At 46.6% G+C, this 121,896-nt stretch overlaps 2 protein-coding genes across 4 annotated transcripts; both read left to right on the top strand.

Annotated features, from left to right (window-relative positions):
- The first annotated feature begins 2,089 nt into the window (after positions 1–2,089).
- GID8 (GID complex subunit 8 homolog) lies at positions 2,090–42,824 on the top strand. Of its 3 annotated transcripts, none has more exons than XM_069751146.1 (6): positions 2,090–2,164; positions 7,166–7,288; positions 32,334–32,530; positions 34,352–34,549; positions 36,712–41,724; positions 42,138–42,824. In XM_069751146.1, exons 2-5 carry the CDS (start codon positions 7,171–7,173, stop codon positions 36,883–36,885), a joined length of 687 nt encoding a protein of 228 aa, XP_069607247.1. In that variant the 5' UTR covers positions 2,090–2,164; positions 7,166–7,170; the 3' UTR covers positions 36,886–41,724; positions 42,138–42,824. The 3 variants fall into 3 exon arrangements, with proteins under 3 accessions (XP_069607247.1, XP_069607246.1, XP_069607248.1); XM_069751145.1 differs by having other exon boundaries at positions 2,153–2,264; XM_069751147.1 differs by having other exon boundaries at positions 2,153–2,264; positions 36,712–42,824.
- Positions 42,825–51,576: 8,752 nt separating this feature from the next.
- SLC17A9 (solute carrier family 17 member 9) lies at positions 51,577–81,735 on the top strand. Its single transcript, XM_069751144.1, has 13 exons — positions 51,577–51,919; positions 65,360–65,557; positions 65,786–65,925; positions 66,341–66,440; positions 66,576–66,706; positions 67,467–67,563; positions 67,723–67,819; positions 68,045–68,132; positions 69,245–69,279; positions 69,469–69,584; positions 69,671–69,726; positions 71,872–71,901; positions 81,091–81,735. Exons 1-13 carry the CDS (start codon positions 51,780–51,782, stop codon positions 81,246–81,248), a joined length of 1,386 nt encoding a protein of 461 aa, XP_069607245.1. The 5' UTR covers positions 51,577–51,779; the 3' UTR covers positions 81,249–81,735.
- The last annotated feature ends 40,161 nt before the right edge of the window (positions 81,736–121,896 follow it).

Here is a 121,896-nt window from a genome sequence, read left to right as displayed (position 1 = left end):
ACTGTCTTCAACGATGCCGAAGTCCCCGGGTAACCAGGGTAAGCATCGGGTTACTAAGTGCAGGGCTGCGCTTAGTAACCCGATATTTACCCTGGTTACCATTGTAAAAGTTAAAAAAAAACACTACATACTCACATTCCGATGTCTGTCACGTCCCCCGCCGTCAGCTTCCCGCACTGACTGTGTCAGTGCCGGCCGTAAAGCAGAGCACAGCGGTGACGTCACCTGCACTAAGTAACCCGATGTTTACCCTGGTTACAAGTGAACACATCGCTAGATCAGCGTCACACACGCCGATCCAGCGATGACAGCGGGTGATCAGCGACCAAAAAAAGGTCCTGATCATTCCCCAACGACCTCCCAGCAGGGGCCTGATCGTTGGTCACTGTCACACATAACGAGATCGTTAGCGGGATCGTTGCTACCTCACAAAAAGCGTGACGTTGCAACGATATCGTTAACGAAATCATTATGTGTGAAGGTACCTTAACACAATTTTGGAAACTAGACCCCTTGCAGGGGTGTCAGACTGCATTCCTCGAGGGCTGCAAACAGGTCATGTTTTCAGGATTTCCTTGTACTGCACAGGTGATAATTTAATCACCAACTCATTATTTGTGTAGGTGATTAAATTATCACCTGTGCAGTACAAGGAAATCCTGAAAACATGACCTGTTTGCAGCCCTCGAGGAGTGCAGTTTGACACCCCTGCGGGAACTTATTTACATGTGTGGTGAGCAAATTTAACAAAACAATGCCAGAATCACCGGGATCCGTTGAAGCGTTCCAGAGTTATAACCTCATAAAGGGACAGTGGTCAGAATTGTAAAAATTGGCCCGGTCATTAACGTGGAAACCACCCTTGGGGGTAAAGGGGTTAAAGGAATGGACAACCCCTTCTTGATCAAAATGTTTGGCCCCATAAAATAATAAAGCCTACACTCACTTCCTGCGCCGGCGCCGTTCCTGCGGTGTCGGCACTCGCCATCTGGTGTGGTTGTTGTGACATGTGACCCTGGCGCCCAATCAGCGCTGGCGTCACTGTCTCCGCCTTCGGACAAATCTAATCTGAAGAGGAAGTCCGGGCTGGGGCTGATCTCTGACTTCCTCTTCACGTTAAATTTCACAGGAGGCGGGGCCAATGACGCCAGCGCTGATTGGACGTCTGCGTCAAGTGTCACAACAACCGCACGAGAGTCTTGGGGAGAGCGAGTGCTGACACCGCGGGAACGGCGCCGCATGGGAGGCGAGTATAGGCTTTATTATTTTATCAGGGACATGCAAGGCATATGAGAAGTGACAGAAAGGCCGGGATCACTCATGCGAGAAACACGTCCGTGTCTCGCATGTGAAATCCAAGCCCTGGTGCCGGCACTGTGGAGCGGAGCGTGCGGCCGCATAGCAACACATGGAGCCGCACGCTCCGCTCTGGAGTGCCGGCGCCAGAGCTTGCTTTTCACACGCGAGACACGGACGTGTTTCTCGCATGTGTGATGCCAAAGAGGAAGGATCAGCTGCTGTCCCAACTTCCTCTTCATGTTCGATTTGTCCGAAGGCGGAAACAGTGACGCCAGCGCTGATTGGGTGCCAGGCATCACGTGTCACAACACCGCACGCGTTCCCCTGGACTACCAGTGCTGACATTGCAGGAACGGCGCCAGCACGGGAGCTGACTGTAAGCTTTATTGTTTTATGGGGGCCAAACATTTTGATCCTAGTAGCGGACAACCCCTTTAAGATTTAAATGTTGCAATAGTTTTTTTTTCCAACCACAGGCAGTCATCCCCTAGAGGTCACACTGGGAATTGCTGCCACTGTCTGAGCTCTCACATCATTACAATGACCACTTGGAGGGAGACACATTTCTGCAGGTTACTGTGTGACTGATTTTATTCGTAGGGGACCCCATAACATCCTTTATTATGAGCGGTGCCTCAGCCAGGAGTTACTGCCACATGTCCGGAGTCACAACTGGCCACCGTGCAGGATCAGTTGCCTGTAGCAACCAGTAAAAAAAAAGAAAAAAAAAAAAAAACAGCTGGAACCCACTGCGCATGTGCTAACCGCAACCTCCCAATCACATGACTAAACCTCGCGTTGCTGCCGAGTCACGTGATACCCGATGAGAACTCGGTGCTTCGGTGACGTCAGCGCCGGAAGTTCGGTAAGCGTCTGTTTACCGGGGGCTGGTGGAGGACTGGTGTCATTCCATGGTGTTGCCGTCCGGTGCCGACTTCCGGTCATTGTATGAGAGCCGGGTCCAGGTAGCTCCGTCCTGACCCGGTCCCCGGGCGGTGTGTGGGCTGTTTGCAGCTCGTCCATACTGTCTGGGGGTGCAGCCCCCTCTTTCTCTGTGTGCTTCCATGTCTCTGCCTCCTCCATGGACACCCAGATAATGCATAATAATGGCTGCTGTGCTGGAAATCTGCGCGTCTATGGAGAGCGGAGAATGTGTCCGCCATGCTATATGACTGTGTGGCGGAAATAATTGTAAGACGTTGTGTTTCTCACCATCGCCGTGATTTCTGACCATCGTGATGACTCGTCCGCCACCGTGTCACGTATCCATAGCAACAGGCAGCATATAATGAGGGGGCACCTAGGGCTGGCACTGTGGCACGTCTCACAGCTGAGGGTTTGCTACCATTGTGCCCGTCAGCAGACATCTGTGTCCTGCGCTGATCGCCTGTTACAGTGTATCAGTGCGGCTTCCACCCTGCGGGAAATCTGAGATCTGCACAGTGTGAACGACGCTGGTCCCATTCACACGCAGGAAGCAGAGCTATTGGGAAAGTAGATATCACATGCATGCACTATACATAGATAAACCTACACAATCCTGTCACACTTTTAAATAATATATAATTTTATTAGATCAGTCTTAAAAACAAAAATGTAGTGATATAAAATCAGAGAGCTATAAAACAAAGAAGTGGCCGTCCATAGGTTGGGACGTGGGCTCAAATGTTAATAGGCGCATATATAATGTGTGCGCCTCGATCTGAGGTCCCGTACAAATCCTGTGTAACATTTCCATATACAAATGTTTGGTAATCATCATGTCCCCTTATTTTTGTATTTAAGAATGATCTGATAAAAATACTTTCTTTAACAATGTGACACACATTTTGTAGGTTGATAAATGTGGAGAAAATGGAAAAAGCAATCGTATGAAGCGTCAGGCATTTTTAATTATACAGTGAATAAACCTTAAAGGGAACCTATCATGTAAAATATCGCTATTAACCTGCAGATGTAGGGTTAATAACGGTCTGACACCATGCGGCACTGAGGGCCGGAAGGAAATGAACTTTCTTCACATTTGCGCTTAGTCACAGGAATGGCGCCGGGATCTTTTCTGTAGAGCACAGCAGCTGTAACCGCTTCCCAGCACTGACTGACAGCAGCTCAGCACTAGGATTGACTGTCAGTCGCTGCCAGGGAGCGGTAACAGCCATCGCTCTCTATACACTGGGTGGTTACTGAAACAGTCCCAGGGACACCCCTGTGCCTGAAAAAGCCATGCTCCTGGGGGAAATGGTTAATTTCCTCCCGGCAGCGGGGCTGTTGTGTGACCAGGGCTGTGGAGTTGGTAAGCCAAACCTTCGACTCCTCAATTTCCATGACTCCGACTTCACAGACCGGAGTGTGCCAGCCGTACAGTGTCAGAATGCTATTAACCCTATATCTGCAAGTTAAGGGTTTGTGCACACTGTGTGGATTTGTGTGCGGATTTTTCTGCGCAGATTCTGAAAAATCCACAGGTAAAACACCCTGCGTTTTACCTGCGGATTTACTTCGTTTTTTGTGTGCGTATTTCACCTGCGTTTTCACACCTGTGGATTCCTATTATGGAAAAGGTGTAAAACGCTGCGAAATCCGCATAACGAATTGACATGCTGCGGAAAATAAACCGCAGCATTTCCGTGCGGTATTTTCCGCAGCATGTGCACTGCGGATTTTGTTTTCCATAGGTTTACATGGTACTGTACAACGCATGGAAAACTGCTGCGGATCCGCAGCCAAATCCGCAACGTGTGCACATAGCCTTTTAGTGTTATTTTACAGGACACGTTCCCTTTAAAGAGGTTATTCCCAACTCTGTATAGGTGATAACTTGAGACTTGTTGGGGGTCAGATAGATGTTTAGGCAACGGTCACATGCGGAAGATCTTTTCCATGTATGTGAATAGTATGTCTGCAGCTTCTGTATGGATTTTAGATGAATGAGACGGTCACAAGAAACAAATCTGTCCAGTGTAAATTCTAAGAGTAGATTCACACATTGCACACATCACAAAATCAGCACTGAAATATCCCAGATTTTATTAATTAGGAAAGCACAAAGCATACAACTAAATTCCCCACCCAAATCTGCAATACAATGAAGATGTGCAGAATCCGCACATTGTGGAGTTTTGAGATGATTTTCCCCCCACATTAATGTCCAGGAGGACATTGATCTCTATAGTGAACTGCTGGATGCCGTACAGGTCAGTGACCTGCTGGATAGTGTTCTTAGCTGACATGTTTTCAGCACTTATAATCCAGGAGTGGTATCATGAGCGGTGGGCAGCTGAGCACTTCGACCACTGTGTGTCAACACACCAATAATACATAGTGCTGTTTTTTCCACTTCTATTTTAAGCGTGGGAAAAAATATAATTCTTTAGGCGTTACTGGTTAAAAAGAAAAGTTCAAAATGTAGCTAGTAAAGCTTTTAGATGTTTTTTTTTTGTAGCTACAAAATCCAATCGTGTGTGAAAAGAGTCTTGCAGCAGCGGTTGTAGGAAAATTGTATTTATTTTTTTGCCTTTGAATGCTGCAATCTATACTGATCATGCCATTTCTAAGGGAAAACCTGATTTTCTTGCTTCAGATCTGTTTCATTCTACAGCTCGTGCTGCTCCCCCTCCGTGCTAGCCCTCCCATCACCGCTGGCCTCCTCCGTACTGGCTTGAGCAGTTTTTCCAGTAAATGGCAGGCTGTTGCATCATATAACAAATTTCCATTATTGTTTTATAGCTCAATGGGCCGGACCTGAAAAAGTGTCAAATTTTATTTACTTCCCAGGTGACCGGCTCCTGCACCGCCTTATTTAACCTGTTCCTATTTGATCTATGTATGGACCAAACCATTGTAAGATCGCGCCCACCATGTCTTGTGTTTGTCTTCCGATTTCTACTGCAGGAAGTTACGTCCACATTGGCACATTGTCTCATAGGTTTCGTCCAGTTACGAACTGGACAGGAAACGAGCAGCATTTGGAGAGATTATCCAACCCCATTCAGCTGATCATGGCGCTGTCTGCCTCCTACCAATCCCATATTAATGACTCGTCCTATGGCTAGTTCATCAGCTGTTAGGTCCCAGACTGGTCACACACATTAGATTTCTGGTAACTGTCAGCTCACTCCCCTATACACAGGAATACTCAGCTGAGGGCTTCTGTGTTATGAGAGAGCTGATCCAGTAGATTACCTCCCCGACAAACAGAAGGATCAGCCATTGAAATTCAACAAGCCAGCTCCTTCTCTTTCCTGACATCATCCTTGGGCAGAGTCGGGAGGCCCCCGTACACATTAGATCCCTGGCCAACTTGTATCTAATGTGTATGAGGATCATTAGCTATAGCAGTCCTGATGCAAGACCCATGCTCCAGCCTGTAGGGTTGTTATACAACTTGTACAGGATGTTTTGTAGTACAGGATTGTGTCAACATATGTCTTCAGAATCACAGCCTCCACTCTTCCTTGTTGCTGGGGGGGTAGGCGCTCCTCATACAGTGTCAGCTGTGGTTGAGCAGCATTGCCCTATAGAACTAAATGTTCTATTTTGACACATTCAGGTTATGTCATTGTGTGGGTTCTTAAGGCCTCCACACCCCTTTGACTAATGTCAGCTAAGCCCCCCCCCCCCCTACAATATTGACAGTCTAAAGTGTATGGTGTTCCCCAACAGATGATTGTCTGGGAAAATAAGGATCTAGCATGTCCAATTGCTGGCTTTTGTACTCTGAGAGAAAAGCAGCCGCCAGTGATGTCTGATAGCAGATATCCCATAGAGATCACAGAAGCTTATGTGTATGGGACAGTTGGGCGAGATGGCTGCTATCGTTTAGCTAACAGTTATCTAAAGTGCATGGGGAGGTTAAAGTCTACACTGTAATGTCTACATTTACATATGGATATAAGGCTACGTTCACATTTACGGTGCGTCGGGCGCAACCGCGGCGACGCATGCGTCATGCGCCCCTATATTTAACATGGGGGCACATGGACATGCGCTGTCTTGCGTTTTGTGACGCATGCGTCTTTTTTGGCGCAAGCGTCAGGGCGCAGAGGACGCAGCAAGTTGCATTTTTTTTGCGTCCAAAATCGGCCAAAAATGGACGCATGCGTCACAAAACAATGCGTTTTGCATGCGTTGTGTCGCCGACGCAACACACAACAACGCAAATGTGAACGTAGCCTAACAGTGTCTTTGAAAAAGCCCATAGCACAGCAGCTCATGGAAATATGGACAGTGATTTACAAGAACTGTGATTTTGCAGGACTGATATCAGCAGCTCTAGATCGGGAGCTGACTGGCAGCGGGAAGTGAGCAACTGTTAAAAGGTTTGCTTACATTTGCTGTCCTGGGGCACTAAGCGACTTCACATCAGCTACTTGCTTGCTGATCAGGGGTCTTTTAATATCTTGTTTGCCCAGGCCATCCTTGCTTCAGATGTATGTACACTGAGCGGCGTGTAAAACTGCTTTCACACATCAGTTTTTTGCCGTCAGGCACAATCCGGCGAATTTTGAAAAAAAAAAAAAAAAAAAAAAACGGATCCGGCGGCAACTTTAGTTTTTTTCTCAAAGACTTTTATTCACTGCCGATTGCGAAGGATGACCTCACGTTTCATCAGTTTTTTTGCCGGATCTGGCGAAAATTCATTTTCCGGCGGCAGGAGAAAACGGACATAGGAACGTTTCTTCTGTCCGTCGAAAAAACGGAGAGCGACAGATCCGGCGAAAAACTAATGAAACGTGAGGTCAAATGATGGAATCCGGTGACGGATTCTGTTTTTATTAAACAAATCATGCATTTTCCATATAAATCATGCATTTCAGAACATGAGAATAGCCCTTTAATTATGGTATACATTTTCTGTCTTTCACAGCAGTCATGAGCTATGCGGAGAAACCCGAGGAGATCACCAAGGATGAATGGATGGAAAAACTGAACAACTTGCACATCCAGAGAGCAGATATGAATCGACTGATCATGAACTACCTGGTAACCGGTGAGTGCTAACTGTGTGTGCGATTAAAGGGTCAATAATCCTAATGTCTCCAGTTTATATTACTTATTTATTACGGAGTACTGGCAGTGCAAGGAGGTTTTTAGGTGCTTAAATAAAAATGAATGCTTTTTTTTTTACTGTGCAAAATTTAGTAAGACCTAAAAGGAAAAAAGACAACCTTCAGCAGTTAGAGGTTGTTTAACCCCTTCCCGACCTGTGACACAGCGTATGCGTCATGAAAGTCGGTGCCAATCCGACCTGTGACGCATATGCTGTGTCACAGGATGATCGCGTCCCTGCAGATCGGGTGAAAGGGTTAACTCCCATTTCACCCGGCCTGCAGGGACAGGGGGAGTGGTAGTTTAGCCCAGGGGGGGTGGCTTCACCCCCCCGTGGCTACGATCGCTCTGATTGGCTGTTGAAAGTGAAACTGCCAATCAGAGCGATTTGTAATATTTCACCTAAAAAACTGGTGAAATATTACAATCCAGCCATGGCCGATGCTGCAATATCATCGGCCATGGCTGGAAACACTAATGTGCCCCCACCCCACCGATCGCCCCCCCAGCCCCCCGATCTGTGGTCCGCTCCCCTCCGTCCTGTGCTCCGCTCCCCCGTCCTCCTGTCCGCTCCCCCCGTGCTCCAATCACACCCCCCGTACTCCGATCACCCCCCCGCACAGCGATCCCCCCCGTGCTCCGATCCACCCCCCTGCACAGCGATCCCCCACCCCGTGCTCCAATCCCTCACCCCGTGTTCCGATCCACCACCCCCCCCCCCCCCGTGCTCCAATCCACCCCCCCGTGTTCCGATCCACCCCCCCGTGCTCAGACGCCCCCCCGTGCCCTGATCTCCCCCCCTTATACTTACCGATCCTGCCGGGGTCCGTCCGTCTTCTTTCCTGGGCGCCGCCATCTTCCAAAATGGCGGGCGCATGTGCAGTGCGCCCGCCGAATCTGCCAGCCGGCAGATTCGTTCCAAAGTGAGTTTTGATCACTGAGATAGGTTATATCTCAGTGATCAAAATAAAAAAATAGTAAATGACCCCCCCCTTGTCACCCCCATAGGTAGGGAAAATAAAAAAAAAAATAAAGAATTTTTTTTTTTGTTCCACTAATGTTGGGGTAACAACTAGGGGTAGGGTTAGGGGTAAGGGTAGGGGTAGGGTTAGGGTTAGGAATGTGCACACGTATTCTGGTCCTCTGTGGATTTTTCCGCAGCGGATTTGATAAATCCTCAGTGCTAAACCGCTGTGGATTTATCGCGGATTTACCGCGGTTTTTCTGCGCATTTCACTGCGGTTTTACAACTGCGATTTTCTATTGGAGCAGTTGTAAAACCGCTGCGGAATCCGCAGAAAGAAGTGACATGCTGCGGAATGTAAACCGCTGCGTTTCCGTGCAGTTTTTCTGCAGCATGTGTACAGCAATTTTTGTTTCCCATAGGTTTACGTTGAACTGTAAACTCATGGGAAACTGCTGCGGATCCGCAGCGTTTTCCGCAGCGTGTGCACATACCTTTAGAATTAGGCTATGTGCACATGGTGCGGATTTGGCTGCGGATCCGCAGCAGTGTTCCATCAGGTTTACAGTACCATGTAAACATATGGAAAACCAAATCCGCTGTGCCCATGGTGCGGAAAATACCACGCGGAAACGCTGTGTTGTATTTTCCGCAGCATGTCAATTTTGTGCGGATTCCGCAGCGTTTTACACCTGTTCCTCAATAGGAATCCGCAGGTGAAATCCGCACAAAAAACACTGGCAATCCGCGGCAAATCCGCAGGTAAAACGCAGTGCCTTTTACCCGCGGATTTTTAAAAAATGGTGCTGAAAAATCTCATACGAATCCGCAACGTTAGCACATAGCCTTAGGGTTAGGGTTGGAATTAGGGTTGTGGTTAGGGTTAGGGTTATGGTTAGGGGTGTGTTGGGGTTAGGGTTGGAGGTAGAATTGAGGGGTTTCCACTGTTTAGGCACATCAGGGGTCTCCAAACGCAACATGGCGCCACCATTGATTCCAGCCAATCTTGTATTCAAAAGGTCAAATGGTGCTCCCTCACTTCCGAGCCCCGACGTGCGCCCAAACAGTGGTTTACCCCCACATATGGGGTACCAGCATACTCAGGACAAACTGCGCAACAATTATTGGGGTTAAATTTCTCCTGTTACCCTTGAGAAAATAAAAAATTGCTTGCTAAAACATCATTTTTGAGGAAAGAAAAATGATTTTTTATTTTCACGGCTCTGCGTTGTAAACGTCTGTGAAGCACTTGGGGGTTCAAAGTTCTCACCACATATCTAGATAAGTTCCTTTGGGGGTCTAGTTTCCAAAATGGGGTCACTTGTGGGGGGTTTCTACTGTTTAGGCACACGAGGGGCTCTGCAAACGCAACGTGATGCCCGCAGACCATTCCATCAAAGTCTGCATTTCAAAAGTCACTACTTCCCTTCTGAGCCCCGACGTGTGCCCAAACAGTAGTTTACCCCCACACATGGGGTATCAGCTTACTCAGGAGAGACTGGACAACAACTTTTGATGTCCAATTTCTCCTGTAACCCTTGGGAAAATAAAAAATTCTGGGCTAAAAAATTATTTTTGAGGAAAGAAAACGTATTTATTATTTTCACGGCTCTGCGTTATAAACTTCTGTGAAGCACTTTGGGGTTCAAAGTGCTCACCTCACATCTAGATAAGTTCCTTGGGGGGTCTAGTTTCCAAAATGGGGTCACTTGTGGGGGGTTTCTACTGTTTAGCCACATCAGGGGCTCTGCAAACGCAACGTGACGCCCGCAGAGCATTCCATCAAAGTCTGCATTTCAAAACGTCACTACTTCACTTCCGAGCCCCAGCATGTGCCTAAACAGTGGTTTACCCCCACATATGGGGTATCAGCGTACTCAGGAGAAACTGGACAACAACTTTTGGGGTCAAATTTCTCCTGTTACCCTTGGGGAAAATAAAAAATTGCGGGCTAAAAATCATTTTTGAGAAAATAATTTTTTTTTTTTTTTTAATGGCTCTGCGTTATAAACTTCTGTGAAGCACTTGAGGGTTCAAAGTGCTCACCACACATCTAGATTAGTTCCTTTGGGGGTCTAGTTTCCAAAATGGGGTCATTTGTGGGGGATCTCCAATGTTTAGGCACACAGGGGCTCTCCAAACGCTACATGGTGTCCGCTAATGATTGGAGCTAATTTTCCATTTAAAAAGCCAAATGGCGTGCCTTCCCTTCTGAGCCCTGCCGTGCGCCCAAACAGTGGTTTACCCCCACATATGGGGTATCTGCGTACTCAGGACAAACTGGACAACAACATTTGTTGTCCAATTTCTCCTATTACCATTGGCAAAATAGGAAATTCCAGGCTAAAAAATCATTTTTGAGAAAAGAAAAATTATTTTTGATTTTCATGGCTCTGCATTATAAACTTCTGTGAAGCACCTGGGGGTTTAAAGTGCTCAGTATGCATCTAGATAAGTTCCTTGGGGGGTCTAGTTTCCAAAATGGGGTCACTTGTGGGGGAGCTCCAATGTTTAGGCACACAGGGGCTCTCCAAACGCGACATGGTGTCCGCTAACGATGGAGATAATTTTTCATTCAAAAAGTCAAATGGCGCTCCTTCCCTTCCGAGCCTTACCATGTGCCCAAACAGTGGTTTACCCCCACATGTGAGGTATCTGTGTACGCAGGAGAAATTGCCCAACAAATTTTAGGATCCATTTTATCCTGTTGTCCATGTGAAAATGAAAAAATTGAGGCTAAAAGAATTTTTTTGTGAAAAAAAAGTACTTTTTCATTTTTACGGAGCAATTTGTGAAGCACCTGGGGGTTTAAATGGCTCACTATGCATCTAGATAAGTTCCTTGGGGCGTCTAGTTTCCAAAATGGGGTCACTTGTGGGGGAGCTCCAATGTTTAGGCACACAGGGTCTCTCCAAACGTGACATGGTGTCCGCTAAAGAGTGCAGCCAATTTTTCATTCAAAAAGTCAAATGGCGCTCCTTCCCTTCCAAGCCCTGCCGTGCGCCCAAACAGTGGTTTACCCCCACATATGAGGTATCAGCGTACTCAGGACAAATTTGACAACAACTTTCGTTGTTCAGTTTCTCCTTTTACCATTGGGAAAATAAAAAAATTGTTGCTGAAAAATCATTTTTGTGACTAAAAAGTTAAATGTTCATTTTTTCCTTCCATGTTGCTTCTGCTGCTGTGAAGCACCTGAAGGGTTAATAAACTTCTGGAATGTGGTTTTGTGCACCTTGAGGGGTGCAGTTTTTAGAATGGTGTCACTTTTGGGTATTTTCAGCCATATAGACCCCTCAAACTGACTTCAAATGTGAGGTGGTCCCTAAAAAAAATGGTTTTGTAAATTTCGTTGTAAAAATGAGAAATCGCTGGTCAAATTTTAACCCTTATAACTTCCTAGCAAAAAAAAATTTTGTTTCCAAAATTGTGCTGATGTAAAGTAAACATGTGGGAAATGTTATTTATTAACTATTTTGTGTCACATAACTCTCTGGTTTAACAGAATAAAAATTCAAAATGTGAAAATTGCAAAATTTTCCAAATTTTCGCCAAATTTCCGTTTTTATCACAAATAAACACAGAATTTATTGACCTAAATTTACCACTAACACGAAGCCCAATATGTCACGAAAAAACAATCTCAGAACCGCTAGGATCCATTGAAGCGTTCCTGAGTTATTACCTCATAAAGGGACACTGGTCAGAATTGCAAAAAACGGCAAGGTCTTTAAGGTCAAAATAGGCTGGGTCATGAAGGGGTTAACCCCTTCATGACCGGACCTAGTACATCAGCTGGTACTTACCGATCTTAGAGGTACAGGATAAATCATATCTAAAATGCGGCTCCGCAACTGCTGTAAAAAGGAGAAAGACTATTTCCTGATTTATCCCTTTATCGTTTTTGATCTTTCCTAATCCACCCCTATCCCCCTCTCACCCCCTTCTGACGCCAAGCACAGATCAGTACTTGATCGCTGATAAGTACTCAATAGATCTATTTTTGGCAGGTGTTTTTTTTCTTTTTTTGTTCGTCCTGCAGCTGCCAAATGCTGATCAGTGACGCAAATCACTGATCAACGTTCATGCTCACTGTTTTCTACACCTTCTTTTGTCTTGGTCTATTCTTACCCCCCACCCCTCCCCCCTTTGCCCTCCGTTCGTGCGTCCTGCAGCCGCCGAGTACTGATCAGTGCAGGGCTGCCACTAAAAATTTCGGGGCCCCATACTGGCAAAATTTTCGGGGCCCCCTTGAGACTCCGCCCAGGCTCCACCCCAGCCCCGCCTCCACGCTCCACCCCTCGAACTGGCCAGTCCCACCGCTCTCTCTTGGAAAATCTCCACTTCTCACCTATCACACATTGACAGTTCCCATCACCAGATCACACATAAAGCCAGCAGCTTTCCCCCCACCCCTCCCCCCTTTGCCCTCCGTTCGTGCGTCCTGCAGCCGCCGAGTACTGATCAGTGCAGGGCTGCCACTAGAAATTTCGGGGCCCCATACTGGCAAAATTTTCGGGGCCCCCTTGAGACTCCGCCCAGGCTCCACCCCAGCCCCGCCTCCACGCTCCACCCCTCGAACTGGCCACAGTCCCACCGCTCTCTCTTGGAAAATCTCCACTTCTCACCTATCACACATTGACAGTTCCCATCACCAGATCACACATAAAGCCAGCAGCTTTTGTTTTGGCCAAAAGATTTTTTAAGCCACCAAAATGACAAGGTAGACACTTTTGGCCGGTCCCTACTCTACTGTAACCTATTAAATATTTGTTAAAATATGCAATACAATTTAGGTTTATTTTTATTTATTTTTCAATTTTTAAAATGACCTATAATACCACATACAAGGAACAAATACCACAGCACCATGACCAGACACCATATTACCACCACAGTGACCGAATAATATAAAATACAAGGAACAAATACCACAGCACCATGACCAGACACCATATTACCACCACAGTGACCGAATAATATAAAATACAAGGAACAAATACCACAACACCATGACCAGACCACATATTACCACCACATAGTGACTGAATACTACAATACTGATCAGTAATAAAAACACCCCACAATACTATTACCATAAGTGCCAGTATTCACAGGAGATCTGTACTTAGTATGCAGTGTCTGTGTAGAGGTTATACAGAGATCACTGGTGACATTGTACACAGGACCTCTGTATATAGTATACAGTGTATAGTGTCAGTGTATAGGTAACACTGACTCACCAGTGACGTCTCTAGGTGAAGTCCTTCATCTTTCATCCAGAACAGACCGCCATCACTTCATCCAGCCAGGACTCGTTTCTGCAGGAAATAACCGTTATCTCGAGCTCCGCTTGCAGAACACATTACTTAATTTTCCCAACTTCTACATTACACCACATGAAGAAGGCAACATAGTATCACTCTACACAGTAACAGGACCGCTCCCCATTTAAAACAGTACACTCAAAAAATAAAATAAATACATCACTGCAGTAATAATATCCCTTAATTAGCCCCTATAGTAATAATATTCGCCATCCTAGCCCCCGTGTGTCTCATTCCTGGCGTCAGCCATATGTTCTCCCATCCTGTCCTAATGAGTATCCATCCTGCCCCATATGATCTCTCCATCCTGCCCCATCTGTCTCCAACGTATCCATCCTGCCCCATCTGTTTCCAATCCTGCCCCCAGTGTCTCCAATCATGCCCGTATCACCATTCTGCCCCGTCTCCAATCATGCCCCCATGTCTGCAATCATGCCCCCTGTGTCTCCATTCTGCCCCATCTGTTTCCAATCCTGTCCCATCTGTTTCCAATCCTGCCCCATCTGTCTCCAGTCATGCCGCCATATTTTTCATCATGCCCCGTGTCCAGCATTCTGCCCCCGTGTCCAGCATTCTGCCCCCGTGTCCAGCATTCTGCCCCCGTGTCCAGCATTCTGCCCCCGTGTCCAGCATTCTGCCCCCGTGTCCAGCATTCTGCCCCCGTGTCCAGCATTCTGCCCCCGTGTCCAGCATTCTGCCCCCGTGTCCAGCATTCTGCCCCCGTGTCCAGCATTCTGCCCCCGTGTCCAGCATTCTGCCCCCGTGTCCAGCATTCTGCCCCCGTGTCCAGCATTCTGCCCCCGTGTCCAGCATTCTGCCCCCGTGTCCAGCATTCTGCCCCCGTGTCCAGCATTCTGCCCCCGTGTCCAGCATTCTGCCCCCGTGTCCAGCATTCTGCCCCCGTGTCCAGCATTCTGCCCCCGTGTCCAGCATTCTGCCCCCGTGTCCAGCATTCTGCCCCCGTGTCCAGCATTCTGCCCCCGTGTCCAGCATTCTGCCCCCGTGTCCAGCATTCTGCCCCCGTGTCCAGCATTCTGCCCCCGTGTCCAGCATTCTGCCCCCGTGTCCAGCATTCTGCCCCCGTGTCCAGCATTCTGCCCCCGTGTCCAGCATTCTGCCCCCGTGTCCAGCATTCTGCCCCCGTGTCCAGCATTCTGCCCCCGTGTCCAGCATTCTGCCCCCGTGTCCAGCATTCTGCCCCCGTGTCCAGCATTCTGCCCCCGTGTCCAGCATTCTGCCCCCGTGTCCAGCATTCTGCCCCCGTGTCCAGCATTCTGCCCCCGTGTCCAGCATCTCCTCTGCCCAGCTTTCTGCCCCTTTGTCCAGCATCTCCTCTGCCCCTGTGTCCAGCATTCTGCCTGTGTCCAGCATCTCCTCTGCCCCTGTGTCCAGCATTCTGCCTGTGTCCAGCATCTCCTCTGCCCAGGTTTCTGCCCCTTTGTCTAGCATTTTGCCCCTGTGTCCAGCATCTCCTCTGCCCAGCTTTCTGCCCCTTTGTCTAGCATTTTGCCCCTGTGTCCAGCATCTCCTCTGCCCAGCTTTCTGCCCCTTTGTCTAGCATTTTGCCCCTGTGTCCAGCATCTCCTCTGCCCAGCTTTCTGCCCCTTTGTCTAGCATTTTGCCCCTGTGTCCAGCATCTCCTCTGCCCAGCTTTCTGCCCCTTTGTCTAGCATTTTGCCCCTGTGTCCAGCATCTCCTCTGCCCAGCTTTCTGCCCCTTTGTCTAGCATTTTGCCCCTGTGTCCAGCATCTCCTCTGCCCAGCTTTCTGCCCCTTTGTCTAGCATTTTGCCCCTGTGTCCAGCATCTCCTCTGCCCAGCTTTCTGCCCCTTTGTCTAGCATTTTGCCCCTGTGTCCAGCATCTCCTCTGCCCAGCTTTCTGCCCCTTTGTCTAGCATTTTGCCCCTGTGTCCAGCATCTCCTCTGCCCAGCTTTCTGCCCCTTTGTCCAGCATTCTGCCCCGTGTTCAGCATCTCCTCTGCCCGTGTCCAGCTTTCTGCCCCTTTGTCCAGCATTTTGCCCCTGTGTCCAGCATCTCCTCTGCCCAGCTTTCTGCCCCTTTGTCCAGCATTTTGCCCGTGTCCAGCATCTCCTCTGCCCAGCTTTCTGCCCCTTTGTCCAGCATTTTGCCCCTGTGTCCAGCATCTTCTCTGCCCAGCTTTCTGCCCCTGTGTCCAGCATCTCCTCTGCCCCAGCGTGTCCAGTCTTCTGCTCCGGGCCCCCTCCTCCCCTCCTCTGGATCGCCGCTACCAAAAAAAAAATACTTCTTACCTGGCCGTGTGCTCCTGCGGTGGGCGAAGCTCCTCCACGCAGGTGAAGGACGCACTCGCCGGCGGCTGACGATGACGTCAGACGCCGGCGAAGTGCGACTGCGCACTGCGGCCGCTCAAGTCTGCTGCCAGCCTCCGACTGGCTGGCGGCGGCTGTTAACTATTGACGTGCGGGCACGGGCCCGCACGTCAATAGTGTGCCGCAGCGCCTGCAGGGGGGGCCCAGTGAGCAGATTAGACGGGGCCCGATGCGGGCCCCCTCTGCTCACCGGGCCCCATACGCCAGTCATGGCTGTAATGCCCTGATGGTGGCCCTGGATCAGTGACACAAATCACTGTTCACTGCCCGTACTTGCTACTTTCCAGGACACTTCTTTTTTTCACCATCAACATTTTTCCTCTCCCCCACCCCCTCACTTTGCACCACTGCGTGGGTGTGTCCTACAGGCACTGAGCAGACTCACACCACTGAAAAGCACCTGTGCTCGTTTTTGGCAAGGACTTTTTTTTTCCCGTCTATTTTTATTTGTTCTTTTTTTGCACCACATCCGTGCATGCGTCCTACAGCCGTCGAGTTCTGGATGGTGACGAACTTCACTGATTGGCCTCCTGTTGTTGTTTTATTTGGGGGGGGGGGGGGGAGTTAAAAAAGAATACAGAAATAATTTAGATTAGGGACAGTGAAAATATACGGAAGTAATCGTGATCTACTACAGTATTTTTTACTGAGCTGAGTTAGTGTTAGAGTCAGCGTGGAAAAAAATAATCCGATCCGTGCATCTGTTCTACACAGTTTTTGGCACAAAATCGCCCTTCATTATTTTCGAACTGGACCCCTGTAGACGCAGTAGAAATTATGACATTTTGGGCTTGGTCCTTCACATGCGGTTAGTGAAGAAAACAGAACGTCGATAATATTGGCGTGTTGACATTCTGTATAACACTCCAGTGTTCCGCATGGTCATGACCCGTAAATGTTTTGAGGCCATCCACAAATTTTTGCATTACAATGATAATGCACAATGCCCTCCCTGAGGTGACCTCAACTTTGTCCAACTTTTCAAAGTTCGTCTGGTCATTGATGATTTCAGCAGCAAGTTTGCCGAGGTGTACATGCTCCAAAGGGACATCTGTGTGTATAAGCCCCTAATTTCAAGGGGAGATTCAAATTCTGGCAATACCTGCCCAGTCAGAGGGACGGGTACGGAATTAAACTCTACAAACTGTGAGAGTTCATCAAGGTACACCCACAAGTTTAGGGTTTATGAAAGGGAGGACACCCAAATTCAACTGCCTGAATGTCCCCCTGTCCTGGGAGTGAGTGGGAAAATTGTGTGGGATTTGGTGCACACACTGCTGGATCAATATTATCATTTTATACCAGCATCACACTCTTCAAGTCCCTCTCTGCGTGAGCTACCGAAGCCTGCGGTACTATCTGAAATTAAATCAGAGAGACCTACCTAAGACGCTAATTGGGCACTGTTACATTTGTGAAAAAAAAAAAAAATAGGTCTAAAGTTAAATTTTTGTGAAAAAAAAAAAGTTAAATGTTCATTTTCTCGGTCTCCCATGACAGCACTACGGAGAGAGGGGATCCGCCCTTCAGGGACAGGAAACCTACAGAGGGAGGTACCTCTCCCTCGCATCAGTTGGTTTCCTGTCCCTGACAGGGAACCTCTTTTCGGTGGTACCTGATAAGAAGACGCCGATGGACCGGGCAGTTGGGTTCCGGCAGCGAGGAGGCTCCTGCCGCGGCTCGTCCAGCTCCCAAAGCCGCCACCGCTGGAACCGAGGGGTTCTTCAGGGTGTGTGGAGGGAGAATGCCGCCGACTCCGAGGGAGGAAGGGGCGCTGGATCACCCGGAGCTCCTGTGCCGATAAGCGCACGCTCTGGGTGTAGAAAGATGGCTGCCGCTCCGGAAATGCGGCAGGACTTTCGGGTCATCTCTGCGCGCATGCGCGGTAGCTTTTTCTCCCTGGAGGATGTGCGTAGGAGCCGGAAGTGCGGTGAACGCCGGGGGTGGATTCAAATAGGGAGATAGTGCACACATAGTGCGACAACTATCTCCCTGCAAGCATGGAGGACAGCGATCCACAGCAGGAACTGCAGCCGAGGCAGCAGCACCACAGGAAGACAGACCCCAAGAGTACCAGGAGAAGTGGGTCTAGCAGTCATTCCACGCAGCGCAGCAGATCTGCTGCAATGACTAACTCTCCTCCTCAAGAGCTTCCTCTACCAGACCCGGGCCCTCCTCCAGAACCGGTACCTACCTCCACATCCGAATAGTGAGTGATCTCCTTGAAAGTGCATATTTTATAATGGGGTTCCCTCTTCTCCCTTACTAGGGAAAGAAGAGGCTGAAGACAAAGAAAAATAGATCCTGCCCCACCTGTAACAAAGCTTTGCCGGGAGCCTGGAACAAAAAGCTTTGTAAATCATGCATTCAACGTTTATTGTGTGAGGAGACTCCCGCCTTCGCGTCTGAACTTAAAACTATAATTAGATCCGAGGTTCAGAATGCCCTTTCATCTTCCAAAAAAGGGAAGGATAAGGTGAAGGAGACGGTATATTCCCACTCTGTCCGATCCTCATCTGAGGACGTGGATTCTGATAATTCTAATTCCTCCCTATCTTCCTCCGAGGAAGATTCGGGTCGTCATTGCTTCCCACTAGAGGAGGTGGATACTCGAGTGAGAGCCGTTAGGGCTACTATGGGGGTTGAGGATCCCAGACCCGATAAAAGGGCCCAAGATATAATATTCGGAGGTCTGGGACAAAAAAAGCGGAGAACATTTCCACTAAATCCCAATGTTCAGACACTGATTAAAAAAGAGTGGGAGAAACCGGATAGGAGAAATTCTTCGGTGCCCTCGCTTAAAAGGAAATATCCCTTTGAAGACGAGGCATCCACTTCCTGGGACAAGGCACCAAAACTGGATGTAGCAGTGGCCAAAGCCTCGAAAAAATTTGCGCTCCCATTCAAGGATATGGGTACCCTCAAAGACCCTTTAGATAAGAAAGCGGATACATTTCTTAAAGGGGCTTGGGGATCGGCTGGGGGTAGCTTGAGACCTGCAGTTGCAGCAACCTGCACCTCCAGATCTTTAATGGTGTGGATTGACCAGCTAGAAAGCCAGATTAAAGATGGGTCACCCAGGAATAAGTTGCTGGATTCAATCCCTGTAATTAGGGCAGCAGCAGCGTTCCTAGCGGACTCAGCAGACTCCGTGCGCTTAACATCCAAGGCCGCTGCTCTCTCCAACGCAGCCAGAAGAACTTTATGGCTTAAGAGTTGGCCTGGGGACCTCCAAACAAAGCTAAAATTATGTTCTATCCCATGTGAGGGGAATTTCTTGTTTGGGGAGACCTTGGATGACATCCTCCAGAAAGCGGGAGACAAAAAGAAGGGGTTTCCAAATTTGGGACCAGCCCCATTCAGACAGTCCTTTCGGAACCGGAGATTTTTTCGTCGGAGACCCCCCCCCCCCCCCCCAGAGAGCAGAATAAGTGGGAAGAAGGGATAGGGGTTACCTTTTCAGCAACACTTCCCGTGACAAAAAGCCCTCCAAATGACATTTTTCCTACGGTGGTGGGGGAAAACTCGCCTCATTCCTTCCCACCTGGAAGAAAATATCCAACAACATCTGGATTTTAAAACTCATACAACCCTCCCCCCCCCCCCCCTGAAATTAGGTAGTGACAAAAACAAGAACTTCGGCAGCAGAACAAGCGGCATTAGAGAGAGAAATTATTTCCCTACTGCAGACATCCGTAATTCTCAGGATGGCGGCCTCCATAGAGGGACAAATAAGAAATTTCCAATACAGGGCTCTCCCGTTCAAGATCTCAATTGCTCCGCGAATATTCACGAAAATAGTAGCGGAAATGACGGCCCACATAAGGGAACAAAATATTATCATAGTCCCTTACTTGGACGATTTTCTTATTGCAAGCGACTCAACTCCAAAGTTGCAGGGAACAGAGAGACCAAGTAATGACTATTCTGACGGAATTGGGTTGGCTCATAAACGTAAAAAAAAATCAAAGTTGGAACCCTGTCAAGTACAGGAGTTCCTCGGACTGACGTTAGACTCCCGGGTTCAAGAATGCCGACTCCCAGGTTCCAAAAAGGACAATATATTGACCATGATAGCACGAACGCTACACAACCCCTCCATGACTCTAAGGAGAGCAATGTCGCTACTGGGCTCTCTATCTTCATGCCTACCAGCGATACCTTTCGCACAATTCCACACAAGGGAGCTTCAGTGGCACATACTAGAGTGGCAGTTAATACTAAAAAACTATTTGGAAAGCTGGGTCATTCTAAATTCCTCAGTTATTCATTCCCTTCTTTGGTTGGTGAAGGAACCAAAATCTTTCAAAGGGAATTCCTTGGGTGCCAAAAATATCTCGTGTAATAACAACCAATGCGAGTCCCAGAGGGTGGGGGGCTCACATGGGAGACAGTCGCTCAGGGAAACTGGACAGTTCAGGAACTATCAGCATCCTCGAACCAAAAAGAACTTTGGGCGGTGCATCGTGCTCTTCTATCTTTTATAACCTACATTCGGGGACATCATGTCTGAATTTTTTCGGACAACAAAGTGACAGTAGCATATATAAATCACCAGGGAGGAACAAGGTCTCTGTCACTGATGAGTTCCTCTGACAAAATTATCAGCCTTGCGGAAGAAAATCTACTATCCCTCTCTGCGCTACATATTCAGGGTTCAAACAACGAAAAGGCAGATTACTTGAGTCGAACCCAGTTGAAACAAGGCGAGTGCCCCCTGAACCAGTCTATCTACAACCAGATCACAGAAATGTGGGGGACCCCAACAATAGACTTATTCGCCAATTCCAAAAACAAGAAAGTAAACATATTTTGCTCACTGAACCCGAATCCCCAGGCTCTAGATGCCTTTCTGATTCCATGGACCCACAAGCTGACATATGTTTTTCCTCCAATCATTCTGATCCCGGCAGTCATTCGGAAAGTCAGAGAGGACAAAACAAAAATGATCCTTATAGCCCCGTTCTGGCCAAAAAGGACATGGTTTTCCTGGCTAAGGATGCTATCGGTCTCAGACCCATGGATCCTACCGAATATACCAGACCTGCTACCGCAAGGGCCGATCTTCCATCCACAAGAGTCGAACTTGCATTTGACAGCCTGGCTTTTGAACGGAGACTATTAAAAGAAAGGGGTTTCTCAGACAACTTAGTTGCTACGTTGTTAAATAGTAGAAAACCTATTACTTCTAAAATATATGGGAAAACATGGAAAAAATTCTTGTCTGTCTCCAAGGTAAAAGTCTAGGATGGGCCTTCAATTGATAAAATACTTGAGTTCCTACAAAAAGGTCTGGAACAGGGGTTAGCGGTCAGTACTCTTAAGGTAGAGATAGTAGCTGTGGGAGCACTTTATAACCAAAATATTGCAGCTAACCCATGGGTAGTAAGATTTGTTAAGGCAATAACAAGATCAAAGCCATTAATTACTCAAAAGATGCCCTCTCGGCATTAACGGGTCCTCCATTTGAACCCATAGAGACGATTCCCATTAAAACATTATCACTTAAGACCATTCTTCTAGTAGCCTTAACATCTCCGCGCAGAATAAGTGATATTCAAGCCCTATCCTCTAACCCACCTTTCACAAAAATATTGGATTATAGAGTCACTCTGAGAGCCGATCCGGCCTATTTGTCAAAAGTGGCGTCAAAATTTCATAGGTCACAAGAAGTATCCCTGCCATCCTTTTGCCCAAACCCCAGAAATGAGAGAGAGCAGAACTTCCATAATCTAGATGTCAGAAGATGTCTAGTCCAATACTTAGATTCCACCAGGGAGTGTACGAAGGAAGGCTCTTTGTTTGTCAGTTTTCAGGGTCCCAGAAAAGGATTCCGGGCATCCAAAGGTACTTTGGCAAGGTGGATAAAGGAGGCAATAGCTTTGGCATATTCATCCACGGGGAATACGATCCCGGATGGTATAAGAGCGCATTCCACAAGAGCAGTAGCTACCTCATGGGCTGAGAGGTCAGAGGTATCAATAGAGCAAATTTGTAAGGCGGCCACCTGGTCATCACCATCAACCTTTTTTAGACACTATAGATTAAATCTAGCCTCTGTGTCTGACTTGACCTTCGGGCGAAGGGTTCTCGAGGCGGTGGTCCCTCCCTATGCTTAGTCTATGCAATTCTCTCCGTAGTGCTGTCATGGGAGACCGAGAAAGTCATAGTTACTCACCGATAACAGTGTTTCTCGGAGCCCATGACAGCACCTGCTTATTCCCTCCCATCACGAGTGCGGTGAGCACCTTTGATTACATATAATTTATATAATATAGTCTAGGCACGGGGTTCCTCTATTATGAAATGTTATAATATGATTTTTTCTCTGTTGTAACTAACCTGGAGGTCCTCCGATGCTCTGTAAACCAATTGATGCGTGGGAGAGGTACTGCCCTTTTATCTGTAGGTTTCCTGTCCCTGAAGGGCGGATCCCCTCTCTCCGTAGTGCTGTCATGGGCTACGAGAAACACCGTTATCGGTGAGTAACTATGACTTTTTCCTTCCACATAGCTTCAGTTCCTGTGAAGTACTGAAGGGTTAATAAACATCTTGAATGTGGTTTTGAGCTTCTTCAGGGATGCAGTTTTTAGAATGTCACTAAGGGTTATTTTCTGTCATATAGATCCCTCAAAGTCGCTTCAAATTTGACATGATCCCTAAAAAATTGGTTTTGTAAATCTTGTTGTAAAAATGAGAACTCACTGATCAAATTTTAACCCTTTATAACTTCCTAACAAAAAAAGTTTAAAAAATTGTGTTGATGTAAAGTAGACATGTGGGGAAATGTTATTTATTAACTATTTTGTGTGACATAACTCTGATTTAAGGGCATAACAATTAAGATTGAAAATTGGAAATTTGACGAAATTTTTTTTTATATTTTCTATCTTGTTCACAAATAAACGCAAGTCATAGCAAACTAATTTTACAACTATCTTGAAGTACAATATGTCAAGGAAGAACAATCTCTGAATCACCAGGATCCGTTGAAGCATACCAGAGTTATTACCACATAAATTGACACCGTTCAGAATTGTAAATTTGGCCTGGTCAGGAAGGTGCAAACAGCCTTGGAGGGTAAAGACACTATATGGCACTGTATTATGGAGAAGTCTCAAAGGGTTTCTTCAGGAATAAAAAAAAAATGGGTTAACTAAATGAAATGTCATGGTAAATAAATTCCTAAACACTTTTAATTAGCAAATCACAATTGTTTTGTCTAGGGAGTGTGATCCGTTTAGAATAATAATGGCCGCCACCTTGATAGACTGACAAAAACATATCTTTTAATGTTTTGAGGAGTTGTCTATTAGCATGTGCAGTAAGAAGCTCCTCTGCTGTGACCTGGAGATAACCCGTGCCTTGTACTGTCATTCAGAATGACAGGGTGGACAGTAGTGTGAGCAGCCTTTTCTTACCTCAGAATCCCTGGTATCTCCAGTATTTGATCAGATAAACAGGGGGGACAGCAATGTGAGCAGCCTCTCCTTACCTCAGCACCATTGGTATTTCCAGTATTAGGTAAGATACACAGGGTGGACAGCAGTGTGAGCAGGCTCTCCTTACCTCAGCACCATTGGTATTTTCAGTATTAGGTAAGATACACAGGGTGGACAGCAGTGTGAGCAGCCTCTTCTTACCTCAGCACCCCTGGTATCTCCAGTATTGGATCAGATAGACAGGGTGGACAGCAGTATGAGCAGCCTCTTTCCTCAGCATCCCTAGTAACTCCAGTATTAGATCAGATGGACATGGTGGACAGCAGTGTGAGCAACCTCTTACCTTAGCATCCCTGGTAACTCCAGTATTAGATCAGACATGGTGGACAGCACTGTGAGCAGCCTCTTACCTCAGAATCCCTGGTAACTCCAGTATTAGATCAGACATGGTGGACAGCACTGTGAGCAGCCTCTTACCTCAGAATCCCTGGTAACTCCAGTATTAGATCAGACATGGTGGACAGCACTGTGAGCAGCCTCTTACCTCAGAATCCCTGGTATCTCCAGTATTCGATCAGATAGACAGGGTGCACAGCAGTGTGAGCAGCCTTTTTTTTTACTTCAGAATCCCTGGTATCTCCAGTATTAGATCAGATAGACATGTTGGACAGCAGTGTGTGAGCAGCCTCTTTTTACCTCAGCACCCTGGAATCTCCAGTATTAGATCAGATGGACATGGTGGACAGCAGCGTGAACAGCTTCTTACCTTAGCATCCCTGGTAACTCCAGTATTAGATCAGATATGGTGGACAGCAGTGTGAGCAGCCTCTTCTTACCTCAGCATCCCTGGTATCTCCAGTATTAGATCAGATAGACATGGTGGACAGCAGTGTGAGCAGCCTCTTCTTACCTCTGCAGCTTGGGTTTCTCATACTTTAAAACTTATTGTCTATGGGCCCACGGTGGGGACCTTCTTGTTCAGACAGAATTTGATAGCTGCAGTCCATCAGTTTCCATTGATTGGCTACAGCCATTACTTAACATTGTTTTTACAGGAGACTGGTGGGAGACACAGAAGCTAGTGTGGAGAAGCGGTGCTGGTTCTGGTGGAGAGTACCATTTTTTTTTTCTTTTATTCCCCACCCTGGGCCCATACACAATGTTTTAAAGTAGGAGAAACCTTCTGCCCTTATTGTCTTTTGTATTATTTAACTTCACATAAGATATATTTGAGACAATATCGGTCATCACATAGACAGTAAAACACGGGGATGCTGGATTATCAGATTCCTTACATGATTTAACAGGTCACATCATGGACCAGGAAGTAATTTTCAGATGATCCAGAACTGTCTTTGATGGCAGATTAGCAAACTTTCCTGTTCCGCTGGATTAATAGTGACTAAAGCCAGACATACAGGTTACTGTGGCCCTGATTTGACTGGTGTTTCTGATATTGTCTTTTGTGTGGATGCTACTCGTTGAAGGGCCATATACTGCTAGATATCTGTAACAAACAAAAACCTTTACTGCATATATAATTGAATATATAATTTACGATTATTACTACACATGTTAGTTACTATTTTCTTAATCAATTTTTATTAATGATTCTCAAAGATACTTAACATATTGTATCTATAAAGCCATAGACACACTCTCTCTCTCTCTCTCTCTCTGTGTATATGTGTGTGTGTGTGTATATATATATATATATATATATATATATATATATATATATATATACACATATACATACACATACAGTGGGGCAAAAAAGTATTTAGTCAGTCAGCAATAGTGCAAGTTCCACCACTTAAAAAGATGAGAGGCGTCTGTAATTTACATCATAGGTAGACCTCAACTATGGGAGACAAACTGAGAAAAAAAAATCCAGACAATCACATTGTCTGTTTTTTTAACATTTTATTTGCATATTATGGTGGAAAATAAGTATTTGGTCAGAAACAAAATTTCATCTCAATACTTTGTAATATATCCTTTGTTGGCAATGACAGAGGTCAAACGTTTTCTGTAAGTCTTCACAAGGTTGCCACACACTGTTGTTGGTATGTTGGCCCATTCCTCCATGCAGATCTCCTCTAGAGCAGTGATGTTTTTGGCTTTTCGCTTGGCAACACGGACTTTCAACTCCCTCCAAAGGTTTTCTATAGGGTTGAGATCTGGAGACTGGCTAGGCCACTCCAGGACCTTGAAATGCTTCTTACGAAGCCACTCCTTCGTTGCCCTGGCGGTGTGCTTTGGATCATTGTCATGTTGAAAGACCCAGCCACGTTTCATCTTCAATGCCCTTGCTGATGGAAGGAGGTTTGCACTCAAAATCTCACTATACATGGCCCCATTCATTCTTTCATGTACCCGGATCAGTCGTCCTGGCCCCTTTGCAGAGAAACAGCCCCAAAGCATGATGTTTCCACCACCATGCTTTACAGTAGGTATGGTGTTTGATGGATGCAACTCCGTATTCTTTTTCCTCCAAACACGACAAGTTGTGTTTCTACCAAACAGTTCCAGTTTGGTTTCATCAGACCATAGGACATTCTCCCAAAACTCCTCTGGATCATCCAAATGCTCTCTAGCAAACTTCAGACGGGCCCGGACATGTACTGGCTTAAGCAGTGGGACACGTCTGGCACTGCAGGATCTGAGTCCAGGGTGGCGTAGTGTGTTACTTATGGTAGGCCTTGTTACATTGGTCCCAGCTCTCTGCAGTTCATTCACTAGGTCCCCCCGCGTGGTTCTGGGATTTTTGCTCACCGTTCTTGTGATCATTCTGACCCCACGGGGTGGGATTTTGCGTGGAGCCCCAGATCGAGGGAGATTATCAGTGGTCTTGTATGTCTTCCATTTTCTAATTATTGCTCCCACTGTTGATTTCTTCACTCCAAGCTGGTTGGCTATTGCAGATTCAGTCTTCCCAGCCTGGTGCAGGGCTACAATTTTGTTTCTGGTGTCCTTTGACAGCTCTTTGGTCTTCACCATAGTGGAGTTTGGAGTCAGACTGTTTGAGGGTGTGCACAGGTGTCTTTTTATACTGATAACAAGTTTAAACAGGTGCCATTACTACAGGTAATGAGTGGAGGAAAGAGGAGACTCTTAAAGAAGAAGTTACAGGTCTGTGAGAGCCAGAAATCTTGATTTTTTTTGTTTCTGACCAAATACTTATTTTCCACCATAATATGCAAATAAAATGTTAAAAAAACAGACAATGTGATTTTCTGGATTTTTTTTTCTCAGTTTGTCTCCCATAGCTGAGGTCTACCTATGATGTAAATTACAGACGCCTCTCATCTTTTTAAGTGGTGGAACTTGCACTATTGCTGACGGACTAAATACTTTTTTGCCCCACTGTGTGTATATATATATATATAAATTGTCTAAGGGGTACTTCCGTCTGTCTGTCCTTCTGTCACGGATATTCATTGGTCCTGGCCTCTGTCTATCATGGAAATCCAAGTCGCTGATTGGTCGCCGCAAAACAGCCACGACCAATCAGCGACGGGCACAGTCCGGAAGAAAATGGCCGCTCCATACTCCCCGCATAAGTGGCCAGCGCCCGCTCCCCGCAGTCACTGTCCCCGGTGCTCCGCTCCCCGTAGTCTGTGTCCCCGGCGCTCCGCTCCCCGCACGCTCCATACTCCCCTCCGGTCATCGCTAACACAGGGTTAATATTGGCGGTAACGCATTCCGTTACAGCCGCTATTAACCCTGTGTCCCCAACCTTTTACTATTGATGCTGCCTATACGGCATCAATAGTATAAATATGTCATGTTAAAAATAATTAAAAAAAAAAACAACCTGCTATACTCACCCTCCGCCGCCTTTCTCGCTCCTCTCCACGCTCCCGGGACCGCTCCATTGCAAGCATCAGGTTCCGCTCCCGTCCCAGGGCTGGTGTGGGACAAGGACCTGCCGTGACGTCACGGTCGGTCATGTGACCGCGACGTCATCATAGGTCCTGCTCACACCAGCGCTGGGACGGGACCGCAAGCTGCTGCTTGCAATGGAGCAATCCCAGGAGCGTGGAGAGGAGCGAGAAAGGCGGCGGAGGGTAAGTATAGCAGGACTTCAACGGGCTAAAGGTGACTATATGATTTTAAAAAAATTTTTTTTAAGTCTCTATACTACGTGCTTCTGTTCTGGGCAATATACTACGTGGCTCTGCTATATACTATGTGGCTGGGCAATATACTACGACGCTGGGCAATATACTACGTGGTTGGGCAATATACTACGTGGTTGGGCAATATACTACGTGGCTCTGTGCTGGGCAATATACTACATGGTTGGGCAATATACTACGTGGCTCTGTGCTGGGCAATATACTACGTGGCTGGGCAATATACTACGTGGCTCTGTGCTGGGCAATATACTATGTGGCTGGGCAATAGTATATTGCTCAGCCACATAGTATATTGCTCAGCCACATAGTATATGTGGCTGAGCAATATACTATGTGGCTGAGCAATATACTACGTGGCTGGGCAATATACTACATGGCTGGGCAATATACTTAGTGGCTGGGCAATATACTACATCACTGGGCAATATACTACTTGGCTGGGCAATATACTACGTGGCTGGGCAATATACTACGTGGCTCTGTGCTGGGCAATATACTACGTGGCTGGGCAATATACTACGTGGCTGGGCAATATACTACGTGGACATGCATATTCTAGAATACCCGATGCGTTAGAATCGGGCCACCATCTAGTGTATATATATTTATATAAATATACACTAGATGGTGGCCCAATTCTAACGCATTCTAATCGGGTATTCTAGAATATTATTATTATACTTTTTTTTTTTTTTTTTTATTGCGCCATTTATTCCATGGCGCTTTACATGTGAATACGAGGCAAATATAGACAAATACATTAAACATGAGCAGATAACAGGCACACGAGTACATAAGGAGGGAGGACCCTGCCCGCGAGGGCTTACAGTCTGCAGGGGATGGGTGATGAAACACTAGGAGAGGGTAGGGCAGGTTGCGCGGCGGTTCAGTAACTTCAGGATCACTGCAGGCTGTAGGCTTGTCGGAAGAGGTGGGTCTTCAGGTTCTTTTTGAAGGTTTCTATGGTAGGCGAGAGTCTGATGTGTTGGGGTAGAGAGTTCCAGAGTATGGGGCAAGCACGGGAGAAGTCTTGGATGCGGTTGTGGGAAGAAGAGATGAGAGGGGAGTAGAGAAGGAGGTCTTGAGAGGATCGGAGGTTGCGTGTAGGTAGGTACCGGGAGACCATGTCACAGATGTATGGAGGAGACAGGTTGTGGATGGCTTTGTATGTCATTGTGAGGGTTTTGAACTGGAGTCTCTGGGCGATAGGAAGCCAGTGAAGGGCTTGACATAGGGGAGAGGCTGGGGAATAGCTGGGAGATAGGTAGATTAGTCGGGCAGCAGAGTGTAGGATGGATTGGAGCGGTGCCAGAGTGCTAGAGGGGAGTCCAGAGAGTAGGAGGTTGCAGTAGTCGAGGCGGGAGATAAGGTATGCACTAGCGTTTTTGCGGTGTTGCGGTCAAGGAAAGCACGGATCCGGGAAATATTTTTGAGTTTGAGACGGCAGGAGGAGGCAAGGGCTTGGATATGTGGCTTGAAAGAGAGGGCAGAGTCGAGGATCACCCCGAGGCACCGGACGTGTGGGACTGGGGAAAGTGAGCAGCCATTGACATTGATGGATAGGTCTGGTGGAGGGGTAGAGTGAGATGGGGGAAAGATGATGAATTCTGTTTTGTCCATGTTCAGTTGTAGAAAGCGAGCAGAAATGAAGGCTGAAATAGCAGACAGACAGTGCGGGATTTTGGTAAGTAAGGAGGTGAGGTCAGGTCCGGATAGGTAGATCTGCGTGTCATCAGCGTAGAGATGGTACTGCATACCGTGGGATTCTATGAGCTGTCCCAGGCCGAAAGTGTAGATGGAGAAGAGTAGGGGTCCTAGAACAGAGCCTTGAGGAACACGACTGACAAGGGGCGAAGTGAGGAGGTGGTGTGGGGGAGGGAAACACTGAATGTTCGGTCTGTCAGATATGACGAGATCCAGGAAAGGGCCAAGTCTGTGATGCCAAGAATATGCATGTCCACGTAGTATATTGCACAGCCCACGTAGTATATTGCACAGCCCACGTAGTATATTGCACAGCCCACGTAGTATATTGCACAGCCCACGTAGTATATTGCCCAGCCACGTAGTATATTGCCCAGCCACGTACTGCAAGCACAAGCATTTTAGTAGATTGATGGTTGAGGAAAGGATGGATTCTGGAGATATTTTTGAGCTGGAGGCGACAGGAGGTGGAAAGAGCTTGGATGTGCGGTTTGAAGGACAGGGCAGAGTCAAGGGTTACTCCGCGGCAGTGGACTTCCGGTACGGGGGAAAGCGTGATGTCGTTTATTGCGATAGATAGGTCAGGTATGGAAGATCTATGGGATGGAGGAAAGATAAGTTCAGATTTGTCCACATTGAGTTTGAGGAAGCGAGAGGAGAAGAAGGAGGATATGGCTGATAGACACTCTGGGATTCTGGACAGCAGAGAGGTGATGTCTGGGCCAGAAAGGTAGGTCTGAGTGTTATCAGCATAAAGGTGGTACTGGAATCCATGGGACTTTATGACTTGTCCCAGGCCAAGTGTGTGGATTGAGAAGAGTGGGGGTCCTAGAACAGAGCCTTGGGGGACTCCCAACAGAGAGAGGGTGGGATGAGGAGGTAGTGTGGGAGTGGGAGACGCTGAATGCCCGCGGTTGGAAAGGTATGAGGAGATCCAGGATAGGGCGAGGTCTTTGATGCCAAAGGAGGAGAGGATCTGTAGTAGGAGGCAGTGGTCAACTGGGTCGAAAGCAGAGGACAGGTCTAGAAGGAGGAGTACAGAGTATTGTCCGTTAGCTTTGGCTGTAAGTAGGTCATTAGTGATTTTGTTCAGGGCTGTGATCTTGGAGAGGGAGGTTATGGGGTTTGGGCATTGGTCTGGTATACAAAGGGGTTGTGGTTGTTGAACAATGAAGACTTGTCTTGTTTGGTCAATCTTATTTTTAAAGTGTGTGGCAAAGTCCTCCGCAGAGATGAGGGAGGTTGGAGGGGGCAGTGGGGGGCGGAGGAGGGAGTTAAAGGTTTTTAATAACTGTTTGGGGTTGTAGGATAGGGAGGTTACGAGGGTTGTGAAGTAGGTGACAGCAGATTTAAAAGCGATTGTTGCCTGTTTGAATGCAGTGAAGTCGTCTTGCGAATATGTTTTCTTCCAGTGCCGCTCTGCAACCCTGGACAGTTGCCGTAGCTTTTTACTGGTGTCATTGTGCCAGGGTTGTCTATTGATATGTCGCACTCTGCCATGAACGAGAGGGGCGACTGTGTCAATAGCTGATGCGAGAGTGGCATTGTAGAAAGCAGTGTCTGTGTCGTGGAGTGAGGATTTGGATGCTAGTGGTAGGATTGAGTCAGAGAGCATGTGGGAGTCTAGGTGTGCAAGGTTTCTGTGGGGGTGCGCATGTTGCTGGACATGGCTGACCGGTGAGGAGGACAGGGATTAGAAAGTGAGCAGATGGTGGTCGGATAGAGGGAGAGGGGAGGTGGGGAAGTTAGATAGACAGCAGAGACGGGTGAAGACTAGGTCTAGGGTATATCCGTCTGTGTGGGTGGCTGTGGAGGACCACTGAGTAAGTCCAAAAGATGAAGTAAGGGACAGAAGTTTGGAGGCTGTTGACTGAGGGGTATCAGTGGGGATGTTGAAGTCACCCATGATGATGGTGGGAATGTCAGCAGAGAGATAGTGAAGAAGCCAGGTGGAGAATTGGTCAATAAAGGCAGTGGCTGGGCCTGGAGGTCGGTAATCTATCTTTCTAAATGTCAAAGTTCTGCTTCTCCAGGTGACTCTCTGGATCACTGGGCACAGTAAAGAATTCCATATTATCTTGTGCCTTTGAACCATTATTGTGTAAAGGTACCGTCACACTGAATGATATCGCTAGCGATCTGTGACGTTGCAGCGTCCTGGCTAGCGATATCGTTGAGTTTGACAGGCAGCAGCGATCAGGATCCTGCTGTGCCATCGTTGGTCTGAGCAGAAAGTCCAGAACTTTATTTCGTCGCTGGACTCCAGCAGACATCGCTGAATCGGCGTGTGTGACGCCGATTCAGCGATGTCTTCACTGGTAACCAGGGTAATCATCGGGTTACTAAGCGCAGGGCCGCACTTAGTAACCCGATGTTTACCCTGGTTACCAGCGTAAACGTAAAAAAAAACAAACACTACATACTTACATTCCGGTGTCTGTCCCCCGGCGCTGTGCTTCTCTGCACTGTGTAAGCGCCGGCCGGAAAGCAGAGCACTGTGCTTTCCGGCTGGCGCTCAGTCAGTGCAGAGAAACACAGCGTCTGGGGACAGACACCGGAATGTAAGTATGTAGTGTTTTTTTTTTTTTTACGTTTACGCTGGTAACCAGGGTAAACATCGGGTTACTAAGCGCGGCCCTGTGCTTAGTAACCCGATGTTTACCCTGGTTACCAGGGGACTTCGCATAGTTGGTCGCTGGAGAGCTGTCTGTGTGACAGCTCTCCAGCGACCACACAGAGACGCTGCAGCGATCGGGATCAATGTCTAGATCGCTGCAGCGTCGCTAAATGTGAGAGTACTTTAATTCTGAGTTTCTTCAGTAGTGACCACTGCAGGGGAATTGTTTGGCTAGCAGCATTAGGTATAGGCCACCAAACCGTCTTGTTTCTGTAAAAGGCAATGTGATGAGACATCACCCTTTAATCATAACATTTTTCCTGCTACAGTCACCACTACATGGAGCTCACAGAATATACGGAAGGTTTATTATTAAGATGAATGTATGCTGTGTAAATCCTGTTATCTTATTGGGGTTCTCTCTCTCTTTTTTTCACAGAGGGTTTCAAAGAGGCAGCAGAGAAATTCCGGATGGAGTCTGGAATTGAGCCTAGTGTAGACCTGGAGAGCCTGGATGAAAGGATTAAGATTCGGGAGATGATTCTTAAAGGACAGATACAGGAAGCCATCGCCCTGATCAACTCCCTTCATCCTGAGTTACTGGACACACACCGTTACCTGTATTTCCACTTGCAGGTCAGACCAGGGATGGCACAGGGTTAGAGTATCGCTTCATACAAAACTCACAGGACAGCTGAGGTTTGGGGAGCTGTTTGGTAGGATTGGGAAAATTTTAAAGGGGTATTCCAATCACCAAGATCCTATCCCAATATGTAGTAGGTATAATAATAATAATAATAATTTTAGCAAATAGCTTTTTCCAAAGCGTTTGATACCGTGCCGCACAAGAGGTTGGTACACAAAATGAGAATGCTTGGTCTGGGGGAAAATGTGTGTAAATGGGTTAGTAACTGGCTTAGTGATAGAAAGCAGAGGGTGGTTATAAATGGTATAGTCTCTAACTGGGTCGCTGTGACCAGTGGGGTACCGCAGGGGTCAGTATTGGGACCTGTTCTCTTCAACATATTCATTAATGATCTGGTAGAAGGTTTACACAGTAAAATATCGATATTTGCAGATGATACAAAACTATGTAAAGCAGTTAATACAAGAGAAGATAGTATTCTGCTACAGATGGATCTGGATAAGTTGGAAACTTGGGCTGAAAGGTGGCAGATGAGGTTTAACAATGATAAATGTAAGGTTATACACATGGGAAGAAGGAATCAATATCACCATTACACACTGAATGGGAAACCACTGGGTAAATCTGACAGGGAGAAGGACTTGGGGATCCTAGTTAATGATAAACTTACCTGGAGCAGCCAGTGCCAGGCAGCAGCTGCCAAGGCAAACCGGATCATGGGGTGCATTAAAAGAGGTCTGGATACACACGATGAGAGCATTATACTGCCTCTGTACAAATCCCTAGTTAGACCGCACATGGAGTACTGTGTCCAGTTTTGGGCACCGGTGCTCATGAAGGATATAATGGAACTAGAGAGAGTACAAAGGAGGGCAACAAAATTAATAAAGGGGATGGGAGAACTACAATACCCAGATAGATTAGCGAAATTAGGATTATTTAGTCTAGAAAAAAGACGACTGAGGGGCGATCTAATAACCATGTATAAGTATATAAGGGGACAATACAAATATCTCGCTGAGGATCTGTTTATACCAAGGAAGGTGACGGGCACAAGGGGGCATTCTTTGCGTCTGGAGGAGAGAAGGTTTTTCCACCAACATAGAAGAGGATTCTTTACTGTTAGGGCAGCGAGAATCTGGAATTGCTTGCCTGAGGAGGTGGTGATGGCGAACTCAGTCGAGGGGTTCAAGAGAGGCCTGGATGTCTTCCTGGAGCAGAACAATATTGTATCATACAATTATTAGGTTCTGTAGAAGGACGTAGATCTGGGGATTTATTATGATGGAATATAGGCTGAACTGGATGGACAAATGTCTTTTTTCGGCCTTACTAACTATGTTACTATGTAAATACAACCAATGTTGGGTTTTTAGATTTTCTGTCTCTGACCACAGTTTTTAAAGGATAATGGTAAATCCAGGTTTAAATTTTTTTTGTCCCTAAGGAGATGCTATTTTTTTTCTTCAAAAAATATATCCTAGGTTATAAAAGTGCTCCCTTCACATCCAGTGACCACTACAGCGAGTGTTTGTGTGTTCTCAATGGGTAGCGGGGAGAAAGACCCTTCCAGACTCTGGCTTCTCTTCCCCAGCATCATCTATTGTGGGAAAGTCAGGCGGCCCATGCACATCAGCTAGTCAGGGGTCCCAACGAAATTGGTGGATTTGGCTGACTTCTATCTAATGTGTATGGGGGACTTAGGATCCTAACAAACCGCACCCCTTATCTTTGCTTCTTGACCTGGAAGTGATGGATATTGATAAAGTAGTTTAGAGCAGAAGTCACCCGTTCTTCTTTTCATTCTTCAGCAACAACATCTGATAGAGCTGATCAGGCAGCGGGAGACAGAAGCCGCCCTAGAGTTTGCCCAGACACAGTTGGCCGAGCAGGGAGAGGAGAGCAGAGAGTGCCTGACTGAGATGGAACGGACGCTGGCGCTATTAGCCTTCGACAACCCGGAGGAATCTCCATTCGGTGATTTGCTGAACATGATGCAGCGACAGAAGGTATTCTTTACAGGCCACAAATCGGACAGGATTTAGGCCTTTTCATGAATGGTCAAATCATAAAGTGTAGCAGCATATTGACCTGTAGGTAGAGGTGGCTGTATGTAGGTAGTAAGAAAGTGGCCATGTTTTTAATAAACAGCGGCAGCTATGTCCACTGGTTTTATGTGGTATTGCTTCTTCATTAACATCAGTGAAAGTAAGCTGCAATACCACACTGAACCGATTTACAAGGATGGCGCTAAGAAAGCAGCCATGTTTTTCTTAATATGTGCAATACCTTTTAGTCAATTGTTGGGAAGGCACATGTGATAGGTGGCCTTTATAACTCTAAAGAGAACCTGTGTGTTGGGTAATTCAGTTCACTTAATTCTCAGAAACACCCCCATGATCACATTCTGATGACTCTTATTCTTAACCAGCAGGGGCTAGCAAAAATGTGTCAGATGCAAAATCCTCACTTCCCTTATCTGGGGTTAGTCTGTCCAGCCTAAAAGACCAATATTGCCTTTAATTACAAATAAAAATGCGTTAAGTGTAATTATCGTTAAAGGGAACCTGTCGCCAGGTTTGGCCTATATGAGATGTGCCCATCACCATTCAGGGCTGATATATAACGTTCTATAATGCTGTATATCTGCCCCCAACGCAACCTGTAAGAGAAGAAAAAGGGCTTTTTTTATACTCATCTGCGGGGTGGTCCGATCCGATGGGTGTCGCTGGTCTTGGTCCAGCGCCTCCCTTCTTCTTGCGTTGCTGTCCTCCTTGCATCGTGTGGATGACGCGTCCCTACATCATCCACACAGGCTCCTCGGCATCACGCTCCGGCGTAGGCGTACTTCTCTGTCCTGTTGAGGGCAGAGCAAAGTACTGCAGTGCGCAGGTGCCGGGAAATGTTCAAGAGCCCCGGCACCTGCGCACTGCAGTACTTTGCTCTGCCTTCAACAGGGCAGGTAAGTACGCCTGCGCAGGAACGCGATGCCGAGGAGCCTGTGTGGATGATGTAGGGACGTGTCATCCGCAAGAAGGAGAACGGCGATCATAAGAAGTAGGGATGCGTCGGACCAAGAACATCGATGCCCCGTACATGAGTATAATAAAAGTATTTTTCTTCTCTTACAGGTCAGGTTGGGGGCTAATGTACAGCATTATAGAATGTTATATAACAACCCTGAAAGGTGGTGGGTGGCCGCATCTCATATCGGCCAAACCTGGTGACAAGTTCCCTTTAAATGGGTTGTCCAGTCTTTTGGTAAAAGTCTGCAGTCAAACAGTCACTGCAGACTTCTAAACCCTCCCAGTGTGTGCACCATAGAATTCTCCAGGGTTGGCAGAGAGGTTGGGCAATTACGTGACCACAGGGCCGTGCACATCTAATCAGAATGTTGCCAGACGTATACATATCACACATCTACGGTCACATGATCTCTCACATTTACCGCTGACAGCGGAGAATCCTGATAGCGTTTGATGTTCATGCTGTGAGGATACTGAGAGACTGCAGACTTTAAGTAAAAGACTGGACAACCACTTTAAGGTGATCATTGTGCCCACTGTAATTGACCTTTTATTGGCATCTTATCACACCTGGCTTTTAGGGTGTGTGCACACGTTCAGATTTTTTCACGGTTTTTTTGCATTTTTTTTGCGATAACAACACTATAAAAACGCATTAAAAATGCAGTCATATGCATCCTATCATTTAGAATGCATCCTGCAATTTTTGTGCACATGATACATTTTTTTCCGCCAAATAATGCATTGCAGTAAAAAAAGCAGCATGTTCATTGATTTTACGGATTTTTCGCAATTTTCCCGCTATTTAATGCATTGAGAAAAAACGCAAAAAAACCGCATGCGGATTTCTGGCAGAAATGTCCAGTTTTTGTCAGGAAATTTCTGCAGGAAATCCTGACGTGTGCACATACCCTTAAAGATTATTTCCCCAAGGATGATGGGGGTCTAACTCCTGGTAAGCTGACACCAGTGGCAGTGAAGTATCCTGTTCTTTTCATTGCCTAGGTGTTGTGCTTAGTAAGACAATCAAAATCCCCCCAAAACCTTCAGTTTTGCATTGATTTCATTTGTCATTTGGCACAACACACATTTTACCTAAAATCCATATACACCCTCCGTAACTCAGATGTATTATGTACTTACAGGTTTGGAGTGAAGTCAACCAGGCCGTCTTAGACTACGAGAACCGCGAGTCCACACCCAAACTTGCAAAACTCCTTAAACTGCTCCTTTGGGCTCAGAACGAGCTTGACCAGAAGAAAGTGAAATACCCCAAGATGGCTGACCTCAGTAAAGGCACAGTGGAGGACCCCAAGTAACACCCCCACCAATGGGGGGCATACCCAGAACGTGTGCGACCTCCTGCATTACCAGTCTGTGACTGCAGCGTTGTTTTCTGTTTTTTCCTTACCAGCACCAAACCTGGACACTTCTTCACCGAGCCAGTTCCTCATGGGGCACAGATTTACAAGGGGCAAGGGTTCAACCTAGCCAAGCAAAGGCCTGCGAGGTTAAAAAAAAAAAATAATGGTGTTTTTTTTTTCTTCCTATGGTCCCTTGGCTGTCCTGCATATGACTACAGTCAATTGTCCCACTGATCTCGAGAGGAAATTTATGGAAGGAGTAGTAGTCTATGCATTTTACCATAGGATTACAGAGTATTTAAGCCACAGTACAATGATCTGTGACCTATATATTTATGAAGCTCATTTTTACCATAGCCTTCTATGAACTGTCTCATAAAATTTAATTTATAACCTTTATAATCAATCCGGCCCCTGTAATATTGTCATTATTTTTTTATATTGTGATAATTATAGTTGCATTGTATTGCATATATATTTGCTGTGGCCTAGTTCTTCTCCAATATTATTTTCTGTATGACATGACTATTTGGGGTAGCTCTTGTGTGCATGTATGAATCAGTGTGATCTCAAAAAGATCCGTAGTTACATCCTGTATTATACTCCCAGAGCTGCACTCACTATTCTGCTGGTGGAGTCACTGTGTACATACATTACATTACTAATCCTGAGTTACATCCTGTATTATACCCCAGAGCTGCACTCACTATTCTGCTGGTGGAGTCACTGTGTACGTACATTACCTTACTTACCCTGTACTGATCCTGAGTTACATCCTGTATTATACCCCAGAGCTGCACTCACTATTCTGCTGGTGCAGACACTGTGTACATACATTGCATTACTTATCCTGTACTGATCCTGAGTTACATCCTGTATTATACCCCAGAGCTGCACTCACTATTCTGCTGGTGCAGACACTGTGTACATACATTGCATTACTTATCCTGTACTGATCTGAGTTACATCCTGTATTATACTCCAGAGCTGCACTCACTATTCTGCTGGTGAGTCACTGTGTACATACATTACATTACTTATCCTGTACTGATCCTGAGTTACATCCTGTATTATACTCCAGAGCTGCACTCACTATTCTGCTGGTGCAGTCACTGTGTACATACATTACATTACTTATCCTGTATTGATCTGAGTTACATCCTGTATTATACTCCAGAGCTGCAATCACTATTCTGCTGGTGCAGTCACTGTGTACATACATTACATTACTTATCCTGTACTGATCCTGACTTACATCCCGTATTATACTCCAGAGCTGCACTCACTATTCTGCTGGTGCAGTCACTGTGTACATACTGTACATTACATTACTTATCCTGTACTGATCCTCAGTTACATCCTGTATTATACTCCAGAGCTGCACTCACTATTCTGCTGCACTCACTATTCTGCTGGTGCAGTCACTGTGTACATACATTACATTACTTATCCTGTACTGATCCTGAGTTACATCCTGTATTATACTCCAGAGCTGCACTCACTGTTCTGCTGGTGCAGTCACTGTGTACATACATTGCATTGCTTATCCTGTACTGATCTTAGTTACATCCTGTATTATACCCCAGAGCTGCACTCACTATTCTGCTGGTGCAGTCACTGTGTACATACATTACATTACTTATCCTGTACTGATCCTGAGTTACATCCTGTATTATACTCCAGAGCTGCACTCACTATTCTGCTGGTGCAGTCACTGTGTACATACATTACATTACTTATCCTGTATTGATCTGAGTTACATCCTGTATTATACTCCAGAGCTGCAATCACTATTCTGCTGGTGCAGTCACTGTGTACATACATTACATTACTTATCCTGTACTGATCCTGACTTACATCCCGTATTATACTCCAGAGCTGCACTCACTATTCTGCTGGTGCAGTCACTGTGTACATACTGTACATTACATTACTTATCCTGTACTGATCCTCAGTTACATCCTGTATTATACTCCAGAGCTGCACTCACTATTCTGCTGGTGCAGTCACTGTGTACATACATTACATTACTTATCCTGTACTGATCCTGAGTTACATCCTGTATTATACTCCAGAGCTGCACTCACTGTTCTGCTGGTGCAGTCACTGTGTACATACATTACATTGCTTATCCTGTACTGATCTTAGTTACATCCTGTATTATACCCCAGAGCTGCACTCACTATTCTGCTGGTGCAGTCACTGTGTACATATATTACATGAATTATCCCATACTGATCCCGAGTTGCAACTTGATTTATATAGAAGCGCTGTGCTCACAACCAAATTACTGTACAGTAACTTGTGTAAAGACGAAAGTAATGAAGCTCAGTGCAGACAATGAGGAAGCTGTTATAGAAATTTTGACTAGATAGCTCTGCAGTGTAACACAAGATGTAACTCAGGATCAGTACAGGATAAGTATGTATGTACACAGTGCTCCACCAGCAGAATAGTGAGTGCAGCTCTGGAGTATAATACAGGATATAACTCAGGATCAGAACGGCATAAGTAATGTAATGGATGTACACAGTGACTCCACCAGCAGAATAGTGAGTGCAGCTCTGGAGTATAATACAGGATATAACTCAGGATCAGTACAGGATAAGTAATGTAATGTATGTACACAGTGACTGTACCAGCAGAATAGTGAGTGCAGCTCTGGAGTATAATACAGGATGTAACTCAGGATCAGTACGGCATATGTAATGTAATGGATGTACACAGTGACTCCACCAGCAGAATAGTGAGTGCAGCTCTGGAGTATAATACAGGATATAACTCAGGATCAGTACAGGATAAGTAATGTAATGTATGTACACAGTGACTGTACCAGCAGAATAGTGAGTGCAGCTCTGGAGTATAATACAGGATGTAACTCAGGATCAGTACGGCATATGTAATGTATGTACACAGTGACTCCACCAGCAGAATAGTGAGTGCAGCTCTGGAGTATAATACAGGATATAACTCAGGATCAGTACAGGATAAGTTATGTAATGTATGTACACAGTGATTTCACCAGCAGAATAGTGAGTGCAGCTCTGGATTATAATATAGGATATAACTCAGGATCAGTACAGGATAAGTAATGTAATGTATGTACACAGTGACTCCACCAGCAGAATAGTGAGTGCAGCTCTGGAGTATAATACAGGATGTAACTCAGGATCAGTACAGGATAAGTAATGTAATGTATGTACACAGTGATTTCACCAGCAGAATGGTGAGTGCAGCTCTGGGGTATAATACAGGATGTAATACAGAAGGGGCATCTTTTGTGCGTATTTTACCTAGCTCTAAGCTGTGAAGTGATGATTAGAGCCGGGGTACGTTCTTACATAGACCTGTGTTTACTATTAATGATTGAAAGCAATAAGTGATGCATAACTCTTATCAGGGGTCGTTGCTCCATCCGGTTAGTACTGAGCAGCGATCGTACACTTGTTATAGTCCTAGTGGCCCTTCTCTACCTCTGGGGGTCTGATCCATACATAGATCACCCATTGGCTAATTACAGTTATGTAGATTGCAGCAGTTAGCATCATACAGTATAAACACTGAAGTTATAGGAGAAGGGATCTCTGCTCCTTAACACACAAACATAGTAAACTCCTGGAAAATATGGGTAACGTGCAAGGATCGAGCAGGATAAATAAATCGAGGGGGAAGGGGTTACTTCAAATTGCGAGCAGATGTTTGCAGAGTAAGGTGATCTGCATGTGAGGGATTTCTGGTCACTAAATGATTGCGGCTTCTGTATTGTCCCCTGATATGGCTGACGCCTAGTATATTAATTACCGTCTTCTCTCAGACAGAACAGGTACCGGTATGGTTGTGGCAGTCCTTCCATAACATAGTGTACAGCCTTACTGACAATGGAGCAGCTGTTCGGTGTTGGTTTTCCTGCAAAGATTACGTGCATGAGTAGCCTTAAGGCCCCGTACACATTGGACTGTCAGCTGATAATAGATTCGGCCAACGGTCTAATGTGTATGGGAGCGATGGCCGACCGATGGTCTGGACAGATATTGATTGCTCATATCTGATTTCGGACCGCCGATCACATTGTTCTGTAGATAAGCCACCATCTATTGTGTATGGCCAGCCTTGGGCTACAGTTTTGCGTGTAGGCAGGAAGGATAAAGGGGCACGGTCTTTTCTTAAATTCTGGTTTGCGAGAACTCAGGTGTCGAGGAGACTGGGTGAGAAACCATTCCCTTCCTCTTCCATCCCGCAGCGATGCATGCCAGCCATACTATTCCTACAAGTAACGAGGATCATACTCTTATAGTGAGTAATTGCTATGTAAGCGATTTCCTTCTATATTCTGCACATAATGCTTTTCCCGTGCCCTAAGCTTGGTGAGTGTTGCATTAGATTGTCACTCCCTCCAAAGCCATTGTCCCATTGTGTATGACATGGGCTGTGTACCCAGCAGGGAAGTGGCCGGTTCCCAGCATTTATTATCCTCTCTACCACCTGAAGGCAACTAAGGTGACACTGACATTTTAGCAATCCGAGTATAATAGCTAATGCCCCGGTGCCATATGATGGCTTAGCTAGGCTGGGTGCCAGACAGGATTATTGGAAAGCTGGATGACCATTCCATTGTCGCTGTAGTGGCAGCCATATTGCTTAGCAGATATGTGTAGCTAGATATGAACAACTTATTGGCCTGGAGACTGGTATATAGCTGACTATTTCGAGTCCCGTCAGTGATAAATGTACAGCGCTGCACATAGTGGAAGCAGTCATGTTGTGCAAGGTGTTACATGCCAGCCCATAACTTAGGCTACTTTCACACTAGCGTTGTTTGGTATGCGTCGCAATGCGTCGTTTTGGGGAAAAAACGCATCCTGCAAAGTTGTCTGCAGGATGCGTTTTTTCCCCATAGACTAACATTTGCGGCGCATTGCCACACGTCGCAACCGTCGTGCGACGGTTGCGTCGTGTTGTGGCGGACCGTCCGAACAAAAATACGTTACTTGCAACGTTTTTTTGAGCGTCGTGTCCGCCATTTCCAACCGCGCATGCGTGGCCGGAACTCCACCCCCACCTCCCCGCAACTCGCAATGGGGCAGCGGATGCGCTGGAAAAATGCATCCGCTGCCCCCGTTGTGCAGCGCTTCCACAGTATGCGTCGGTACGTCGGCCCGACGCACTGCGACGGGCCGAGTACGACGCTAGTGTGAAAGTAGCCTTAGCTGTATATGGTACTAGGAAAGCTAGGCAGCTGGTGTGGTCACCTGGCATTCATCTTCCTAAAACAGCGCCACATCTATCCTCAGGTTATTTTTGGTATTTCAGCTCAGCCCTATTGGAGCTGAGCTTTAATAGCAGACAATCCTGTGCTCCGGTGTGGCACCATTTTTGTAATACTGGCATTGTATTGCTTCTACTGTGAACTGCAGATACTATATACTATAAAGCATTGGTATCCCAGAGGGTGTGAAACTACAGCTCCCAGCATTGTAGTTTCACACCCACTAGCATGCTACGGCTTCTACCAAAGGGCATTTATTTGTCATTGTAATATGATCATTCCCCTTATGTTTTGGGGGAGATACAGCTCATACATCATCTATGTAGGGGACATGCATGGAAACTGGTTCTAGTTAACACCAATCACCTCCTTCTTTCCTTTTCTTGTTAGACAGGTCATGCTGTATAGGTCTGCGGGAGAATGCAGGGGTGGCACTCCACTGCGTCCGGGAGGGGGTGGGGGTGCATTACATTGTATATAGCAGTCTGCCTTTGTATATAGTTTTACATTTTTGCAGGTTGTATCCATTGATTGATTGACGTGTGCGTGTGTGCGCTGTATAAGATGTGCATCCAACCCGAAAGAGGTTAGTCTAATGTTTTACAATTAAAATACCTGAGACCGGAAACTTGTCCTGCCAACTCTTTATTTTACCGACTTCCAAGGTTTAATGGGTCCTGCTGTCATCTACATGTATAGGATGAATGGCTATAGTCTCACTGCAGCATCTTCATTGATATCTATGGGAGTGACGGGAAACTGCAACAGCACCAGATCCTTTCCTCCCAAAAGATGATGGTCTAAGACCTGCACCTATCTTTGAATTTATTCCTGTGAAGGACAAACCTGTTTCCATATGTTCCGTAATGGGGACGAAAGCTGTGACTTAATTTTCACTCTAGAGGTTTCCAAAAGTGTGAATCCGTCAGTGATCATCTGGTCTTTGGGAGAAGAGTTTTGTCCTATACAGTAGGTCTCTTTATCAGGGCTGTGGAGTCTGTGTCATGGAAATTGAGCAGTCGAAGTCAAAGGTTTGGCTAAAGGTACCGTCACACTAAGTGACGCTGCAGCGATACCGACAACGATGTCGATCGCTGCAGCGTCGGTGTTCGGTCGCTGGAGAGCTGTCACACAGACAGCTCTCCAGCGACCAACGATGCCGGTAACCACGGTAAACATTGGGTTACTAAGCGCAGGGCCGCGCTTAGTAACCCGATGTTTACCCTAGTTACCATCGTAAAAGTAAAAAAACAAACACTACATACTTACCTTACTTTATTTCGTTGCTGGACTCCCTGCAGACATCGCTGAATCGGCGTGTGTGACGCCGATTCAGCGATGTCTTCACTGGTAACCATGGTAAACATTGGGTTACTAAGTGCAGGGCCGCGCTTAGTAACCCAATGTTTACCCTGGTTACCAGCGTAAAAGTAAAAAACAAAAAAAACACTACATACTTACCTTCCGCTGTCTGTCCCCCGCTCTGCTTCTCTGCACTGTGAGCGCCGGCCAGCCGGAAAGCACAGCGTTGACGTCACCGCTGTGCTCTGCTTTCCGGCCGCTGTGCTCACAGTCAGTGCAGGAAAGCACAGCGCCGGGGGACAGACTGCGGAAGGTATCTTTTTTTTTAACTTTTATGCAGGTAACCAGGGTAAACAACGGGTTACTAAGCGCGGCCCTGCGATCGGAATCGTTGTCTGGATCGCTGCAGCGTCGCTAAATGTGAAGGTACCTTTACCGACTCCACAGCCCTGGCAGGGCTGCGGAGTCGGAGCCCATTTTGGTGGAGTCGGTGTCGTGGAAATTGAGGAGTCGGAGGTTTGGCTTACCAACTCCACAGCCCTGCTCTTGATAGTTTGGACTTTATTGATCCCCTAGGTCAGGACTGAGGCATTAGGAGACTTGTAGCTCCTCCCATGCTTAAGCCCTTTCATGCTTAGCAGCTCAGAAGCCAGATATCTACGAAGTCCTACAGCGGGAAGCAGCCCAATTCCAGTCCAAGGGTAAGGTTCTCTGTGGAGACCTCAATGCCAGGACGGGTACAGAAACGGGCTGTCACCAGATGGAAACACATAAGTGCTGGGAAATTAGTCCTTCTACAGCTACTCAGTACAGACTGCAAGAAACAGCTATGATAGAGTGGTGAACAAAAGCAGCAGAACACTGCTGAATCTGTGCTGGAGCCTGGGGCTGTATATACTGAATGGGCGCATCGGGGGGACTCATTAGGGAGATTTACACTAAATTCACATGTGGAGACAGTAGTGTGATGGATTATGCTATAACATGCATGGACCCAGCAAACATAAATGCCTTCATAATCACCCCTGAAACCCACTTGTCAGACCACAACCAGATACTGCTGTTCTCGGACGATCCACCCACAGAAAAGCTCCATCTGACCGTTCTCCACAACCTACCAGCATCCCTCAAGTGGCCTAAACAGTTAACGTACCGTCACACTCAGCAACTTTGCAACGAGAACGACAACGATCCGTGACATTGCAGCGTCCTGGATAGCGATCTCATTGTGTTTGACGCGCAGCAGCGATCTGGATCCCGCTGTGCCATCGCTGGTCGGAGCTAGAAGTCCAGAACTTTATTTTGTCGCCAGGTCGGCGTGTATCGTCATGTTTGACATCAAAAGCAATGATGCCAGCAACGTTTTACATGGAGCTAACAACCAGCGAGAACAATAAGTGAGTCGCCGTTACGTCACTGGATCACTCCTGCATCGTTCTGGAGTTGCTGTGTTTGACGTCTCTACAGCGACCTAAACAGCCACGCTCCGCGATCTAGTTTAGATCGGCTCGTTGTCTATATCGCTGCAGCGTCGCTAAGTGTGACGGTACCTTTAGGCACTGAATACATCAAAATGAGCAACAGAACCGAGATCCAAGAGCTACTTGTACATTTTAACACAAGTAGCTACACATTAAACCAGCAAGGGGCCAACCTGGCCATGGATGATTTTAACAAGATCCTATTTACCATGGAAGAACTAGCAGGTCTCAGAAAAACCAACCCCAAGAGACCTACAAATAAACAATGCCAAAAATGGTTTGACAAAGAATGCAAGGCACTACGCAACTCCCTAAGGATGGCCTCAAACCAAAAACAGAGACCCCAACAACATGGACCTAAGAGCGGTCCATGACACCCTACAGAGTCAATACAAGTGCATCCTCAGGGAGAAAAACAGGCACATCTCCCAGAAACTACAGCAGCTTGACTCCCTCCAGGACAACTCATTCTGGGAGACCTGGAGTCATATCGGAACAAAGCCCAAGCAGAACACCCTCCACATCCAGATTGGCAACATCTGGCACTACTACTTCGAGAGCCTCTACAGGAACATACCAGAAGAAGACCTAACCCCAGAACAGCAACATCTAACCAATAAACTGAGGGATATGGAGGAAACAATCAAGGACTTCCAAAACCCTCTGGACACACAAATCAGTGTGCAGGAAATAAAGACTTATGAAATGCAAGAAGGCCAGGGGAAGTGACGGCATCCTGCCAGAGATGATCAAATACAGTTCCCCAGACATACATGCAGGACTGGCAAAACTCTTCACCCACAGCCTAAGCACTGGCTACTTCCCGCAATGCTAGAATCAAGGTCTTATTACGCCCATCTACAATAATGGAGACCAGTACAATCCAGCAAACTACAGAGGGATCTGTGTCAACAGCATTCTGGGAAAACTCTTAACAGCATCATAAATAGAAGGATCCTCTATTCCTCAGCCAGCATGACATCCTCAGCAGAAGCCAAGCTGGGTTCATGCCAAACCACTGCAGTACCGATCACATCTACACCCTGCACAGCCTCTTCAAGACCCACATCCACAGCAAAAAGACGGGAAAATATTTTGCTTCGTGGACTTCAAGAAGGCCTTCGACTCAATGTGGCACCCTGGCCTGTTTCTGAAACTCCTGGAATGCGCAATAGGTGGCAGAACCTACGACGTCATCAAGAGATCATTCACTGAGAACCGTTGCAGCGTGAAGATGAAGGTGAACAGGATCTTTCTTCCAGCAGGACCATGTGGTCAGACAGGGCTGCAGCCTGAGCCCAATTCTATTCAACATCTACATAAACGGACTGGCAGCAGCCCTGGAATCCTCCTCCACCCCAGGCCTCAGTCTGCACAACCAAAAGGTGAAATTCCTGCTGTATGCAGATGACCTCCTGCTATTCTCCCCAACTGAAAGAGGCCTCCAAGATAGCCTGGCAGTGCTGGAAACATTCAGCACCACCTGGGCACTGCCTATCAACCAAAAGAAGACCAAAGTCATGGTGTTTCAGAGGAACCAGAATAAAACCCCCACTCACTCCTTCACATTAAATGGTTCCACACTGGAGAATACCAACAGCTATACCTACTTTGGTCTGGAGCTAAGCCAAAATAGGAGCCTCAAGCAAGCAGCAGAGGCCCTGAAAAGAAAAGCGTGCAGAACCTTCTATGCCATCAGAAGACAACTGTATCGCCTTAAACCACCGGTGAGAGTTTGGCTTAAGATATTCAATAGCGTCTTCACGCCTATACTGCTGTATTGTAGTGAGGTTTGGGGCCCAGCGACTTACCAAGACCACACAAAGTGGGATTCCAGCCCAACCGAAGTCTTCCACCTGGAGTTCTGCGAATATCTCCTCCAAGTACATCGCAGCACCTCAAATATAGCCTGTTGGGCTGATTCCCCTTATGGCTAACTATAAACAAGAGGGCGCTATCACACCAGGTGCACATACAGAGCAGCAATCCCAGCTCCTACCATGACAAAGCCCTACTGAGCCAAAGCCCAGAGCAAGCCATGAACCCCGGCAGCCAGTCCCGCCAAAGTCAGCAACACAACCTAACAAAAGCCGAAATAAAGAAGATCTCAGAGAGCTGCAAGATGCAATATATAGAGAGTTGGCAGAATGAATTAGAGAACTCCCAGAAACTCGCTGTCTACCGGTCACTGCGGAGGATCTACACTCTGGCCCCATATCTGGAGAGGTTACATCACCCCAAAGACAGGCAGATCCTGAGTCTATACAAACTGAGTGCCCACAGTCTAGAGGTGGAAACAGGGCGGCACCGACAGACATACAAGCCACGGGAGAACAGACTGTGCCAGCAGGTGTCACTGGAGGACGAGGTGCACTTCCTGCTTCACTGCAACAAATACTCAGCGGTGAGGGCCTCCCACTTCCAGAGACTTTCCATTCACAATCTGGACTTCCCATCCATGGACGAGGAGAGGAAACTCTGCATCCTACTGGGGGAAGAGGAATCGACAGTGGAGATGGCAGCCCAATACGTCACCATATGTCATAAGCTGAGAGGAGCTTAAAACCCCAAATGGACTACTATTTCCCAAATTCAGCCCCCAACACCCCATTCCCATAATCCACAATCCCCTCCCCAGTCACATTTATTTTCCTTGCTTTGGCAACACTAAATGTATTTTGGTCTTGCCAATAAAGCCTATTTGAGTTTGAGCTCACCCTATAAACACGGTTAGCATCACCACAATCATCAATATTCCAGATACGATCCTAGGCAATAACAGTTTATTAATAAAATGACAATTGTTCCAGATTCACCAGTGATTGTTAATAACCTGAATATTTGGGCAGCGTGCCTGGGTAAACCCGAGCTGGAGAATTGTATTAGCATGATTATTTTGTTATGAATGTGGGTGAAGGAAAGAATATATGTAAACGGGTTGAGCAGCTCCTCTCATTTCTGCATTCTAATTAATAGGAATACCGGACGGGCATTGGATGGTTGTCCCTGTGCAATACCATTAATGATCTCCAGCCCTTGATCAAAAGGTTCTCTACACTTCCCATCCCAAAATCTATATATGTGTCCCATTTTTTCTTCTGCCCATCACCTGAGTCTATATACACGTAAAGAGACAAGAAGAGGCCACATTGCATAAATGTCCCCACCAAGGAATGAGGAAAGTGTGGTTCTTTAGTGGAAGAAGGTCCTGGCAGGGCTGTACCTTGATATCTTCTTAAAGGATTGCTTCAATTTCTGCAACACATGAATCATCCTGGGTTATTTATTAGACTTAAAGCACCATAGAACCATGAAAGGTCCACATTGTGCCAACTCTTGGCCACCAGTAGGACAGCATGTGTGCATAGCCCTCAGCATTAACATCTGTGAATAGGGAACAGTTGAGCTTTTCTTTTCCAGCTAGGTGCAGGAGTGATGGGGGTCCCAGAGATAGGGTATGCTATAAATAATGTACACATGTATGAAGGACTAGAGCTGTGATGGATGTGGGAGTCCTAGTGACCCAAGGGCCAAGGTGAGGTAATCGCCCATTAGGTCTATACACATTGCAGTATGTGGATGTTTATTGCCACTTTCTGATCCTGGAAAATGGGCATACTAACGTCATCGTATGCTGCGGCAGGAGGACGGACTCCTTACCGTAATTCTACTCTGTGACCTAACTGACCTCTATTACATCTTGGGCAAATATTGACAATAGAGATCACATATTGACTACCGGCACCTGAGAGTAAACACTGTAAAACCCGAACAATTGGGCTTAACTATTGTTTCACTTTAGGAGACATTAAATATTGCACATGTAAATTAAAGAATGTGAACTTCTGACCATTATAGTCCTATTCCATTTTGGAATTATGCCGGCCTCCATTCTTCAGGGGAGGTTTTGGGGACCTCCTTATTTTGTCTGCATCAGTTAAGTAACTGACCTGTTTTGGACATCAATTCTGGAGCAGTTAAACTTTAATTTCTGGATGAAGGTGTGAACACCGCCTTATAAAGACATCCTAGCACTGCAAATGATGGACGCCATAACCCTACAGACCTCATTAGTGTATGCTTACACAACATCTTTTCCAGACGACCATCTCGATGATGTTCTCAAGAGGAAGACTCTTCGGGAAATTATAGTTTTTTTCCTGAACTTTTTTTTTTTACACTTTGGTCATTTTCTAAGCAATTTTTCAGTGTTTTTGTCAGCCGGTGGTTTTATTAAAGGGAACCTGTCACCTCGTTTTTTCAGATTGAGATAAAAATACTGTAAAATAGGGCCTGCGCTGTGCGTTACAATAGTGTATGTAGTGTACCCTGATTCCCCACCTATGCTGCGAAATACATTACCAAAGTCGCCGTTTTCGCCTGTCAATCAGGCTGGTCAGGTCGGGTGGGCGTGGTCACAGCGCTCTTTTCTTCCCCAGCTTTCCGTTGGTAGCATAGTGGTGTGCGCATGTCGCAGTGACGAATCCACTGCGCGCACGTGAAGAAGCAGCGTGCGATCTGCGCTATTACCCCCTGTCATCGGTGGGGGCGGCCATCTTCCTGGGGCCGCGCGTGCGCAGATGGAGTGCTCTGCTGCACGGGGCTTCAGGAAAATGGCCGCGGGATGCCGCGCGTGCGCAGAAGAGATCGCGGCGGCCATTTTCCCAAAGCCGAGATGGCCATTTTCCTGAAGCCCCGTGCAGCAGAGCACTCCATCTGCGCACGCGTGGCCCCAGGAAGATGGCCGCCCCCACCGATGACAGGGGGTAATAGCGCAGATCGCGCGCTGCTTCTTCACGCGCGCGCAGTGGATTTGTCACTTCAACATGCGCACACCAATACGCCACCAACTTAAAGCTGAGGAAGAAACAGCGCTGTGACCACGCCCATCCGACCTGACCAGCCTGATTGACAGGCGAAAACGGCGACTTTGGTAATGTATTTCGCAGCATAGGTGGGGAATCAGGGTATACTACATACACTATTGTAACGCACAGCGCAGGCCCTATTTAACAGTATTTTTATCTCAATCTGAAAAAACGGGGTGACAGGTTCCCTTTAAGTGTTTTGTCCATCGTATTTTTTGGACTTTTTTTTTTTTAACTGATATTCTCCGGACGTTTTTTAACTCCATGAAACAATGAAGAATCCGTGGCAGTTTTCAAGTAAAAACACTTGCAAAATGCTAAAAAAAAAAAAAAAACACCCGGCGTCATCTGGATCGTTGTCCGAGCAGCAAATGCTGCAAATGAAACACTAAACATATGTCCAGAAAGTTGTTTTTTTAAATAGAAATGTATGTTTGTTTTTGAGAGCTTTTAGTTAGCGTTTTTCCCAGGCAAGTTTTGTAATGGATCAGCCTGAAGAAAACATTGCTTTTACATACCCCTATAGTCTTGGGGGTCCTTTTGGTCAGAGGTGTCAAACTGCATTCCTCGAGGGCTGCAAACAGGTCATGTTTTCAGGATTTCCTAAGGGTACCGTCACACAGTGCCATTTTGATCGCTACGACGGTACAATTCGTGACATTCCAGCGATATCCATACGATATCGCTGTGTCTGACATGCAGCAGCGATCAGGGATCCTGCTGAGAATCGTACGTCGTAGCAGATCGTTTGGAACTTTCTTTCGTCGCTGGATCTCCCGCTGTCATCGCTAGATCGGTGTGTGTGACACCGATCTAGCGATGCGTTCGCTTGTAACCAGGGTAAACATTGGGTTACTAAGCGCAGGACCGCGCTTAGTAACCCGATGTTTACCCTGGTTACCAGCGTAAATGTAAAAAAAAAAAAAACAGTACATACTTACATTCCGGTGTCCGTCAGGTCCCTTGCCGTCTGCTTCCCGCACTCACTGACTGCCGGCCGTAAAGTGAAAGCAGAGCACAGCGGTGACGTCACCGCTGTGCTGTGCTTTCACTTTACGGCCGGCAGTCAGTTTTTTTTTACGCTGGTAACCAGGGTAAACATCGGGTTACTAAGCGCGGCCCTGCGCTTAGTAACCCGATGTTTACCCTGGTTACCCGGGGACCTCGGCATCGTTGGTCGCTGGAGAGCTGTCTGTGTGACAGCTCTCCAGCGACCACACTACGACTTACCAACGATCACGGCCAGGTCGTATCGCTGGTCGTGATCGTTGGTAAATCGTATAGTGTGACGGTACCCTTAGTATTGCACAGGTGATGGAATCATTCTCTGCAGGTGATTAAATTATCACCTGTGCAGTACAAGGAAATTCTGAAAACATGACCTGTTTGCAGCCCTCGAGGAATGCAGTTTGACACCTCTGCTTTTGGTGATGTTTTACTCCATTATGTCTTTGTTTTTAGAACAGAATGATGAAATGACGTAATCCGGCAATGACCCCAGGTGATGCTGTCGGCCTTGGGGTGTGGGTGCACCCCAATAGCTATGTGTGACTGACGCTAGCACCTGGAATGTGCCTTATGTCAGTGCCTGGCTTCCTGCCTGTGTGTATGGAGAAAGCAGCACCAGGAACAGGAAACCAGCACTGACAACGTGGAGAAAAGTTACTCTGCAAAAAAAAAAGAGTCCCTCCCACTAGAAAAACTTTCAGCTCCAAACACAACAGGAGTCAGTACTGTGGATTTCAGGGAGTGCACACATCTCACTGCAGGGAGTCAATGCTTAGAACTTTAGAGAGTCAATTTAAAGGGTCAGAGGTTTGGAGATTTAGAAGGTTCTTAGATCCTAAGTAAATCAATGCATACAGCTTTAGGGAGTCAGTGTGCCATGCTACTAGGTGCCAGTCTGGGTTAAACTTCCCCCTGTTTTTTTGAATGGCATCAATTGGGGGCAAACATGCCCACCGGAGCGACCTGATACGATTGCTACATGATGACCTGCCACAGCCCCCACCTAAGAACCCTCTTCATGTGGACAGGATGAAGAGGAACAGCGGAGACCCCTACTGGTCCAGGTCAGTGAACAGACTGTGGCGCTGAGCCCCTAGAGCTAGCACTCTAATAAGTGACCGCTCCTGGATTATGCCACGTAAATTGGGCGCAGAGTCTGCCGTCTAGTAAGTAGATACATATGGCAATGTTGTGATTCCTAAGCAACATCCCCCCGCCCCCCCATGTAAGAAATAGTGCCATAAAGCCATCCTGTAAAATATATTGTTTTTCGCTTTTTGCGCCATTTATTTTCCATTGTATAGTGTCTGGTATATAAGCATCCTCTGTGTAGTGATGGCTGAGCGTTGTAGTTCTTCTCATTTAAACATCCAGTTGTTGCGTATAAACATGCCTTTCCGACGTTAACAACTCGCTTTATGTGTGCTCAGAGATAATCGTAAATGTATATCGAAACGTCAAAACACTCAAACACACTTTTGTTTTAAGGATAGAGTGATTTCTGCCAAATGTCCTAAGACTTACTACTACTAGGGGATTTAGATTGTGAGCCCCGATGGGGACAGTGATGTCTCTCAGGAGCGGTGGAAACTAATATAATATATAAGTGAGTAAAGTAAAGAAAACGTATTAAGTGGCACGGGGCTTTTAAATAATTTGGAGCTTTGAAATCTACATCAGCTGTATAAAGCGAGGTGAGAGGAAAACGGGTGAAAATATTTTGCTCACAAATATCTGACTTTCTAGAGAAACTGCATTTTTTTTTTTTTTTAAACGGGTGCATAAAAAGATTAATATATGTACGCATCTATAGGAGCTAATATCCTGCCGATAGCGATCTGTCTTGACTCCCCCTATTCGTTTATTTTCAATGGAGAGAGAGTAGAGAAAGCTGGTATCAGACATCCCTGGCACTGGCTTATCTACCCTGAGAACAAAAGAATTGAGCGGTTTAAGTTCCCAGTGTCTGGTACTTATCTTCCCGGACGTTATCTTTTTGTTAGTACTTAGAAGGCTCCCATACAGATGTGAGGGCCATTGGCTCCCATTCTCATCTGAGGGCCATTGGCTCCCATTCTCATCTGAGGGCCGCTGGCTCCCATACTCATCTGAGGGCCGCTGGCTCCCATACTCATCTGAGGGCCGCTGGCTCCCATACTCATCTGAGGGCCGCTGGCTCCCATACTCATCTGAGGGCCGCTGGCTCCCATACACATCTGAGGGCCGCTGGCTCCCATACTCATCTGAGGGCCACTGGCTCCCATACTCATCTGAGGGCCACTGGCTCCCATACACATCTGAGGCCCATTGGCTCCCATACACATCTGAGGGCCACTGGCTCCCATACTCATCTGAGGGCCATTGGCTCCCATACTCATCTGAGGGCCATTGGCTCCCATACTCATCTGAGGGCCGCTGGCTCCCATACTCATCTGAGGGCCGCTGGCTCCCATACTCATCTGAGGGCCATTGGCTCCCATACTCATCTGAGGGCCATTGGCTCCCATACTCATCTGAGGCCCATTGGCTCACATACTCATCTGAGGGCCGCTGGCTCCCATACTCATCTGAGGGCCGCTGGCTCCCATACTCATCTGAGGGCCGCTGGCTCCCATACACATTGGGATTTGTGGACTAATGGGTATGGCGGTGGCAGCCAACTGATGATCTAGAGAGATGTCGATCACATTAGCCGCTGGTCGATATAACACACGAGCGTTCGAGCTTCTTACAGCTAGGGCTACACAGCAATTCTCTGACAAGTTGCGCAACCAAAAACATCTGTGCACCCACTATTTTGGAGCTGCGATTTTTGGATTAAAAAATCCAAATTGGGAGTCAATTTATTTACTTGCATCCATGTGTTTTTGCCCACAGGCTTCATTTAACCTTTTGCTGAATAAAATATCTGAGAATCCATGAGGTAACTTGTTCTGACAGAGCTGTAGCTTTTATTTCCACCTTTTACTGAGCACTGCTCAGCTGATTTATCTCCTTTTAGAGCTGAGGTCCCCAACGTTTCTGACCTTGAGAGCCACATTTGGCTCTGAGAGAGGGTCGAGAGCTACATCCAGCCTGGAGAGAGGGTTGAGAGCCGCATTCAGCGACCCCCCCCCCCCCCCCCCCCACAGTAGTGGCAACCAAAGCCCCCATTATAGGTATAATGGTAACCAAAGCTTTTCCACAAAAATCAATCACCCCAAAGCAGTATACAAAGATCCAGGGGTACACTACCCCCTCTATTCAGTATTCTCCTATAAAGCACTCCCAAGACACTGTCACATTCGGCTTCAAACATCTCCTCTGACAGGTGGTGTCATCTTGTCTCCAGCGTACCATACTTAAATCATCTCAAAACCCCTAAGACCAGGATATGTGCATCCAGATCTGCTCTACTGTTCAGGGCTGCTCATAAAGTTCACCATTTTGAGATGTACTCTTCATACCTGTTTGCTAAAACTGGAGCTAATGCACCAAGCTGACAGACAGCCGCGAGCCACAATTCATGGGACCGCGAGCCACATGTGGCTCCCGAACTACAGGTTGAGGACACCTGTTTTAGGGCTTGTTCACACTACCTTATTTTCGGTAGGAGTGCTATCCATAAAAAAAAGGACCACACTCAGGCCAATGTTATCCAATGGGGCAGTGCAGAGGAGCGATTTTAATTTTTTTACTTTATTTTTTTCACTGACCAAATCTGCGTGCCAAAAAATAATTGCAGCATGCACTAGTCTCCCTTCGAAAAAAACGGATGCCGCTGTATAGCCTCCGGGTTTTATGGCTACATTGCATTTCTGAAACATGGGAAACTGTAAATGGTTAACAGCCGCTGAGAAAAAAAACGGATTGTACACTGATGACAAGTTAGAAAAATTGTTTCACTTTTCTGGATGAAACTGTGGAAAAAAATGTTATACTGTCGTGTGGACCTCCTCTGAATGTGGGCTGTGGTTATACATCAGCTGCAAGGAGCTCAGTAAAAGACGGGTAATACCTCCCTCATTCAGACTATCAGTGTTGCACGAACGCGATCTATCTATCCGTATTTTTTTTTCTTGTTTTTTTTACGGCATGGATGAAAAGTGCAAATACAAGTCTAAGGGTCCATAAAAATCGTGAACAGTGCACGGATGGCATCTACAGGTGCTTCTCACCATATTAGAATATCATGAAAAAGTTACCATAATATATTTCAGTTCTTCAACACAAAAAGTGAAACTCATATATTATACTAGATGGTGGCCCGATTCTAACGCATCGGGTATTCTAGAATATGCATGCCCACGTAGTATATTGCACAGCCCATGTAGTATATTGCACAGTGACGTAGTATACAGCACAGAGCCACGTAGTATATTGCCCAGCTACGTAGTATATTGCCCAGCCACGTAGTATATTGCCCAGCTACGTAGTATACAGCACAGAGCCACGTAGTATATTGCCCAGCCATGTATGTAACAGGTTAAAAAATAAACATGTACTCACCTTCCGAGGGCCCCTTGTAGTCCTGGCGCCTGTGTGCGGTGCACGCGGCAACTTCCGGTCCCAGGGTTGATATGAGCGCAGGACCTGTGATGACGTCGCGGTCACATGACTGTGACGTCATGGCAGGTCCTTCTCGCATAGCATCCTTAGCACCGGAACCTGCCGCTTGCACTGCCGAGGACAGGGCGACACGTCGGAGGGTGAGAATAAAGTTGTTGTTTTTTTTTAATATTATTATTTGTAACAGTAGATCTTTTTACTATTGATGCTGCATACGCAGCATCAATAGTAAAAAATTGGTCACACAGGGTTAATAGCTGCGTAACTGGAGTGCGTTACACCGTGCTCCGGTAACGCTGGCATTAACCCTGTGTGAGGGATGACTGGAGGGGAGTACCGAGTGGGCACTGACTGCGGGGAGGAAAGAGCGGCCATATTGCCGCCGGACTGTGGCCGTCGCTGATTGGTCGTGGCAATGGTCGTGGTTTTTTTGCCACAACCAATCAGCAACTTGGATTCCATGACAGACAGAGGCCGCGACCAATGAATATCCGTGACAGACAGAAAGACGGAAGTGACCCTTAGACAATTATATAGTAGACTACATGGTGGCCCGATTCTAACGCATCGGGTATTCTAGAATATTCATGTCCACGTAGTATATTGCACAGTCCACGTAGTATATTGCCCAGCCACGTAGTATATTGCCCAGCCACGTAGTATATAACACAGCCCACACAGTATATAACAGTGGCCATGTAATATCTAGCACACTCCACGGAGTATATCACACAGCCCACATAGTATATAACACTGCCTATGTAGTATACAGCACAGAGCCACGTGGTATCTAACACAGCCCACGTAGTATATAGCAGTGTGGGCACCATATCCCTGTTAAAAAATAATTAAAATAAAAAATAGTTATATACTCACCCCTGGGATCCAGTGAAGCTCCGGCGATACACGAAGCTCCGGCGATACACGCGCGGCTGCCGCCATCTTCTGTTCCCAGCGATGCATTGCGAAATTACCCAGAAGACTTAGCGGTCTCGTGACCGCTAAGTCTTCTGGGTAATTTTGCAATGCATCGCTGGGAACAGAAGATGGCGGCAGCCGCGAGCGGCTTGGCGGACTACGGAGGGTGAGTATAGCAGGTTTTCTGTTTGTTTTTTTAAAATTATTTTTAACATTACATTTTTTACTATTGATGCCGCATAGGCAGCATCAATAGTAAAAAGTTGGGGACACACAGGGTTAATAGCGGCGGTAACGGAGTGCGTTACCCGCGGCAAAACGCGGTTCGTTACCGCCGGCATTAACCCTTTGTGAGCGGTGACTGGAGGGGAGTATGCGGGCGCTGGGCAGTGACTGCAGGGAGTAAGGAGCGGCCATTTTCTTCTGGACTGTGCCCTGTTGTGAATTCTGTTGTTGAGCTCCCTCCTGTGGTCGTGAATGGTACTTCGGTGAGTTCTGTCCATGGGCTCCCTCTGGTGGCTGTGAGTGGAGCTGCTGCTTCTGAGGTTCCTTACACAGGTGACGGGGTTTATCCTTTGGTTTGCTGCTCTATTTAACTCCACTTAGATCGTTACTCCATGCCAGCTGTCAATGTTTCTGCATTGCTTCAGTTCGCTCTTGGATCTTTCTGAGACCTGTCTCTTCCTGCAAGAAGCTAAGTCCCCGTTTGTTATTTTCTGTTCATGGTTTTCTAGTCCAGCTTGCTTTCATTATTTTGTCTTGCTAGCTGGAAGCTCTGGGATGCAGGGTGGCGCCTCCGCACCGTGAGTCGGTGCGGGGGTCTTTTTGCACACTCTGCGTGGTCTTTTGTAGTTTTGTGCTGACCGCAAAGATACCTTTCCTATCCTCTGTCTATTTAGTTAGTCTGGCCTCCCTGTGCTAAAACCTGTTTCATTTCTGTGTTTGTGACTTTCATCTTAACTCACAGTTAATATATGTGGGGGCTGCCTTTTTCCTTTGGGGAATTTCTCTGAGGTAAGGTAGGCTTTACTTTCTATCTCTAGGGCTAGCTAGTTCTTAGGCTGTGACGAGGCGCCTAGGGAGCGTCAGGAGCGCTCCACGGCTATTTCTAGTGTGTGTGATACGATTAGGGATTGCGGTCAGCAGAGCTCCCACATCCCAGAGCTTGTCCTGTTTGAGGTTTAACTATCAGGTCTTTCCTGGTGCTCCTAACCACCAGGTCATAACAGTGCCCGTCGCTGATTGTTTGTGGCTGTTTTGCCGTGACCAATCAACGACTTGGATTTCCATGACAGACAGAGGCCGCGACCAATGAATATCCGTGACAGACAGACGGAAGTGACCTTTAGACAATTAGATAGTAGATAAATCACTGTTTGTAATGACTCTATTTAAAGTGCTTATTTCTGTTAATGTTGATGATTATGGCTTACAGCCAATGAAAGTCCAAAAGTCATTATCTAAGTAAACTAGACTATTTTATAACACCGGCTTGAAAAATGATTTTAAAATCCGAAATGTTGTCCTACTGAAATGTATGTTCAGTAAATGCACTCAATACTTGGTCGGGGCTCGTTTTGAATCAATTACTGCATCAATGCGGCGTGGCATGGAGGCGATCAGCCTGTGGCACTGCTGAGGTGTTATGGAAGCCCAGGTTGCTTTGATAGCAGCCTTCAGCTCGTCTGTATTGTTGGGTCTGGTTCTCTCATCTTCCTCTAGATTCTCTATGGGGCTAAGGTCAGGTGAGTTTGCTGGCCAATCAAGCACAGTGACACTGTTGTTTTTAAACCAGGTATTGGTACTTTTGGCAGTGTGGACAGGTTTTATTTTCTTAATATATTACCATCATTCATATTATATCGCACTATGTACTTAAAATTGCTCATTTTGCCTTTCTACCCAACTAATTCTTCTCTTTACTTTGCTTTATGTAGACACTGGAAGTCTCTTGTCCCTGCTTTTTATCATCCCCCTCTTAAACTCCTGACTTAAAATAGAATTATTTGGCCACAATAATAGTAGTTATGTGTGGAAAAAGGCACAGAATTTTAGGAAAAGAACATCTCGCCAACCATTAAGCATGAGGGTGGAGCAATCATGCTTTGGGGTCGTGCTGCAGCCAATGACACGGGGAACATTTCTTGATGCAAGCATGACACCATCTGTAAAAAAGTTGAAATTGAAAAGATGATGGCTTCTACAAATGGATAATGATCCTAAATACACATCAAAATCCACAATAGACCTCAAAAGGCACAAGCTGAAGGTTTTACAATGGCCCTCACAGTCCCCTGATCTGAACATCATTGACAATCTCTGGCTAGACCTCAAGATATCAGTGCATATAAGACGACCCAGGAATCTCACAGAACTGTAAGAATTTTCCAAGGAAGAATGGATGAAAATTCCTCAAACAAGACTTGAAATACTCTTGTCTGGCTGCAAAAAGTGTTTACAAGCCGTGATACATTTTTAAAAGGTTGTGCTACTAGGTACTAACCATACAGGGTGCCCAAAGTTTTGCATCGGCTCTTTTTCTTTTTTGTAATTTTTAAAATGTAAAAGATTTTTTGTCTAAAATACAAAGGAAATGTGTCATCTATAGGCCTTTTAGAAATCATTTCATCTTCATCTTGCTTAAATGCTCTCAATAAGTCATTTTGACCAGGGGTTGCTAAACGTTTAAATGTCACTTTACGAGTGCCGTCCATGAAAACCAAAGGCTAGCACTCGTATGTCTGAACGAGGCATAAAGATGATGCTGATGAGTTTATCTCAATAGTACTGAAGCCTCAAGGAGTTAAATGACAAATTCAGCTCTGCAGTAGTATAGCAGTGCTATATAAACACTGAGCGGATTGTAGGAGAGAAGACGCCCTGATGTTTTACTATCTTGTTTTCTTAACCACAAAATGCTTTAATTGAGCAGCTGGAAAGTCTGGCCTGTCCTGATTCTTCTGCGTGGACTGTAGCACCAGGACCACAATGTGGCGTTACCAGAGCCTTTGTTGAAGTCCTTCTAGAAATCTATGGGGTGTTCCTATCTTAATCATTTATGCAAAACATATATATAATATATATAATTGTCTAAGGGGCACGTCCGTCTCTGTCTGTAGAATTAGTCCCTCCCTACTTCCGTCCAGTCAGTGCCCGGCGTCCGCTCCATACTCCCCTCCAGTCAGCACTGACACAGGGTTAATGGCAGCGTTATCGGACTTATCGGACCGCGTTATGCCGCAGGTAATGCACTCCGTTAACGCTGCTATTAACCCTGTGTGACCAACTCTTTACTATTGATGCTGCCTACGCAGCATCAATAGTAAAAAAATCTAATGTTAAAAATAATTTAAAAAAAACAAAAAACCTGCTATCCTCACCTTCCGTCGTCCGCGAGACCGCTAAGTCATCGGGGTAATTTCGCAATGCATCTCTGGGAACGGAAGCTGGCAGCAGCAGCGCCCGCGTCGGGACAGCTTCGCTGGATGCCGGAGGGTGAGTATATAACTATTTTATTTTAATTATTTTTTTAACAGGGGATATGGTGCCCACACTGCTATATACACGTGGGCTGTGTTATATACTGCGTGGGCTGTGTTATATACTGCGTGGGCTGTGTTATATACTGCGTGGGCTGTGTTATATACTGCGTGGGCTGTGTTATATAATGCGTGGGCTGTGTTATATACTGCGTGGGCTGTGTTATATACTGCGTGGCTGCTATATACTACGTGGGCAATGTTATATACCCTTCTCCAGAACTGGGGTCTCTGACCCTTGTTTTTTTCTGATGGTGCTACCACTGTGAAAGTAGAGGTGGCTATCCCTATTCACTTCTCTGAGAGTCTCAAAAACAGCCCAGATTCCTGTTGTGAACATAGGCGAGGGGACCTAAAGTAGTGACCCACATCCTTTAGACATCTTCTGATTCTCCCCACAACTCCTCCATGTCGCCTCTTTGCCCCGAACATTGCAATAAAGGACTGATTTTAGGAAACAGTGAGTGCCACTTTTCTTCTTCTTGCTTGACTTGCATATTACTTATTTGCTGAGCACCTCCGTATTCCTCGTTTTTAAAATGCGGAGGTTCACAGTAGGGTGAATTATGTGATAACTATAAAAAGGTGTGTTGCCGATGACCGCTTTTTTCTTGGCTAACTTTTCCCCACTTACCTGACTTAAGTGCTATCTCCCTTGGTATGGCCACAGCACTTCTCACTCCCGCATCCATAACCCAGACCCTCCCTCATAGCTAAACCCACACAAAAAATTTAGGTGGCAAATTGCACACAGCATGTCAGGGCATCCGCTTCCATGCCCAGACCCTCCCAGTGGTAACTGTTGGCTTGCTGTCTTCTCTCCTGGTAGCCATGGCCTTGCTGCCAGACAACTTCTCTCTAGTGACCTGCCCAAGCTTGCTAAGTGGACCTCCCCACATCTCCTACAGCTTCGCGTAACACATCTTAGTCTACTTTCACACTTGCGTTGGTACGGGTCCGTCGCTATGCGTCGGGCCGATGTACCGATGCACGTTGTGAAATTTCTGCACGACGTGGGCAGATGCAGTTTTTCGACGCATTCGCTGCCCATTCTGAAGTCCGGGGAGGAGGGGGTGGAGTTTAGGCTGCGCATGTGCGGTAGAAAATGGCAGACGCGACGAACAAAAAAAGTTCACTTGAACGTTTTTTTGTGTCGACGGTCTGCCAAAACACGACGGATCTGTCGCACGATCCGTCGCTAATACAAGTCTATGAGCAAGAAACGCATCCTGCGAGCACATTTGCAGGATCCGTTTTTTGCCCAAAACGACGGATTGTGACGGATGCCAAACGACGCTTTCCGGCTGCCCGGCGCTCACAGCCAGAGCAGAGAAGCACAGCGCCGGGGACAGACAGCGGTAGGTAAGTATGTAGCGTTTGTTTTTTTTACTTTTAGGATGGTAACCAGGGTAAACATTGGGTTACTAAGCGCGGCCCTGCGCTTAGTAACCCGATGTTTACCCTGGTTACCGGCATCGTTGGTCGCTGGAGAGCGGTCTGTGTGACAGCTCTCCAGCGACCAAACAGCGACGCTGCAGCGATCAGCATCGTTGTCTGGATCGCTGCAGCGTCGTTTAGTGTGAAGGTACCTTAACAGATATAAAATATATGAAATATTTGCATACAATTGTAGGTTTCTTCAAAAAGGTCTGAATACAACTTCTCATATCACTATGTTGAGGGTCAATTGTTGATGTCAGTAGCCTTCAGAAGTGTTAATCATCAGGATGCAGATGTAAGTGAGACAAAGGCTCCTGAGAGTACAAGGATTTGCTATCTGTAGGACAAACATTCGGGATGATATCACGGCTCCGCTCTGTGTGCTTTGAATGCAGACTGCCAATAAGACATAATCAGGATGTCATATAAAATGCTGATAGTAGTAGAAGATATGACGTTATCGTCTGTATGCATATTGGAGAGAAAAAAAAGATTGGGCAGTAGAGGTCTTAGATCATGGCGTCATCAGGTTGGAGTAAAATCCCAATAGTGGTTAAGTCTCAACCATGGCCCAGAAAGGGGCACTCAGGGAGTGGTCCCCAGAGGAAGACGTACGGTATCTGGGGAAGGAGATCCAGGGCCATGCCAAGGTGAAGACATTTATGGAGATGTGAAGGCCACACCAAGGAGGCACCCAGGGAGATGCCAATGAGATAATGACTGCAGATAAAGACCTGTGAATCTGATGGATTTCTTTCTTGTAGCTCCTTATGGAAATGACTTCCTAAAATCACAATGTTATCTTATTATAGTGTACACATATATTTATTCAATTGTGCCAATGTAACCTGTTTTAAACCTGGCCCATTTAGCACATATCTCCATGAAGATCCCCTACAAGCTCTATTTATCCTCCAGCGGACACTGGAACCATCTTGTAGATCCAGCTCATGTTCAGTCATGAACAGTGCAGTCTGTCCGCTAGCTTCTAGCCAGCATAGCTCTGCTCTGGGACGTGTCTAGAACAGAGCTTCTACTTTGAGGGATGATGTCACGGGAAGTGGCAGAGAGCTCATGCCAGGAAGTAGAGGTGTGTGGCTGTGGTGTACCATCTATAGTGGCAGCCCACTCGGCCACCATGGGTCCCATGAGTCAGGGTGTGGGGGATCGAGCCCTCTCTCCTCCCACTGACATCACAATTTCAGTGGTATTTGCATCCTTAGTACACAGATACCACCAAATAGAATGGTGGATCAAGGAGTCAATGTCTCCATGATCCACCACCATTCATCCTGAGCATGTGAGTCTGAGACTCCGTGCACTGCAGGCACCATAATGTCACTACATCACCGTCAGTGCTGGCACCCAGTTAGAACTTTTGCTATTCGACTCTGTGATGTCTGCACACTCCACTGGAGTGCGAGTAACTAAGTGGAGCGATGTACTTCTAGTTAGGGCTCTGCATAGAGAGTGCTGATTGGAGTGATGTACTGCAGGATGGGGCTGTATATAGGGGCCTTAGAGGAGTGATGTACTGCAGGATGGGGCTATATACAGGGGCTCAAGGGGAGTGATGTACTGCAGGATGGGGCTGTATACAGGGGCCTAAGAGGAGTGATGTACTGCAGGATGGGGCTGTATACAGGGGCCTAAGGGGAGTGATGTACTGCAGGATGGGGCTGTATACAGGGGCCTAAGAGGAGTGATGTACTGCAGGATGGGGCTGTATACAGGGGCCTAAGGGGAGTGATGTACTGCAGGATGGGGGTGTATACAGGGGCCTAAGAGGAGTGATGTACTGCAGGATGGGGCTGTATACAGGGGCCTAAGGGGAGTGATGTACTGCAGGATGGGGCTGTATACAGGGGCCTAAGAGGAGTGATGTACTGCAGGATGGGGCTGTATACAGGGGCCTAAGGGGAGTGATGTACTGCAGGATGGGGCTGTATACAGGGGCCTAAGAGGAGTGATGTACTGCAGGATGGGGCTGTATACAGGGGCCTAAGGGGAGTGATGTACTGCAGGATGGGGCTGTATACAGGGGCCTAAGAGGAGTGATGTACTGCAGGATGGGGCTGTATACAGGGGCCTAAGGGGAGTGATGTACTGCAGGATGGGGCTGTATACAGGGGCCTAAGAGGAGTGATGTACTGCAGGATGGGGCTGTATACAGGGGCCTAAGGGGAGTGATGTACTGCAGGATGGGGCTGTATACAGGGAGTGATGTACACGGACTCATTATCGGTGCCCGTTCTCTCCTCCTGATAGTTTCACCTTACAACATGGTGGCACGGGACATCATTGTCTCTATCCATACCTTTCATTCTCATTTTGGTTGTTTAGAACCACCTGTGCATTCCTTGAAGGTGACAGGTGAGAATTCTGATCTTCCATATGACAACTGTTTTTTTTTCTGTATTCTTCAGAGCAGAACTCTCCCAGCATTCCCTGCTTGTTCATTGTCTGTACGGCACATGTTCCAGTACTTCATATTGCCGGGATGTTGGAAAAACTAACTGCCCCTCTACATGATAAAGGCCTCCATTCACTTTGGATGAAAGCTTATGTATCTGAGGGGGTCAGGAGAAATAACTGACTGCAGAATGGGGGTCTTGCAGACCTCTGTCTTATGTGTATGACCAGTTTAAGGGATTATTCCCATCTTCATAGATGTGTATTTTTGGATAGTGACTTTTGCAATTTACTCTTTGTTAAAATTTGCAGCTGTTCTCGAGATATTAATTCTTTTGTTAACAGCTTGTTGCCTAGGAAACCGACCACCGCTGCTGTCTAGTTTGTAAGTATTTCACTGAAGCCAGCAGATATCAGGAGCTAACAGCAGAAGGCCAGATTCAAAGCAGTGCTTACAAGCCCAATAGTAAAGAACTTGTAAGAACTCTACATGTTCGGCCACCTCTGCTAGATGGGAATTTTGGTCGGTCTCCTAAGCAACAAGCTGAAAATAAAAGAAAAACTAGACAGTAAATTCTATGAAAGTGGGAATAACCCTTTAAGAGCTCAGTGCTGCTGGTCATAAGCTTGCTGACTGTTTCCAGCAGAGTTGTGACTGCAGCTTGTACGGTTTGTCTCTTTTTTGCACGTTGTATTACATACAGTATTTTCTCCCTCTTGCTGTTACATTGTCGACGCTAGTATCTGTGTAATCTGGATGCTGTCCAGGCTATATGTGGTTAAATATTAGATGCTGCTTCCTCATTGCTGGATTAGTAGGAAGGTGGGGGGGGGGGGGGGTGTATGCAAAGGATTCTGGTTGAAACCAGCACTATCTGATTATCTGCAGGACGGTTTCCAATATAGTAATCGCCTACAGCGCAGATGCAGGATCTGCAGGGTTGTCACTGTGGAAACCACCAGTATGGCTGCTGTTACTGGCTCTGTAGGAGCTGGCATATTGCTGTCCTGCCAAGTATCTATGAAATGGCCGAAGAGAACTTGGTACATTCATACACATTAGGATGTCCTGCAAGTGTGACCCTGTCCAAACACTTAACCGATAGGACCAGTGGTATAACTAAAAGCAAGGGAAACTGTCAGCAAATTTTTGCCACCTAATCTGAGAGAAGCATAATGTAGAGACAGAGACCCTGATTCCAGTGATGTATAACTTACTGTGCTGCTTGCTGTGATTTTGTTAAAATCACTGTTTTATCAGCAGATTATCACTAGAGGACTAGTAACCCTGCTTCCATGTAGTCCTCCATATTCATTAGCTCTGTATAACCCCACCCCTACCACTGATTGGCAGCATTATATGTGCACTGCGCATAGGCAGAATACTGCCAATTGGAGATGTGGGAGGGGCTATACAGAGCTCAACATTCAGAGAACTGGTAGATCTGCAGCAGATGAAACAGTAATTTTTAACAAAACTGCAGCAAGCAGCCCAGTAAGTGACAAATCGCCAGAATCAGGGCCTTTACACCTATATCATACTGCTCTGAAATGGGAAAACAAAAACTTGGTGGCAGACTCCCTTTAAGATGTCACAGTCCACTAGCTCTCAGGACATATCCCCTTATTTTCAATTTCTCGTTACAGGCTAGAGACCCGGGTCTGGACTGCAGCTCTTCTGATGGGAACATGTCTCCTTTACTGCGCCCGGGCCAGCATGCCAATCTGCGCAGTGTCGATGAGTGGCTTCTTCGGCTGGGACAAGCGGCAGTCTGGACTTGCTCTGGGCAGCTTCTTTTGGGGGTACTGCGTAACTCAAGTGGCCGGGGGGCATTTGAGTGACAAGTGAGTACACAGGGCATCCCATTGACTACCTTACTTTTAGTTAATAAAGTGAGCCCCCACTTTTAGCTTTCTCACGGCTCTTGACGGGGTCCTAATAGCTGCTATCAATTGAGCTCCGGGACTGAAGCAACTCTTAAGAGAGCGCCTGCCCCTTTAACAGGTTTCTGACCTGTGGTATCTGATTCTGATGTGATTTTTTTTTTTTTTTTTTAAATATATATATTTTAGGGTAGGTGGTGAGAAAGTTATTCTCTTATCAGCTCTGTCCTGGGGCTTCATCACGGCAGTGACCCCCCTGGCTGCTCATGTAACCAGAGACCCTCTTCTATTGGTCAGTCTTCTACGATTCCTCATGGGACTATTGCAAGGTAATCCTCGGGGGCGGGTCCTATAATGTAAATTCAGATACACTTTAACCTCCGATTGGGTCAGGCGTGCAGGGTGTTTACTTATCAAAGGTCTCCTATCAGCAGGATAGTGTTGGCCATCAATCCCTTGTACAAAGATGGAGGTCAGAAGAAATTTGGGCATCACTGACCTGTTAGAAACCAAGCTGGCCCACAAGGGAGTGTCCTCTTGCTTGTACCTATTAGGTGAGAGGATTCTCGGGGGAGGGGCTAGTGTAACGTTAATTTCCCACCCAGTTGATTGAATGGAGGGTACAAGTGAGGGCAATTATGTCTTTTAGTCCACAACCCCTGTAGCACACTAAGTGGCATAGGCATTTCTGACATATTTATATGGTTTTTTTTTTTTTTTTCTTTTAACCCTTTTCTACATCAGGCGTTCACTTTCCGGCTCTGGCGAGTCTGTTCTCTCAGCGGGTTCGGGAAAATGAGCGAGCGTTCACCTGCAGTGTTGTGGGGTGCGGATCCCAGCTTGGGTATGTATCACCCAGCTTTCCTGAGGTCTGTCGGCAAGGGGGGTGTATCACAATATAATTTGGTTGTGAAGAATTATCTGGTGTGGAGCTGCTGGCGGTCCGCTAGCCCCCCCGCTCATAGTCTTTCTATTCCAGGACACTGCTGATTGGTGGAGTGGGGTCGGTGTTGCTGGAGTGGTACGGCTGGGAGTCCGTCTTCTATTTTGCTGGGTTTCTCACTTTAAGCTGGGGGTATGGTCTGAGCACCTACGTACTCAAGAAAAGTGGTAAGCTGACACAATTTAAAGGGGGACTCCACAGAAATAATAATAATAAAAAAGTATTCCGTTTTTAGTGTCCTTTCTACCACCCTCTGTCAATCTGTTAGTTTCCGGGATGGAGGTGTCGTTTCACAGCTCTTAGTTAAGGTGACCACCTTTGTACAGTACAACAATGTCTTTCAGACTGTACTTCTCAGAAGGGTCAGGTCTACTGGAGGCAAGAAAGGCGTTATCCAAGATTAGAAAAATTTCTGCTTTGTTTTCATAAATAGCGCCACCCCTGAGCACAGGTTGTGACTGGTATTGCAATGGAGACCCATTGAAATGAATGGAGCTGAGCTACAATATCACCCACATCCCATAATTAAGAGTGATGTTTCTGTAGAAAAACCCCCCATAAAACTGCCATATTGTTCTAGCCATGGACAACCCCTTTAAAGAACGCCATCCTTTAGCACCTCCGAAATTACATCAGGAGTGGCTTTCACTGTAGACCTAGAACGGCAATGGTGCTGCAGATACGTGCCAGAACCCACCCAATTTTATGACGATCCTTCACCACCAATATCCAAGCCCAAGTATTAAAGGGAATGCCAAGTGCAGCGCTCAGGTTGTCAGTCCCATAGAGGCGGCAGAGTCCTGATCTCGGGATTGCTGTGGGTACCAGCGGTCGGACCCCCAGTCATCAGCCATTTCTTATTCTATGGATAGAGGATTACTAAGGCATGACGAGGGTCTCATTCTAATACTCTTTGTGTTTTCCCAGAGAAAATTCTCACTTTTGAAGATCTGGGGAAAGGTTTCTCATTGTCCTCCCAGACCAGCGTGCCCTGGAGACGCTTATTTAGGAAGGCGCCTGTGTGGTATGTACAGTAGTGTCTTTTTAACCCTTTATTAGTTATGTCATATTACCCCATCAGTGGGCATTAAGGGCGACCCCACCAGCTGCACATTCCTGTTATCATTTGGCGCAGAGCCGAAAGTGAGACTCTTTTTCGGTTTGTCTTTCTGTGTAATTTCAGGGCAGTGATTATCGCCCAGCTCAGCGTGGCCAGTACTGCGTTCACCCTGTTTTCCTGGGTGCCAACATTTTTCAAGGAGCGATTCCCAGACGCCAAGGTAAGTCATGTGACCTAATGGCGTTTTGTCTGGCCGGGATTGTGTTTGTGCGATTGTCTGCTGCCACCTATTGGTAAAAATATGGAATTGCAAAGTGCAAATTACATTCCAATAGAAGTGAATGGAGTTGAAAATGTGACCTAATGCCAGGTGTCATCTACTAAGGCCTTATTCTCCTACATTGTGTACCTGGATCATCTTTCTGACCAGTTTCTTTCCTTCCAGGGTTGGGTATTTAATGTTGTACCCTGGCTTGTCGCCATCCCATCTGCTGTGTTCAGTGGGCTCCTGTCCGACTACCTCATCACACAAGGTAAGGTGCAGCCCCTCTTAAAGTTTCCATAAGATATCAGTATGTGACATCTTTCTGCGCTTGCTCCGTGGACCCCCAACCTGGTGCATGCGCCATACTCTCCCTGCTCCGGTAACTCGCTGAGGTGTAATAAATGAACAAAGTGATTGCCTACAGAAGGGCAAGTATGGAGCGTGCGCAGAGGCCGCAATGCATGATTTCAGCCAAAGAATGCCTCCAAATCAATACAGCCATCAATCAGTGCTCCGATGTGGAAAATCCCGTAATCCCAGCGTAATATTAACCCTTTATACATTCTTAAAAATACAGGGGGTTTTTAGATTAGTTTGTACCTGGTAAGTGTTACTGTCACTTTAAATGAAATAATCCATGACTAGACAACTTAATCTATTACTACACACAGCGGCATCCCATGGAAGTCTTCCATTCTTCCTGCCTGCTGACTGTTTGCTCCTGAACATGAAATCATTTTTGGATCACCTGAATAATACAAAGCCCTTCAATGAACATTTAACATATGGAAATAATGTTTTATAATTAAACCAATAAGTCAGAAAATGATCTTTTACCAAAAAAAAAGTATATTAAGGGAATGTTCACACAGAGGTTTTTTTTAATGTGGATTTCTGTGTCTGAATTTTTATTTTACACTTTTTTTGATCAGATCTTCAGGCACGTTCTATTTTTCAGCAAGTTTTTTTTATGTTCTCTGTTATATTAGGGGTGTATGAATTGGCGTGGGCATTTTGTCTTGCTTCTACTGCAAAAAGCTATCAAAAATTTGATTAAAAAAAAAAAGAGAGAAAAAAGTAGCAAAAAAATGTTTGCCAGACTTTATGCTTGGGAATCGCACCAAGGAATTCCCTAAATATTTCTTTTTTTTTTTTTTTTTTTTTCATTCATTTTTATTTAAGGGCAATATAACTGCATAATCTCATAACTTGTGCAAAAAAAAAAAACTCGGTCTGAACATGTACCTGGAGGCTTTTTCATGGCCACTAGGTGGCACAATCGCAATTTATGATGGTCTTCCTGAAACTTGTCTGCCTGCTCTTTTGTGAGTTTGTTTCTGCTGGTTTTCCTTTAATAGTTAAATATTCTTCTCTTTTCAGGTTATAAAACCATCTGGGTCCGGAAGCTCATGCAGGTAACTGCGGCTCTGTCATTTTTCTTCTCTTGCCTCTCGCCATGTTGGGTGCAGACGTGCGGCTGAGCTGGATGTGTCAGATGCAGCAGAGCTGATCTCGCAATATGTAGACATGCATTATTGAGCTCTGCTACATCACTGAGCCCTCCTCTAGTGTCGCTATGGCCTCTTATTGTTCTATGTCCACAGGTTATGGGAATGGGCGTCTCCAGCCTCTTCATCCTCTGCTTGGCTCATACAAACAGTTATGCTCAGGCAATTGTGTTTGCATCTGTGTCAGTGGGGCTGCAGACATTCAACCACAGGTAGGACTATAGTGACATGTTCTGGCTCCTGTTATTACTGCTCCGTTATATCAGACACTGGGTAATATCACATTATTCTCTTACAGTGGTATAACGGTCAATGTTCAGGACCTCGCCCCCTCCTGTGCCGGCTTCCTTTTTGGTGCGTATATATGTTATCCTGAAAACCTGAATGTGTCTAATAGGCATAGCTGCATTAAATTATATTATACAGGATGTAACTCCGGATCAGTCCAGGATAAGTAATGTAATGTATGTACACAGTGACTGCACCAGCAGAATAGTGAGTGCAGCTCTGGAGTATAATACAGGATGTAACTCCGGATCAGTCCAGGATAAGTAATGTAATGTATGTACACAGTGACTCCACCAGCAGAATAGTGAGTGCAGCTCTGGAGTATAATACAGGATGTAACTCAGGATCAGTCCAGGATAAGTAATGTAATGTATGTACATAGTGACTCCACCAGCAGAATAGTGAGTGCAGCTCTGGAGTATAATGCAGGATGTAATTCAGGATCAGTACAGGATAAGTAATGTATGTACACAGTGACTCCACCAGCAGAATAGTGAGTGCAGCTCTGGAGTATAATACAGGATGTAACTCAGGATCAGTACAGGATAAGTAATGTATGTACACAGTGACTCCACCAGCAGAATAGTGAGTGCAGCTCTGGAGTATAATACAGGATGTAATTCAGGATCAGTACAGGATAAGTAATGTATGTACACAGTGACTCCACCAGCAGAATAATGAGTGCAGCTCTGGAGTATAATGCAGGATGTAATTCAGGATCAGTACAGGATAAGTAATGTATGTACACAGTGACTCCACCAGCAGAATAGTGAGTGCAGCTCTGGAGTATAATACAGGATGTAACTCAGGATCAGTACAGGATAAGTAATGTATGTACACAGTGACTCCACCAGCAGAATAATGAGTGCAGCTCTGGAGTATAATGCAGGATGTAATTCAGGATCAGTACAGGATAAGTAATGTATGTACACAGTGACTCCACCAGCAGAATAGTGAGTGCAGCTCTGGAGTATAATACAGGATGTAACTCAGGATCAGTACAGGATAAGTAATGTAATGTATGTACACAGTGACTCCACCAGCAGAATAGTGTGCAGCTCTGGAGTATAATACAGGATGTAACTCAGGATCAGTACAGGATAAGTAATGTAATGTATGTACACAGTGACTCCACCAGCAGAATAGTGAGTGCAGCTCTGGAGTATAATACAGGATGTAACTCAGGATCAGTCCAGGATAAGTAATGTAATGTATGTACACAGTGACTCCACCAGCAGAATTATGAGTGCAGCTCTGGAGTATAATACAGGATGTAACTCAGGATCAGTCCAGGATAAGTAATGTAATGTATGTACACAGTGACTCCACCAGCAGAATAGTGAGTGCAGCTCTGGAGTATAATACAGGATGTAACTCGGGATCAGTACAGGATAAGTAATGTAATGTATGTACACAGTGACAGGACCAGCAGAATAGTGAGTGCAGCTCTGGAGTATAATACAGAATGTAACTCAGGATCAGTACAGGATAAGTAATGTAATGTATGTACACAGTGACTGCACCAGCAGAATAGAGAGTGCAGCTCTGTAGTATAATACAGGATAAGTAATGCAATGTATGTACGCAGTGATTGCACCAACAGAATAGTGAGTGCAGCTCTGGGGTATAATGCAGGATGTAACTCTGGATCAGTACAGGATAAGTAATGTATGTACACAGTGACTCCACCAGCAGAATAGTGAGTGCAGCTCTGGGGTATAATACAGGATGTAACTCTGCATCAGTACAAGATAAGTAATGTAATATATGTACACAGTGATAGTGAGTGCAGCTCTGGGGTATAATACAGGATGTGACTCAGGATCAGTACAGGATAAGTAATGTAATGTATATATACAGTGACAGGACCAGCAGAATAGTGAGTGCAGCTCTGGGGTATAATACAAGATGTAACTCCAGAACAGTGCAGGATAAGTAATGTAATGTATGTACACAGTGACTCCACCAGCAGACTAGTGAGTGCAGCTCTGGAGTATAATACAGGATGTAACTTTGGCTCTTAGCTATAGTTTGTTCAAAGAGCTATCCGGTACTTTAGCCAATCATTGCATTTCATGATGCAGAAAGAAAGCTATTTGCCTTTTATATAAACACAGACAATTGGTAAGTGATGTGTCTTCCTCTTTTATATTAACTTCTATGGAGGATGATCTCTGTATTATGCCTCACTCTTTTTCTCTCCCGTTTTAGGTGTGGCCAACACAGGTGGAGCCTTACTTGGTAAGTCCTAGATCAGTCCCCAGCAATCTATTCATGTTAATTTTTTGCCATTATTAAGATCTCTGTGTGCCAACTGTAAAGCGCTGCAGAATGTTAGCCCTATATAAAAATAAAGATTATTATTATCTCTGCTTGCTGTAAATGAACAGGAATTAGAAGCCTAACACTTCTCACAGCTGAGGGTTTGTTACAGTTGTGTCCAGCTTAGTGCCTAGACTGATTAGCTCTCAGAAATCTCTCAAAATTGGATACAATTGTAGTGTAGCAAACCTTCAGCTGTGAAATGTTTTGGTTCTGTATGAGGTTTCTATACTTGTGTGATCTTGGACATTCTGGTGTCAGGTCGACCACACACCCTAGTTGGCTGCCCACCAAACACTGGTTAGGTCGACAGCTTTCACTCCTGACTCTTTCTCCATGCATACGGACACTTACCTCAGCGGGGTATACATGTGTTCTCAGTAGCAAAAGGGCATAAAGCCTCTGCCAGGCATCTCTGGCAGGGGCAAGAACAAAAGGATGAGGCAGTTGAAATCCCAGTGCCTGATCCTTATCACTGCCATCTATCTGTTGGTGGGTGAGAGCCAGGAGACCTCCATACTCATAAAATAGTTAAAAAGAAATTTTTTCAGTTGGCCAATGAATCTCTCTGCAGACAGCTTAGGCCCCTTTCACACATCAGTTTTTTGCCATCAGTCGCAATCTGTCGAATTTTCTCATAGACTTGTATTAGCGATGGATTGCGAGGGATGGCCTCATGTTTCATCCGTCATTCGCCGGATCCCTCTAAAATTATTCGGCGTCCGGAGACAACGAACAAAGTAACTTTTTTTGTGTCCGTTGAAAAAACGGGCAGCGACAGATCTGTTGCCGTCCATCGTTTGCTCGAATGGAAGCCTATGGCGCCGGATCCGTCAAATGACGGAATCCAGCTACGGATTCCGTTTTTTTTAACTGAGCATGCTCCGATTTTTTATTTTTTATTTTTAGGATCCAAGTAGCCAGATCTGCTAGTTGGATCCATCTAAAAAATGGATCCGTCACATCAGTTTTTCACAATCTGCGATGGATCTGTCGAGCCAATGGATTGTGACTGACTGCAAAAAACTGATGTGTGAAAGGGGCCTAAAAGAAGCATGTCCATCATAGTTTTAATATATTACAGTCATCATATTATATAGTACTGTGTTCTTACAATTGCTCATTTTGCCTTTCTACTCGTCTAATTCTTCTCTTTTCTCTGCTCTTGGTAGAAACAGGAAGTCTCTTGTGACTGCATGAGTCATCCTCCTCTTGAACTCCTGACCCAGCTTCCCTGCTCCTCGCCACTGCCAGGGACTTGGCAGTGATGTAGAATTGTAGTTCTAATGATGACTCATACGGGGAAAAAGAGACGTCCTGTTTCTACATAGAGCTTAGAAGGATTCAGCTTGTCAGTTATTAATCACATGATGTCATAGAGAAGGGAAAATGAGCAATTGTAAGAAAACGGTGCTATATATTAAGAGGATACATTTTTGATGTGAGCGCTTCTTTAATTTCCAGGATTCATACCCTGTTTGGCCACAAGATGTCTCCATATCATGGCATGCTGTGTCCGCACACAATATAGAGCCGCGCAGAATGTGTTACTCCTTATTCTTGTTGTGGTTGGCACAGTGTCCTGGTATCTGATATTTAGGTTAGGGCTACACTGCGACTTCGGTCATATAATGTCAAGTCTAAGACCTGTTGGAAAATTAACAGTTTGTTAAATTTTATGTCTTTTCAATTTAGGGGTCATTTATACTGAAGATTATTTTGCACTAGAGGTCTTACTAATGCTCATTCACAATGATCTTTCAGTGTAAACAGGCTGCAAAATTCTCGTTCATCAGGTGGAATGATCTTCTGTGCCGCACAAAAGTTCATCTTTCTTGGCGGCACATCGTCCTCTGTAAATAAGACCGAGGACAAAGGTAGCCTGTGTGCACTGAGCGATCTATAACAGAAAATAGGCTAATGACCGCCAAGCGGCACATTATTACCAATCAGCAGTTGTTCAGTGCCGCCGGTCAGTCCGTGTAAACAACTAATTTTTACAATCACTCAACTTTTTTACAGCTGTTTTAACATTTTACTTAATAAATCAATAGGACACTTGAAAATAAGCAGCTTTGTAAGATATATTATCTGAGAAATCTGCTTCTTTCTCCTGGACTGATCATTCACTCAATTCCTGTAGTGAAGATGGATATTCACACTAAAGAGATAGAAAATGTTAGTTGGTGCTTATAAGGCCGGCTTCACACTCAGCGTTGAAAAATACGGTCCGTATATTGCGGCCGTAATACGCTGAAAAGTCCCCAAAATAGTGGTCCGTAGCTCCTCCGTAGGCAGGGTGTGTCAGCGTTTTTTGCGCATGGCATCCTCCGTATGTAATCCGTATGGCATCCGTACTGCGTGGTTTTCCCGCAGGCTTGCAAAACCAACATACGGCTATACAAGGGATCCATGTGTAAAAAAACAACAAAAAAACATATATACTGTGTATATATACTGTGTATAAGTATGTATGTGTGTGTGGATATGTATATGTATATGTATATGTATATATATATATATATATATATATATATATATATATATATATATATATATATATATATATATATATATATATATATATATATAATTAATCTCAGTAGACACATATATGTATATATATTAGTACTTCATACAGCGCTAGATAGCTTTAAAGCCGGTAATTCAATTGCTGGCTTTTGCTATCTCCTTCCTAAAACCCGACATGATATGAGACCTGGTTTACATACAGTAAACCATCTCATATCACCTTTTTTTTTGCATATTCCACACTACTAATGTTAGTAGTGTGCGTATATGCAAAATTTGGCCATTTTAGCTATTAAATTAAAGGGTTAAATGGCGGAAAAAAATTGGCGTGGGCTCCCGCGCAATTTTCTCCGCCAGAGTAGTAAAGCCAGTGACTGAGGGCAGATATTAATAGCCTGGAGAGGGTCCATGGTTATTGCCCCCCCCCCTGGCTAAAAACATCTGCCCCCAGCCACCCCAGAAAAGGCAAATTTGGAAGATGCACCTATTCTAGCACTTGGCCACTCTCTTCCCATTCCCGTGTAGCGGTGGGATATGGGGTAATGAAGGGTTAATGCCACCTTGCTATTGTAAGGTGACATTAAGCCAAATTAATAATGGAGAGGCGTCAATTATGACACCTATCCATTATTAATCCAATAGTAGTAAAGGGTTAAAAAATACACAAACACATTATTAAAAATTATTTTAATGAAATAAAAACAAAGGTTGTTGTAATAATTTATTCTACGCTCAATCCAATCACTGAAGACCCTCGATCTGTAACAAAATAAATAAATAAACCAACAATATCCATACCTTCCGAAGATCTGTAACGTCCAACGATGTAAATCCATCTGAAGGGGTTAAAATATTTTGCAGCAAGGAGCTCTGCTAATGCAGCGCTGCTCCTTGCTGCAAAACCCCGGAGAATGAAGGTAAAGTAGGTAGGTCCTAGAAAGCTCCCATGCTCGAGTTCATAAGAGGCGCCCTCTGCTGATTGTCCTCATATAAACTCGAGCCTGGGAGCTTTCTAGGAAAGTTCCCACGATCTAGGAACAACTAGCAGAGGGCGCCTCACCGCAAATGAAGGTAAATATAGGTAATTGACCTACTTTACCTTCATTCCCCGGGGTTTTGCAGCAAGGAGCAGCGCTGCATTAGCAGAGCTCCTTGCTGCAAAATATTTTAACCCCTTCAGATGGATTTACATCGTTGGACGTTACAGATCTTCGGAAAGTATGGATATTGTTGGTTTATTTTATTTTTTTGTTACAGATTGAGGGTCTTCAGTGATTGGATTGAGCGTAGAATAAATTATTACAACAACCTTTGTTTTTATTTCATTAAAATAATTTTTAATAATGTGTTTGTGTATTTTTTAACCCTTTACTACTATTGGATTAATAATGGATAGGTGTCATAATTGACGCAATAGCAAGGTGGCATTAACCCTTCATTACCCCATACCCCACACCCTACACGGGAATGGGAAGAGAGTGGCCAAGTGGCAGAATAGGCGCATCTTCCAGATGTGCCTTTTCTGGGGTGGCTGGGGGCAGATGTTTTTAGCCAGGGGGGGCCAATAACCGTGGACCCTCTCCAGGCTATTAATATCTGCCCTCAGTCACTGGCTTTACTACTCTGGCAGAGAAAATTGCGCGGGAGCCCACGCCAATTTTTTCCGCCATTTAACCCTTTAATAGCTAGAACGGCCAAATTTTGCATATACACACTACTAACATTAGTAGTGTGGAATATGCAAAAAAAAAAGGTGATATGAGATGGTTTACTGTATGTAAACCATGTCTCATATCATGGCGGGTTTAGGAAGGAGATGGCAAAAGCCGGCAATTGAATTACCGGCTTTAAAGCTATCTAGCGCTGTATGAAGTAATAATATATATACATATATGTGTCTCACTGACATGTGTGTATATATATATATATATATATATATATATATATATATATATATATATATATATATATATATATATATATATATATATATATATACCTATTCTATGTGTAGACATTTATTCTACCTATTCTAATGTAAGCTGTCAGTGTGATTTTACTGTACACCGCACTGAATTGCCGGCTTTTCTCTCTAACACCGCTGCGTATTTCTCGCAAGTCACACTGCTGGTCCGTGTGTAATCCATATTTTTCTGGCTTCCATAGACTTTCATTGGCGATATTTTTGTGCAATACGGTGACAAACGCAGCATGCTGCGATTTTTCTACGGCCGTAGAAAGCCGTATTATACTGATCAGTAAAATACGGCAGATAGGAGCAGGGGCATAGAGAATAATTGTGCCGTTTGTTTTGCGAGTTTTACGGACGTATTTTCTGCGCTCTTACATCCGTAAAACTCGCTAGTGTGAGGCCGGCCTAACATTCTATGCAGAGGAAGAAGCTAGAGGCAGACACACATTCTCCTGGGTCAGTCACAATTCTCCATAGAACTTTATAAGCACCAACTGTCATCTCCTATCTCCGTAATGGGAAAATCTGTATTCTGATTTTACAATTGAATTGAGAAGTTTAAGAACCAGGAGGTGAAATATGCAGATTTCTCTGACAAAATGTAACTTCTTATTTATATGTGTACTGTTAATTTATTAAAGAAGAATTAAAGTGACGGTTACTTATTAAATTGCGGCATATATTGGCAAAGTTGTGCGCAATCTGTAACCAAAAATCCAGCAGGTGTGGCCTCACTATGCCACATGTCACAACAGGGCCACATTGACAATCATTACATGTTTTCTGCCTTTCAGCGTCTAAAAGAAATGTAGGGTAAGGGCTCAATGCTGCTTGGACACTTCCCCAGGTTCTGTGCAGATGCTGAACAAGTAGAGGATGCTGAGAGATTTCTTTTTAATGTGCTCGCAAAGTGGTTTACCTCTACCTGCACTATGTACTGCCAATATTTTGGCACCATGTAATGTGGTGCCCCCAAAAAAATCATTGCCATATCTTGGACAATTACCTTCGTGCTGCCAAACTGGCAGTGCTCTATAGTGCCATCCCCTATCATACAATACGGAAAAAATCCCACACCGTAGTTTGTATGGTCTAGAAGTGCTACGTCTATACAGTGCGCAAGTTACACCGCCAGGAGTGGCCAAACATCTCTATACTCAGACATATACAGTTGTGTGAAAAATTGTTAGCCCCCTTCCTGATTTCTAAATCTTTTGCATGTTTGTCACACTTAAATGTTTCAGATCACCAAACAAGTGTAAATATTAGACAAAGATAACACACGTAAACACAAAATGCAGTTTATAAATTTACGGTCTTTATTATTAAAGGGACACTGTCACCTGGATTTGGAGGGAACAATCTTCAGCCATGGAGGTGGGGTTTTGGGGTTTTTGATTCACCCTTTCCTTACCCGCTGGCTGCATGCTGGCTGCAATATTGGATTGAAGTTCATTCTCTGTCCTCCATAGTACACGCCTGCACAAGGAAATCTTGCCTTGCACAAGCGTGTACTATGGAGGACAGAGAATGAACTTCAATCCAATATTGCAGCCAGCATGCAGCCAGCGGGTAAGGAAAGGGTGAATCAAAAACCCCAAAACCCCGCCTCCATGGCTGAAGATTGTTCCCTCCAAATCCAGGTGACAGTGTCCCTTTAAGGGAAAAAGAAATCCAAACCTACAGGGTCCTGTGTGAGAAAGCGATTGCCCCTAAACCTAATAACTGGGTGGGCCACCATTAGCAGCAACAGCTGCAATCAAGCATTTGTGATAAATGGCAATTAGGCTTTTCCAATGCTCTGGAGGAATTTTAGCTCACTTTTCTCTGCAGAATTGTGTAATTCAGCTACATTGGAGGGTTTCTGAGCATGAACTGCCTTTTTATGGTCATACCACAGCATTTTAATAGGATTAAGGTGAGGACTAGTGATGAGCGAGTGTGCTCGTTACTCGGGTTTTCAGAGCATGCTCGGGTGGTCTCCGAGTATGTTGAGCATGCTCGGAGATTATGTTTGAGTCGCTGCAGCTGCATGATTTGCAGCTACTAGACAGCCTGAATACATGTGGGGGTTGCCTGCTTGTTAGGGAATTCCCACATGTATTCAGGCTGTCTAGCAGCCGCAAATCATGTAGCTGCGGCGACTCAAACATACTCTCTCAGCATGCCCAAAATACTCAGAGAACACCTGAGCATGCTCGGAAAACCCCAGTACACCCACTCATCACTAGTCAGGACTTTGACTAGGCAACTCCAAAGTCTTAATTTTGTTTTTCTTAAGTCATTCAGAGGTGGACTTTCTGGTTTGTTTTGGATCATTGTACTGCTGCATAACCCAAGTGTGCTTCAGCTTGAAGTCACGAACAGGTGGCCGGATATTCTCTTTCAGGATTTTTTGGTAGACAGCAGAATTCATGGATCCGTTTACCACACCCAAGTCTCCTGGGTCCTGAAGCAGCAAAACAGCCCCAACCCATCACACTACCACCACCATATTTTACTGTTGATATGATGTTCGTTTTCTGAAATTTTGTGTTAATTCTATGCCAGATGTAATGGGACATACACCTTCCAAAAAGTTCAACTTTTGTCTCCTCAGTCCACAGAGTATTCTCCCAAAAGTCTTGGGAATCATCAAGATGTTTTCTGGCAAAAGAGAAACAAGCCTTTATGTTCTTATTGCTCAGCAGTGGTTTTCATCTTGAAACTCTAACATGCAGGCCATTTTTGCCCAGTCTCTTTCTTATGGTAGAGTCATGAACACGGCACCTTAACTGAGGCAAGAGAGGCCTGCAGTTCTTTGGATGTTGTTGTGAGTTCTTTTGTGATCTCTTGCATTAGTTGTCGCTGCGTAAGGGTAATTTTGGTTGGTCTCTCTTTGGAAGGTTCACTGTTATGTATGCTAATGACAGGTGTTATGAAGGCAATCCAGAAACACAGTGTGCTTAGCGATCAGAGCGCACACAGAGATCTGACAAATACCCAAAAATACAAGAACGAGCTCTGAGACGTGGAAACTCTGTAGACTGCACACCTGATCCTATCCTAAACACAACTAAAAGCGGCTGTGGATTGCGCCTAACAACTACCTAGGCAACTCGGCACAGCCTAAGAAACTAGATAGCCTGAAGATAGAAAAATAGGCCTGACTTGCCCCAGAGAAATTCCCCAAAGGAAAAGGCAGCCCCCCACATATAATGACTGTGAGTAAGATGAAAAGACAAAACGTAGGGATGAAATAGATTCAGCAAAGTGGGGCCCGATATTCTAGGACAGAGCGAGGACAGTAAAGCGAACTTTGCAGTCTACAAAAAACCCTAAAGCAAAACCACGCAAAGGGGGCAAAAAAAACCCACCGTGCCGAACTAACGGCACGGCGGTACACCCTTTGCGTCTCAGAGCTTCCAGCAAAACAAAAGACAAGCTGGACAGAAAAAAAGCAACAAAAAAGCAAAAGGCACTTAGCTATACAGAGCAGCAGGTCACAGGAACAATCAGGAGAAGCTCAGATCCAACACTGAAACATTGACAAGGAGCAAGGATAGCAGCATCAGGCGGAGTTAAGTAATGAAGCAGTTAACGAGCTCGCCAGAACACCTGAGGGAGGAAGCTCAGAAGCTGCAGTACCACTTGTGACCACAGGAGTGAATTCAGCCACAGAATTCACAACAGTTCACCACTGTTCCATGTTTTTGCCATTTGTGGATAATGGCTCTCATTGTGGTTCGCTGGAGTCCCAATGCTTGAGAAATTGCTTTATAACCTTTTCCAGACCGATAAACTATTTTGTTTTTAATTTGTTGCAGAATTTCTTTGGATTACAGCATGATGATTAGCTTTTGAGGATATATTGGTCTTCTTCACTTTGTCAGGCAGGTCCTATTTAAGTGATTTCTTATTGAGAAAAGGTGTGGCAGTAATCAGGCCTGTGTGTGGTTAGGAAATTTTACCTCGGCTTCCCAAAGACGTGATAAACCATAGTTAATTTATGTTTTATGGGGGAATGGGCAATCCCTTTCTCACACAGGGCCCTGTAGGTTTGAATTTCTTCTTCCCTTAATAATAAAGACCTTCACTTAAAAAATTGCATTTTGTTTACTAGTGTTACCTTTGTCTAATAATTAAATTTGTTTGGAGATCTGAAACATTTAAGTGGGGCAAACACTTTTTCACACAACTGTAATAACAGTGCCATAGCATTTCTAAATAATACTGCCATACAATTTTTACAACTTTTGATGGTCACATGCCTGCAGATCAGGACAGCATTGTGGTATCTTTAGGCTTTGGTTACATCGCGACTTTGGCAGCGACAAAGGTCCTGGGTCATAGATCGCTATGTGATGATACTACTGTCCTCTCAGCGGACCCTTGGTGGACAGGCAAGTCTTAAAAGTCAGTCCCAGTTGTATTTTTTTTGTGATTTCTTACGATCGCTGTACCCTAGGTATCACAGTCTGACTGCACTTACCTGCGTTACGCTGCATTGTAGTAGCAACACAAAGTGATCGTTGGTCACTCTCCCCGCTCCGTTACCAAAGTTGCTGTGTAGCCCCAGATTGAACCTTACAAGTGATGATATGGTGTGTTTTTTCTGACCCTAGGTGTCATCTGGGTCTATCTCTCCGGTTACCTCATTGAAACCACCGGCTCCTGGAGTCCCATGTTTCACCTGGTGGTTGTTGTTAATGTGTTGGGTTTATTCGTCTTTTTGGAGTTTGCCAAGTCTGAGAGAATGGATGTAGAGATGATCCACATCTAACAGGACAACAAAGATGGAGAAGTCAAGGTGGATCTTCAGAACATTTGTGTATGATACCAAGGTTGACCTCTTGGTATCTGACAGTCTGTTGAGGAATCCAGGACAATCATGTCAACGGACTTAACCAAATAACTTGGTTTATAGCGTCCCTAGTGGCCAAGAGAACATGAAGACAAAAATTGAAAGGCATCAACCACAATGGATTCATGGAAGATATGAAGGAGAGGATCCAGGAAAGATTACATATTTTTTTAAAGATGTATTTAATTTATTCTTTAGCAGAAAGGACTTGATATCAAAACTGGTGACAGTAAACATTCATATCCGCATGGACACCATGTCAAGTCACACATCCAATGGAAGCTGACACTGAATACACCACACACATCACACCATGACTTCCAAACAACTGGAAGTCCCACACTGCTTTTCCACAGGTGAATATGCAGGAAAATGAATGTCTTTTAATAAAATATTGCATTTTTAAGGGTTGTCCTGCTTTATATGTGTACAGTGAGTAAGACATATAGCTACAGCTGGAGAAATACATGCCTCACAGGTCTCTTGTCCTCCATGTACAGAGATATACATATCTCATGTCTCTTCTCCATGTACAGTTATATGTGAGTCACCCGCCAGGGCCTTGGGGTACTCGATACTGGGTCTGGTACTTAAAGGGGATGTCACGGTGGCTGCGACCCGGTCCGTGGCCCTGGGCACCCAATTAAAGGGAAAGGTCTTTAAGTGGATTTGTAAAGTCTAATTTCGTGATGCCACCTGTGGTTTTCGGTCAGTAGGGACTGACGCTGCTTAAAGGGGTCCTCTGGGGCAATGTTATGCAGCAAGATGGTGACGCTTCACACAGGTGAAGCTGGGTCCCCAGGGCTCCCAAGGTGCATGGCACAGATGGTGTGGTGGATGGTAAAGAACCAGGACACAGGTTTGCAGTCTTCACCTGGTTTACAGAAGTAGCAGTCAACTTCAGTCCAGAATACCAAGTGCAGGGATAGTTTTGGTCCAGCCGGCTTGGAGGCAATAGAGGGTCCCTCTCCCAGGTGAGGTCCGTCAGCCTTTTCTACTTGCGCTAAATGGCGAGGTCCCTGCTGCATGTAGCTTGCTGGCAGAGTCCCCCCTCTCCTGTCCTGAGACAGATGTCTGCAAGGTGGGCAGTGTGAGCCATTTTATAGGGTCTCTATCACGAACCGGGCTCTCAGGTTACTGCTTCACCTCAGACTTGGTGTGAGCAATTAACGTACAGTCCTATGCCCTCTGGTTCTGTCGCTCGTCCTGGAGAACAACACGACCTCGGGCTCCCGGTGCCTGGTTTCTGCGCTCTGGCTCTGAGGGTGTCCGGTCGCCGTTCCCCTCTGAGCCCTTTCCTCTTCCACTGTGCTCCTTTCCTCTCAAGTTCCACTACAATACAACCCTTCAGGTTATCTCTTCCTTTTCCAGGGGCTGCAGCTCCCACATGGCTGCTCGGCCCCACTGTCTGTTCCAGATGTCCTTCTCCTATCTCTCTCTCTCAAACAGACTGACTAGCTCCTCCTCTGGGCCAGAATACATAAAGTTAGGAAGCTCCCCTGAATCCGGGTTCAGAGCTCCCCCTTCTGGCCTGGATTCAGAATGTGTTGAATGTAGATGCTTACTTGGTAAAGAGAATCCTCCTTGCTTCCAAGCATGATATTACCCTCCCCCAAGGGAAGGCAATATCACTGTAACAACCGGTTACCTGGGGGTGTTACATATGCATATCTCATGTCTCTTCTACTCCATATACAGAGATATACACACTAGCATGTCTACTCCATGTACATTTATATACACATCTCGCATGTTTATCGGTCGTCCATGACAGCACCACGGAGAGAGGGGATCCGCCCTTCAGGAACAGGAAACCTACAGATACATAAGGGCGGCACCTCTCCCACGCATCAGTTGGTTTCCTGTTCCTGGAGGACAGGATGCCCTACAGATATATCCGTATTTCATCTGGAATACCCAGGCCGGCTGTCCGACTCAGGTAGCGAGGGGGTCTCCTACCTCAGGCAGTGCGGGTCCCTGGAAGCGCCATGGTGGGTCCGGGTAGGGCTCCTCGACAGTGAGCGGAGCAGGGGAGCGGAGTCCAGAGGATGTCCGTCTCCAAGTGCCAGCAACAGAGGTGAGTATTCCACCCCCGGGTCCGTGCGGTCTTCCTGGAGCCTCTGCTGCTCCTGCGTCCAGTCGGTCGTCCTGCCGGGGGGCTTGGTGTGGTGGTGTGCGGCGGGGTCGGCCAGCGGCACCATGCCCAGGCTTCTCTGCACGTCCCTGTGTGCTCTCCCCGATACCGGAAGTGACGCAGCAGGGGGCGGGGCCTAAACCGGAAGTTAGACGCCGGCCGGCTTCTGCTGCAGATGCCGCTGTGCTGCGGCCACGTGCAGCAATGGCGGGCGGTAGGAGGCTGTAGGGGGACTGGCGGCCACCCGGGGGGGGGGGGGGGGGCGGCGGTACTGCTGGCCACACACCTGCTGACAATCCGGATCTGGGGGAAGGGCTATATATAGCCGTACAGAAGGCTGCAGGGCTGCTAATGAGCCCATCTGCAGCAATGGATGAGCCAGAAGCTCCCTTCGGTCTGCTGGAGGAGCAGGACAGAGCCTTGGAAAGGTCCCATGCTAACCCCCAGCCGAAGACCCGCGGACGCAGTGATCAGCCCAGTCGCAGGACTTCCTCTAGACTGAAGGATCCGGTTCGCTCCCCCAGTAATCCGGTACCTACCGCTGCTGCCTGGGTAAGAGATCTTCGTGAACGTGCCCTGATGCAGTCTTTTCCTGTTTATTTCCTTAGGGGAAAAAGTGCGCTGGTAAAGCAAAGAATAAGGAGTGTGCACTATGTGATTGCCCTCTGCCAGACGCCTACCCTAAAAGACTGTCAGTCGTGTGTGCGACAGACGGTAGGGAGTAAGGATATATATATATATATATATATATATATATATATATATATATATATATATATATATATATATATATATATATATATATATATATACATTTACATTGTAAGTGGTAGTACTAGTTAAATTACATAGGGGTTTTTTTCCACTCCCATAGGTGGCGGAAGAGTCTCCCGATTTTACTTCAAACCTTAGAGAAATTATCAGGAGAAAAGTAAAAGATTCCTTAAAATCCTTGTCCCAAAGGGAGCCTTCCAAGATAAGAAGGGAGCCTAGCGTCTCAGATTCAGATTCGTCTACTGCCCCTAGGAAAGAATATGATTCTGAAGCCTCCATCTCCTCGGCATCCTCTTCCGAGGAGGATGCTAATCGATTCTGTTTCCCGCTAGACCAGATAGACAGACTAGTTAAATCAGTCAGATCCACCATGGGGGTGGCTGACGAAAAACAAAAACTTTCGGCGCAAGACCTAATGTTCGGCGGTCTAGACCCAAGAAAATGCAAATCATTTCCACTTAATGACAGGATTCAAAACCTTGTCAAAAGAGAGTGGAAAAATCCAGAAAAAAAGGGCTCCCTACCACTGGCCTTTAAGCGGAGATATCCCTTTGACGACCCCTTGGTGAACACGAGGGATAAGGCACCAAAATTAGACGCAGCGGTGGCTAAAGCTTCTAAGAAATCCTCTATTCCCTTCGATGACATGGCTTCCTTAAAAGATCCTCTTGATAAGAAAGCAGACACGTTTCTTAAAGGGACTTGGGAGATGTTGGCTGGTGCTCTAAGACCTGCAGTAGCTGCGAAATGCGCAGCCAGATCAATGATGGTCTGGCTGGACCAACTAGGGTCTAATCAGAAGATGGAGCCTCTAGGGAATCCATATTAAAATCCCTACCAACAATCCAGAATGCCGCTGCTTTTCTCACAGACGCATCCGCAGATTCTGCAAGGATGGCAGCTAGGGCTGCAGGGTTATCGAATGCGGCACGCAGGGCCCTATGGCTGAAGTGTTGGCCCGGCGACATTCAGGCCAAGTCCCGTCTTTGCTCTATCCCGTGCGAAGGAGAATACCTGTTTGGTCCGGTTCTAGACGAACTACTGGGGAAGGCTGGTGACGAGAAAAAGAAATTTCCCAGTCTACCGACCACTTCTTATTGGCGTCCCTTCACAGGGAAAAGATTCTTTCGCAGAAGGCCAGCCAGGGACCAGGGCAGATGGGACGATAAAAAGAAAAGATGTACTGGATTCATGATTAGAGGTGGGGGACGTCAGAAGCCATCCCGTGAGATCAAAAAGCCACCCCAATGACTAGTCGCCCCAGTGGGAGGTAGACTATCTGCCTTCTAAGCCCTTGCCTCCTCCTGCCGTCTCAAACTCAAAAATATTTCCCAGATCCGTGCTTTCCTTGACCGCGACACCGCAAAAACGCTAGTGCATGCCCTTATCATCTCCCGCCTCGACTACTGCAACCTCCTACTCTCTGGACTCCCCTCTAGCACTCTGGCACCGCTCCAATCCATTTAACTCTGCTGCCCGACTAATCTACCTGTCTCCCCGCTATTCCCCAGCCTCTCCCCTATGTCAAGCCCTTCACTGGCTTCCTATCGCCCAGAGACTCCAGTTCAAAACCCTCACAATGACCTACAAAGCCATCCACAACCTTTCTCCTCCATACATCTGTGACATGGTCTCCCGGTACCTACCTACACGCAACCTCCGATCCTCTCAAGACCTCCTTCTCTACTCCCCTCTCATCTCTTCCCACAACCGCATCCAAGACTTCTCCCGTGCTTGCCCCATACTCTGGAACTCTCTACCCCAACACATCAGACTCTCGCCTACCATAGAAACCTTCAAAAAGAACCTGAAGACCCACCTCTTCCGACAAGCCTACAGCCTGCAGTGATCCTGAAGTTACTGAACCGCCGCGCAATCTGCCCTACCCTCTCCTAGTGTTTCATCACCCATCCCCTGCAGACTGTGAGCCCTCGCGGGCAGGGTCCTCCCTCCTTATGTACCCGTGTGCCTGTTATCTGCTCATGTTTAATGTATTTGTCTATATTTGCCTCGTATTCACATGTAAAGCGCCGTGGAATAAATGGCGCTATAAAAATGTATAATAATAATAATAATTCTACCCAGCCTGGTCCAAAATTTCCAGTAGCAATTGGATTTTGGGAATAATAGCTACGGGTCTACGGCTAGAGTTCTCCTCTATCCCTCATAATTTCTTCAGGGTTACCCCGCTCAGGTCCTCTGCAGCAGAACAGATGGCCCTGGAAACAGAAATTCATGACCTGCTCAGTAAGAAAGTCCTATCAGAGGTTCCGGAAGGAGAACGGGGTAGAGGATTCTACTCTCCTCTATTCCTGATACGTAAACCAGACGGCTCTTTCAGAACTATTATCAACCTTAGGGCTCTTAACAATTTTCTGACCATACAACCGTTTAAAATGGAGATCGTTAATACTTAATTAATGGTTAATGGTGGTGTTGGATTTAAAGGACGCCTATTACCATATTACCATATTCCAATTTATTCAGGACACCAAAGATTCCTGAGGGTAGCGGTCCAGTTAGATGGGGTGGTCAGACATTTCCAGTATAGGGCTCTCCCCTTTGGTATATTGGTCGCCCCCCGTGTATTTACTAAGGTCATGGCTGAGGTAATGGCCCACCTACATGAGTCTGACATTCTGATAATCCCCTACCTAGACGATCTCGTCATAGTGGGTAAAACAGAGGAGCACTGTTTAGAACAACTACAAAAACTAATGTCTGCCCTGGAGCGTCTGGGATGGTTACTAAATGTCAAAAAGTCCCGGCTACAGCCCATGAAGGTGCAGTGATTTTTAGGCCTGACCTTGGATTCCCAGGATCAGGAATGCTGTTTGCCTCATGAGAAAATAGATCGCCTGCACCTTCAAGTGCTAAACGCCTCCAAAAACCCCACCATGTCCCTTAGAAGAGCGATGTCTTTGTTAGGCTCTCTCTCTTCCTGCATTCCAGCAGTCCGATGGTCCCAGTATCATACAAGGATACTTCAGAGCGAGGTGTTATTACAACAAAAAATTGGGGGGGGTCACCTAGAGAGCCAGCTGACCTTGTCCCAAAACACTGTTGTATCCCTCAAATGGTGGTTAGACCAAAATAATCTATCTACGGGGGTTCCCTGGGAATACAACGTAATCACCACAGACGCTAGCACTTCTGGTTGGGGGGCTCACATGATGGGTGAGATTATAATTCAGGGACTTTGGGACCAGCTTCAAACGGAAATGTCCTCTAATTTGAAGGAGTTAATGGCGGTGGAGCAGGCAGTTAAAAAACTCCTTGTCTATCTACAGGGCCACCACGTGCGGATATTCTTTGACAATCGGGTCACCGTGGCATATATCAATCATCAAGGCGGAACCCGTTCCAAATCCCTGATGAACGTGGCAAATCGTCTATTCCAGCTAGCAGAGCAGCACTTTCTCTCGTTGACAGCTCTTCACATAAGGGGAGCAGAAAATACTATGGCGGATTACTTAAGCCACAACACTTTGACGCAGGGAGAATGGTCACTAAACAACGCTATCTTCAAACTCTTTGTGGAAAGATGGGGTCACCCGGAGGTTGATCTTTTTGCCACAAAAGAAAACAGAAAAGTGACACAATTCTGCTCTCTGAACCCCAGAGAAAATCCTCTGTCAGTAGACGCCCTCCTCATAGACTGGAACTTCAGGCTAGCTTACGCCTTTCCTCCCCTGTCTCTACTTCCTCTGGTGGTGAGGAAAATCAGGAAGGACAAGGCCAGAGTTATAGTAATTGCCCCCTTTTGGCCCAGAAGGATGTGGTTTTCATGCCTCAGGACCATGTCGATATCCGACCCATGGGTCTTACCAGACATTCCCGATCTCCTATCCCAGGGCCCAGTCTACCATCCTCGGGCAGTTAGCCTTCATCTGACGGCGTGGATTTTGAGCGGTCGCTGTTAAGAGATAGAGGTTTCTCGCCGGGCCTGATTAACACGCTGCTCAAAAGCAGGAAAATAATCACCACTAAAATTTACGTCAGGATTTGGAAAAGATTTCTTCAAAACTCGGGGGTAGTAGCTGGTCATTCAACACCAATAGACCAGATATTGGAGTTTTTGCAAAAGGGGTTGGATATGGGGTTATCCCCAAATACTCTTAAAATACAGGTGTCAGCCTTAGGGGCCCTCGTTGGCTGCAACATTTCTGAAAATTATAGGATCAATAGATTCATTAAGGCGGCAAAAAGGTCTAGGCCAATAATGAAGAATAGGGTCATGCCGTGGGACTTAAACTTAGTCCTCACGGCCATGACAGAAGCTCCATTTGAGCTAATTTCTTCGGCTTCTATTAAAAACCTGTCTCTTAAAGTAGCCTTCCTGGTGGCCCTAACGTCAGCTCGTAGGGTAGGCGACATCCAGGCGTTATCCAGGCTTCCCCCTTACATGTAACTTAGAGATGATAGAGTGATACTTTCCCCTGATCCAGCATATCTTCCTAAAGTAGTGTCTAGATTCCATAGAACACAGGAGATAGTTCTTCCATCTTTCCTCCCTAATCCTACTAATGATAAAGAAAGGAAACTACACACTCTAGATGTAAGAAGATGTATCCTAGAGCAGGGGTGTCAAACTGGATTCCTCGAGGGCTGCAAACAGGTCATGTTTTTCAGGATTTCCTTGATAATTTAATCACCAACTCATTATTTGTGTAGGTGATTAAACGATCACCTGTGCAGTACAAGGAAATCCTGAAAACATGACCTGTTTGCAGCCCTCGAGCAATGCAGTTTGACACCCCTGTCCTAGAGTATCTAGCAGTGACTGATCCTTGGAAGATAGATAATGCCCTATTCGTGTCCTATCGGGGTAGCAGGAAAGGTCATAGAGTATCAAAATCTACGCTAGCTAGGTGGATCAGGGAGGCTATCTCGCTGACATACGTCTCAAAGGGCAAGCCTGCGCCTGAAGGTCTAAGAGCGCATTCCACTAGAGCTATGGCTGCCTCGTGGGCGGAGAGGTTAGAGGTGTTGATCGACCAAATATGTAAGGCTGCTACTTGGTCTTCTCCAAACACTTTCTATAACCATCATAGATTAAACCTGGGTGCTTCCTCCGACCTCTCTTTTGGTGTAAGGGTGCTGCAAGCTGTAGTCCCTCCCTAAATAGTTACTCTCTGTAATTCTCTCCGTGGTGCTGTCATGGACGACCGATAAAGTCTTAGTTACTCACCGGTTAACAATGTTTTTCGTAGTCCATGACAGCACCCGTACATACCCTCCCGTATTCTTAAGTTCTGGGTGTACACCTCTTCCCTTTTTTTATATAATCCACTCGTGGTGAATAGTTAGCAGTAGTATCGTTGTATATAAATTATGCTGTTAACCTCGGTGGTCCTCTTGTGCTCTGTAAACCAACTGATGCGTGGGAGAGGTGCCGCCCTTATGTATCTGTAGGTTTCCTGTTCCTGAAGGGCGGATCCCCTCTCTCCGTGGTGCTGTCATGGACTCCGAAAAACACCGCTAACCGGTGAGTAACTGACTATCATCTCCTCCATGTACAGACATATGCACTCACATGTCTCCTCTCCTCCATATACACTTATATACACACCTCACGTGTATCGTCTCCTCCATGTACAGACATATGCACACTCGCATGTCTCCTCCATGTACAGTTATATACACACCTCATGTGTACTGGCTCCTCCATATACAAACATATGCACACTCACATTTGTCCTCTCCTCCATGTACTGTTATATAAACTAAATTGTAACATCAACTGATCTTCACGGTGTCATCGAAGGAATAAAAGAATCCACACTATCCATAAACTAAGTGAGGGAACACTTTACTAACATTAATTAATGTAATTCTCCTGGTCCAGATGAATTACATCCTACAATACTGAAAGAGTTAGCAGAGGAAATTTCAGAACCACTAGTCAGAATCTTTGTAAAATCCTGGAGAACGGGAGAAGTCCCAGAAGATTTGAGAAGGCCAAATGTTGTCCCTATCTTCAAAAAAGGAAAGAAGATGGAGCCAGGAAATTACAGACCAGTGAGCCTTACTTCTATGCCATGAAAGATCTTTGAACAAGTTAGTAAACAGCATGTATGTAAGTTCTTGGATATGAATGCAGTAATTAAGCAGAGCCGTCATGGGTTTGTAGCCATGCTAGACTATTCTAATTTCCTTCTATGATGGAATTGACTAGGTGAATCAGTGAATCAATGAAATGCAGTAGACATACTATATCTTGACTTCAGCAAAGCATTTGATAAAGTATCTCATACTACCCTTATTGAAAAAATGAGCAAGTATGGGATTGACAAGGCTACAGTTAAGGTACCGTCACATTAAGCGACACTGCAGCGATATAGACAACGAGCCGATCGCTGCAGCATCGCTGTTTAGGTCGCTAGGAGACGTCAAACACCGGCAACAGCAGAACGATGCAGGAGCGATCCAGTGACGTACTTATCGTTCTCGCTGGTTGTTGCTCCATGAAAAAACATTGCAGGCATTGTTGCTTTTGCTGTAAAACATGACAAATCACGCCGACCAGACGATCAAATAAAGTTCCGGACTTTCAGCGACGACCAGCGATGTCACAGCAGGATCCTGATCGCTGCTGCGTGTCAAACATGAGATCGCTATCCAGGACGCTGCAACGTCACGGATCGTTGTCGTTCTTGTTGGAAAGTTGTTCAGTGTGAAGGTACCTTTAGGTGGATTCATAACTGGCTCAGTGATTGTACTCAAAGAGTGGTAATAAATGGTTGCACATCCAATTTGAAGAGTGTTTCAAGTGGGGTACCACAAGGCACTGTCCTGGCCCCAGTGTTGTTCAACATTTCTAGATATGGAAACTGAAGGTAAACTGATCAAATTTGCAGGCGATGCAAAGCTAGGAGGGATAGTTAGCACTAGAGAAGACAGATAAAGGATTTAGAAGGTTCTAGATAAGCTTGAACAATGGTCAACGACTAATAGAATGGTATTTAACAGTAAGAAATGCAAGATTCTACATCTGGGCAAGAAAAATGAAAATTACATCTATATAATGGGAGGGATAGAACTAAGCAACAACATGTGTGAAAAAGACTTGGGTATACTAATAGATCACAGACTGCACATGAGTCAACAGTGTGATGCAGCAGCAAAAAAGGCAAACACAGTTCTAAGCTGCATTGAGAGAAGCATAGAGTCTAGATCACGTGAATTAATTATCCCCTGATCTCCTCCTTGGTCAGGCCTCATCTGGAATACTGTGTCTGGGCACCACATTTTAAAACTGGAGCAAGAGAAGAGCTATCAGGATGGTGAGCGGACTGCAAATTATGTCCTACGAGGAATGGTTAAAGGATCTGGGAATGTTTTAGCTTGCAAAAAAAGAATGCTAACAGAAGACTTAATAGCTGTCCACAAATAGCTGAAGGGATGTTACAGTGTAGAGGGATCATGCTTATTCTCATTTGCATATGGAAACACAAGAAGCAATGGAATAAAACTGAAAGGGAGAAGATACAGATTAGTTATTAGAAAAAACTTTTTGACAGTGAGGGTGATCAATGGGTGGAACAGGCTGCATGAGAAGTGGTGAGTTCTCCTTCAATTGAAGTCTTCAAACAGAGGCTGGACAGACATCTATCTGAGATGATTTAGTGAATCCTGCATTGAGCAGGGGGTTGGACACGAAGAGCCTGGAGATCCCTTCCAACTTTAATACTCTGATTCTCACTTGAAACGGTAAAGAGAGGGGCGCAATAGTGCAGTTACCAAAATAACAATTGGTTTACTGTAAGATAACATTCTCACCTTTCTCACGTTGTGAGTATGCACAACACATATAGTAAGTATGATAGGAGGGCTCCAGATGGCACCAGACCCGCAAAGGATCTTCAAGAAATTCTCTATAGGATATTCAAGATGCTGACAATTTCGAGCTCCTACAAATCAGGCAAGGGAATCACATAGTTCAGAAGTGTTGGTATTGGTACATAGCCAATACCAATATAGGTATTGGCTATGTACCTGAGGAAGTGAACAAACGTGTAGTTTTATAGCCCTGAATAAAGTATGCAACTCTTCAGAACTCTGTGATTCCCTTGCCTGATTTTGGAGGAGCGCGGATTTCTCAGCATCCTGAATATTCTATCCAGAATTTCTCGAAGATCCTTCGCAGGTCCGGTGCCATCTGCAGCCCTCCTATCATACTTACTGTATGTGTTGTTCATACTCACAACGTGTAAGGTAAGAATTTTATCTTACAGTAAACTAATTGTTATTTTGGTAACTGCGCTATAGCGCCCCTCTCATTACCATTTCTAGTGCATTGCCAACTGAACTGGGGACAGTTGAATTCTGTCATCACGATTGACATCGTGTCCTGGAGCAGCATCAGCAGTTTGTTACCTATCAGTCACTGTGGAATATTTCAACCATCGTTCGATATCTCCGGAAAGGCTTATAATGCAAGCCATTTGCATTTCCACTACCCAATCAGATGATTTTTCCACGGACAACATGACAAGCGTTTAATGAAGAAGATACCAACACTATGAAAAATGTATTTCATAAACTTGAAGAAGCGCTCAAGGATGAGCTACGTCTTGAACTTGACATCCGTTTTCTGTCCATCTATATGGAGGAGAAATTATGCCCCCGGTGTTTAAGGTTAGTCCTGCCCTCACCTTTTCCTGAGCATTCTCTGTTTTGTAATGATTGGTCTAATATTCTCAATTCCTGCATGCAAAATCGATTGAAATATTTTCACAAAAAGAGGTCGGATTTATGTTTACCGACCACTAACAACATTTTTGACATTGCTAGAAATTTACTGCCATTTGATGACCATCCGTTATTGTAAAATTAATAATAGCATTACAACAAGTATATTACAAAATGAACATGAAACCATCATGAAAAAAGCCAAAAAAACTACACAGGGATAGAGATGACTATAAAAAGTCTGAAAGTGTGTAATTTTAAAAAAAATAAATCTGTGGTAGCTCCACCAACTAAAAACACTGCTCCTTTCCTAATAGAGGAAGAACTTTCTCTAAAAGTAAATTTCAAAACCAGAAGTAAATACTCTGATCGGTCTCAAGATAGTGATCGCTCCACTGCTGGGAGCAGTAGTACTACAGGGGAAACAGTCTCTATTCTTTCTGCACAATCCTCCCAAAGACCGGCAAATATTCCATCATCTCAGGTGAATCATGTTTCCTCACGTGAACCTTTTTTTCTCAGGGTAGAGATCGCTTCACTGCTGGGAGCAGTAGTACTTCAGTGAAAACAGCCTCTATTCATTCCACTTAATCCTCCCAGAAACCAGTATAACTCCACAACTGCGGGTGAATCTTGTTTCTTCACCTGAACCACTTTTCTTTCAGGACAGAGATCGTTGCACTACTGGGAGCAGTAGTACCACACTCTGTCCATTCTAAACAATCCTCCCAGAAACTGGCAATTACTTCACTATCTCAGGTGAATCTTGTCTCTTCACCTGAATCCCCTCTTTCCACCACTGGTAACACCACCAGTATATCTAATTTTTTACCCCGGGCCGTGGCCCCAGGAAAGAAACTTTAGACCGATTTTTTTTCAACAAAATAGGGTAAAGAAAAAGTCCCACAGAGGCTGCCGAGGAGGAAACAAACATAAAAAGAACCAGAGACAAAGAACGGATCAACCCATAGAAAAGACAAATGTATTCAATTTATCCTCCCACTCACTAAACAATGATGACATTTCACTTTTATCTAAAGGGTTATCTTTTTTGCCCAACATTTAAAGTTAAGGATCTTGATTTTTGTCTGGACCTTCAGTGCTTCATGAGAAAAATGATTTTAAAGAGACATTTTCTATTAAAACCAGAAAACACTGCCAAATGTGACAGTAACGATATGGATATCTGTTCACTTAATTCTGCGATACATGTTGATTTAAAGAATAAGACAAAATTTTATCCAGTTGAAAGCAGAAGCCATCGGATCGAAAATTTCTATGAAATTACACTACAGGACTTAAAGAAAGTAATTGAGACTCCCATACTACAAAAAAGACAAAAACCTTACAAAAAGGGAAAGCGCTGCACTAAATAATCTGAGGGAAAATGAAAATCTTGTCATCAGAACACTGGACAAGGGAGGGGGGGGGGCATTATGCAAAATTATTGTGAGTATATTGAGGAAGCCCACTTTGATGTGGGCTCCGGCGGTGAGCCCGCATCAGAGCCGGTTCATGTCAGCTGTTTTGAACAGCTGACATGTGCCCGCAATAGGTGAGGGCAGAATCGCGATCCGCCCGCACCTATTAAGTAGTTAAATGCCACTGTCAAACACTGACAGCGACATTTAACAAGCGATCCAGCCGGAAATGCGCTAGTGGAGCGCCCCCAGACACAGGGCCGCGGGTTACTCGGTACCGGTCCTCTCTCTCAGTTCTAGGGCTGTCACGATGGCTGGACCCGGTCCGTGACGCTGCTAAGGGGCGTCCAATGAAGGGGTGGTGTAAGTTTGTCAGGGATTTGTGACGCCACCTGTGGTATTCGGTCAGGGTGATCAACGCTGCTTAGGGGTCCACTGGGGTGATGGAATGGCAGCTAGATGGTATACCTTCCCACAGGTGAAGTGTTTCCCCAGGGCTTCCCAGTAGTGTAGGTGGCGATGGTGTAAGGCGCAGTTAATAACGAGGACACAGGGTTGCAGTCTCTTTACCTTTTACTGAAGACTTCGGGATCCTCAATCCAGAGCACTGTTAACATGGCTGTCTGAGTCCGGCCGGTCCGGAGGCACATTCAGAGTTCCCTTTGCAAGTGGAAATCAGTGCCTACCACTAGCGCCTGTGTGTTGTAGTTCTTCCCTGCTGAGCATTCGGGATAGTCCTCACAACTCTCGTGTTCGTTCTCTCTCTCTCTCTGTCCCCCAAGTTTATCTGGATAGGACGCACCCGTTTGACGGGAAGGCTCGGAGCTATTCTGGGACCCTAGAGACGCCCCTCTCCACGCTTGCCCCCTATGTCTTCTTAGGTGATGTAAGGTAAACAGCCGACCTATAATCAACTGTCCTGCGGTATTTGAAGTAATGCTTGAAGTCAGTTACTCCCTCGGTGTTCCGGTCACCGGCTACGCGCCTCAGTAGGATGTTGCCGTTCTCGGGGCACGACTCCTACTGGCTCTCCTCTGTGCTTTGATCTCGTTTCTCACTTTTCCACAATATCCTTCTCTTCGTGTCCTTCCTTGGGATAACGCCGCAAGGTAGTGCAGGCGCGGTTCCGTCACTCTCTATCCTTTCTGCTAGGCCCCTGTCAGGAACCCACCCCTGACAGGTCCTCCCTGGAGCTCTCCCAGGCTGCGTTCTGTTCCAACTTCCTATCCGACCCCCAGTTTTACCAGTGTGAGGAGTGGCCTAATACATAGTGGCTTTTGCTCCCCCTGGTGGCCGTAGTGTGAAGTGTAATGTTTGCTTGTGATACCTGGTCAGGTGAACTCCTTTAGTGCAATCAGACATAACATCACTCCCCTTAGCGGCAGAGCGACATTACTGCAACGACCAGGACTCTGGGGCGCTGCACTAGCCGCTGACCCCGTCACGTGATCGGGGGTCATCAGTGCGTTGGCATAACAACCAGAGGTCTCCAGCAGACCTCTATGGTTGTTGATGCTGGATTGCTGTGAGCATCGCGCAGTGGTTAGCGCTCATAGTAATGTAGTAATTTTGCTACATAGGGACGATCTGAGCATCTCCCCTATGTAGCAGAGTCTATCAGGCTATGCCAGCTTCTAGCCTCCCATGGAGGCTATTGAAGCATGGCAAGAGTAAAAAAAAATACAAATTTTTAAATATGAAAAAAATTAAAAGTTCAAATCACCCCCCTTTCGCCACGTTCAAAATAAAACAATAAAAAAATCAAACATACACATATTTGGTATTGCCGCGCTCAGAATCGCCCAATCTATCAATTAAAAAAAGGGTTAACCTGATCGCTAAATAGCGTAGCGATAAAAAATTCAAAACGCCACTTTATTGGGTCACCGCGACATTGCATTCAAATGCAATAAGGGGCGATCAAAAGATTGTATCTACACATTTTTCACACTTTGCTTCATTGCAGCCATTTGGTTAGTTCAAAAAAGTTCATTTTTTTCTCATTAATGTACACTCTGCAGCCCATCTTGACTGAAAAAAACAGAAATGTAGACATTTTTGCAAATTTATTAAAAAAAGAAAAGCTGGAATATCACATGGTCATAAGTATTCAGACCCTTTGCTTAGTATTGAGTGGTAACACCCTTTGGAGCTAGTACAGCCATGAGACTTCTTGGGAATGATGCAACAAGTTTTTCACACCTGAATTTGGAGATCCTCTGCCATTCTCCCCTGCAGATCCTCTCCAGTTCCTTCAGGTTGGATGGTGAACGTTGTTGGACAGCCATTTTCAGGTCTCTCCAGAGATGCTCAATTGGGTTTAGGTCAGGGCTCTGGCTGGGCCAGTCAAGAATGGTCACAGAGTTGTTCTCAAGCCACTACTTTGTTATTTTAGCTGTGTCCTTAGGGTCATTGTCTTGTTGGAAGGTGAGCCTTCGGCTAAGTCTGAGGTCCAGAGCACTCAGGAGGAGGTTTTCATCCAGGATATCTCTGTACTTGGCCACATTCATGTTTCCTTCAATGACAACCAGTTGTCCTGTCCCTGCAGCTGAAAAACACCCTCATAGCATGATAATGTCACCACCATTTTTCACTGTTGGGATTGTATTGGGCAGGTCATAAGCAGTGCCTGGTTTTCTCTGCACATACCGCTTAGAATTATCACCAAAAAAGTCTATCTTCATCTCATCAGGCCAGAGAATCTTATTCCTCATAGTTTGGGAGTCCTTCATGTGTTTTGTAGCAAACTCTATGCAAGCTTTCATATGTCTTGCACTGAGGAGAGGCTTCTGTCGGGCAACTCTGCCATAAAGGTCTGACTGGTGGAGGGCTGCAGTGATAGTTGACTTTGTGGAACTTTTTCCCATCTCCCTACTACATCTCTGGAGTTCAGCCACAGTGATCTTGGTGTTCTTCTTTACCTCTTTCACCAAGGCTCTTATTCCACAATTGCTCAGATTGGCTGGATGGACAGGTCTCGGAAGACTTCTAGTGGTCCCAAACTTCTTCCATTTAAGGATTATGGAGACCACTGTGCTCTTAGGAACCTTGAGTACTGCAGAAATTCTGTTGTAATGTAACCTTGGCCAGATCTGTGCCTTGCCAAATTCTGTCTCTGAGCTCCTTGGCCAGTTCCTTTGACCTCATGATTCTTATTTGGTCTGACATGCACTGTGAGCTGTGAGGTCTTATATAGACAGGTGGGTGCCTTTCCAAATCAAGTCCTATCATTTTAATTAAACATATATGGACTCAAATGAAAGAGTAGAACCATCTAAAGGAGGATCACAAGGAAATGGACAGCATGTGACTTAAATATGAGTGTTGAGCAAAGGGTCTGAATACTGATGACCATGTGATAGTTCAGTTTTTCTTTTTTGTTAACCCCTTCCCGACCCATGACGCCACGTAGGCGTCATGAAAGTCGGTGCCAATCCGACCCATGACGCCTATGTGGCGTCATGGAAAGATCGCGTCCCTGCAGATCGGGTGAAAGTGTTAACTCCCATTTCACCCGATCTGCAGGGACAGGGGGAGTGGTAGTTCAGCCCAGGGGGGGTGGCTTTCCCCCCCCCCCCCCCGTGGCTACGATCGCTCTGATTGGCAGTTTCACTTTCAACAGCCAATCAGAGCGATTTGTAATATTTCACCTATTATAACGGGTGAAATATTACAATCCAGCCATGGCCGATGCTGCAATATCATCGGCCATGGCTGGAAATACTAAGGTGCCCCCACCCCACCGATCGCCCCCCCAGCCCTCCGATCTGCCCGGTACACTGCCCCGCTCCCCTCCGTCTGTGCTCCGCTCCCCCCCATGCTCTTGTCCGCTCACCCCCGTGATCCAATCACCCCCCGTGCTCCAATCACCCCCCTGCACTCCGATCCACCCCCCGTGCTCCGTTCCACCCCCCGTGCTCCGTTCCACCACCCCCCTGCTCCGTTCCACCCCCCGTGCTCCGTTCCACCCCCCCGTGCTCCGTTCCACCCCTCCCGCATTCCGATTCCCCCCCCCCCCATCCCATCATACTTACCGATCCTGCCGGGGTCCGTCCGTCTTCTCCCTGGACGCCGCCATCTTCCAAAATGGCGGGCGCATGTGCAGTGCGCCCGCCGAATCTGCCGGCCGGCAGATTCGTTCAAAGTGCATTTTGATCACTGAGATAGATTATATCTCAGTGATCAAAATAAAAAAATAATAAATGACCCCCCCCCCCTTTGTCACCCCCATAGGTAGGGACAATAAAAAAAAAAGAATTTTTTTTTCCCCACTAATGTTAGAATAGGGGTAGGGTTAGGGTTAGTGGCAGGGGTAGGGCTAGGGGTAGGGTTAGGGTTAGGGCTAGGGTTAGGGTTAGGGTTTCGGTATGTGCACACATATTCTGGTCCTCTGCGGATTTTTCCGCTGCGGATTTGATAAATGCGCAGTGCTAAACCGCTGCGGATTTACCGCGTTTTTTCTGCGCCTTTCACTGCGGTTTTACAACTGCGATTTTCTATTGGAGCTGCTGTAAAACCGCTGCGGAATCCGCAGAAAGAAGCGACCTGCTGCGGAATGTAAACCGCTGCGTTTCGGTGCAGTTTTTTCGCAGCATGTGTACAGCGATTTTTGTTTCCCATAGGTTTACATTGAACTGTAAACTCATGGGAAACTGCTGCGGATCCGCAGCATTTTCCGCAGCGTGTGCACATACCTTTAGAATTAGGCTATGTGCACACGGTGCGGATTTGGCTGCGGATCCACAGCGAATTGGCCGCTGCGGATTCGCAGCAGTGTTCCATCAGGTTTACAGTACCAAGTAAACATATGGAAAACCAAATCCGCTGTGCCAATGGTGCGGAAAATATCGCGCGGAAACGCTGCGTTGTATTTTCCGCAGCATGTCAATTCTTTGTGCGGATTCCGCAGTGTTTTACACCTGTTCCTCAATAGGGATCCGCAGGTGAAATCCGCACAAAAAACACTGGAAATCTGCGGAAAATCTGCAGGTAAAACGCAGTGCCTTTTACCCGCGGATTTTTCAAAAATGATGCTGAAAAATCTCACACGAATCCGCAACGTTGGCACATAGCCTTAGGGTTGGGTTGGAATTAGGGTTGTGATTAGGGTTATGGCTACAGTTGGGATTAGGGTTAGGGGTGTGGGGGGGTTAGTGTTGGGGTTAGTGTTGGAGGTAGAATTGAGGGGTTTCCACTGTTTAGGTACATCAGGGGTCTCCAAACGCAACATGGCGCCACCATTGATTCCAGCCAATCTTGTATTCAAAAAGTCAAATGGTGCTCCCTCACTTCCGAGCCCCGACGTGTGCCCAAACAGCGGTTTACCCCCACATATGGGGTACCAGCATACTTAGGATAAACTGCGCAACAATTACTGGGGTCCAATTTCTCCTGTTACCCTTGGGAAAATAAAAAAATGCTTGCTAAAACATCATTTTTGAGGAAAGAAAAATGATTTTTTATTTTCACGGCTCTGCGTTGTAAACGTCTGTGAAGCACTTGGGGGTTCAAAGTGCTCACCACATATCTAGATAAGTTCCTTGGGGGTCTAGTTTCTAAAATGGGGTCACTTGAGGGGGGTTTCTACTGTTTAGGCACACCAGGGGCTCTGCAAACGCAACGTGACGCCCGCAGACCATGCCATCAAAGTCTGCATTTCAAAAGTCACTACTTCACTTCCGAGCCCCGGCGTGTGCCCAAACAGTGGTTTACCCCCACATATGGGGTATCAGCGTACTCAGGAGAAACTGGACAACAACTTTTGGGGTGAAATTTCTCCTGTTACCCTTGGGAAAATAAAAAATTGCAGGCTAAAATATCATTTTTGAGAAAATAATTTTTATTTTTTATTTTCATGGCTCTGCGTTATAAACTTCTGTGAAGCACTTGGGGGTTCAAAGTCCTCACCACACATCTAGATTAGTTCCTTTGGGGGTCTAGTTTCCAAAATGAGGTCATTTGTGGGGGATCTCCAATGTTTAGGCATACAGGGGCTCTCCAAACGTGACATGGTGTCCGCTAATGATTGGAGCTAATTTTCCATTTAAAAAGCCAAATGGCGTGCCTTCCCTTCCGAGCCCTGCCGTGCGCCCAAACAGTGGTTTATCCCCACATATGGGGTATCAGCGTACTCAGGACAAACTGGACAAGAACATTTGGGGTCAAATTTCTCCTATTACCCTTGGTAAAATAGGAAATTCCAGGCTAAAAAATCATTTTTGAGGAAAGAAAAATTATTTTTTATTTTCATGGCTCGGCGTTATAAACTTCTGTGAAGCACCTGGGGGTTTAAAGTGCTCAATATGCATCTAGATAAGTTCCTTGGGGGGTCTAGTTTCCAAAATGGGGTCACTTGTGGGGGATCTCCAATGTTTAGGCATACAGGGGCTCTCCAAACGCGACATGGTGTCCGCTAACGATTGGAGCTAATTTTCCATTTAAAAAGCCAAATGGCGTGCCTTCCCTTCCGAGCCCTGCCGTGCGCCCAAACAGTGGTTTATCCCCACATATGGGGTATCAGCGTACTCAGGACAAACTGGACAAGAACATTTGGGGTCAAATTTCTCCTATTACCCTTGGTAAAATAGGAAATTCCAGGCTAAAAAATCATTTTTGAGGAAAGAAAAATTATTTTTTATTTTCATGGCTCTGCGTTATAAACTTCTGTGAAGCACCTGGGGGTTTAAAGTGCTCAATATGCATCTAGATAAGTTCCTTGGGGGGTCTAGTTTCCAAAATGGGGTCACTTGTGGGGGAACTCCAATGTTTAGGCACACAGGGGCTTTCCAAACGCGACATGGTGTCCGCTAACAATTGGAGCTAATTTTCCATTCAAAAAGTCAAATGGCGCGCCTTCCCTTCCAAGCCCTACCGTGTGCTCAAACAGTGGTTCACCCCCACATATGAGGTATCGGCGTACTCGGGAGAAATTGCCCAACAAATTTTATGATCCATTTTATCCTATTGCCCATGTGAAAATGAAAAAATTGAGGCGAAAAGAATTTTTTTGTGAAAAAAAAGTACTTTTTCATATTTACAGATCAATTTGTGAAGCACCTGAGGGTTTAAAGTGCTCACTAGGCATCTAAATAAGTTCCTTGGGGGGTCTAGTTTCCAAAATGGGGTCACTTGTGGGGGAGCTCCAATGTTTAGGCACACAGGGGCTCTACAAACGCGACATGGTGTCCGCTAACGATGGAGATAATTTTTCATTCAAAAAGTCAAATGGCGCTCCTTCCCTTCCAAGCCCTGCCGTGCGCCCAAACAGTGGTTTACCCCAACATATGAGGTATCAGTGTACTCAGGACAAATTGGACAACAACTTTCGTGGTTCAGTTTCTCCTTTTACCATTGGGAAAATAAAAAAATTGTTGCTAAAAGATAATTTTTGTGACTAAAAAGTTAAATGTTCATTTTTTTCCTTCCATGTTGCTTCTGCTGCTGTGAAGTACCTGAAGGGTTAATAAACTTCTTGAATGTGGTTTTGTGCACCTTGAGGGGTGCAGTTTTTAGAATGGTGTCACTTTTGGGTATTTTCAGCCATATAGACCCCTCAAACTGACTTCAAATGTGAGGTGGTCCCTAAAAAAAATGGTTTTGTAAATTTCGTTGTAAAAATGAGAAATCGCTGGTCATATTTTAACCCTTATAACTTCCTAGCAAAAAAAAATGTTGTTTACAAAATTGTGCTGATGTAAAGTATGCATGTGGGAAATGTTATTTATTAACTATTTTGTGTCACATAACTCTCTGGTTTACCAGAATAAAAATTCAAAATGTGAAAATTGCGAAATTTTCAAAATTTTCACCAAATTTCCGTTTTTATCACAAATAAACGCAGAATTTATTGACCTAAATTTACCACTAACATGAAGCCCAATATGTCACGAAAAAAACAATCTCAGAACTGCTAGGATCCGTTGAAGCTTTCCTGAGTTATTACCTCATAAAGGGGCACTGGTCAGAATTGCAAAAAACGGCAAGGTCTTTAAGGTCAAAATAGGCTGGGTCATGAAGGGGTTAAATTTGCAAAAATTTCTACATTTCTGTTTTTTTCAGTCAAGATGGGGTGCAGAGTGTACATTATTGTGAAAAAATTATTTATTGTTATAGCGCCATTTATTCCATGGCGCTTTACATGTAAGGAGGGGTATACATAATAAAAACAAGTACAATAATCTTAAACAATACAAGTCATAACTGGTACAGGAGGAGAGAGGACCCTGTCCACGAAAGCTCACAATCTACAAGGGATGGGTGAGGATACAGTAGGCGAGGGTAGAGCTGGTTATGCAGCGGTTTGGTCGATCGGTGGTTACTGCAGGTTATAGGCTTGTCGGAAGAGGTGGGTCTTCAGGCTCTTTTTGAAGGTTTTGATGGTAGGCGAGAGACTGATGTGTTGTGGTAGAGCGTTCCAGAGTAGGGGTGATACGCGAGAGAAATCTTGTATTTGATTGTGGGAAGAGGAGATAAGAAGGGAGTAGAGAAGGAGATCTTGTGAGGATCGGAGGTTGCGTGTAGGTAAGTACCGGGAGACGAGGTCACAGATGTATGGAGGAGACAGGTTGTGGATGGCTTTGTACGTCATGGTTAGGGTTTTGTACTGGAGTCTTGGGCAATGGGGAGACAGTGAAGGGATTGACAGAGGGGAGAATCTGGGGAATAGCGGGGGGACAGGCGGATTAGTCGGGCAGCAGAGTTTAGAATAGATTGAAGGGGTGCGAGAGTGTTCGAGGGGAGGCCACATAGCAGGAGGTTGCAGTAGTCAAGGCGAGAGATGATGAGGGCATGGACTAGGGTTTTTGAATATTCTTGGTTGAGGAATAAACGGATTCGTGAAATATTTTTGAGTTGAAGTCAGCAGGAAGTGGAAAGGGCATGGATATGTGGTTTGAAGGAGAGATCAGCGTCAAGCATTACTGTTGTGAATTCTGTTGTCGGGCTCCCTCCTGTGGTCATGAATGGTACTTCGGCTGGTTCTGTCCATGGACTTTCTCTGGTGGCTGTGGGTGTTTCTGAGTTTCCTTCCCCATGTGACGAGGTTAAATCGTTAGCTGGCTCCTCTATTTAACTCCACTTAGATCTTTGCTCCATGCCACCTGTCAATGTTCCAGTATTGGTCTAGTTCACTCCTGGATCGTTCTTGTGACCTGTCTTCCCAGCAGAAGCTAAGTGACTGCTTGTTTTTCTCGTGTTTGCTATTTCTCTGTCCAGCTTGCTATTTTGATTGTTGTCTTGCTTGCTGGAAGCTCTGGGACGCAGAGGGAGCGCCTCCGCACCGTGAGTCGGTGCGGAGGGTCTTTTTGCGCCCTCTGCGTGGTCTTATTGTAGGTTTTTGTGCTGACCGCAAAGCTACCTTTCCTATCCTCAGTCTGTTCAGTAAGTCGGGCCTCACTTTGCTTAATCTATTTCATCTCTGTGTTTGTATTTTCATCTTACTCACAGTCATTATATGTGGGGGGCTGCCTTTTCCTTTGGGGAATTTCTCTGAGGTAAGGTAGGCTTTATTTTTCTATCTTCAGGGCTAGCTAGTTCCTTAGGCTGTGCCGAGTTGCATAGGGAGCGTTAGGAGCAATCCACGGCTATTTCTAGTGTGGTTGATAGGATTAGGGATTGCGGTCAGCAGAGTCCCCACGTCCCAGAGCTCGTCCTATATTATCAGTAACTATCAGGTCATTCCGTGTGCTCTTAACCTCCAGGTCCATTATTGTCCTGACCACCAGGTCGTAACAGTACAGGTGGCCAAAAGTACTAATGCATCTCAATAGAGGGATAAGAGAAGTTCTGAGACCATTTTTTTTTCTTTGCAGTGTGTTTTGTCTCTCTTTTGCCCTTTACAGCTGGGTGGTTCAGAACACAGGTGTAGACATGGACATTCAAGGTCTGTCCTCTTTGATGGATAATCTCACTACAAGGGTACAAAACATTCAAGATTTTGTGGTTCAGAATCCGATGTCAGAGCCTAGGATTCCAATTCCTGATTTGTTTTTTGGTGACAGATCTAAGTTCATGAGTTTCAAAAATAATTGTAAATTGTTTCTTGCCTTGAAACCTCGCTCCTTAGGTGACCCTGTTCAACAAGTAAAGATCATTATTTCTTTGTTACGTGGTGACCCTCAAGACTGGGCATTTTCCCTTGCGCCAGGAGATCCGGCATTGCGTGATGTTGATGCGTTTTTCCTGGCGCTTGGATTGCTTTATGACGAACCTAATTCAGTGGATCAGGCAGAGAAAATCTTGCTGGCTCTGTGTCAGGGTCAGGATGAAGCGGAGATATATTGTCAGAAGTTTAGAAAGTGGTCTGTGCTCACTCAGTGGAATGAATGTGCCCTGGCAGCAATCTTCAGAAAGGGTCTCTCTGAAGCCCTTAAGGATGTCATGGTGGGATTTCCCATGCCTGCTGGTCTGAATGAGTCTATGTCTTTGGCCATTCAGATCGATCGACGCTTGCGTGAGCGTAAAGCTGTGCCCCATTTGGCGGTACTATCTGAGCATGAGCCTGAGCCTATGCAATGTGATAGGACTTTGACCAGAGCTGAACGGCAAAAACACAGACGTCGGAATGGGCTGTGTTTTTACTGTGGTGAATCCACTCATGCTATCTCCGATTGTCCTAAGCGCACTAAGCGGTTCGCTAGGTCTGCCACCATTGGTACGGTACAGTCGAAATTTCTTTTGTCCGTTACTCTGATTTGCTCTTTGTCATCCTATTCTGTTATGGCATTTGTGGATTCAGGCGCTGCCCTGAATTTGATGGACTTGGAGTATGCTAGGCGCTGTGGTTTTTTCTTGGAGCCCTTGCAGTATCCTATTCCATTGAGAGGAATTGATGCTACGCCTTTGGCCAAGAATAAGCCCCAGTACTGGACCCAATTGACCATGTGCATGGCTCCTGCACATCAGGAGGATATCCACTTTTTGGTGTTGCATAATCTGCATGATGTGGTCGTTTTGGGGTTGCCATGGCTACAGGTTCATAATCCAGTATTGGATTGGAAATCTATGTCTGTGTCCAGCTGGGGTTGCCAGGGGGTACATGGTGATGTTCCATTTTTGTCAATTTCAACTTCCACTCCTTCTGAAGTTCCAGAGTTTTTGTCGGATTATCGGGATGTATTTGATGAGCCCAAAGCCAGTGCCCTACCTCCTCATAGGGATTGCGATTGTGCAATTAATTTGATTCCTGGTAGTAAGTTTCCTAAGGGCCGATTGTTCAATTTATCTGTGCCAGAACACGCCGCTATGCGGAGTTATATAAAGGAATCCTTGGAGAAAGGCCATATTCGCCCGTCGTCATCACCGTTAGGAGCAGGGTTCTTTTTTGTGGCCAAGAAGGATGGTTCTTTGAGACCTTGTATTGATTACCGCCTTCTTAATAAAATTACAGTCAAATTTCAGTATCCTTTGCCGTTGCTGTCTGATTTGTTTGCTCGTATTAAAGGGGCTAGTTGGTTCACCAAGATAGATCTTCGAGGGGCGTATAATCTTGTGCGTATTAAACAAGGCGATGAATGGAAAACAGCATTTAATACGCCCGAGGGCCATTTTGAGTACCTGGTTATGCCATTCGGGCTTTCCAATGCTCCATCAGTATTTCAGTCCTTTATGCATGACATCTTCCGAGAGTACCTGGATAAATTCCTGATTGTGTATTTGGATGATATTTTGGTCTTTTCGGATGATTGGGAATCTCATGTGAAGCAGGTCAGAATGGTGTTCCAGGTCCTTCGTGCGAATTCCTTGTTTGTGAAGGGGTCAAAGTGTCTCTTTGGAGTTCAGAAGGTTTCATTTTTGGGGTTCATTTTTTCCCCTTCTACTATCGAGATGGACCCTGTTAAAGTCCAAGCCATTTACGATTGGACTCAGCCGACATCTGTGAAGAGCCTGCAAAAGTTCCTGGGCTTTGCTAATTTTTATCGGCGCTTCATCGCTAATTTTTCTAGTGTTGCTAAACCGTTGACTGATTTGACCAAGAAGGGTGCTGATGTGGTCAATTGGTCTTCTTCAGCTGTAGAGGCTTTTCAGGAGTTGAAGCGTCGTTTTTCTTCTGCCCCTGTGTTGTGCCAGCCAGATGTTTCGCTCCCGTTTCAGGTTGAGGTTGATGCTTCTGAGATTGGTGCTGGGGCTGTTTTGTCGCAAAGAAGTTCTGATGGCTCGGTGATGAAGCCATGTGCTTTCTTTTCTAGAAAGTTTTCGCCTGCTGAGCGCAATTATGATGTTGGTAATCGAGAGTTGTTGGCCATGAAGTGGGCATTCGAGGAGTGGCGTCATTGGCTTGAAGGAGCCAAGCATCGCGTGGTGGTCTTGACAGATCACAAGAATTTGACTTATCTTGAGTCTGCCAAACGGTTGAATCCGAGACAGGCTCGATGGTCGTTATTTTTCTCCCGTTTTGATTTTGTGGTTTCGTACCTTCCGGGCTCTAAGAATGTGAAGGCTGATGCCCTGTCAAGGAGTTTTGTGCCTGACTCTCCGGGTGTTCCTGAGCCGGCGGGTATTCTCAAAGAGGGGGTAATTTTGTCTGCCATCTCCCCTGATTTGCGGCGGGTGCTGCAAAAATTTCAGGCTGATAAACCTGACCGTTGCCCAGCAGAGAAACTGTTTGTCCCTGATAGATGGACTAGTAGAGTTATCTCTGAGATTCATTGTTCAGTGTTGGCTGGGCATCCTGGAATCTTTGGTACCAGAGATTTGGTGGCTAGATCCTTTTGGTGGCCGTCTTTGTCATGGGATGTGCGTTCTTTTGTGCAGTCCTGTGGGACTTGTGCTCGGGCTAAGCCCTGCTGTTCTCGTGCCAGTGGGTTGCTTTTGCCCTTGCCGGTCCCGAAGAGGCCCTGGACGCATATTTCTATGGATTTTATTTCGGATCTCCCCGTCTCTCAAAAGATGTCGGTCATTTGGGTGGTTTGTGATCGCTTTTCTAAGATGGTCCATTTGGTACCCTTGTCTAAATTGCCTTCCTCCTCTAATTTGGTGCCATTATTTTTCCAGCATGTGGTTCTTTTACATGGTATCCCGGAGAACATCGTTTCTGACAGAGGTTCCAAGTTTGTTTCGAGGTTTTGGTGATCTTTTTGTGCTAGGATGGGCATTGATTTGTCTTTTTCCTCGGCTTTCTATCCTCAGACAAATGGCCAAACCGAACGAACTAATCAGACTTTGGAAACATATCTGAGATCAGGGCTGCCACTAGAAATTTCGGGGCCCCATACTGGCAAAATTTTCGGGGCCCCCTTGAGACTCCGCCCAGGCTCCACCCCAGCCCCGCCTCCAGGCTCCACCCCACGAACTGTCCACAGTCCCACCGCTCTCTCTTGGAAAATCTCCACTTCTCACCTATCACACATTAACAGTTCCCATCACCAGATCACACATATAGCTGCAGCTTTTGTTTTGGTCAAAAGATGTGTTTAAGCCGCCACCATAACACGGTAGACACTTTTGGCCAGGCCCTACTCTGCTGTAACCTATTAAATATTTGTTAAAATATGCAATACAATTTAGGTATATTTTTATTTATTTTTCAATTTTTAAAATGACCAATAATATCACATACAAAGAACAAATACCACTACACCATGACCAGACCGCATATTACCACCACAGTGATCGAATAATATCACATACAAGGAACAAATACCACAACACCATGGCCAGACCACATATTACCACCACATAGTGACTGAATACTACAATTCTGATCAGTAATTAAAAAAAAAAAAGCACCATACTATCACCATAAGTGCCATTATACACAGGAGATCTGTACTTGGTATGCAGTGTATGTGTACAGATAATACAGTGATCACTAGTGAAATTATACACAGGAGCTCTGTATATAGTATACAGTGTATAGTGTCAGTGTATAGGAAACACACTGACTCACCAGTGACGTCTCTAGGTGAAGTCCTTCATCCAGCACAGACCGCCATCATTTCATCCAGCCAGGGCTCGTCTCTGCAGGAAATAACACAGTTATCTCGAGCTCCGCTTGTAGAATACATTACTTACTTTTTCACAACTTCTACATTACACCACATGAAGAAAAAGAGGCAACATAGTGTCACTCTATACAGTAACAGGACCGCCCCCTCATTTAAAACAGTATACTCAAAAAATAAAATAAATACATCACTGCAGGAATAATATCCCTAAATTAGCCCCTATGGTAATAATATTCCCCATCCTGGCCACCGTGTGTCTCATTCCTGGCGTCAGCCATATGTTCTCCCATCCTGCCCTCATGAGTATCCATTCTACCCCATGTGATCTCTCCATCCGGCCCCATCTGTCTCCATCATATCCATCCTGCCCCATGATCCTGCACGATCTGTCTCGAATCATGCCCCATGTCTCCAACCATGCCCCCGTGTCTGTAATCCTGCCACTTGTCTCCATTCTGCCCCATCTGTCTCCAATCCTCCCCCATCTGTCTCCAGTCATGCCCCCATGTCTTTCACCCTGCCCCGTGTCTCCAATCATGCCCCGTATCTCCATTCTGCCCCATGTCCAGCATTCTGCCCCAATGTCCAGCATTCTGCCCCCGGGTCTCAGTCTGCCCCTGTGTCCAGCATTCTGCCCCTGCCACTGTGTCCAGCATTCTGCCCCTGCCACTGTGTCCAGCATTCTGCCCCTGCCACTGTGTCCAGCATTCTGCCCCTGCCACTGTGTCCAGCATTCTGCCCCTGCCACTGTGTCCAGCATTCTGCCCCTGCCACTGTGTCCAGCATTCTGCCCCTGCCACTGAGTCCGGCATTCTGCCCCTGCCACTGAGTCCGGCATTCTGCCCCTGCCACTGTGTCCGGCATTCTGTCCCTGCCTCTGTGTCCGGCATTCTGCCCCTGCCTCTGTGTCCGGCACTCTGCCCCTGCCTCTGTGTCCGGCACTCTGCCCCTGCCTCTGTGTCCGGCACTCTGCCCCTGCCTCTGTGTCCGGCATTCTGCCCCTGCCTCTGTGTCCGGCACTCTGCCCCTGCCTCTGTGTCCGGCACTCTGCCCCTGCCTCTGTGTCCGGCACTCTGCCCCTGCCTCTGTGTCCGGCACTCTGCCCCTGCCTCTGTGTCCGGCACTCTGCCCCTGCCTCTGTGTCCGGCACTCTGCCCCTGCCTCTGTGTCCGGCACTCTGCCCCTGCCTCTGTGTCCGGCACTCTGCCCCTGCCTCTGTGTCCGGCACTCTGCCCCTGCCTCTGTGTCCGGCACTCTGCCCCTGCCTCTGTGTCCGGCACTCTGCCCCTGCCTCTGTGTCCGGCACTCTGCCCCTGCCTCTGTGTCCGGCACTCTGCCCCTGCCTCTGTGTCCGGCACTCTGCCCCTGCCTCTGTGTCCGGCACTCTGCCCCTGCCTCTGTGTCCGGCACTCTGCCCCTGCCTCTGTGTCCGGCACTCTGCCCCTGCCTCTGTGTCCGGCACTCTGCCCCTGCCTCTGTGTCCGGCACTCTGCCCCTGCCTCTGTGTCCGGCACTCTGCCCCTGCCTCTGTGTCCGGCACTCTGCCCCTGCCTCTGTGTCCGGCACTCTGCCCCTGCCTCTGTGTCCGGCACTCTGCCCCTGCCTCTGTGTCCGGCACTCTGCCCCTGCCTCTGTGTCCGGCACTCTGCCCCTGCCTCTGTGTCCGGCACTCTGCCCCTGCCTCTGTGTCCGGCACTCTGCCCCTGCCTCTGTGTCCGGCACTCTGCCCCTGCCTCTGTGTCCGGCACTCTGCCCCTGCCTCTGTGTCCGGCACTCTGCCCCTGCCTCTGTGTCCGGCACTCTGCCCCTGCCTCTGTGTCCGGCACTCTGCCCCTGCCTCTGTGTCCGGCACTCTGCCCCTGCCTCTGTGTCCGGCACTCTGCCCCTGCCTCTGTGTCCGGCACTCTGCCCCTGCCTCTGTGTCCGGCACTCTGCCCCTGCCTCTGTGTCCGGCACTCTGCCCCTGCCTCTGTGTCCGGCACTCTGCCCCTGCCTCTGTGTCCGGCACTCTGCCCCTGCCTCTGTGTCCGGCACTCTGCCCCTGCCTCTGTGTCCGGCACTCTGCCCCTGCCTCTGTGTCCGGCACTCTGCCCCTGCCTCTGTGTCCGGCACTCTGCCCCTGCCTCTGTGTCCGGCACTCTGCCCCTGCCTCTGTGTCCGGCACTCTGCCCCTGCCTCTGTGTCCGGCACTCTGCCCCTGCCTCTGTGTCCGGCACTCTGCCCCTGCCTCTGTGTCCGGCACTCTGCCCCTGCCTCTGTGTCCGGCACTCTGCCCCTGCCTCTGTGTCCGGCACTCTGCCCCTGCCTCTGTGTCCGGCACTCTGCCCCTGCCTCTGTGTCCGGCACTCTGCCCCTGCCTCTGTGTCCGGCACTCTGCCCCTGCCTCTGTGTCCGGCACTCTGCCCCTGCCTCTGTGTCCGGCACTCTGCCCCTGCCTCTGTGTCCGGCACTCTGCCCCTGCCTCTGTGTCCGGCACTCTGCCCCTGCCTCTGTGTCCGGCACTCTGCCCCTGCCTCTGTGTCCGGCACTCTGCCCCTGCCTCTGTGTCCGGCACTCTGCCCCTGCCTCTGTGTCCGGCACTCTGCCCCTGCCTCTGTGTCCGGCACTCTGCCCCTGCCTCTGTGTCCGGCACTCTGCCCCTGCCTCTGTGTCCGGCACTCTGCCCCTGCCTCTGTGTCCGGCACTCTGCCCCTGCCTCTGTGTCCGGCACTCTGCCCCTGCCTCTGTGTCCGGCACTCTGCCCCTGCCTCTGTGTCCGGCACTCTGCCCCTGCCTCTGTGTCCGGCACTCTGCCCCTGCCTCTGTGTCCGGCACTCTGCCCCTGCCTCTGTGTCCGGCACTCTGCCCCTGCCTCTGTGTCCGGCACTCTGCCCCTGCCTCTGTGTCCGGCACTCTGCCCCTGCCTCTGTGTCCGGCACTCTGCCCCTGCCTCTGTGTCCGGCACTCTGCCCCTGCCTCTGTGTCCGGCACTCTGCCCCTGCCTCTGTGTCCGGCACTCTGCCCCTGCCTCTGTGTCCGGCACTCTGCCCCTGCCTCTGTGTCCGGCACTCTGCCCCTGCCTCTGTGTCCGGCACTCTGCCCCTGCCTCTGTGTCCGGCACTCTGCCCCTGCCTCTGTGTCCGGCACTCTGCCCCTGCCTCTGTGTCCGGCACTCTGCCCCTGCCTCTGTGTCCGGCACTCTGCCCCTGCCTCTGTGTCCGGCACTCTGCCCCTGCCTCTGTGTCCGGCACTCTGCCCCTGCCTCTGTGTCCGGCACTCTGCCCCTGCCTCTGTGTCCGGCACTCTGCCCCCCCCCCGTGTCCAGCTTTACCCCCCCCGTGTCCAGCTTTACCCCCCCCGTGTCCAGCTTTACCCCCCCCGTGTCCAGCTTTACCCCCCCCGTGTCCAGCTTTACCCCCCCCGTGTCCAGCTTTACCCCCCCCGTGTCCAGCTTTACCCCCTCTGTGTCCAGCCTTACCCCCCCCCTGTATCCAGCCGACAGCCGTGTCCAGCTTTACCCCCCCACCTGTGTCCAGCTTTACCCCCCCCCCCCCGTGTCCAGCCGTGTCCAGCTTTACCCCCCCCCCCCGTGTCCAGCCGTGTCCAGCTTTACCCCCCCCCCCGTGTCCAGCTTTACCCCCCCCCTGTGTCCAGCTTTCTGCCCCGGATCGCCGCTCTCGATAAAAAAAAAAAAAAAAAGGTCTACTTACCTGCCGCGCTCCTGCTCTCTCCACGCAGCTGCACGTGCAGTCGCCGGCGACTGACAATGATGTCAGACGCCGGCGACCTGCACGCTGCGGCTGGCGGCTGTTAACTATTGACGTGCGGGCGCGGGCCCGCGCGTCAATAGCATTATACAGCTGTAGCGCCGGCCGCCGCTAAGGGCCCGGTTCAGCCTGCGGCTGCCGGTAGGGGCCCGGTGAGCAGGTAAGAGGGGGCCCGATGCGGGCCTCCTCTGCTCACTGGGCCCCATACGCCAGTCACGGCTGTAATGCCCTGATGGCGGCCCTGTCTGAGATGCTTTGTTTCTGCTGATCAGGATGATTGGGTGTCCTTTTTGCTGTTGGCTGAGTTCGCCCTTAATAATCGGGCCAGCTCGGCTACTTTGGTTTCGCCGTTTTTCTGCAATTCTGGTTTCCATCCTCGTTTCTCTTCAGGGCAGGTTGAGTCTTCGGACTGTCCTGGTGTAGATACTGTGGTGGATAGGTTGCAGCAGATTTGGACTCATGTGGTGGACAATTTGACATTGTCCCAGGAGAAGGCTCAACGTTTCGCTAACCGCCGGCGTTGTGTGGGTCCCCGACTTTGTGTTGGGGATTTGGTTTGGTTGTCGTCTCGTTATGTTCCTATGAAGGTTTCCTCTCCTAAGTTTAAGCCTCGTTTCATTGGTCCGTATAAGATTTCTGAGGTTATCAATCCTGTGTCATTTCGTTTGGCCCTTCCTGCTTCTTTTGCCATCCATAATGTGTTCCATAGGTCGTTGTTGCGGAGATACGTGGCGCCTGTGGTTCCATCTGTTGATCCTCCTGCCCCGTTGTTGGTTGAGGGGGAGTTGGAGTATGTGGTGGAGAAGATTTTGGATTCTCGTATTTCGAGATGGAAACTCCAGTACCTGGTCAAGTGGAAGGGTTATGGTCAGGAAGATAATTCCTGGGTTTTTGCCTCTGATGTTCATGCTGCCGATCTGGTTCGTGCCTTTCATTTGGCTCGTCCTGGTCGGCCTGGGGGCTCTGGTGAGGGTTCGGTGACCCCACCTTAAGGAGGGGGTACTGTTGTGAATTCTGTTGTCGGGCTCCCTCCTGTGGTCATGAATGGTACTTCGGCTGGTTCTGTCCATGTACTTTCTCTGGTTGCTGTGGATGTTTCTGAGTTTCCTTCCCCATGTGACGAGGTTAAATCGTTAGCTGGCTCCTCTATTTAAATCCACTTAGATCTTTGCTCCATGCCACCTGTCAATGTTCCAGTATTGGTCTAGTTCACTCCTGGATCGTTCTTGTGACCTGTCTTCCCAGCAGAAGCTAAGTAACATAGTAACATAGTTAGTAAGGCCGAAAAAAGACATTTGTCCATCCAGTTCAGCCTATATTCCATCATAAATCCCCAGATCTACGTCCTTCTACAGAACCTAATAATTGTATGATACAATATTGTTCTGCTCCAGGAAGACATCCAGGCCTCTCTTGAACCCCTCGACTGAGTTCGCCATCACCACCTCCTCAGGCAAGCAATTCCAGATTCTCACTGCCCTAACAGTAAAGAATCCTCTTCTATGTTGGTGGAAAAACCTTCTCTCCTCCAGACGCAAAGAATGCCCCCTTGTGCCCGTCACCTTCTTTGGTATAAGTGACTGCTTGTTTTTCTCTGGTTTGCTATTTTTCTGTCCAGCTTGCTATTTTGATTGTTGTCTTGCTTGCTGGAAGCTCTGGGACGCAGAGGGAGCGCCTCCGCACCGTGAGTCGGTGCGGAGGGTCCTTTTGCGCCCTCTGCGTGGTCTTTTTGTAGGTTTTTGTGCTGACCGCAAAGCTACCTTTCCTATCCTCAGTCTGTTCAGTAAGTCGGGCCTCACTTTGCTTAATCTATTTCATCTCTGTGTTTGTATTTTCATCTTTACTCACAGTCATTATATGTGGGGGGCTGCCTTTTCCTTTGGGGAATTTCTCTGAGGCAAGGTAGGCTTTATTTTCTATCTTCAGGGCTAGCTAGTTCCTTAGGCTGTGCCGAGTTGCATAGGGAGCATTAGGAGCAATCCACGGCTATTTCTAGTGTGGTTGATAGGATTAGGGATTGCGGTCAGCAGAGTTCCCACGTCCCAGAGCTCGTCCTATATTATCAGTAACTATCAGGTCACTTCGTGTGCTCTTAACCTACAGGTCCATTATTGTCCTGACCACCAGGTAATAACACATTACCCCAAGGCAGCAAGCTTGTGGGACTTGGGTGAGTGGGCAGCCATTTACTGTAATGGATTGGTTCGTTGGGGGGGTCACGTGAGATGGGGAAAGATGATGAATTCTGTTTTGTCCATGTTAAGTTTCAGAAATCTAGCGGAGAAGAATGATGAAATAGTGGACAGACATTGAGGGATTCTGGTTAGTAGGGAGGTGATATCTGGTCCAGAGATGTAGATCTGTGTGTCATCAGCATATAGATGATACTGAAAGCCATAAGATTCTATGAGCTGTCCCAGGCCAAGGGTGTAAATGGAGAAGAGCAGGGGCCCTAGGACTGAACCTTGTGGGACTCCGACAGATAGGGGGTGAGGAGGTGGTGAGTGAGTGGGAGATGCTGAATGTCCGGTCTGTTAAGTATGATGAGATCCAGAATAGGGCCAAATCTGTGATGCCAAGGGATGAGAGGATCTGTAATAATAGGGAATAGTCTATTGTGTCAAAGGCAGCCGACAGGTCCAGGCAGGAGGAGGAGGACAGAATAGTGTCGCTTGCTCTTGGCGGTTAAGAGGTCATTGGTGACCTTAGTTAGGGCAGTTTCAGTGGAGTGGTGTGACCGAAAGCCAGATTGTAAGCGGTCGAAGAGGGAGCAAGAAGAGAGATGGGAGGACAGTTCAAGGTAGACGTGTTGTTCCTGTAGCTTGGAGGCATAGGGGAGAAGTGATATAGGGCGATAGCTAGATACAGAGGATGGGTCAAGAGAGGGCTTATTGAGGATAGGTGTGATGGAAGCATGTTTAAAGCTTGAGGGGAAAACACCAGTTGTTAGTGATAGGTTGAAGAGATGGGTTAGGGTTGGGATGAAGACTGTGGTAATGAAAAAATGAAAAATGAATACTTTCCGTACCCACTGTATACAGAGATATACACACCTCATGTCTCTTCTCTGTATACAGAGATTTACACACCACCTCACATTTCACTTCACCTCCATGTACAGTTATATATACACCGCACAGGTATCCTCTCCTCCATGTACAGTTATATACACATCTCATGTCTCTTCTCCAACATGTACAGTTATATACTCACCTCATGTCTCTTCTCCTCCATATACAGAGATACACACCTTATGTCTCTTCTCCATATACAGAGATATAAACACCTCATATCATCTTTCCTCCACATACAGTTATATACACACACCTCACGAGTCTCTTCTACTCCATGTACAGTTATATATACACCAGAAGGGTCTCTTCTCCATGTACAGACATGCACAGTGAATTCATTCGGTATATCTATACTACGCTACAGTCTAGGTTATTTTTCCTGCTGTGTACAACCAGATAGGCCCCTGCGTCAGTAACACTATTGTTTGATACAGACAGCAGCCATTTCTGGGTGCAATGTGGAGTCACTGGACTGAGGTAATGAGCCCTTGTTCGCTCCTGCGGCGGTAAAGAGCGGGGGCTGCATGTTGTTATAGACATAAGCCTTGCACTGCTTTATGCCCCGGTGATTGGACATTATTGATAGACCTGCATGATTTTCCCCTCGGTTCCCACTAAGAGCTGAGTCCATATGGCCGTGCTCCTGTCTGCCTTATGGAAGTGTTAGTGGCACTGTGGATGAGCTAATGTAAGCCAATGGCTCTATCCCAGAGGCCTTTGCTCCGTGCCAAGTGGACAGATGGTGCAAGGCCATTCACTCGCACAACTCCGTCCTGCTATGTGGACACTGACAGAGTGAATGGTCATCTCCTGTGATATATATACTGCTCTGACCTGCCCAGCGTGATGCCCGGGCAGCTTGTGAGCAGGAGGGGGACAATGCCATTGCTGTGAATACACATTGTATATTTGCAAACCAGAGTGTGTAAGGTCTAAACGTTGTGGAACTGCGCGTTGGGCTCTGCGGAACAGATGTTGTACTGATGGAGAGTCCCTACTCCAGACTTGTAATATTCTTTCACTCTGGTCAGGTCTGATTGCAGCTTTGTCCCTCACGTCCTATCAGCATCTTGTTCCCGGTACTTGTGCGCGGAGATTGCTGCCTGACCTTGAGATTACAGTCAGGTGTAAACATCTAGATCTGCTGGAAATAGCTCATGATGGAGCTGCCGGGGATTGCTGTGGTATATCACTTGCTGTGGCTTCTTCTCAGGTTTTGGAATATTTCAGAAAGCTTTAGATAATGTTAATTTTGCAAAGATTATATTGTTTTCCAGTTTCATGTATATAAATCTTAATAACTGTATAATGAAAAGTTGTGCAATTTTCTAATATGCTATGGATGGAATTTATCAATTCTCTTACACCAGTCTTCTGCCATAAAAAAAAGTAAATTACCGTGCACAGCACATTTTTCGAACAATTTTAGAAAATTTACTTCTGCCAACATATTAATTAAAACAAAGGCAGGGTTTAGCAGAAATTTTGCAAGAAATTTGGCTTAAAGTATAATGCAAATGGGTGACCTACAGTGGGAAAAATACATTTTTGATACACTGCTGCTCTTGCAAGTTTTCCCACCTACAGTACAAATAACGGAGTGGTCTGTAATTTTTATCGTAGGTACACTTCAACTGTGAGAGACAGAATCTTAAAAAAAATCCAGAAAATCACATTGTATGATTTTTACATAATTAATTTGCATGTTATTGCATGAAATAAGTATTTGCCTACTACCCAGTAAGAATTCTGGCAGTCACAGACTTGTTAGTTTTTCTTTAAGAAGCCCTCCTACTCTGCACTCATTACCGGTATTAATTGCACCTGTTTGAAATTGTTACCTGTATGAAAGACACCTGTGTACACACTCAATCCATCACTCTTCAACCTCTCCACCCTGGCCAAGACCAAAGAGCTGTCGAAGGATACCAGGGACAAAATTCTAGATCTGTACAAGGCTGGGATGGGCTACAGGACAATAGGCAAACAGCTTGGTGAGAAGACAACGACTGTTGACGCAATTATTAGAAAATGGAAGAAACACACTACACCATCATGGATTAAAATCCTGCAGAGCAGGAGATCTTCCTGTAGGAGTTTCGTTGCTAGCTAGCTGGTGGGGGTGTGTGAATTTCTTTTTTGAAGCTGAGAAGGCTGGGCCCCCTGCTGATTCAGGTGTCCTGTTACAGCTGCACAAAGAAAGGGGGTTTTATAATACCATGCCAAATAGGATCAAATAGGATACCAATGAGTGACATGAAATTATGCCTCTAATATTCTTCACACCTCCCCCCTTTAGAGGGCGCTAGGGGGGCAGCATTTTACGATGTTCCCCCACACGCCCATCTGCAACCTCCCCTCGTTGGGATAACCCGTCTGCATTAACATGGTCAGGGACCTACATGTGGTGAAGTGGTACTGCTGGAGCGCAAGTCTCCAGTGTAGCAACATCCCATTTGTTCCGGATACGGTGTGTAACCAGCTTAGGGGGTTGTGGTCCGTTTCCACAGTGAATTGGAGTCCATACAAGTATGGCTGCAGACGCTGCAGGCAGGGCCGGCTCCAGGTTTTTGAGGGCCCCGGGTGAAAGAGTCTCAGTGGGCCCCCCCTTTAACACATACCACGATTCATGATGCACAGATACAGCAGAGAAATATAGCACAGCCACGTAGCATATAACACAGCCCACGTAGTATATAACGCAGCCCACGTAGCATATAGCACAGCCACATAGCATATAACACAGCCCACATAGTATATAACACAGCCCACGTAGCATATAGCACAGTCACATAGCATATAACACAGCCATGTAACATATAACACAGCCATGTAGTATAATGCACAGCCCACATAGCATATAGCACAGCCACATAGTATATAGCACAGCCACGTAGTATATAACACAGCCACATAGTATATTGCACAGCCATGTAGTATATTGCACAGCCACGTAGTATATAGCACAGCCCACGTAGTATATAACACAGCACACGCAGTATAACACAGCCCACGTAGTATATAACACAGCCCACACAGTATATAACACAGCCCACGTAGTACATAGCACAGCCCACGTAGTATATAACACAACCACGTAGTATATAGCACAGCCACGTAGTATTTAGCACAGCCATGTAGTATATAGCACAGCTACATACTATATAGCACAGCCACATAGTATATACACAGCCCACGGAGTATATAGCACAGCCACGTAGTATATAACAGCCCACGTAGTAAATAGCACAGCCACATAGTATATAGCACAGCCACGTAGTATATAACACAGCCACCCACGTAGTATATAACACAGCCACCCACGTAGTATATATAACACAGACAGCTCACGTAGTATATTGCACAGGCCCGGGCCGTGACATAGTATATAACACAGCCCACGTACGTAGTATATAATGCAGCCAGCCATTTAGTATATACAGACAGTCTAGGACTACAAGTCCCAGCATCGCTAACATACCATAATGTTGCACAAGTCCCAGACAGAGACAGTACTGTCTGTCTTGCAAGTTGCACAGAGCAGAGACCAGGCATGATGATCCACTCCCACCGCCGCCTGCCCTGTACGGTCGTACCTTGTCCTCGGAGTCGGCTCCCAGGCTCACAGCAGGCTGCATCCCCTCACCCCCCCCCCAATGCGTTGGGACCAGGAACTTGGAAGGAAGACTCACTCTTCACTCACTGCTTCACTTCGCCGTTGCTTCCGTTGTGGACACAGGGACAGAGTGCACCGTCCGTGCACCTGCCTGATGCTCCTGCCTCCTGCTCGTCTTTCTGCTTGGCGCTGCACCTGCACAGCCGCTGGACACCTGGACCTGGACGGTGGACGTGGATGACAGGATCTCTTCTCTGAGCTCTTAGGATGATGAGCTCTCACCCGACCGGAAGTGACAGGACAGACGACCGCCGGCCCGGAAGTGACTCGTATCCATGGTGATGGCGGTGAGTATTGCAGCTGCCAGTGAAACTCAGTACCAGGCCCGGCCTGGAAGTGACTCTTCGTATCCATGGTGATGGTCTCGGAGGTGAGTATTCCTGCAGCTGCGCAGTGGGGTGGGGATGATGGATGTGCTCTGCCTCCGAGTCCTGGCTGGGAGACGGGTTGACTGACACACTGTGTCACACAACAGCACAGCAGGGATGTAGTCCGGCTGCGGGGGCCCCCCCAGGAGCGCATAAGTGTGTCTGTGTGTGTACAGTACTTGTGTACCGTACTACCGTTACTACCGTAAATAGGCCCCCCGTCTTGCCAGGGCCCCAGCACTTGCCCGGGTACGCCGGGTGCTGACGCCGGCCCTGGCTGCAAGTACCGTGAAGCTGGAAAGGGCAGTCTTCAGTGCCTGGAAGGCTGTCTCACAGTTGTTTATCCAATAGACTGCCGAGGGCAGCTTCTTTTTGGTGAGATCTGTTGGGGGCTTCACCAGGCAGTGCCTTGGAGGGACATCACCTGTTTCTTGGTCCTGATGATGGGCCAGGATGCGATTGCATCCACTTTCCCGAGCTCCGACTTTAGAGACACTTGCCTACCCGCTGTCTCAAGTAGTTGACCGCGCTCATACCCAGTTTAATGTTCAAGACTGCCTGCCGAGCACCTGCACCATATCCTCTTGGTGATCCTCCCAGGTGGGACTGAAGATGGCAATGTCATCCAGGTATGCAGCCACGTATTCATCAAGTCCCTTGAGCAGCATGTTGACCATCCGCTGAAAAGTGGCAGGGGAATTCTTCATGCCGAGTGGTCTCGTATAGTACGAATGGGGTAATAAAGGCAGAGCGTTCCTGCGCCTCACGGGTCAGGGGGATCTGCCAATATCCCCGGCTCAGATTCATGATGGTGAGGTACTTGGCCCTGACCAACTGATCGAACAGGTCATCATTGCGCGGAAAGTCCTTGTGGTATTTTCCTGATGAAGGGGTCAGATAGACCGTGAAACGTGTTGAATAAACCACCAGAGTTTTTCATTATATTCGAATCTGTATTATTGTGGCAGCGCAAACTTAACCCCTTCCCGACTTGTGACACAGCGTAAGCATCATGAAAGTCGGTGCAAATCCGATCTGTGACGCATATGCTGTGTCACAAAATGATCACGTCCCTGCAGGTCGGGTGAAAGGGTTAACTGTAATTTCACCCGAACTGCAGGGACAGGGGGTGGTACTTCAGCCAAAGGGGGTGCTTCGCCCCCCGTGGCTACGATCGCTCTGATTGGCTGTTGAAAGTGAAACAGTCAATCAGAGCAATCGTTATATTTCACCAATGAAAATTGGTGAAATATTACAATCCAGCCATGGCCGATGCTGCAATATCATCGGCCATGGCTGGAGCCCACGATCTGCCCCCACCACCGATCTCCTCCCCAGTCCTCCGTCCTGTCCTGTACTGTGCTCCGCTTCCCTTCGTCCTCCTGTCCGCTCCCCCCGTGCCCCGATCCCACCCCGTGCTTTCATTCCACCCCCCCATACTTACCGAGCTCCGGTGTCCCTCCTGGTGTCCGTCCGTCTTCTCCATGAGTGCCGCCATCTTCCAAAATGGTGGGCGCATGCGCAATGCGCCCGTCAAATCTGCTGGCTGACAGATTCATTCCAGGTACATTTTGATCACTGTAATCACAAAAGAATAGTAAATTAACCCCCCCTTTACCACCCCATAGGTAGGGACAATAATAAAATAAAGAAAATATATTTACTTTTATTTTTCCACTAGGGATAGGATTAGAACTAGGGTTAGGGATAGAACTAGGGTTAGGGTTAGAACAAGGGTTAGGGTTAGAACAAGGGTTTGAACTAGGGATAGGGTTAGAACTAGGGTTAGGGTTAGAACTAGGGTTAGGGTTGCAATTAGGGTTAGGTGTTATGATCCGGTGACCTTGGAGCCGAATGAAACTTTCTCTGGAGTAGGTGGAAACTGTACTGACCGCAAATCCTGAGCTTACACCGCAACTAGAAGTAGCCGTGGGGTGTGCCTAACAAACCCTAGACACCTCGTCACAGCCGGAGGACTAAATACCCCTGTAGATGAAAATAGGAATTCTACCTTGCCTCAGAGCAGAACCCCAAAGGATAGGCAGCCCCCCACAAATATTGACTGTGAGTAGGAGAGGAAAGACACACGCAGGCAGAAAACAGGATTTATCAAAAGAGGCCACTCTAGCTAAATAGGAAAGGATAGGACAGAATACTAAGCGGTCAGTATTAAAACCCTTCCAAAAATATCCACAGCAGATAATAAAAAAAATTCCACCATCTAACTAAAGACGTGGAACGTATATCTGCAACTCCTGAGAATCCAACAAGACTGAGAAAATACTGACACAATCTAAGCTAGACAAGAAAAAACAAATGAATAGCACTGATTTATCAAGCACACAGCATGTGTGCCACAGAAACAAAACCAGACACTTATCTTTGCTGATTTGGCAGCAAGGCAGGAGGAGACAGACAGAGGTCCAACACCTCCAACAACCATGGACAACTGGCAAGGACTAATGAATCCTGCACACCTAAATAACCCAGTCAGAACCGCAATCAGCAGATACACCTGACCAGGACTGCAACCCAGGGACAACTGCATTACCACCTACAACCACCGGAGGGAGCCCAAAAGCAGAATTCACAACAGTACCCCCCCCCTTGAGGAGGGGTCACCGAACCCTCACCAGAGCCCCCAGGCCGATCAGAACGAGCCAGATGAAAGGCACAAACCAAATCAGCAGCATGAACATCAGAGGCAAAAACCCAAGAATTATCCTCCTGGCCATAA

This window comes from Ranitomeya imitator, chromosome 2, assembly GCF_032444005.1.
Source record: "Ranitomeya imitator isolate aRanImi1 chromosome 2, aRanImi1.pri, whole genome shotgun sequence".
NCBI classification, from domain to species: domain Eukaryota; kingdom Metazoa; phylum Chordata; class Amphibia; order Anura; family Dendrobatidae; genus Ranitomeya; species Ranitomeya imitator.
Note: the sequence above shows the minus strand (reverse complement) of the source record. Positions and strands in the feature narration are given on the sequence as shown.

Bases quoted from the DNA above. Each gene is read 5' to 3' on its own strand.
- GID8 (XM_069751146.1), top strand. From the start codon at position 7,171: ATGAGCTATGCGGAGAAACCCGAGGAGATCACCAAGGATGAATGGATG. The intron at 7,289-32,333 runs GTGAGTGCTAAC...TTTTTTTCACAG, and splicing joins CATGAACTACCTGGTAACCG to AGGGTTTCAAAGAGGCAGCA. The intron at 34,550-36,711 runs GTATTCTTTACA...ATGTACTTACAG, and splicing joins ACATGATGCAGCGACAGAAG to GTTTGGAGTGAAGTCAACCA.
- SLC17A9 (XM_069751144.1), top strand. From the start codon at position 51,780: ATGGCATCAATTGGGGGCAAACATGCCCACCGGAGCGACCTGATACGA. The intron at 65,558-65,785 runs GTGAGTACACAG...TATATATTTTAG, and splicing joins GGGGGGCATTTGAGTGACAA to GGTAGGTGGTGAGAAAGTTA. The intron at 69,280-69,468 runs GTAACTGCGGCT...CTATGTCCACAG, and splicing joins GGGTCCGGAAGCTCATGCAG to GTTATGGGAATGGGCGTCTC.